The sequence below is a fragment of the Saimiri boliviensis genome, chromosome 4, assembly GCF_048565385.1.
Source record: "Saimiri boliviensis isolate mSaiBol1 chromosome 4, mSaiBol1.pri, whole genome shotgun sequence".
Taxonomy (NCBI): Eukaryota; Metazoa; Chordata; class Mammalia; order Primates; family Cebidae; genus Saimiri; species Saimiri boliviensis.
In genome coordinates, this window is record NC_133452.1 from 86,811,638 (window position 1) to 86,945,116 (window position 133,479).

General features: G+C 53.1%; 3 protein-coding genes across 5 annotated transcripts; 1 reads left to right on the top strand and 2 right to left on the bottom strand.

Moving 5' to 3' along the window:
* The first annotated feature begins 2,233 nt into the window (after positions 1-2,233).
* Positions 2,234-18,362, top strand: MDFI (MyoD family inhibitor). 2 transcript variants are annotated; one of them, XM_003922989.3, is made up of 5 exons: positions 2,234-2,415; positions 2,504-2,590; positions 10,566-10,748; positions 13,738-13,962; positions 17,448-18,362. In XM_003922989.3, exons 2-5 carry the CDS (start codon positions 2,515-2,517, stop codon positions 17,702-17,704), a joined length of 741 nt encoding a protein of 246 aa, XP_003923038.1. In that variant the 5' UTR covers positions 2,234-2,415; positions 2,504-2,514; the 3' UTR covers positions 17,705-18,362. The 2 variants fall into 2 exon arrangements, with proteins under 2 accessions (XP_003923038.1, XP_010332144.1); XM_010333842.3 differs by lacking the exon at positions 2,234-2,415 and having other exon boundaries at positions 2,507-2,590; positions 10,571-10,748; positions 17,448-18,292.
* A 34,744-nt stretch (positions 18,363-53,106) lies between these two features.
* On the bottom strand, positions 53,107-106,990 carry TFEB (transcription factor EB). 2 transcript variants are annotated; one of them, XM_074397781.1, is made up of 9 exons: positions 106,904-106,990; positions 60,520-60,748; positions 60,183-60,437; positions 59,222-59,302; positions 57,108-57,228; positions 56,953-57,009; positions 56,299-56,374; positions 55,202-55,349; positions 53,107-54,202 (listed from the first exon to the last, which is right to left on the bottom strand). In XM_074397781.1, exons 1-9 carry the CDS (start codon positions 106,921-106,923, stop codon positions 53,723-53,725), a joined length of 1,467 nt encoding a protein of 488 aa, XP_074253882.1. In that variant the 5' UTR covers positions 106,924-106,990; the 3' UTR covers positions 53,107-53,722. The 2 variants fall into 2 exon arrangements, with proteins under 2 accessions (XP_074253882.1, XP_039323729.2); XM_039467795.2 differs by lacking the exon at positions 106,904-106,990 and adding an exon at positions 106,124-106,379.
* A 1,797-nt stretch (positions 106,991-108,787) lies between these two features.
* PGC (progastricsin) lies at positions 108,788-119,589 on the bottom strand. The gene is made up of 9 exons (XM_003922992.3): positions 119,436-119,589; positions 117,171-117,321; positions 116,908-117,025; positions 115,810-115,928; positions 114,843-115,042; positions 112,388-112,507; positions 111,647-111,794; positions 109,761-109,859; positions 108,788-109,056 (listed from the first exon to the last, which is right to left on the bottom strand). Exons 1-9 carry the CDS (start codon positions 119,492-119,494, stop codon positions 108,904-108,906), a joined length of 1,167 nt encoding a protein of 388 aa, XP_003923041.1. The 5' UTR covers positions 119,495-119,589; the 3' UTR covers positions 108,788-108,903.
* Between the last annotated feature and the right edge of the window lie 13,890 nt (positions 119,590-133,479).

Genomic DNA, 133,479 nt, shown 5'->3' on the forward strand with positions numbered 1-133,479 from the left:
AACCTGGGAAGCGGAGGGAGGTTGCAGTGACCTGAGATCTCATCACTGCACTCCAGCCTGGCTGACAGAGCAAGATCCTGCATCCAGAAAAAATTCCTTATCTTGGCATCCCAGAAATCTTGCACACCAGATGAGTGTCTCACTTACCTCACTCCAGTCCTGGTCCTGGGCCCCAGTGCTCACTCCTCCTGAGGCTGAAAGGCAAACGGATTTCCCCACAGAAATATAGTAGGTGGTAGGTCTGGAATCTGAGCCCCCACGACAGGCCCCCAGCCTTCATACCCTATCGGGTTCTGTCCTGAAATGTTGATTTTAATGTGTTGATTTTTAAATTTTTTTTATTCAAGTATAATAGTCATACCAAAAAATTGCCTAACCCTAAAATGCTCCGCTCGCCGTATCCTTACAAACTGAGCACACCTGTATAACCAGCATGTATGGGATTAAACTTAAAGTATGATTTACATTTCCAACAAAACAGACGTTAGCACTGGGCCAGATTCAGAGGGCCTTTGAGATCAAGCAGGCGACTTGGAACAGGCTCCGGGAATGAGCTGATGCAGAGTTTAGGGGCCCTGGATTGAGACTGAAAAACCAGGGGGAGGGGTGCAGCACTGAGGTCTGGGGTTCGGGAGGGGGCCCTATACGCGGGAGGAAACAGAAAGAGACGGTGGGGATTGCCTTTGGAGGTGGGTGAGGCCCAGCGTGCGCGCCCAGGTAAGCAGGTAAGAATGCAGCAGCCGCCAGGCCCAGGCCGCGGGCGCGTCCCGTCCGAATGACTCAACCCGTGCCAGGAAGCGGGAGTCAGCTCAGCTCTCCAGAGCTCCCGGACAGCAGCCGGATTCCGGCCGGCTCCTGGGACACTAGGACAGGCCACCGCAGCGAGCAGCCAGGACTAGGCGACGGAAGCCTCTCTTCCCGTCCCACCCCACCTTCCTCCGGGCCGCAACCACCCCAGTCCATCTCTGGGACGCGGCCGCGGTGGCTAGAGCGCGGCCGGCGCCGTGGGGGCCATCCCGGTCCTGGCCCCGACGGCGCCCCGAGGACTTGCGAGAGCCGTAAGTAGCGACTTTGGGGGGCTGGGAGAGTCCAAAAAGCGGGGAGTGGGACGCCCGGCTTCCTGCGTCCCAGCTCCCCACTTCCAGAACCGACTGGACCCGGGACTAGAAAAGGTGGCCTGGCGCCGCCGCCGCCTGCCAATTTGCTCAAGGGCCCTCGTGATGGGGCGCCCAGACGCGGCTCCTAGGCGGCCCCGGACAAGTGTAGCCGAGACGCTGCCACCCCAGGGTGCCGCCCCACCCTGAGCATCATCCCACGGACCCGCCCAGCCCCACCTGGAGGGCCGCAGGCTCCAAGGTCTTCCCCATTCTCCAGGACCAGGTCCCGGGGTCGCGCTGAGGGTCCCTGAACCCTCTCGGACGGCCTGGCAGCAGCGCCCTCCTACCGCCACGGCTCACCACCCAGAGGCGCAGCTCAGCTGGCCCGAGGCCGCCTCCCTCCCCTTTCTCCACGAACCCTCATATTAGAAGGCCTCGGATTCCACTCTGGATACCACAGAAGGGCTGAATTCGGAGGACTTCTCTTTGCCCCTAGAGTCGGTTTTCTGACACGCATTCCCACGCACAGCTGGCAGGGGCAGGGGGTCGGGGATGCGCTGGGCTGCTGCGGCACAGGGGAGGCTGGTTGGTCACCAACCGGATTTCCCGGACAGACAACCCTGGCGGCTTGGGCGGGTGGCCTGGAAGCCCAGATCCCGGTCCCCGGCTTAGGAACCCGGGCAGAGGCTGAGGGGCATAAGGTGACTGAGGAACTTGATCGCGCCCATCTTTGGGGCCAAGAGATTTGGAGCCCGCAGTTATTCAGACAGTTGCACGAAGTGGTTGAGGCTTCTCTGTTTCTCCTGATTTTCCAGAAACTTTTGCAGAGTTTGGACAGGCGAAGGAAAACGTGCAGCTCGCGGGGCTCCGGGCCTCAGGGGGTAGGGATTTGGGGAGACTGAGGCCCCGCTCCAGGAGCGCGGAGGAAGCGCTCAGAGCCGGCTTCCTGTGGGGGCTCAGGCCTCGGGCGCCCCGCGGACAAACGTGTCCGGCTCGGGGCTGGGCCGAGCCCGGCGCGGGGGAGGGGACCCGCAGAGGGGCGACTGGGAAGGCGAGGAGGGGGCGGGGAGAGGGTGGGCCAGGGAAGAGGGGAGGGGAGAGGCGAGCAGGGGAGGAGCGAGGGGGCTGGAGAGAGAAGGAAGAAGGAAGGGGCGAACGGCGCGAGCAGGCGCCGTAAAGGGAAAAAGTGAGAGGGGAGGGGGCGCCGGGAGAGCACCCGGGAGCGAGCGGGCCCTGTGCAGGGGCGCCAGGAGCAGGCGCGGATGGCGGGCCCCGCGCGGGGATCTGGCTGGAAAAGAGCGTAGCGCGGCTCGCACGAGTGAGTGGACTGGGAAGGCGTGCGTCGTTGGGGGACGATCGCCCCCTGCCCGCCCTCGGCCTCGCCCGCTGAGCCCTGTTTTCCGCAGGTCCGGGGCCGATGTACCAGGTGAGCGGCCAGCGGTCCTCTCGCTGCGACGCGCCCCATGGAGCCCCCAGCGCAGCCCCGGGCCCAGGTAGGACCGGGAGTGGAGGGCGAAGCTGGACAGGGGCGGGTGGCGGCTGAAGGGGCCAGTTATTAGATCTCCTCCTCCGTCCGCAGACTCGGGGAGACGGCTCTGGGGAGCTTGGTGGGGATAGGGACGAAAAGTCTGGGTTTGGAGACTTGGTCCAGGGAGAGTAGGGGACTGGGCGGGGGAGGCAGGGCTCTGAACAGAAGTTGCGACTCTGCCAAGTTGGCTCCAACTCCCCGCAACTCCCGACACCAGACACACACACACATACGCACACTCCGCGGTGTCTGTCTGTCCGTCTGGGATTTGTGTCTCGACCGTTTCTGCCCAAAGTGTAAATATTTATGGGGGCCTGGCGTGGAGGGAGGGGGCGTTGTCTGAGTCTTTCTCTCCTTCCCTTCCCCCAGCCCAACTAGAGCCCAGCGCTTCCCGAAAACTTTGGTCTGCCGCAAGTGGCTGCAGGACCCGGCCCCTCCGCTCTTTTCTTGCCATCCCTTCTCCCTCTCTTTCCTTCCCTCTGGTGCCGGCCAGTCCCCGCCGCCCCTGCCCTGTGCACACACGCGCACCCCCACCCCGTGTCTACAGCCCGAGTGAAGGGCCTCATCCCTCTCCTGGCGCCGTCTGTAACCCACCCGCGATTCCTGGGGGAGCCTCCCAAGCCAAGGACGGTTTTTGACTCCCTGAGGGGATTTGGGGTAGGGGCCTTGCGGGCTGTGGTTCTCAGTCCCTTCCCTCACTGGCCAGATGCCTAGCTGAAGCTCCCAAATGGAAGTCCGGGTCAGGGAGAAGTCAGGAACCTCTGGGATGTGCTCAGGGCCAGGGGAACCGCGTGGGGGAGTGTGAACCCGGATTTCATAACGTGAATCTCCTCTGTCTATGTCCTTGCCTTCCTCCCGCCAGCCCCATTCTCCCTTTCCCCTATTTGACTCTGAATAATGAAGGTCTGCTCCCGAACCTCTGACGTGAACTCCCTGCCTTGCCTTGGACAAGCTCCTTCCCTTCTCTGGCCTCAGCCTCCACATGCGCCCGCCCTCGTGGCCTGCCTGCCTGTTGGAGGAGGCCCCTCTGTATTCCCCACCTACTTGGTATGGACGCCTAACTGTGGGGGTGGGGGTCCTCTAAACCAGAGCGAGGACGAGTGGAAGATGTCTGGCCAACCGCCAGCACGTAGATGAGACCAGTGTGTCTGCAGCCCATCTTGGCCTAGCCTCAAATTCCCTGCCGTCTCTGCGGGGCCCCTGCAACGGGGCCTTCTGCAGGATGAGCGCCTCCAAGAACTGGACTCCTTCAGCCCAGAGGGAGAGCGGGGGGCGGGGCACTTGGAAGGGTCCTTCTCTGTGTCTGGGAATCTTCCCTGTCCCGCTGGGCCTCCCTCCTGCCTCCTCCCTTCCTCAGCCTCCTGCTCTCCCGTCCTCCTACTCTCCCCAGCTTTCTCCCTCCCCTGATCCATTTTCTCTGGTCTCCCTTCACCTTCCAAGATCTCCTTCCTTGCTGAAGCCACTCAGCTCCAGCAGCAAGAGGAGAGAGCTAACTGCACAGAACCGGGGCCAGGGTGGGCAACTGGGAGGGTGAAGCCCCGGGCCGTAACTTGATGCCCCCCAGCGCCCCTGCAGACCCCCTCCCCAGCCTGGGTTGGGCCAGACAATGCGGCTTTCATAACTCAAGGCTTCGCTCTGCCACCGCCTTGGGAGAACGAGCCTGCTGCCCAGGAAGCCGAAACCGCAGGAGACCCAGCCAAAACCCCACAGACGCCTGAATCGGAGACCAGAATCCCCCACGCTTTGCTCCCTGGGCGCTGACAGAAAGCAAGGCCACAGCGCTGCCCCCAGAGGCCCTACTGGCAGGGCAGCCAGGGAGCAAGCCCCTCCCTCAGCCTCCCCAGTGCAGACAGGGCACAAGGGGACTCAGGGCAGATCTGGTAGGGGCAGGTGGCCAAGCCCCCACACCCTTGGCTCTCCTAGCGGCCTCCTCCTCACCCACCCCTGAGAGCCCCAGGAGCCTGGCTCCCTAGCCCACAGGCACATTTCTGCCCAGCACTGGGGCGTCACATTCCTGTTCATGGTTCTAAATTGAATTTCCTGGGGAATTGGAACCTTCAGACCTAAAATAAAACCAACTTGACCCAGCCTAACTGGCCAGCCCAGGCTCTGTTTGGTTCTCAGCTCGGTGGCTTGGGACTGTGACCAATGGATTCACATTACCCATGTGTGTATCAAAGACGTCTACCCTCTCTGACTTTCTTGGGGTTCAGGTCCAGATGCCACCCCTGTTCCTCAGCCCTCTCTCTCCTTCCCCTGACTGGGGCATTCCGAACTCCGGATAGTACTCTCTCCAGTAGGCATTTGCTGAGTGCCCCTTGGGGATGCAGAGATTAATATGGACGCCACCCCCAGGGAGTGAGTTGGGAGGACTGTAGTCTGTTTGAGAAGCCAGGACTTCACTAACAAGTTATTAACAAGAGAGGACGCTGGAGCTAAGTCCTCAGCAACTGGGTCAGAGAAGGCTTTCTAGAGGAAGAGGTGAAGTTTGAGCTTGGTCCAGAAGGATGAGTTGGATTTGGAGAGTGGGAGAGGTAGGAGCTTCTGGTCAAAAGGAACAATATAAGCACTGGTGGACTGGTCAGAATATCTGGCGACGGCCCAGGCCATGGAGAGGCCAGTCTGCCTGGAACACAGGATCCTGGTACATTGATAGATTGAAGATACAGACTGAGGCCTTGAATGCCGAGCCAAGGAAAGACGGAAGTGTGAGGTTCCAGCCACCACTGTCTGACCATAGGAGGTTCTGGCCTTCTCTCTCCAGAGATGGTCAGAGCTCCAAAGGGGAAGCTCAGATCCACAGTCCACAAGGACAATGATGAGGGCTACACTTAAGGCACCAGGCAGCGGAGCTCTGGAGCGTGGGCCTTTCTCCACACCAGCCAGGAGTCTTCCGGCTGGAACTCCCATGGGCACTGTCCAGGCTTGAACCCATCCCACCTGAAAGAGGTCCCCCTACTCCCTGTTGGTCCAGAACCACCCCTCAACTTGGTGGATGGCAGGCAGGGAGAGCCCACAGAGTCCTTGCTGAGGGTGTGAGTCTTGGCCTTTCCTCTTGGGCTCATGGATTTACACATGCCTCCCACTCCCTTCTGGGGCCGGCTGTCTTTCCAGAACTCCAGACGTTTATTAGAATCTTATCCCAGTTTAGAAATGGAAGCTCATTGAAACAAAGGAGTTATTACCTTTCCGTATCTTCCGTTTGTAGATAGCCACCTTTGAGAGGAGGGCTACAGGGCCGGGAGCTTCTGCTCAGAGATGCCACCAGCATGTGTGGCACCAGGTGCAGATTAGAAGAAGGTGCCCCCTTGGTCAGATGGAGCAGGCGTGCAGTCGGGTGAGCAGATGGCACCTACTAGGAAGAAGAGGACTTCAGCCCCATCCTCTTACTCCCTTGGCAGGCACCTTCTGCAGGTCGTGAATTGCACATCCACACAGGGGCTTCCTTCGCCTTTGCAGACCACCCCCTTCCCTCCTGCCCACTCTACACTTCCACTCTCCGGAAGTTTCTCCCCCGAGATGTTCTCCCCTCGGTGGCTGGACAGAATGGAGACGTGGGCTCTTGGCGCCTCTGCCCCATCTGTTCCAAGCAGGAGCTGCTTCTCAGTCCCCACCTCGGGGTCTGGGCCACCAGGGCAGTGTCGCCGCTGCAGACCAGGTCCTCCTACAGCTGCTTCTTCCTTTTCCTTTGGCTTCCCTGCCTCTGGACACTTGGCACAGCTCCCTCTTCTGCTGTCAGCTCTGGTTTGCTGGGTCCCCTCTGTGGCCCCTCCTGGCTCCGGAGGTTCTCTGTCCCTCTGTGTGTCTCCAGGTCAAGATTACCGGACATGGTTTTCTTTCCTTCCTCATTTTTCCTCCATGGTCTAATGCCTGGTAGGTTTCCTGCAGGATGTGCCTCCTCGGGCCTTGGTCTGCACTCTATAATTGCCTGTTCCCACCAGATCCAAGGTCACCAGCCCTGTAGGTGACTGTCAGGAGGGACTGCCCACAGAGTGGAGACACTGTGGGTAAGAAGGTTGGAGCTGTGAACTCCAGGCTCCTTAAATCGTCTTCCTCACCTTCCCTCCTCTCTTCTTTCATCTCTCGGCTCTCTCTGCCTCTCTCTCCCCGCTCCCTTCCTCTCTGTGCCCTTTGGAGATAGTTCACAGAGGACACCGTATGTCAGCCCCGCTCTGTGCTCTGCGATTGATTCCATTTCAGTTCAAGACCACCCTGTGTCTCTAACACTACGGGGAGGAAGGGAAGCAGGGAGGGCAGGGAGCAGAAGTCCTGGCTTTCTCTACCAGAAGACTCACAGTGTCACCCCAGGGAGCCCTCGTGACCTCTGCAGGAAGCCTGGGAAGTGACCACAAGGCCTGTCCTGCCCCAGCTATCATTCTAGGCTTCCCAGCCTCAACACCACCCCAGAGCAGGTGGCGGCTCACTGGGGGTCTTGATTCCTGCTGCTCTTCTCAAAACTCCCCTTCTGTGCTACTGACTGGTCAAGACTAAGTGTGAGTGTTGCCTGACCCAGGAAGCCTGCTAGCCACACTCACCCATCTGGGCTAGGGGCCGGTCTTCTGTGATTCCGCCATTCTTTCGGATGCCCTACCATCACTCTGGCACCTCTGTGTGTGTAAGAGCCACCAGCCCACCCCACCCCTGACCGAGAACTCCAAGGCAATGAGCTGGTCTTTCTCACTTGAGTAGACCCAGTACTCGTTATATTGCTGGGTGACTCTTATATTGCTGGGTGACTCGTAGGTGCTAAATGTCAAATCACGAAGCACAGGTAGGAAGGAAGGAAGGAGGGGAGGAATGAATGAAAGGGGAAAGGTCAGAAGCCAAACTACTCATTTAAAAAAAAAAAAAAGGAGGGAGGAAGGAAAGAGAGGAAGGGAAGGAGGGACAAAGGGAAGAGGAGTGGGGCTGTGGGTGACAGGTTTGTGAACAGCCCGCGAATGAGCATTTTCTTTCCTTCTTGAAACCCTGTGGCGTGAGCATTAGGACAGAGTAGCCCCACTCTGATAACTTGCCAGGCTGGTAACTGGTGAATGCAGGGTTCGGATCTTCCGCTCCTCACTCAGGTCTTTCTGTCTCATTACACCGCGTGGGAGAGTCAGGTCTCCCAGTTCAGGGCCCAGGGCCATGGAAGATGCCTCTGGGGGCCAGAGTTCAGAGCTAGGCAGGCCCCTGATTTCCTGAAGATTAGGACCCTGTCTTTCCTTTGTCTTTATTTTTATTTATTTATTTATTTATTTATTTTTTCATTTTTGTGGAGAACGGGGTCTTGCTATATTGCCCAGGTAGGTCTTGAACTCCCGGTTTTACAATTTTTTTTTTTGTCTTTTTTTTTTCCCCCCCCTTTGAGCCTCCCTTTTTATGGCAACTTGGTTTTAGCCCGCAAGAGCCATATCTGAGCTGGTGTAGACCAGGCTCAGGGCTAGGAGAGGCACCATCTGGCACCAGCGTCTCCACTGGCCTGCTCCCACTTGTCCAAATCCTCTGATCCTCCAAAAGCCATTTGATTTCTCAGTGATCAACCCAGCTATGAGTGGGGCTCTCAACAGGCCCACAGAGCAGATGGAGCTGGAAGGAACCCAGCCCTGCCTTCCTGGAGTCATGGGCACCGGGAAAGGCTCCCAGCAAATAACTCCACTGCCCTGCAGGAATCCCAGGAGCGCCAGCCCTGCCTCCCCCTTGCCCCAGCTCCTGTCTCCAGGCAAGGCCTGTGATTTTTCACTGGGCAGGTGAGAACATGCCTGTTGGGCCTGCTGCCCTCTGTGCTTCCCATGTGGGGCCTTGGGGCGCCCATCCCCCTGACCGTGGGGGACCAGACCCCTTAGAACAGGGATTCCTAAGGGGTTTCTGAGGGTCACGGCCACAGGGGGCTGTGCTCTGGGCCCAGGGAGGCAGCTGGGCCCCAGGATCTTCCCCTCAACGTGTTTCCTACTCCCCTCCCCCAGGCCTGCACTGAGCCCTCTAATTATCTCCCTCCTCTCTTCTTTCAGCTCTCAGCTCTCTCTGCCTCTCTCTCCCCCGCCCCCTTCCTCTCTGTGTCATTGGGAGATAGTTCATAGAGGATACCATATGTCGGCCCCTCTCTGTTCTCTGTGATTGATTCCATTTCAAGACTATCCTGTGTCTCTGTCTCTGCATGTGTCTCTTTCTGGGTCTCTCCATGGGGTGTGTACTCTCTGGGCTTCCCTACTGTTTCTTGTCATCTCCCCGTCTGTGTTATCCTGCCACTTTCCATGTCCCCCTCTGTGTCCCCCTGCCTCTCCCCGTGTCCCCCTCTGTGTCATCCTGCCACTTTCTGTGTCCCCCTCTGTGTCCCCCTGCCTCTCCCTGTGTCTCCCTCTGTGTCCCCCTGCCTTTCCCCGTGTCCCCCTCTGGGTCTCCCTGACACTGTCCATGTCCCCCTCTGTGTCCCCCTGCCTCTCCCCGTGTCCCCCTCTGCGTCACCCTGCCTCTTTCCATGTTCCCTTCTGTGTCTCCCTGCCTCTCACCTTTTCTCCCTCTGTGTCACCCTGCCACTGTCCATGTCCCCCCATGTCCCCCTGCCTCTCCCTATGTCCCCCCGTGTCTCCCTGCCTCTCCCCATGTCCCCCCGTGTCCCCCTGCCCCCCATGTCCCCCTGCCTCTCCCCATGTCCCCCCTGAACCCCTGCATCTCCCCATGTCCCCCCGTGACCCCCTGCCTCTCCCCATGTCCCTCCCATGTCCCCCCTGCCTCTCCCCATGTCCCTCCCATGTCCCTCCTGCCTCTCCCTATGTCCCCCCCCGTGTCCCTCCTGCCTCTCCCCATGTCTCCCCCCAGTGTCACCCCTGCCTCTCTCTGTGCCCCTGTGGCCTCTGCATCTGAGCCTCTTGTTTCTGTGTCTCCTTGCTCCTTCTCTTTCTCCCAGCATGATATGTGGGGAGAGGGCAGGTGGAAGGCCACCCTCTTGAGACCCCTGTCTTTCCAACTAACCGCATAGGCTGAGGTCTGATGAGAGGCCCAGGCTGCACCCTACACCCTTTCATTGACACAGCCTGGGCCTGCCCATGACCCCTGGCTGAGGGTGTGGAAGCTCAGACCCCTTTCTTCCTCCCTCCCTCACTACCCATCCCCCATTCCATTTTTCCCCTGAGCCTAGGGGCCCTAGACCTGCAGCATGGGGAGCTGTGGGTTTGAAGGTGGCTCCATTTCTGCCTCCTGCCGCCCCTGCACAGAGCCACTGTAATTACATGTGGCTGCGGTTCACCTCTTCCCCTGCGCTCTGGCCGGCTTCTTGTCGCTCTCCTGACTGTAGCCCCTCCCTGCTCCTCACCCTCAGGTTCCTCTGACTCCTCTGCCATCATCCTCTCTGACCCAGTTTCTCCCGCGCCTCCCTCCGCACTCTGTATCACACAGTGCTCCCTTCTCCATCGCCTCTGTCTCTACCCCATCTCTATCTTTCTCTCCATCGCTGACTTTCGCACTATTGCTGTCTCGCTCCTGTCCCAGGCTGTCTGTCAGTGGGTCACTGTGAATCTCTCTTCCACACCCAATCTCCTGCAGTCCAATGCTCTATCTCTCTTTGCTTCTACCTCTCACTGTCCCTTTGATTCTCCGTGTCACTCTGGATGCCTGTCCCTATCTCTCCGTCGCTGACTGTCCGTCTGTTCTCCCCTGCGCTGTTTCTGCCTCCTCTCCCACTTCTCTTTATACTCTACCAGCTCTGCCCCTCCCCGACACCACACACACACGTGCACACACTCACGTGCATGCACACCCTTGCTCACTCCCAGATTGTGGTTTGGGAGCTTTCTATTTTGGAGTCCGTTGCTGTTGTCAGGTAGAGTAAGGGCTGGGTAACTGGTGCAAACAGACAAAGAATGAGGGTTCAGTGAGCATGGTGGGCGGTGGGGCGGGGCCCAGGGCTTGGCAAACAGGAGGGCCCCAGGAAAATGGACCTCAGTCATCTTCTTTTTTCCTAGCCCAGACCCTATCCCTCCTTCCTGGGCTGGAGGTAGTAACAGGATCCACTCACCCTGCGGAGGCAGCGCCAAAGGAGGGCTCTCTGGAGGAGGCGGCAACCCCCATACCCCAAGGCAATGGCCCTGGGGTCCCCCAGGCCTTGGACAGCACTGACCTTGATGTCCCCACAGAAGCTGTGACATGTGAGTCCTAGGGAACCAGGAGGTTGGATGGCAACATGTAGTGGTTGCACTAGGGAACTCAACTCAAATGGGTTGGCAAAACTGGGTACACCCACTTGGCCAGGACCTTGAGGGTAGCAGCACGGCAGCAGAAAGGGGCATGGCACTGTCACTGTGCTGTCTGTCAAGGGGCAGGCCTCCACCGAAAAGTGGCTAGGAAGCAGGAGTGCGGGCAGGCTCCAGGCAAAACGGCTCAGGACGGAGAGCATGCGGCTGCCTGGAGAGAGGCGCCCCGGCCTCAGGAAGAGAGCTACGGGGCTGGCATGGGGCAGCGAGCCCGAGCCTGATGCAGCCCCATCCTTCTGGGAATCAAGGCTAAAAGGAAGAAGCCCCCAGTTGCTCTGGGGGTGGGGGCAAATAGAACAAAATTCAGCTCCATTCCCAGGCCTGGCTTGAGTTCTCCAAGGAGGTCCTGGGAGGGAGAGAATTTTCCCCCTTCACCCTCAAAAACAAGAGAAGCAACAGCTGGGATCATTTTTATAAACAACGAGGATTTGCCCACATCTATAGACATACTTTTACTTCCCAGCTTTCTGTCCCTGAGTGGGCTCACTTGCTCGCCTTATCAGCCTGTAGTGAGGCATTAGGATGGCTACTGCCAAGCCCATTTTCCAGACGAGGGAACAGGCACAGAGAACCACCCACCCTGGTCCCAAGCTGGGAAACACAGGTCTCCCGACCCAGCACTCTTCCCAGTGCCTGCCTGCATGCCCAGCTGGCATGGCCGCGTGGGCAGCCTCCTCCAGCCAGGGCATCTGGGGCTAAGTTGGACTCCCTGGGAGTCAGGGTTACTATCCTGCTAGTGCACGGCCCTTGGTCTCCAGCACACCCACCAGCAGAATTGAAAGAGCTCAGTGCCGTGGCTGTGGAGGAGGGGGCCTGGTGGGAATGGGACAGACGCTCCTGTGTCTGTGAGCCCTGAGTGTTTGCTCTGTGACTCAGCCCCCACGGCCATGGCCACAGGCAAGCTCTGTGTCTGTCCACGTCTCCCAGATCCCTCAGCTCACCACACACTCCCGCCCTCAGGTCACGGCACCCATGTTTAGGCAACAGGGCAAGGGGCACCAAAGCTGGCCAAAGACTTGGCCCAGTCACCCTGTGTGGGGCCAGAAGGTGGGGGCCGGATGATTCAGGCCTGGCCACTTCCCATAGCCTTACCCCTGTTTACCCAGATGAAGACACCAGCCACAGCTCTTGCTGGAGGCTGCCAGCATGGAGCCTCTCCAGAACCCTGGCTCCCACCCTCCCCCTGACCCCCAACCTTGTCCTCAGCTCCTTTCTCCCAATCTTCATGCCCTCCCCAGCTATGGGACTTCTGGCAAGCTTTCCCCCTCTGGGCCTCCGTTTTCTCATCTGTGAAATGGGGCCAGTAGTAGATCTCTTGTGATGCATAAAGAAGCTACTCCACCTAAAGCTGCCAGCGCTGTGCCTGGGACATAATACCTGCCCGAAACACGCATGCCACCAGTCATGAGGGTAGCGACTGTCATGATAGTAGCAGCTTATTCCTCAGTCACTTGCCTCCAAGCCTCTGCCCCCCTGCTGGCCTCTGCCCTCTGAGCCCAGCTCTTAATCTCTAAGCTCACCCCATATTTGACACTTGCAGGCTGTGTGACCTTGGGCAATTTATTGTACCTCTACCTCTCTGGGACTCAGTTTCCCCATCAGTAAAAGAAGGCTAGCTATACCGAGGGGATCCGTGAGCCACAAGTGCTTAGAAGGGCTGGTGTGCGGGAAGCAGTGTGCGATGTTGTGACTGCTGCCATCACTGAAAGACCTGGCCTCCTTGGCCAAGGGAGGCACCGAGGCCACCCTCCCCTCTCTTTGGGCTCCAGGGCCCCCAAGACAACTCCCTCCTACACAATTCACACACACAGGCCAGGCCTGGAAGGAGAGGGGGATCCAGACTCCAGCTCCTGAGGGACTGAAGTGCCCTACATTTCCAGAGGGTCCTTGGGGCCACAGGCTCCTGCCCAGGAGTTAGGAGTCCTGCCCAGCTGAGGAGCCCCAGAGCTCTCAGTGACCTCTCCTCAGCCCCTCCCTACTCCCCGAACCATACACATGTCCCCTCATCTCTTGAGAATAGAACGGAGCCAGCCAGTTCTCACCCAGAACTGAACATCCCTGAGTGAGGTGCAAGAAGGAACTCAGGGCTTGGGGGATCTCCAGGGTCACCTTGCCTGCACCCCATTGATCAAGCTGAAGTTGGTCCCTCAGTCTGCAGTGGGGACCCAGGGCTCCTGGCTTTGGGGGTCTCCCCACTGCCTTTCCTCTTGCCACCTTCCCTCCCTCCTCTCCCAGACCCCAAGGCCCCTCCCCAAACTCTGCCAGCTGCCCACAGAGGCAGGATGGGGCTGGGGATTCAGAGGGCAAAGGTTCAGGTTAAGACACCAGGAGGAAGGAGCAGGAGGTAGAGGGGCTGCAGTGAGGAGCCCCTGGATTCCAGGGCCAGGCGTTCATCTCCAAACAGATGTTTCCAATAAATCACCCAGTGTGCCAAGGGCAATAACAGCTGGGGGCTTGGCAGAGGCCAAGGTGAAGGTTAACTGCTTCACTGTTACCCTCCCTACCCCAGCCAAACCACCCCTCTTCCCCAACACCGCCACTGACACCACTCTGCCGAAACCTCAGATGACAAGAGCAGGAGAATGGACTTGGTGTGAGGAACGAAGGAGAGGTCCAGGGCTCCGGGCCCTTCCTCTTGCACATCTGTCATTTCTGGACAGAGCACTGAACTGAGAGTCAGGAGCTAGGGCCAACTCAATTCCATGGCATGGCTCCGGACTAGTCATCTCTTCCCTCTGGGCCTTAGTTTCCCCATCTGCAGGATATAGGTATGGCTGGGTGCTTTGGGTGTGTGAAAGAATGAAGCAGGCAGGATTTGAGCACAGCTCTGGGGGCTGAATGACCCCCGCCCTTTTCCCATCAGCCTTTCTCTTCATCTCTCCAGGTCAGCCTCAGGGGAACCCCTTGGGCTGCACCCCACTACTGCCGAATGGCTCTGGCCACCCCTCAGAGCTGGGCAGCACCAGACGGGCGGGGAACGGTGCTCTGAGTGGCCCCAAGGCCCATCGGAAGTTGCAGACACACCCATCTCTCGCCAGCCAGGGCAGCAAGAAGAGTAAGAGCAGCACCAAATCCACCGCCTCCCAGATCCCCCTCCAGGCACAGGAAGGTAAGCACCCCATCCCATCTCTCCCTGGGAGAGGCCTCCAAAGCCAGGGTTCTGGAAGCAGGACCCAGGGGCCTGCAGGAGCGCCCTCACCAGGCTGCTGCTTAGAAATGCAGGATCTCAACCTCCTTCCAAGCCTACTGGATTGGACTCTGGTGGGGCTTAACAAGCCCTGCAGGGAACCTGATGCATGATCAAATCACAGAACCTCGAAACGGGCACCTGCTGGGTAAACCGAGGCATACCTACCTCCTCAAGCCCGCCCCCTCCCCTCTCCCACCCCTCCCATCCGTGCTTTCCCAGAATTGCCATAACAAGGAACGGAGCCACCTGGGTTGATCCATCTTAAGCCACTCTGTTTCTGGAAACAGAAATATTCGGTCTAGGGAGGAAAAAACACCGTGTAGCAGAACAAAATGGTGCGGGGGCAGGGCTGCAAGGTGCAATGGGAGGTCAGAAGATCCAGACTCCCAGACAGCTGTTGTGCCTGCAACACGAAGATCTCCGTAGGGCTGCAGGGCAGCCAGCCCCCTCCTCACCAGCCATCAGGTGAACATGGCTCACTGCTGCCTGAGCTCAGTGATGGCCTGACCTTCACCCCAGAATGTTCCAGTGGTTCCTGTCTGTGTGGAGGGACACTGGCCTGGGCATCTGCAAATAGATTCAGTTTACACATTTGTATGTAACATGCTTAGAAACCTTCTCACTCCGCAGAGCAGATTCTGCCCAACAGTTTTTTGTTTTTGTTTTTGTTTCTGTTTTTTTTTTTCTGAGACGGAATCTTGCTCTGTTGCCCAGGCTGGAGTGCAGTGGCACAGTCTCAGTTCACTGCAACCTCCGTCTCCTGGGTTCAAGCGATTCTTCTTCCTCAGCCTCCCAGACGTGTGCCACCATGCCCGGCTAATTTTTTTTATTTTTAGTAGAGATAGGATTTCACCATGTTCAGGCTGGTCTCAAACTCCTGACCTTGTGATCCACCCGCCTCTGCCTTCCAAAGTGCTGGGATTACAGGCATGAGCCACTTTGCCCAGCCCCAATAGTCGTAGTTATGAAGGAGCCATTTATTCATGTAAAATGTCCTGGCTGGGCGTGGTGGCTCAGGCCTGTAATCCCAGCACTTTGGGAGGCTGAGGCGGGTGGATCACCTGAGGTCACGAGTTCGAGACCAGCTTGGCCAACATGATGAAACCCTGTCTCTACTAAAAATACAAAAAATTCGCCGGGCATGGAGGGGGGCCCTTATAATCCCAGCTACTCGGGAGGCTGAGGCACGAGAATTGCTTGAACCCAGGAGGCAGAGGTTGCAGTGAGCCATGTTTACGCCATTGCACCCCAATCTGGGCAACAAGAATGAAACTTCATCTCAAAGCAAAATAAAATGAAATGTCCTAGGCACCTGCCATGTGCTGGATACCTGGTTCATCCCGTCATAAAAGCTCTTACGAGAGACATAGATAGGTAATCGCTGGAAGAGGTGATAAGTGCAGTGATAAAGTCACAAAGAGGATTATGTGAACGCAAGGGGACACTCACACCAGCCCAAAAATCTGGGGAGGGAATCCTGGGAAAGCTTGGAGGCAATGTCTGAGCATGCCTTAAAAGATGAAAAGGAGGCTCCAGCCAGGAGAGCACAGAGGTGAGAAATGGCCAGTATGGCTGGAGGGTGAAGTGCCAAAGGTGAGACTTCGCAGCAGGCAGGGGTCCTGGGAGGTCGTTACCAACCAGGCAGTGAACCTAGACTATCCGGAGAGCAGCAGGGTGCCCCTGAAGGGTTTTTAACAAGGTGGTGACCTCATCCAATTTACATTTGAAGAGAACTACCCTATCCAGTTTGAAGAGAGATCGTCAGACCCTAGTCCCTCCACACAGGAATGCAGGAGAACAGGGTTAGAGCCTCCTCCCTCCTCCGCACAGTGAGTCTCCCAGGGGGCCCCTGGCCAGGAGAACTGCACGCTCTGCCCCATGGCCTGGCCCCAGCACATGGAGCGCTGCAGGACAGAGGCTCTAGAACCAGCAGCCTGGACTCAAGTCCCAGCTCCAGCACCTCCCAGCCCGGGCCCAGCGCAGCTTCATGCATTTCTGTTCACTCAGCACCCCTATGTGCCAGGCGCTGCTGTAAGGACGTGTAATCTGTCAGTGAACAAAATGGGCAAAGGTGCCTGCCCTGCTGGAGCTTACATATCCCGTAGGAGGGGATGACAATGAACGTGAGGAAACAGTGTAGCACAGTGGGAGGCGATGGCCTCTGGGGGAAGCAGGCAGCCAGGTAGGGCCAGGCAGGGAGTGTGAGGCGGTATTGAGGCCGGTGGTGCAAGGCCTCTGCGAGAGGTGGCATTTGGGCAAAGCAGGAGATGAGGGAGTCAGCTGAGCACGTGCCTGTGGCAAGATTCTTCCAGGCAGAGGAATCAGTGTCTGCATGGCCAAGGAGCAGCCAGGAGGCCGGCGTGGCTGGAGCAGAGTGATCCGGAGGAGAGGAGTGGGAGAAGAGAACTAAGAGGGCACAGGGACCAGACCACAGGGGGCCTCGGGGGCCACTGCGAGGACTTCAGCTTGTATCACAAGTGACATGTGAGCTATGGGAGCGGTCTGAGCAGAGGAGGGCCGGGATCCAACAGATATTTCCAAAGGATCCCTCTGGTTGCAGTATGGAATGGAGATGCTTCAGGGGCAGTGGGCAAAGCCAGGGAGTGGGGAGACCAGTGAGGAGTCTGTTGAAGGTGACCAGGTGAGAGATGAGCCAGGTGGGAGGATTCTGGGTGTAGACTTAGCTTCTGTCTTTTTGTTTTGACACAGAGTCTCGCTCTTGTTGCCCAGGCTGGAGTGCAATGGTGCAATCTCAGCTCACTGCAGCCTCTACCTTCTGGGTTCAAGTGAGTCTCCTGCCTCAGCCTCCCGAGTAGCTGGGATTACAGGCGTGCACCACCACACTCGGCTAATTTTTTTGATTTTTAGTAAAGATGGGAGTTTCACCATGTTGGCCAGGTTGGTCTTGAACTCCTGACCTCAGGTGATCCACCCACCTCGGCCTCCCAAAGTGCTGGGATCAGGCATGAGCCACTGGGCCCAGCCGACTTAACTTCTCTTAACCTCAGTCTCTTCATCTGTGGAGTGGGGCTAGTGATAGCCCCTGCCTCATCGAGTCTTCATTGGAGGTCTAAATGAATGTAATTCATGCAGAGCACTCAGAATAGTGCCTAGAACAAGTATCACTCCATATGTTGGTTAAATAAGCAAACTGAGGCTGGCTAAGAGCAAGGATGATCCAGACTGCCTGGGCTGGACCCTGCTCTGATATGCTCGACTGTGTGTGCCTCGGAGTCATCACCTAGGGGACGGACGCATGAGCTTCATGTGTGCCAGGTGCTTGGCATGGGCAGGCGTACGGTGAGCACTCAGCATCCCTGCCGCTGCTACTGCTGCTGGGCGCCCCCACCCCTGGCTATTTCACACACGCTCTCCCCTTCCCGTCTCCTCCGCCCACCCCTCAGACTGCTGTGTCCACTGCATCCTGTCCTGCCTGTTCTGCGAGTTCCTGACACTGTGCAACATCGTCCTGGACTGCGCCACCTGCGGCTCCTGCAGCTCAGAGGACTCGTGCCTCTGCTGCTGCTGCTGCGGCTCCGGCGAGTGTGCTGACTGCGACCTGCCCTGCGACCTGGACTGCGGCATCCTGGATGCCTGCTGCGAGTCCGCGGACTGCCTGGAGATCTGCATGGAGTGTTGCGGGCTCTGCTTCTCCTCCTGAGCCTCTGTTGGGGACTGGGCCAGCCGGGCACCCCTGCAGATTCCAGCAGGGTCCCCCTGAGTGGGGCCAGGCCTAGGACTGTCACACAAGGCTTCTGAAGGCCTCCTGTTCCTGGTCCTCTCTCACCCACCCATGTCCTTTCAGAACCCCAGCCTTGACAATGGTGGGGGCGTGCTCAGAGGGGCTGTTTCAGCCGTGGGTGGTGGGCCCACGGCAGAGAAGCCTGAACTCTTTAGTGGGTTACCAGGGACACACATCACCGAAGACCTGGTGGGACAACCTAGGGGCAGGGCTGGGGTGGGGGCTGCAGGGGGCCAGCCAGGGCTGTGGAACACTGTGAAAGTTACCTGGGGAGGGAGGGGCGGTGGCTCTCTACCTCTCCCTGCTCCCGGTGCCCGCCTCTCTCCACCACCTCGGGCTTAGAGGACAGCAAATGTGAAGACGCCCCACCCTCCCTCAGCCAGCCGTCTCCAGCCTCCTATCCTAGGCTTTTGTGGGGGCCTAACCCATGCAGTGACCCCAGAAAGCAGGGCTAGGCAAGGCCTTTGGGTAGGGCGGGAGGGGGAACAGTATGGAAAAGACTGGAATGGGAAAGGGAGGGAAGGGAGGGAGGGTCTGTTCTATTTGTTGCTGTAAATAAAGATATTTGTCCGTCTCAGATTTCTTCAGGACTCATGACTAATTTCCAGGGGCCATGACTCTCAAAAGCAAACGCTCCTACCACTCCTAAAAAGCACCCACATGGATGAGGCTGCCCTGCTCTCTGGGGGCCCTGCCTCTTCTGCTTTTCTTACCCCAGAAACCGCCCTGCCCTTCACATTTCCCCTCCCTTCTTCACGTTTCCCTCTAAGGGAAGAAGGAAAGTGGGGTACCTTCTCCCACTATTATTTCCCTCTTCCCACCAAAGGGAGGGGAAGCCCAGAGAGGGAAGAGTTAAGCTTGGCATGGAATTAATTAAGAGCAGATGTGTTCGGGTTTTGATTCATTAATCTCCTGCTGACTCCAGCTTCTCCAGTTCTTCCAAGGCGTAGGTGACGCCCATGTTGGTACTAGAGGGGCGCCCGGGAGGGGGCCAGTTCCAGGCCCAGGGCACCCCAGGCTTGCCCCAGGGCTTCGGTGGAGGCCCGGTTGGGGTTACACATGCAGCCTCAGGCATCCCCCCCCCCGTTGCCAGGGGTCTGAGAAAGAAGGAAGCTGTGTCAGGACTGCAGGGGTCCCCAAGGCCATCTGTGGGGCGGCCTTGGTATGTGGAGGAAGGAACCTGAGAAGCGATGCCAGCTGTGAAGACTACGGGGCTGTACTGGGGGCAGCTGGACCAGCACCCCCCACACACATCCTGGACCCGAGGAGAGGTCCAGGAGGCATGAGAGGCTCTCAGACGGTTAGGGTGACTTGGAGAAGTCTCAGCTGATGAGCGCTTCAGAGGAGACCGCCAGGGTATTGGTGGGCACTGCTTCCAGGAACGAAGGCTTGGAGGGGTTCCGAGGGGTTCTGGAAGGAAGTGCAGGGTGACTGGGGGAAAGGGCCAGATGAAATTCAAACACTCTTTTTTTTTTTTTTTTTTTTTTTTTTTTTTTTTTTTTTTGAGAAGGAGTTTTGCTCTTGTTACCCAGGCTGGAGTGCAATGGCGTGATCTCGGCTCACTGCAACTTCCGCCTCCTAGGTTCAAGCAATTCTCCTGCCTCAGCCTCCTGAGTAGCTGGGATTACAGGCACGCGCCACCATGCCCAGCTAATTTTTTGTATTTTTAGTAGAGACGGGGTTTCACCATGTTGACCAGGATGGTCTCGATCTCTCGACCTTGTGATCCACCCGCCTCGGCCTCCCAAAGTGCTGGGATTACAGGCTTGAGCCACCGCGCCCGGCCCTCAAACACTCTTAAGGAATGTCACAGGAGAGAGCAGCCCATGGCCTTGGGAGTGGGTTTCATTGCAGCAGGAGGAGGAGGCTCTAAGAGGCAGCGAGAGAGCTAGGCCCCGCTCCTCCCCATTCCGTCCCTACTCACACGGGCCTCACTTCACCAGCTTCAGGGTTTTCTGACCTCTGAGAGCACACAAGAAATTCAGGACACAGAGAGGAAGGGAACTGCCCAGGGGGTTCTCACTATCAAGCCAGTAGAGGGCCCCGGAGGCACCCCCAGTACTCATGTATCTCTGTGTGTATTTGTATCTTTTTTAGTTGCTGCACGCCCAAGGTACGGAAGATTTGAAAATCTAATCTGTGCACACACAAGCATTTACATGTATGTGTTTTCTTTTTTTTACAAAAATATGAGGATCCTGTACACACTGTCCTGGACCCTGTTTCTCCCACCTGGCCATGTGTTGGGGGGCTTCCTTCCCAGCACACGGAGAGCTGCCTGAGTCACCGGGATGGATGCGCCACGGTCCAGGGACCCAGCCCTGCGCAGTCCACGCTCAAGCACTTTGTTACAACAAGGCTGAGCCAACACACCCTTTTGCATGAATGAGCTATATTGGCAGAACGTTCGTGAACGTGGGATTGCTGGGCCTGCCATTGACAGGACTGCCCGGCTGTCCTCGGTGAGGGTGTACCAGCCTCGGCTCACTCGGCCTGGGGGGGCGTACACTTCTCCCACTGCCCTGGAGAGACAGTGGTAGGAGAGTTTCGAATTCAGTCCTCGAGGCTGGAGTCTGAGGGATGTTAGGGATGCCAGATCGGGGGTGAAGGGGCTCCTGACGAGCTTCATATCTGGTCCAGGTGGGGAGGAAGGCCTGGTCCCGGCCCTCCCCGCTCCGCAGGGCTGTGGCAGGAAGAGGCGCCGCTGCAATCCAAACAGCCATTTCCTGCTGCAGGCTCCAGGCTGTTTTCTTTAGGACAGTGGCTGAAACCCTAGAGGCTGAGCTGGGTGGGGGCGGGACTGGGGAAGAATTTAGCCAGCCCCCTAACACACATACACACACACACACACACACACGCACACTGCAAACACACACCCACTTCACGCCTATGTGCACCCACATACTCTCACACAGCCCCTCCATACAGTCACACACTCAGATACATTTCATAGGCTCATGCATTCCACACCCGCACCACACACACACTCACACCACATCTGCACACACTCACACACTGCCCATTTTAGAGCCTGCAGCTTCGACCACCCCAGGCCAGCCTGAGGCTGGGCTGCGGAGACCTATGTCGGTCCATTCCCCTTTCGTCCCATGCCTGCCCTGCCTTCCTCACCTCGCCATCTTTGCCCAGGTGCCCTGACCCCTGCCGGGCAGCAAATAGCATTCATCTAGAGGTTGCCCACCCCCAACCAGGGCAAGCCCTGGCTCTGGATCCGTCCCTCTCCTCCTGGCCCACCACAGGCTCCCGGGTTCTGCTTTCCAATGGCTGGGCTGCACCAGGTGACAGTTCTAGGCCTGGCTGTGCTGTGGGCCACCAGGAAGGGGCTCTTTCCTCCCCAGGCCTTAGTTCCCTGTGTGTACGATGGAAGAGCGGGGAGCCTGCAGCCGTAATGGTGGCCACAGTGTTCAGGGAACACCTGCCTCTCTCTGGTCTTCTTTTATCGTTAGAGCAGCAGATCGGTCCACTTTTGTCCGGGAGCTGTCTTAAGAAGCCACCCCCATCCCCATTTGATTTAGCCTCTTGTCTAAACCAGAGCAAGCACCGCCTGCCTATGGGATAAAAGGTGGTGAGGCCAAGTTAAGCCAGCCCTGGCCAGTACTGTCCATGACCACTCAGTGATTTTGTGCGCCAAACCTAAGAGAGGTGGCCCCACCGCAGAGCAAGTAGCTGAGCCAGGGGCTGGTTTGTCAGCGGAGGGCAATCAGTCGGGGCCCTCTGCCTCCAAAGTCTCCATCAGCTTCTCCCTGAATTTGGAACTTGAACTGGCCTGGCCTCTTCTCACACCCAGCGCAGGGCCAGCTGAGCTTCAGGCCCCATGGCCTCCGTGGCTCCAGAGCTGCCAGGACGGAACACCGCTAAGCAGCTCTGACACTGGGCAGAGCAGGTCCACCCCACCCCATGCCGTCACCCCCAGTAGCTTCACCTGTTCCCCAGGGAGATGGTCCAGTCATGGGGGCCAGGGCTAGTCCCTGAGGTTTTCAGGGCGACCGCTGCACACACTCCCACGGCTGAGCAGGGGGCAGCTTGTTGACCAAGCTGGGAAAACAGCACAGCTGCCCTTGGGACTGGCCCTGGGCAAAGAGAGGTGAGAGAGAAGCAGGGACAGGAGGCTCAGGCCACAGTGGGGGAGCAGCGGGTCGTGGGGACAGAGCTCACAGACCTGGTCCCTTGTCATCTCTGTGCAGATGCTCCTCTCTGCACTCTGACTTTCCTAGGCTGGTGGGGTCATGTGGTATGGGATGGCACCCTCAGTCACAGCCCTCTTATCACCCCAGCTGGCCCCTCATCTTTCGCCTCCTCTGGAGAAAAGCCGCCTCCCAACCCTTCCTTGCCTTTCACCTGGTTTCACCGCTTTTCCCCTGGCCATAGCCACCTCCCCATTCACAATCCCTGCCATCTCTGAGTCTGCTTCTTTCTGGGCACATTTCCTCCTACTGCAGACAGATATGGGTGGAGTGGGAAGGAGCAGACACATTGTCCACCTGGCACAGTCTCAGTTCTACCCGCTTGGGGCCACAGAGCAAAGGTCAGGGAAGCATTCTGATTGGCTCTGCACACACAACAGGCTCATCCCTGAGCCAGTCACGTTGCCAGGGGGACAAAGGGCTGTGGCTGGCGAGGCCTCATCGTGAGGTGCCTCTGTGGCCTGGAGGGTGGGCTACTTGGCCACCCCTCCAGACACTTATAGAATCAGGGAAGGGAAACCTCCCAAAGAGGTAGGGGTGCTGTAACAAAAACGGGGGGAAAGCTAACAGATTAAAACAATGGAAGTCACTGCGGGGTGGTACAGAGAAGTCCCTGACTAGGAGAGACCCGGCTGGAAACCTCAAGGTGTCAAGTGCAGCTCAGCACATTTGGCTGAAGAACAGAAGGCAGGAATGGCCTTCAAGTGCCTGCATCTTAGCGAGGAGAGTGGGGCTGATTTTCAGTCTCCAGCAGGTAGGGGTAAGACTGAGAAGCAGACCTCACAGACATTCCCAGCTCCAGGAATGAGAGAACACTCTGCTAGCAAGAACTGCCCCAGGGAGGATGGACCGCCACAGCAGGGGGCATGGCGGGGGTCATCCCTGCTCCAAAGACTGTTCTGGGGGAGCAGGTGTAGATTAGGTCCCTGCCCAGGTATTGGCAGGATGGCAGAAAGGACAGATGGTGGAGAGTTTTTACAGGTGCCCCCACGATTCCTTCTAACTCAGACCTTTCATAGCTAGCAACATAGACTGTGGCCATCTAGCAAGAGAGAAACACAGGACTGTAGTCGGGGAGACGGGTGAGATGAAGAAAAGGAGACAGAGACGAGGAGGCAGACAGGACAGTGCGGACAAAGTAAGGCCCTTGAGATGGAAAGGTGAAGCAGGTGGGCTGCAGGCACACAGCCCCCGCCCCTCCCAAGGTCGCCGATGTGGGCTGTGGGGGCAGTGGTGCCCCTCAGCCCGGGTCCCTCCCAGACATGGAGCCTCCGCAGCGCTGGGCAGCTCGGCATTAATTAGGACCTGTCTAGTGGCTCGGAAGATTGGCCAGTTCTAGGGACGCTGATGAATAGAGACCACGCTGAGATTTATTCCTAATTATCTCATTTGTCTCCCCCCATTACTCTTTATGGCCGGGATTTATGGGACCATTAGGGGGGCCCAGTCAGGCCAGGACGAGTGTGAGCCTCGAGATGCTTCATGATAATAACAATAACAACGCTCCCCCTGGCCCGGATGAATGGAGGACTTCCTTCTTGCCCTCCCCGTTCCCTGTCCTTGGGACCCCAGACACCAGCTGCCCCCATGTTCCTCTCCTGTCCGGGACCCCGGGCCCTCAGCCACCTGTGGAGTTCAAGCCTGTGCCCCCTTTGCCTCCTGCTCCACCCCAAGGGCTCAAGGTAGTAGTGAGAGGACCTGATTTCAAAGGTAACACCACTGGGACAAGGTCTGTATAAGTATTGATGTGTTTGGCAGCAAGCAGCAAAGAACCCAGATAAATGTGGATTTATCTGTAACGACATTTATTGTCTCCTTAACTAGAACTGCAGAAGTGGGTGAGCCCTGAGCCAGTTAGGAAACTCAAAGACATCATGAAGGAGCCTGGCTTCCATCCTTCTGCTCCATCATGCCCAGAATGTGGTCCGTGGCTCCACTCCTAGTCACAGAATGGCTACTGCAGCCCCAAGCATCGTGTCCTTACACATGGCATCCCTCAAGAACAAAAAGCATAGGTGGCCTGGGCACGGTGGCTCCTGCCTGTAATCCTAGCACTTTGGGAGGCCGAGGCAGGTGGATTGCCTGAACTCAGGAGTTTGGGACCGGCCTGGGCAACATAGCGAAACCCTGTCTCTACTAAAACTACAAAAAATTAGCTAGGCATGGTGGTGCTTGCCTGCAATCCCAGCTACTTGGGACACTGAGGCACAAGAATCCCTTGAATCTGGGAGGCGGATGTTGCAGTGAGATCATGCCACTGCACTCCAGCCTGGGCAACAGAGAGAGACTCTGTCTCAAAAAAAAAAAAAAAAAAAAAGGGCAAGTGGAAAAGGGGGCCCTTCTTCTCCCTCACCTCTTACCAGAGCAGGGAGGAAACTATTTCCGGAAACCTCTAACAGGCTTCTACTCACATCTTTGCCCAGACTGGGTCATTTTCTTTTTCTTTTCTTTATTTTTCTTTTTTTTTTTTAAGATGGGGTTTCACCATGATGGCCAGGCTGGTCTTGAACTCCTGACCTCAGGTGATCCACCCACCTCATCCTCCCAAAGTGCTAGGATTACAGGCGTGAGCCACAGCGCCTGCCCGACTGAGTCATTTTCCATGTTAGCTTAGGCTCCTCCAGAAGCCAACTCTAGGCAAGAATTGAAATGCAAGTGATTTGTTTAGGAGGGGATTCCTGGAAACACCGGTCGGGGAGTGAGGAATGTTATCAAACTGCTTACCACTGTGGGCAACTGGACATGTGCTTCTGAGGAAACTGTGTTATTTGAAACACTTTTTTTTTTTTTTGCCCAGGCCAGAGTGCAGTGGCACAATCTCAGCTCACTGCAACCTCTGCCTCCAAGCTTCAAGCGATTCTTCTGCCTCAGCCTCCTGAGTAGCTGGGATTATAGGCATATGCCATGATGCCCAGCTAATTTTTATATTTTTAGTAGAGATGGGGTTTCACTATCTTGGCCAGGGTGGTCTTGAACTCCTGACCTCGTGATCCACCCTGCTCAGCCTCCCAAGGTGCTGGGATTACAGGCGTGAGCCACCACGCCTGGCCTAGAAATTGTGTTATTTAAAAAACAAACCCACGGTCCCTGGTTGAGAACTGTTCCCAGCAGGGAGAGTTCTCTGGCACTCCTAGCCTGCTTGGGCTGTGGAAGAAAATCTCTAGAGGCAGAAAGGGGTCAGGGTGCTCCTCCCTGAGAAGGACCAGGGAACAGGCAGGCATCAGTGGAGCCTGCCCTCACCTGCCAAAGAGAGTGGTGACTGATGGCCAGACAAACCCAACTCACTGTTGGGCAGGGGGAAAGGGGGCTAGCTTTGGGGACTCAGCCCCAGGGTCTACCACAGAGCCCCTCCCCACTTCCACTCCCCTGGTCTCTACTACCCAGGTCAGCCATAGGGGATGAGCTTCAGTGTGAGGTGAATGTGGGAACAAACCACATAGAGAAGGTGTGTCTCAGCCCCTGTCCTGTTAGAGGGCTCATGTCAGATGTCTCATCATGAAGATTCCTGGAAGCCGCTGTGTGAAAGTTCTCCAAGCTTCCCATTAGCCAGAACTTAGTCACACAGTCACATTCAGCTGCAAGGGAGGTGTATTAGTCCATGCTCACGCTGCTATGAAGAAACAGCTGAGACTGGATAATTTATAAAGGAAAGAGGTTTAATTGACTCACACTTCCGCATTGCTGGGAAGGCCTCAGGAAACTTACAATCATGGCAGAAGGCAAAGGAGATTCAGGCACCTTCTTCACGGGGCGGCAGGATAGGGTGAGTGCAAGCAGGGGAAATGCCAGATGCTTAGATGTTCATTATCAGATCTCAGGAGACTCACTATCATGAAGACAGCATGGGAGGAACTGCCCCCATAATCCAATTACCTCCACCTGGTCCCACCCTTGACACGTGGGGATTATGGGGATTATAATTCAAGAAGAGATTTTGGGTGAGGGCAGGGCCAAACCATAAGAGGAGGCTAGAAAATGTCATCTTCTTTTTTTTTTTTTTTTTTTTTTGAGACGGAGTTTCGCTCTTGTTACCCAGGCTGGAGTGCAATGGCACGATCTCGGCTCACCCCAACCTCCGCCTCCTGGGTTCAAGCAATTCTCCTGCCTTAGCCTCCTGAGTAGCTGGGATTACAGGTATATGCCACCATACCCAGCTACTTTTTTGTATTTTTAGTAGAGACGGGGTTTCACCATGTTGACCAGGATGGTCTCGATCTCTTGACCTTGTGATCCACCCGCCTCGGCCTCCCAAAGTGCTGGGATTACAGGCTTGAGCCACCGCGCCCGGCCCGAAAATGTCATCTTTATTCTGGGTGGCCATATGCCCAGCTGAAATTTCTATTCCTGTGGAAGAAAGGGAGACTAAGGCAGGGTATGGTGGCTCACGCCTGTAATCCCAGCACTTTGGGAGGCCGAGGCGAGTGGATCACTAGGCCGTGAGTTCAAAACCAGCCTGGCCAGCATGGTGAAACCCCGTCTCTACTAAAAATACAAAAATAAATTATCCAGGCATGGTGGTGTGCACCTGTAATCCCAGATTCTGGGGAGGCTGAGGCAGGAGCATCGCTTGAACCCAGGAGGCGGAGGTTGTGGTGAGCAGCTGAGATCATGCCACTGCACTCCAGCCTGGGCAACAGAGTGATACTCTTTCTCAAGAAAAAGAAAAAAAAAAGAAAGACAGACTAGATATGAGGGGACAGCTAGTTGTCTCAACTACCCTACCCAACAGCCATTCACCTCTTCCTTTTTTTTTTTTTTTTTTTTTTTGAGACAAAAACTCTCTCTGTTGCTCAGGCTGGAGCACAGTGATCCTGCAACCTCAACCCTGTAGGCACAAGTGATCCTCCCACCTCAGCCTCCCAAGTACCTGAGACTGAGCCATGAACCATAACACCATAACACCCAGCTGATTTTTTATATCTTGTAGAGATGGAGTCTCACTATGTTGTCCAGGCTGCTCTTGAACTCCTGGGCTCCAGTGATCCTCCCATCTCAGCCTCCCACAGTGCTGGAATTACAGGTTATGAGCCACTGTGCCTCACCTTCTTCCTTTTTTTTTTCTTTTTTTCAATCAGCCCCTGATTTAGCTTACTCTTTCCCTAGCAGCTATGAGATTCAAAGAGAGGAGACCTCAGCTCCAGGGGATGAATCATGCTTGCAGTAAGCCAACCATGGTGGTCTCATCCCCTTGTCAGTGGCTGGTTTAGGAATGAGCCTGTGAAACCATCCTGGCCAATGAAACATGAGAGTAAAAGTCTCCAGAGGCTTCTAGGACATCAGACAGGGACATTCCCATTTCTGCCCTAAGTAACCCAGACAAAAGGAGCCACCTTGGACCTATTGAAGGGAGCCAGTCTAGGAGGTCAAGACAAGCTTTCAAGGACGCCAGAGTGGAAAGAAGAGAACTACCTACTCCTAATGACATCTTCACCCCTGAATTAACCAACCCTGGAGCCATACTACCTGTCAACTTCCTGTTACAGAATCATTCTTAAGTCACTTTAATTGGGTTTTCTACTCTTTGTAGCTAGAAACATACTGACCGATGTGCTCCCTTCTCTTGGCATTAGTTTCTCTCTGAGACGAATGGAGGGGTTGCCCTAAAGTCTCACTTTCCTGGTAAAAGGAATTCAAAGAGCTCTGTGTCTACCATCTTAGTGACAGAAATCCTGTGCAAACCAACTTAAGTACAAAAGGAATTTATTGGCTCTCATGGCCAGAAGGAACACTCTGGTATTTGTAAAATTAAAGAAAGAGCTTCAGGAATTAGGATGGGAGCTGGGGACACAGTGCCACTGGGATTCTCTCGCTGTCTTCTTCCTTCTGTCTCAACTCTGAGACTCCCTATGCGATGGCCTCAATATCTCCTATTGAAGATAGATATTCTCTACATTGGTGGGTGGGGAGAAAGCAAGGTGAACAGAAGCCAGAGATATTGGCAATCCCAGTGAGAGAAAGGTCCCTTTGCATAGTTTCTTAGTCCCAGGACAGGATGCTGGATGGCTCTCTGGGATCATATGTCCATCCTCAGGATGAATCAGTGTTGCACTGGATACATTGATTGGTCAAGCCTGGGTCATCTGTTTACCCCTGTTGGAGAAAGACCTTTGGTAATTGATGACTTCATCAGAACCACATGGAGGGGAAGAGGAGCAGTTCCCAAAGAGTGGGGTGTACTGTTCCAGAAGAAGCAGGGAGGCACTGGGAGGACAAACCAAAAACAGATGTTCAAGACACATCTCAGTTCCCCAAAGACAGAGGCCCCACGTGATTTTTTTTTTTTTTTAGGCGGAGTTTTTCCCTTATCCCCCAGGCTGGAGTGCAATGGTGCGACCTTGGCTCACTGCAATCTCCGCCTCCTGGGTTCAAGCAATTCTCCAGCCTCAGCCTCCCAGGTAGCTGGGATTTCAGGCACCTGCCATCGTGCCTGGCTAATTTTTGCATTTTTAGTAGAGACGGGTTTTCACCATGTTGGCCAGGCTGGTCTCAAACTCCTGACCTCGTAATCTGCCTGCCTCAGCCTCCCAAAGTGCTGGGATTATAGGTGTGAGCCACCGCACCTGGCCCTAAGTGATTCTTTCTACTAAAAGCTGCCTTGCATCTTGCCAGTATACTGAGTGAAACCAACCCTGCTACCCAGAGAAGGGCTTCACTTCTATATGAATGGTGCCCCTTGAAGTGGGACAATGTGGCACCCCTGAACTTGACAATACCTTGAACTTGGACTGCAGATGGGTGGCAGCGCCGTAAAGGAGGCCTTTCACCTCTTGGGGATCTTGCCCTAAACCTCCAACCAAACAGGGCATTCAATTTTGGATGATGAATCTATCAGATGGAGCCAGTTAGGACAATTCGGAGTATTCCAAATTGTGTGTGTATGTGTGGGGGGAAGTTGTTAATACGGGGAGTGGGTTACACGGATGATGGAAGAACCGAGATGCCAATGGTATGATGAGGCACCCCAGAGATTAGCAATACCAGCAAGGGATAAAGAGAAAATAGGAGGAGGCAGCGTTAGGTGTTACTACCGCCCAGAAGCCAGGATCATGTGGAAAGAGCTAAAACCACGGGGTGGGGGTGCTGCCTAGCAGAAGCCGTGACTGGAGGGCAGACTGTGGGAGCTGGAGCCGCAGAGGAGACAGAGACCACCCAAGGCAGAGAAAGGGAGACAAATGCCCTGGCTTCTCCCTTCCTTCTAGCTTGTGAACTCACTCCAGTGGCCTCACTGGCTGAACCCAGATGGGAGCCAACTGAAATAGAAGCCTAAGAAACAGAGGCTGTAAGGGCCATCATCCCTCTGGTGCAGAGCAGAGGAAGGGCAAGGAATGGGTCTGAGGACACAAAGGCAAATGACAGATACAATGGCCAACTGACCTGCGGTGGACATGTTTGTGTCCCCCCAAAATTCATATGTTGACATGCTAAGCCATCATAGGATGGTATTAGGAGGTGGGGCCTTCGGGAAGTAATTAGGTCATGAAGGTGAATCACTATCATGGGATGAGTGTCCTTACAAGAAGAGGAAAGATGGGCCGGTTGCAGTGGCTTATGCCTGTATTCCAGCTCTTTGGGAGGCCGAGGCGGCCGGATCACCTGAGGTCAGGAGTTGGAGACTAGCCTGACCAACACAGTGAAACTCTGTCTCCACTAAAAATACAAAATTAGCAGGGTGTGGTGGCACATGCTTGTAATCCCGGCTACTCAGGAGGCTGAGGCAGGAGAATCGCTTGAACCCAGGAGACAGAGGTTGCAGTGAGCCAAGATCATGCCACTGCACTCTAGCCTGGGCAAAAAGAGCAAAACTCCATCTCTAAATAAATAAATACATACATACACACATAAGAAGATGAAAGAGCAAGCTCTCTGCTTTCCACCACATGAGGATACAGTGAGAGATAGCCGTCTGCAGCTAGGAAAAGAGTCCTCACCAGAACCTGGCTATGTTGACAGTTGACCTCAGACTTCTAGCCTCCAGAACTGTAAGGAATAAATTGTTGTTGTTTATAAGCCACTCATTTGTTACAGAAGCCCAAATGGACTAAGACAGGTCCTCATCAGATCCTCTGCCTTGCAAAGCATGAACACCACCAGAGTCATTTTCATGCAGCCTGCTGACATCCCAGTTCTGGAAGCTCGGAGCCCCTGAGTGACTACAGGGGCCCAGAAGTCCCACATGAGCCCCCATCATACACACTCCCAGCCGGGATTACCCTATAGTTCCATAGTCTCCAGATCCAGCCTGGGCCAGCAGGGTTGCTGTCAGAGCCCCAGCATCCAGCTGCAGGGAAGGGAAGGAGAAAGGGGGGGCCTGCAAAGGAGGGGCAGCCCAGGGAGCCGGCGCAGGGTTGGAGGAGGGAGGCCCTTTCATGGCTTTCTACCCCCGCCACACCACATGCCAGGAAATATTTTGAGCGGAATGAAAATGAAAGCAAAGAACTGCATATCAAAATTTGTAGGTTGCGACTGGGCGCGGTGGCTCATGCCCGTAATCCCAACACTTTGGGAACCTGAGGCTGGCGGATCACTTGATGTCAGGAGTTTGAAACCATCCTGGCCAACAAGGTGAAACGCTGTCTCTACTAAAAATACAAAAATTAGCTGGGTGTGGTGGCACGTACCTTCCCAGCTACTTGGGAGGCTAAGGCAGGAGGATCGCTTGAACCCAGGAGGTAGAGATTGCAGTGAGCAGAGATCGTACCATTGTACTCCAGCCTGGGCAACAGAGCCAGACTTTGTCTCAAAAAAAAAAAATTTTTTTTTGTAGGTTGCAGCTAAAACAGTAGAGGGAAATTTGTACCATCAATGACTTTATTAGAAAAAAAAAAAGATTTCAAATCAATGATCAAAACTTCTGACAAAACTAGAAAAACAAAAACAAATCAACAGAGCCAGACTTTGTCTCAAAAAAAAAATTTTTTTTTTTTTGTAGGTTGCAGCTAAAACAGTAGAGGGAAATTTGTACCATGCAATGACTTTATTAGAAAAAAGAAAATTTCAAATCAATGATCAAAACTTCTGTCTGACAAAACTAGTAAAAGAAAAACAAATAACCCCCCCCCAAAAAAAAGCAGAAAAACAAACGTTGAAGAATGGAGCAAAAATCAACGAGATAGAAAACAGACTAACAATAAATCAAATGAATGAAACCAAAAGCGTATTCTTTGAGAAAAATCAATAAAAATGTATAAACTGCTAGTCAATCCAAAATTACCTGTAAAAACATTTACAATAGCATCAAACACTATTAAATACTTAGGAATAAATCTGACAGAAAATGTGTAAGACTGAGTACACTGGAAAATTAAAATATATTGCCAAGAGGAATTAAGTAAGAAATGGAAATATATACTGTGTTTATTAATTAAAAAAATATTGTGAAAATGTCAATTCTCTCCAAAATTGATCTATAGATTCAGTGCAATCCCAGTCAGAATCCAGCAGGATTTTGTGTGGAAATCAATAAGCTGATTCTAAAATTTATATGATGAGAAAAAGGGCCTAGGAGAGCCAAAAGACTTTGAAAAAGAAGTCTGGAAAACTTAATAACACCTGCGGGAAGTAGAAAAGTATTTTTTTTTTTTTTTGAGGCGGAGTTTCGCTCTTGTTACCCAGGCTGGAGTGCAATGGCGCGATCTCGGCTCACCGCAACCTCCGCCTCCTGGGCTCAGCCAATTCTCCTGCCTCAGCCTCCTGAGTAGCTGGGATTACAGGCACGTGCCACCATGCCCAGCTAATTTTTAGTATTTTTAGTAGAGACGGGGTTTCACCATGTTGACCAGGCTGGTCTCGATCTCTTGACCTTGTGATCCACCCGCCTCGGCCTCCCAAAGTGCTGGGATTACAGGCTTGAGCCACCGCGCCCGGCCGAAAAGTATATTTTTTTTAATGTTTCCTTTTTTGTTAAAGAGTAAGTGTGCTAATAACTTTGTTAAGCCCTATCTTATGTAGCTGTTAGACACGCCATGCTTATAGGCACGTAGTACATTCTGTGTCCTTGTACTTTAAACAAGATATCTGTGCTGGACATGCTCACAGGCATGTCCCAGCTCTCCACTGCTTTACCTGTTTAGAAAAGTTTTAAGTTGTTAGCCAACTGAGTTTTAGTTTGAATTGTGAGGTCTGGCTCCAGCCAACAGAGATCAGACACAGCAGAAAGGACAATCCCAAATGTGTAAGGGATAAATTTGACTGTTTTCCTTTGTTCATTGTACTTTATCAGAATTAAGAACTTCTGTTCTCCAAAAGATGCTGTTAAGAGAATGAAAAACAAGTCACAGGCTGGTATAAAATATTTAAAAATAATTTTATAATTTTCTGATTATAAAAAAAAAAAGAACTGGCCTGGCATGATTCCGACCAGCGCCACTGGTCTCTTGAGTAGTGGTCATTTATCTCTGTCTGCCTTCTCTCCCACCTAAGTGCATGCCACCACCGGATGGAAGATTCCACAGATGTGGACATGTGCCCCCTGAGACCCCAGGACTATCTTTTCGGTTGTGAACTAAAGGTCAACAAAGATGATCACTTTCAGGTAGATAATGGTGAAAATGAGCACCAGTTATCTTTAAGAACGGTCAGTTTAGGGGCTGGTGCAAAGGAGGAATCGCACATTGTTGAAGCAGAGGCAATGAATTACAAAAGCAGTCCAATTAAAGTAACACTGGCACTTTTGAAAATGTCTTTAGAGTCAACGGTTTCCCTTCGGGGCTTTGACATAACACCACCAGTGGTCTTAGGTTGAAGTGTGGTTCAGGGCCAGTGCATATTAGTGGACAGCACTTAGTAGTTGTGGAGGAAGATGCAGAATCAGAAGATGAAGAGAGGAAGATGCGTAACTCTTAAGTATGTCTGGAAAACAGTCTGCCCCTGAAGGTGGTGGCAGCGTTCCACAGAAAAAGTAAAACTTGCTGCTGATGAAGATGAAGATGATGATAACGATGATGATGATTTTGATGAGGAGGAAACTGAAGAAAAAGCACCAGTCAAGAAATGTATGTGAGATAACCCAGCCAAAAATGCACAAAAGTCAAACCAGAACGGAAAAGACTAAAAATCATCATCAACCAAGATCAAAAGGACACGAATCAAAAACAAAAAAAAAAAAAAAAAAAAAAGGAAAAAACTCCTAAAACACCAAAAGAACCGACCTAGTTCTATAGAAGACATTAAAGCAAACATGCAAGCAAATATAGAAAAAGCGCGTTGAACAGTCCTGGGCACGACTGGTAAATTAAGCCCAAAGATGTGGAGAAAGGAAAAGAAGAGATAAACATAGTCCATGCTGAGTGTCATCAACAATCCAGACGGAAGTCTTCTATTTTAATCTCAATCCCCTTTTTGATTTGCCATCCATGCCTCTTCAGACTGGAAACAATCTAACAATCTCACTCTTCGTTCCCTAAAGCACTTTCTTCTGACTGCTGTGACTCAGTGAACCTTGCCCTTTGCTTTCTATTACTTGTGTATTTGCCTCACCCCGACCATGTTTTAAATCACCTTTGTATCTCCTTTGCTGCTCAATATTTTTTTTTTTTTTTTTTTTGAGATGGAGTCTTGCTCTGTGGCCCAGTGCAATGGTGCAATCTTGGCTCCCCACAACCTCCGCCTCCCAGGTTCAAGCGATTCACCTGCCTCAGCCTTCTGAGTAGCTGGGATTACAGGCGTGCACCACCATGCCTGGCTAATTTTTTTATTTTTAGTAGAAATGGGGTTTCACCATTTTGGTCAGGCTGGTCTTGAACTCCTGACCTTCTGATCCGCCCACCTTGACCTCCCAAAGTGCTGGGATTCCAGGTATGAGCCACTGTGCCCGGCCAAAGTTTGAATGAATAATTTTAAAAAAGAAAGTGCTACCTTCGGTCTATTGAAGGGAGCCAGTCTGGAAATAAGAAAACTATCTACTCCTTATGATATCTTCACCCCTGAATTAATCAACCCTGGAACCACACTATCTCTGAATGTCCTGTTATAGAATCATTCTTAGTTGGGTTTTCTACTATGTGTAGCTAGAAGCCTACTGACAGATGTGCTCCCTTCTCTTGGCATTAGTTTCTCTGGGAGGTGAATAGAGGAGCTCCCTGAACTCCATACCAGGAAAGTGGTAAAGGATTTGCTATCTCATAAAAGATTTGTATCAAGAATGCATTAGGAACTCTCAAATCTCAATAAAGAAAACAAGCAACCCAACAAAAACTGGCAAAAGATTTAAACACTTCACCAAAGAAAAAATACAGATGGCAAATAAACATATGAAAAGATAGTTAACGTCATTAGTTATTAGGGAAATTAAAATTAAACCCACCATGAGATATCACTATATACCTATTAGAATGGCCAAAATTAAAAACTGACCACACCAAATATTACTGAGGCTGTGAAGAATTAGAATTCTCATATATTGCTAGTGGGAATGTAAAACGATATCATCACTTTGAAAACATTTTGGCAACTTCTTAAAAAGTTGAAATTACACCCACCTCATGACCCAGCTATCCTACTCCTAGATATTTACTGAAGAGAAATGAAAGCATTTGCCTCTGCAAATATTTGTAGACAAATTTTCATAGCAGTGTTATTCACAATAGTCAAACTTCTAAACAACCCAATGTCCATAAAATTTGAATGAATAAACAAGTTGTGGTATATCCATACAATGGAATATTACTCAGCCATTAAAAGGGAAAGAAATACTGATACACGAAACAACATCAGTGTGTCTCAGTTATGCATCTCATTAGATTAACAGATGAAACTAATTATTCCTACTGAAGGAAGCCATAGAAAAAATAGGTGCATTCTTGATGATTCCAGTTTTGTGAGATTCTAAACAACACAAACTAATCTATTGCACTGAAAGCACATCAGTGGTTGCCTGGGGTTAGAGATGGGGTGGGGATAAACATAAGGGAGGGATCACAAAGGATCACAGTGAACCTTTTAAAGGTGATAGATGTGTTCACTATCTTGACCAGGCATCCCCAAACTATGGCCCGAGGGCCGCATGTGGCCCCCTGAGACCATTTACCAAGCCCCCACTGCACTTCAGGAAGGGGCACCTCTTTCACTGGTGGTCAGTGAGAGGAGCACAGTATGTGGCGGCCCTCCAACGGTCTGAGGGACAGTGAACTGGCCCCCCGTGTAAAAAGTTTGGGGACGCCTGATCTTGACTGTGGTAATAGCTTCATGGGTGGATACATACATCAAATCTTATCAAATGGTACACTTAAATATGTGTAATAAATGACTTTATAGGTCAATAAAGCCATTTTAGTTTATTTTTTTATGAAGTAGACTTTTTTCTTTCTTTTTGCACAGCTTGTTTTTAGTTCTTTTTTAAAAAATTTTTATTCCCATAGGTTTTTGGAGAACAAGTGGTATTTGGTTACATGAGTAAATTCTTTAGTGGTGATTTGTGAGATTTTGGTGCACCCATCACCCGAGCAGTATACGCTGAACCAGTTGGTAGTCTTTTGTCCCTCATCCCCTTCCTACCCTTTCTCTGGAGCCCCCAAAGTCCACTGTGTCATCCTCACAGCTTAGCTCACACGTATGAGTGAGAACATACAGTGTTCGCTTTTCCATTCCTAAATTACTTCACTTAGAATAGCCTCTGATCCCATCCAGTTTGCTGCAAATGCCATTGACTCATTCCTTTTTATGGCTGAGTAGTATTCCATCATATATGTATGTGTATATGTGTGTATATATGTGTGTATGTGTGTATGTGTGTATGTGTATGTATGTGTGTGTCTGTGTATGTGTATTTGTATGTGTGTATGTGTGTATGTGATTTGTATATATGTGTGTGTATGTGTGTGTACATGTGTGTATGTGTGTATATGTGCATATATGTGTGTATATGTGTATGTGTGTGTGTTTATATGTGTGTATGTGTGTATATGTGTGTGTATGTGTGTATGTGTGTATGTGTGTTTGTGTCTGTATATGTGTGTATATGTGTGTATGTGTGTATGTGTGTATATGTGTGTATGTGTGTATGTGTGTGTGTATGTGTTTGTATATATGTGTGTGTATGTGTGTATGTGTGTGTATGTGTGTATGTGTGTGTATGTGTGTATGTGTGTGTACATGTGTGTATGTGTGTGTGTGCATATATGTGTGTATATGTGTGTATGTGTGTTTGTGTGTATATGTGTATATGTGTATGTGTGTATGTGTGTATATGTGTGTGTATGTGTGTATGTGTGTATGTGTGTTTGTGTCTGTATATATGTGTGTGTATATGTGTATATGTGTGTGTATATGTGTGTATGTGTGTGTGTGTATGTGTGTATATGTGTGTATGTGTGTATATGTGTGTATGTGTGTATGTGTGTGCGTGTTTGTGTCTGTATATATGTGTGTGTATGTGTGTTTGTGTGTATATATGTGTGTGTATATGTGTGTGTGTGTATATATGCACACACACACATATGCCGCAGTTTCTTTTTTGTTGTCATTCCATAACATTAGCACACATGCCACAGTTTCTTTATCCACTCATTGATTGATGGGTTTTCCACATTTTTGCAATTGGGAATCGCGCTGCTATAAACGTGTGTGCAAGTATCTTTTTTGTATAGTGACTTCTTTTCCTCTGGGTAGATGCCCAGGAGTGGGATTGCTGGATCAAATGGTAGATCTACTCTTAGTTCTTTAAGGAATCTCCGTAGTGGCTGTACTAGTTCACATTTCCCCCAGCAGTGTAAAAGTGTTCCCTTTTCACCACATCCATGCCAACATGGATTATTTTTTGATTTTTTGATAATGGCCATTCTTGCAGGAGTAAGGTGGTATTGCGTTGTTGTTAGGAAGGATTTCACAGAGGAAAACTTTCACAGAGGCAGAGCAATTTAATGGTAAAGTACAACATGGAATATCGTGTGAGCACTCAAGGTCGGACTGTCTGCCCCAGCTCCAATTGTGTTGGACATTATAAATGACACCATGATGGACATCCTTGAACATAAAGCCTTCAAGCACATCTTGGATAATGTCTTTAGGGTAAATACCTATATTTAACTCGATCTCTTAGTACCTCAGTTCTCTCACCTGTAAAATGGGATTAATAATGATGTCCATGTCAGTGTGTGGTGGAATTTAATAAAGCCGTCTGTGCCTGTGCCTTTGTGTGTTATCTAGAAGAGTTGCCCATACCTAGTAATTCCTTGTTACCGAAAGCTGGATGAATTCGAGGGAGGCAAAAACACAGATGTCCCCATATCCTTGTGGTGTTGGCTGATGGTTTCCATCTAGATTGCCAGCTCCTGGAGCTCAGCGACCAGGAAGGGCACACAGCCCATTGGAAGCCTGAAGAGGGACAGGAGGCAGGAGGCGGGGGAGGCGGTGTTGACAGAGGCAAAAGAGAGCTCAGAGCACCCAGCTTATTTTCTGGCCAAAGTGTCTGAAACAGAGAAAATCCAAATGTTGTGATACATATTTCTTTCCCAAATTTCATGCTGGTAGAACTACTGGCCAGTAATTACCTAGCAAATTAGAGAATCTACTAGGTCCCCAATTAGGTACCCAAGGACATAACTGGTCCCTAATTAGAAAAAGTTGCCAAATGGGAACAATTATCTCTGTTCTCCATTTCATTTCCTTCCTCCTCAAGCTAAATCTCTCTGCCTCCCTCCCCCAGTGGATCTTCCTGCGACCCCTTTGGGGTTGGGGGGATAAGAGGAGGGAGACGAAGGCTCGTGCCAGTCACCACCAGTAGTGCCCACCTTGGAGGTGGTGCTGGGGGGCCTCTCCTTTGCATTCCCAGGAACCCCAGGCACTCCCCACGCTGCTTCCTAAGAGGCTGTTTGCTAAACTATAGCAAGGGTTAGTCTTACTCATCTCTCTGTCTCCTGACCTAGGTCAGGGCCTGACATTCAGAAATTGCTTAGAAATGATTGTTGAAGTGCAAGGATGGCCCTGGGCCAGAGTGACAGTGCTGAATGCCTCCTTCCATTCGGAGCGTATGGGGCTCACTGCTCCACCCTTGCTGACCACGTGCTGCCATGGCCCAGCAATGCCATCCTGCCCAAACCCGGCAGGAGGCCAGGAAGGAGACATAATCTCTACCAGCCTCCTTCTTCCTATGTTACTCTGAAGTTGGAAACACATCTCTGAGTGGAGGGAATCGGGAAAAGTTTCATGGAGCAGCTGGTGTTTGGTCGGGGAAATCTGGAGGTCAGAGGAAAATCCAACAGAAGCAATCGAAGGTCACAGGTGGGCAACCCTGGATGGGGGAGGTGCCTTGTCCAGCTGAATGATTGAGGGAACTCAGAGAAGCAGCCAATGGGCAGGCTGGGGATGTGACACACCCAGAGGGACCACCAAGGATTGTGGGCTTCAGCGCCGGAAGCACCAGGGAACTGTCCAGGTCAGAACTTCCTGGAAGGTGAACCAATTGGTGCTCATAATAGCATCAAGAGCAAAAATATGAAAAGCAGAAAAAGGAGGCATGTGGTGGCTGCATTGGCGAGGAACAGACACTAGAGAAAAGAGGCCATCAGGGCAGCAATGATCCCAGGCAACTCTGATTAGACAGCAAGGGCAGGGGAGGTTAGCAGAAGATCAAACCAAACACCTCATCTTTCTCTTAGTCATGTTCTAAAGAAATTATCCAAGATGTGTTTGAAAGTCTTACCTTCAATTATGTCCATCATGGAGGAAGGGAGTGGTAAAAAGAGTAGGGAAGGCCAGGTAGGGTGGCACATGCCTGTAAGTCCAGCACTTTGGGAGGCTGAGGTGGGTGGATCACAAGGTCAGGGGTTTGAGACCAGCCTGGCCAACATAGTGAAACCCCATCTCTACTAAAAATACAAAAATTAGCCAGGTGTGGTGGCAGGCGGCAGTAGTCCCAGCTACTCGGGAGGCTGAGACAGAAGAATTGTTTGAACCTGGGAGGCGGAGGTTGCAGTGAGCCTAGACTGAGTCATTGCACTCCAGCCTGAGCAACAGAGCAAGACTCCTTCTCAAAAAAAAAAAAAAAAAAAAAAAAAGGCCCAGCATGGTAGCTCATGCCTATAATCCCAGCACTTTGGGAGGCTGAGGCAGGTGAATCACCTGAGGTCGGGAGTTCAAAACCAGCCTGACCAACATGGAGAAACCCCGTTTCTACTAAAAATACAAAATTAGCTGGGTGTGGTGGTGGGCGCCTATAATCCCAGATACTAGGGAGGCTGAGGCAGGAGAATCACTTGAACCCAGGAAGTGGAGGTTGTGGTGAGCCAAGATCACACCATTGCACTCCAGTCTAGGCAAGAGGGAAACTGTCTTAAAAAAAAAAAAAAAAAAAGAATATAGAAAACATTATGCTAAATAAAGGAAGCCAGTCACAAAAGATCACATATTGTATGATTCCATTTATATGAGTTATATTGATTATAGGCAACTCTTTAGAGACAGAAAGCAGAATCATGGTTGCCTAGGGCAGGGGTAAGAGTGGGGTGGAATAGGGAGTGATTGCAAATTGGCACAGGGTTCCATCTAGGCATGATGCAAATGTTCTAAAACTCTGTAAATATACTAAAAACCATTGCATCATACACACCCAAAATGGGCGAACTTTATGAGGTGGTAATTATATTTTATCTTTTTTTTTTTTTTTTTTTTGATACGGAGTTTCGCTCTTGTTGCCCAGGCTGGAGTGCAATGCTGCAATCTGGGCTCACTGAAACCTCCACCTCCTGGGTTCAAGCAATTCTCCTGCCTCAGCTTCCCGAGTAGCTGGGATTACAGGCACTCACCACCGCGCCCAGCTAATTTTTGTATTTTTAGTAGAGATGGGATTTCATCATGTTGGTTGGGCTGGTCTCGAACTCTTGATCTCAGGCAATCCACTCGCCTTGGCCTCTCAAAGTGCTAGGATTGCAGGCGTAAGCCACCACGCCCGGCAAATTATATCTGAGAGCTGTTAAAAATTACAAAACGGGGCAGGAGAATTCTGTGCACTGTGAGGAAAGTGGTTTCTGCCAGACCGCAGGAGAGCCCTGGGCCCGAGCAGTAAATGACGCTGCCCTGTAAGAAGAGGAGTCCCCCGTGTGATGAGAGCAAAACAAGGCTCCTGAGCAGCAGGGCCTTACGGAGACAAAGGCTGAGAGCCAAAGGGTAAGAGAAAAAGCCACTGAGACAATGTTGTCCCAAATGCCTGCTTCGGTGACACCCCAGCAGGTGGGGCCCCGCCCTCCAACACAATCTCAGACTGCAGGAGGGTGACCAGCATGCTCTGTACCCAGCCACCTGACCAGGTCATGGCTGAGTAATCAAGGAAGGGGCAGGTGCACAGATCGAGGCGGAGGAGAAACAAGGAGAATGGAGCAGGCCCGGTGCAGTGGCTCATGCCTGTAATCCCACCACTTTGGGAGGCTGAGGCAGGTAGATCACAGGAGTTCGAGACCAGCCTGACCAACATGGTGAAAACTCAACTCTACTAAAGATACAAAAAAAAATTAGCTGGGCATGGTGGCTTTTGCCTGTAATTCCAGCTACTCGGGAGACTGAGGCAGGAGAATGGCTTAAACCCAGGAGGCAGAGACTCCAGTAAGCCAAGATCGTGCCATTGCACTTCAGCCTAGCTAGAGGGGGAGATGCCATCTCAAAGAAGAAGGAGAAGGAGGAGGAAGAGGAGGAGAAATAGAGGAGCATGGCAGGCTGGGTCTGGAAGTTCAACCCGCAGCACCAAGCTCTGCTTGGCCTCCTCCCACCTTAGCTCCTTTCATCTCCTGGGCTGGGAACCAACAACTCCCAAGGGCAGCCCTGCTTGGTGGAGAGCAGAGGAGGGAAGGACAAAGAAAGAAACCCTTATCCATCACCTTCTCTGTGCCCAGGACTCTAAGTTCCGCATCTTGTTCAAGCCTCATTACATGTAAGACGGCAGTTACTTACTGAGCACCTACTAAGTGCCGGGCACTGGGGATAGGGTAGCAAAGTCACTACCTACCCACATGGAAATTTCATTCTCAGGGACCACAAGCCAGTAAGTAGATAAAAACAGTATGTCAGGTTGTGACCAGTACTGCTGGGGAACACGCGACAGGAAGTGTGGGGGGTGCTATTCTACACAGGGGGGCCACAGAAGGTCTCTCTGATGTAAGGCGACATGCAGGGAGAGACCTGAATGAACGAGAGGAGGAGCCTCAGCTACTGGGAGCAGGCGGTGCCTTCCAAACACTGGGAACAGCAAGGGCAGGGACCCCGAGGATCGTGCTCGGCCCTTTGCAGGAGGTGCATTGTTTTCTCGGGTTAGATTTTCATGGCGGGTCTTGGAGTCTGACGGTCCTGGGGTCAAATCCAGCCCAGACCTGCCATTTAACTGGCTGCGTGTCCTCAAAGGAATTACTTAATCTCTCTGGGTTCCAGTTTCCATACATTCCTTCCACAAGGGAAGCAACTGAAAGTTACCCAAAAGCAGGCGCAGAGAACAGGGTGCAGTGGCTTAAGAGAGCCTGTCCACAAGAGGTAGAAGAGAGCTTTGCAGCGCCCCAAAGTCCTCATGACCAGGGCCAGTTGGCTGGGGCTGGGGGCAGCAAGTCACTAATCCCAGAACTGGGAGGGGTGCAAGAGGAAGTGGGGCCCCCTCCACATGCACTGTCCCCTCTTGCATCTGCCTCCCACGCCCCCTCCTTTCATTCCAGAAGCTTCCAACAGGAGGGTCTTTCAGGCTTCTCTGAAGAGGAGACTAATTAAACCTTAATTGACACCGCGCTAATTAACTTCTTAATTACACGGCACCACATGATTAGCCACGCAGCAGACACTAATTGTTCATTAGGAGGCAGTCCCCTCCATCCCCCGCCCCTTTCCTAGGACCTACGGGCTAAGGTATCTAAGGGGTACAGAATTGCTGGCAGCCCCGCCCCCCAGCCCAGCGCCTGAGCCCAGCCTGCTCCAGAGCCTCAGCTGGAACAGTGCTCACCACCAGGCCTGAATCTAGCTGCCCTTCCATAGTCACAACACAAAGGATTACTGAGCGCCTTGGATTCCAGCCTCTGCAGCCCTCCTCCTTCAAAACCCCTCGCCCAGATCAGGACTAAAGCACGCACTCTGGAGCACTGAGTTTCTCCTCCCTGGGGTGAGGGGAGCCCAGGGCAGGCCCAGCTCAGAGAGTGAGAGGGAACCAGCCTTCTCAATAGGCCCATCTCACCCCAGTCGCCTTCCACAGTGAGAATGTGGCACCTCCTGGCGCCCACTGAAACAGGCTTCTTCCACACTGAGGAGACCTGCTCCATGACATTGAGAAATACACCCGGGAGGTTTGCACGTGGAATGAGGGGTGGAGCCAGGTCCAAACAGGCCATCTCCAAAGCCAAGCCACTCTCTCTCCTGGCCCGGCAGCCTCCTGCAGAATTTCCTCGGTCCCGCAGTGTTGGACACTGGGACCGGGGCTGGGAAGGGGACTCACTTCTTCCACGGAGCCATCTGCCCCCAGCAACACAGCTAAACTCTGCACAGCCAGGAGCAGGGAGGGCCCCCAGGGAACAGGAGCAGGCAGCCTGGGCTCAAATCTCAGCTCTGTCCTTCCTAGCAGTGTGACATTGGGCAAGTTACTTAACCTCTCTGTGCCTCAGTTTCCTCCTCTGTACAATGGAGACAAGGCGAGTACCCTCTCCATAGGCTTGTTGTAGGGATTGGTTGAGCGAATGCATGAAAAGTGCTCAGAGCAGTGCCTTCTTTGCCAAGCAGGTGCTCCACGAGGGCGCTGTCAACGTGATCTGGATGGAGGTTGTTCATACCTCCAAGCCTGTCTGCAGATTTGAGTCCCCCCACCCCTCTCTCCCATCCTCATATTTCCTCTCCTCTGTCTAGCCTCAGGGGCCACTCCCAACAGCTCCGCCTTCCTTGTGTCTAGGATGTCGTCTCCCGCTCCTGAGACTCTGCCCCACCTCTCTATACACCTCTCCACCCAGCCTGTTCAGCTTTCCCGAGGTGGCCTAGCGCCCGCTGTCCCATGTGTGCACACAGACGCCCCAGCCCATCCCACCAGGAGGGTGGGCAGAAAGGGTACAGACTCCTCATAGACCGGTGACCACGCATCTTTCTGCTCCCAAGACAGTCTCAGTTGTCACGTGTTGCCCTGGTGTCGTCATTAATAGTGTCCCCTTCAGCCAGGCACAGTGGCTTACACCTGTAATCCCAGCACTTTGGGAGGCTCAGGGGGATGGATCACAAGGTCAGGAGTTCAAGATGAGCCTGGCCAAGATGGCGAAACCTCGTCTCTACTAAAAATTTAAAAATTAGCTGGATGTGGTAGCATGCACCTGTAATCTCAGCTACTCGGGAGGCTGAGGCAGGATAGTAGCTTGAACCCAAGAGGCAGAGATTGCAGTGAGCCGAGATCACACCACTGCACTCCAGCCTGGGCGACAGAACGAGACTCCTTCTCAAAAAAAAAAAGGTATATTTTTCCTTCCACTTTTAGAGTCTCCTGATCTGGACAATAAATGCCATGTTCTCTCATTGGGTACCACCCCTGCCCCAGCATGGGCCAAGTGCTGTGCTGGGTGCAATTCACACCAACCCTGGCACCGTAGCCTGGGAGGTTGTGTTGTTGTGCCCACCTGATCAAAGAGGAGAAAACAAAAGCACAGAGATGAGGGCGGAGGACTTCCCCAAGCCCCAACACCAGGAAGGGGAGGAGGTGGGATGCCAACCCCCGTCTCCAGCCCATGCCCCTTACCCTCCTGCCCCACCTCGCCTCCTTCTCTATGCTAACAAGAAAGAAGGGCTGCGTGGGTGAGGAGGGCTAGAGGTTATTCGTGGGGTCGGGAGACAGGTGATTTGTGGGGAGCATTTATGTTTGCTGAATGTCAAAAACTGTGCTGCAAATAGGACTAGCCCATGAAAAAACACTGAAGGAGGAAAACAATCTATGATGTCTTTAAGGAGTGGTGAAGGGATGAGCTTGTCAGGCGCTGCAGAGTTTAATGGACATGAGGCAACAGGGATATTAAGGCCGGTTTGAGGGGAGCCCCAGGGTCCCGGTCCACAGCTCATTCCTCATGCAGGCATCTCCAGAAGCAGCCCTGGGGTGCAGTGGTGCTGGCTTCAGGGTGGGGTGGGCAGAGATTTGCTCACCGCCCCTCACCAGCTCCATGCCTCTCACCTGTCCGGGTCCCTTTCCAGGAATCCAGGCCTGGTCTCCAGGGTCTGAGCTCCAGGGCCTGAGCAGGAAGATCCACCTCCTCCAGAACTGGGTCAGGCCCTGGCTCTTGGTGGGAAAGCGGGCAAGGGAGCTGAATCAGATGCCCAGCTCCAGCCCCTGCCCCGAGCATGCTGTGGGCAGTGCCAGCCACTCCCACCCCCCACAGGTCCTTGGGCAAGAGACACAGCAATTAGGTCAGCGCCCCTTCCAGATGCTCACCCCCTTCTCATTAACTGGAAACTGTGACAGTGTAGCAAGGAAAGCCCTCTGGGTGTGTTTCCCATCTGTTGCTCTATTTCTGACACAAGCTGCTCATCCCGCCTGGAATTCCGGTGCCTCCTCTGATTTTCTTATCTAGGCCCTCGATGTCCTTGGACAAGTTACCAAGTCTCTCTGCACCTTTTCCTCCTCATTGCTAACATGGACATAACCGTGCTCACCTCCCAGGGTTCACAGAAGACTCGCTTAGATAATTCATATGAAGCTCGTAGCACAGGGCCTGGCACAGCACAGGTACTCAGTAAACGAAACCACAGCTTTTCAAGGCTCAGCCCTAATGTCTCTTCCTACAGGAGGCCCTCCTTGACTGCCCCAGCCATATGTGAGCATTTCCAGCTCTGCCTTCCACTGCCTGCTCCTCGGTGCTTGTCATGCCCTCTGGTGTGTTCCTTTGTTGGAGAGGTACACTTTGTCCCAGCACTCACTGGGGCTTTCTGGGAGCCGGGCACTAAGTGCTTTACATCTTTCCACTGTTTAACCTCACTGCATCCCTTTGAGGCAGGCACACTATGGTTTCATTTGTTTATTTATTTCTGAGACGCAGTTTCGCTCCTGTTGCCCAGGCTGGAGTGCAGTGGCACGATCTCGGCTCACCGCAACCTCCGCCTCCTGGGTTCAAGGGATTCTCCTCCCTCAGCCTCCCGAGTAGCTGGGATTACAGGCACGTGCCACCACGCCCGGCTAATTTTGTATTTTTAGTAGAAACCAGGTTTCTCTATATTGGTCAGGCTGGTCTCGAACTCCCAACCTCAGGTGATCTGCTCACCTTGGCCTCCCAAAGTGCTGGGATTACAGGCGTGCCCCCGAGCCAGGCCAGGTACACTATTACTATCCCTTTTTTTTTTTTTTTTTTTTTGAGACGGAGTTTCGCTCTTGTTACCCAGGCTGGAGTGCAATGGCGCGATCTCGGCTCACCGCAACCTCCACCTCCTGGGTTCGGGCAATTCTTCTGCCTCAGCTTCCTGAGTAGCTGGGATTACAGGCACACACCACCACGCCCAGCTAGTTTTTTGTATTTTTAGTAGAGACGGGGTTTCACCATGTTGACCAGGATGGTCTCGATCTCTCGACCTCGTGAGATCGAGATCTCCCGCCTCGGCTTCCCAAAGTGCTGGGATTACAGGCGTGAGCCGCCGCGCCCGGCTTACTATCTATCCCCTTTTGACAGAGGATGACAATGAGGCACAGAGAGGTTGAGTAAGTTGCCTGAGGTCATACAGCAAATAAAGTGATAGACCCAGGCTGAGAGCCCAGGCAGTCAAACTCCAAAGTCTAGCCAGACCTTTAACCTTACTGTAATCATAGGATTGATACACATATTTTGGGGGGGAAGTGGGGGATGTAGGATGTAGTATATACACATGACAAGTACCCAGGGGTCGTGCAGGGTTTCCAGTTTCACTGGCAGGTACACTTAGGGTACCGCGCAGGTGCTGTGGTGTGTGTTCATACCGTGTGTACCGTGTATGTGCAGAGATGTGTCTGAAGACTGCGTGTTGTATGTACAGACAGCTTAGACGCCATTTGGACAGTGCGTGCACACTCATACAATGCATGTATGTGTATCCACTGTGTGATTCTTCGGGGGGGTTGTAGGAGGGCACATCCCAGTCCTTTGTGTGGCTGTCATTCTGCCTTAACAACAGTTAAGTGCTGCGGAGGGAAGTGGAGTAGGAGTTGTTTCCTTCTTTAGAGATTGAGATGCCGAAGACTGGAGAGGCTTCATGCCTAGTTCCCCGAGCTGCCCAAGGCTTTCTTCTCCATGACATCCTGAGCGCCACATGTGAGGGATGCAAACACCATGGGACACGCATGCACACCTGTGTGTACACACCAAGCGCACCTTGCATATGTGTGTCAGCAATGCGTAGGTATTTGCACAATGCCTTTGTATGCATCTTTGGGTGCACAGAGGATCTACGTGATCTGTGGGTGATGACTGTGTGCGCATGTGCATGCCTGCGTGTGCTTGTAGTGACAGGTGTATATGCATACATAGGGCATTGGAAAGGCTGCAAAGTGAAAACAGCAAGCTTCCAGATATCTTAGCCTGCACATGGCCCTCATGCAGCTGGCTCTGTCACTGCCTAGCTGTGTGATCTTGAACAAGTTGCTGAATCTCCCAAGGCTCAGTTTCTGTGTCATAAAATGAGAAGAATATCTATCTCAGAAGAGTCAGGAGGAGCAGAGTTCACAGACGCAGAGTGCACAGAGCGCAGTAGACACTCCATGCATGTGTGCTCTTTGAGAATGTATCTGTGTGCACATGCATGTGTGTGTACCGTGCAGGCTGTGTAAGTGGCGCCGTTTGTATCTGCAGAGTGTAGAAGTGTATGGGGGAGCATAACGGGAGAGTGTGCATGTGCGTGCGTGTGTCTTTGCATGTGCTATGTGCACACTGGGGGAGTGCCCAGGCTGTGGAGGTATGTGTGGACTGGGGTGGGGGTGCACAAAGGTGCGACTGTGGCATGTGTAACTATGTGTTTTGCATGCCATGTATGCATGGGGCAAGGGTGCTGTGCCTAGGCTTCTCATTCTAGGTGAGACAGGTTGAGGGGCCTGGCTGGGTGGAAGGGGGGGTATCTCTGACTGTCAGTCCCGTGCTGGGTGGGGGGTGCCCCTGCCAGCGGTGATTGAGCCCCCGCTCTCCCACCAGGGCTGCCAAAATACAGCAAGACAGGGTGTAATTACCGGCACTTACCACGGCCATTACCCCCCTCGCCGCGGCGCGTGACACACGACCCGTCAGCTCTGCGTTTGCACCATTAAGGGGCCTCATTAGCATCCCGGCTCAGAAGCAAAATTACCCTCACTGCTCATTTCAAGATGTCATCAATTTTAATTTAGGGCCCAAAGATAGTACAATGGGAAGGCCCTCCCCAGCCCGCCGCACATGGAGAGAAAGGAGAGGGTGGGAGAGGAGCTGTTGCGGGGGGGTCAGGGCCGAGGGGGGTTGCATGAAGGCAGAAGAGGGACAGAGGCGGGGGGGTGGAGAAAGATGGGGCTGAGCAATGAGGGGAGGAAAATGTTGATTTTTCCCACCAAGAAATGTCCCCCGGGTAGGGCCTTTGCTCACACCCCCTTGAGAGGAAAAAGGAATTTTGGACACAGCAGAGGGCATGGCCCTGACTCACCCACCCTCTCGAGGGCCATGTGCAGGCTAAGGTATCTGGAGCCACATCATGAGCTAAATGCAGGGCTGACCTCTTCCTGTCTGTCATTCCTTTAATTCCTACCACATCCTTAGGAGGTAGACATTGCCATCTCCCATTATAAATAGGGAAACTGAGGCACAGAGCGCTTCCGTCACACAGCAAGTCATGGCAAAGCCAACGTTTAAATGCAATCTGGGCCCGGCGTGGTGTCTCACACCTGCAATCCCAGCATCTGGGAAGTTGAGGCAGGAGGATGGCTTGAGCCCAGGAGTACAAGAGCAGCCTGGGAAACATTGTAAAACCTAGTGTCTACAACAAATACAAAAATTAGCCAGGTGTGGTGGTGTGTGTCTGTAGTCCCAGCTACCCAGGAGGCCAAGGCAGGAGGATCCCTTGAGCCCAGGAATTTGAGGCTGCAGTGAAGTTTGAACACTGCTGCTCTCCAGCCGGGGCAACAGGGCAAGACCCTGTCTCAAAAACAAGGGAAAAAAAGCAAGTCTGTTTGGCTTTGCTGCTCCCTGCCTTCCTGGACCCGACGTGTGGCCTTGTACTCCTGTCAGCATGCCCGGGCCCGTGGGGGGAATGAAGGTGGCCACCGACTGGCTCATCCACTGTCTCACCATGCCCTCTCATCTGCAGGTGCCCCATCTGTGAGGCCTTTGCGCACTCTGGGTCCAATGCCTAGAATGCCCCTCCCTCTCCTTCCATGCGCCTTCCCTCGCCCCTTATCAGTCTGGTCCCTCATGACCCAGCGTAATGTCCCCTCTGCTCCTTTTCCTGACCCCACACAGAATCATGACGGCAGGCTCACATGTCTGCCTCCCTGTGTCCACACCATCACTGGGATCAGCTGGCCCATATCCACCTACCTATCCCCAGCACCCAGCACAGGGCCAGCTCAAAGTGGGTGCTCAGGGTTTGCTGAGTGAATGAGCACCTACTTTGCTCCACAAACCCGCTGCATCCCAGCCAGTCTTCTTGCCCTCGGGTTGAGTTAGGACTATCGTCTGGATGAGAGGGATCAAGGAGGTCTCCCCACCCCACCCTCCATCGCTCAGATGAGCAGCTGGGGCTGAAGATGAAGTGGGCAGGGGCACAAGAGAGGATATTTAAGTCTCTCTGATGGCACAAGAGCAGGTAAGCCACAAATGTTTGTTGAATGAACATTTGACTGTTTGAATAAATAAATAAATGGGTGAAAAGCACCACTCCCTGGCCACTTTCGGATCCTGCCAGGGACAGAAATCTTAGGTCTCACAGCAACTGGAGGTATCAATACTCCTGGAGTGTTTTCATTTTATAGGCAGAGGCTGGGCACACTCCACATCCTGAAAGAGCCTCTTTTGGAGGTGGGGAAGCTTCCCAGGCAGCTGCGCAGACGTCTGGCTGGCGGAGGTTTTCCAGAAGGCCTGGTTGGGAGGTACTAGGGAGGGCCTTCTCATCTTCGTTGTATTTTCAGCCAGCTCTGCCTCTTCAGCTTGTCCTAACCCACAGTGGGACTAGGGCATGTCCCTGAAGCCCATGGGCCTCAGTTTCTTCAAGTGTAAAGAAGGAGGCCATACCCCACATCTCGGCTCTTCAGGCCATCATGGGATAAGGCTTGGTGACATGGCAGCAGGAGGGCCGGGCCCGGGAGTGGGGGAGACAGGCTGAGGGGAAAGGCCAATACCCACACCACCCTCAGCCCTGACCAGGACAGAGGACTGTCTTCTTTCATGCCTAACAAACCCCTAGCTCCTTGGCCACTGCAGAGGTGAGAGGAGAGGGAAGGGCCCCCATCCTAAGCCATGCACCAGGGTCCTTGCTGGCGGCAGGCGCCGCTCCCCGGCCTCACAGAAGACAGATCACTCCCTTAATCACTCTGGAAAAGAACCCCAAGCCGATATAATATTATAATTAATTAATTCACTAAAAAGGTATTAAATTTCTCTCCCCCCTGTGGATATTATCTGAATTCATTGACCTTTAGAAAAATCACCCTCTAATTGTAACCAGGTCCAAAAGCATTTGCAGCCCGTCCCTTTTACATTAATAATATCTTCCCGGACTCAGCTCTGGCTGCTTAAATATTGTATAAATTCCACTACCCCCCTTGGAAAGAAGAGAGCAAAGAAAAAAGATGAGGCTGGAGGAGTCTGAGAGGGGGATGGGGTCTGGACCCTGAGAAATGGGAGTCCCAGGAGGTGAGGGGTGGGAGATGAGGAGCAGGAGGTGCACCCAGGTGCCTGGGAAGGGGCTCTCTAGCGGCTCCAGCTGAGCCAGGCAGCTTGAAGGACAGGGAAGGGGCATGGGTTTTGAGATAGAGCACCGGGCATGGGTTGGGAGCAAGAGTGTTGAACCTGAGGTTAGTTTTAGGAGGCTATGTGTATGTGTCTGGGGAGAAGGTGCGTAGTGTGTATCAGACTCTCATCTAAGTTAATTGCATCAAATAGTAAAGAAAGAATCTTTGCTTTAGAGGAACCATAGGGGATGGAAATGTGAGATCCCAAGCAGCACATTCTGAGGCCCTGTGACCCCCTCCCGGGCCACCATTCCAACTCCGGCCTCCTAAGCCCTGTTCTATGGATGGTGGAGCTGGCCGCCCAGCAGATGCAGCTGGACATGCAGAACTTCCTAAGGCTGAGGAAGTAGGTACTAAGGCAGAGCGAGCAGCTGGTGGGGACAGACAGACAGATATAGGAACTGGAGCTGAGGGCAGCAGGGTCAGGGGCTGGGGCGCTGTCTGCATCCTCCACCCTCACCACCTCTGCTCCCCCAGCACCCTGGCTCCTGCTGAGGGCCCCACAAAGAATCCAAGGGAGCTACAGCTGCTCATCCTCCCCTGCCTAGCTTTGACCTCTTTCTCTGCTTCCTCTCCCACTGTACGTGTCTGTCTGTTCTCTAAGCCTCCCTAAAATGAAGGGGCTGGACAGGCCTATCCCTCCTGTGTCCACACCAGCCAAAGTCCTTATTCTGCCTTTTTATTTTTTAGAAACAGCCTGCTGTAGTGCCCAGGCTGGAGTGCAATAGCATGATCATAGCTTACTGCAGCCTCAAACTTCTGGGCTCAAGCAATCCTCCCATTTCAGCCTCCTGAGTAGCTAGGGCCATATATGTGCACCACCATGCCTGGCTAATAAAAAAAAAAAAAAAAAAAAAATAGAGTTAAGGGTTTGGCTATGTTGCCTGGGCTAGTTTTGAACTCCTGGCCTCAAGCAATCCTCCTGCCTCAGCCTCCTGAGTAGCCAGCATTACAAGTGCAAGCTACCACACCTGTCCCTACTCTGCCTTTTAAAAAAGAATTTCCAGTCTGGTCACAGTGGCTTACACCTGTAATCCCAGCACTTTGGGAGGCCAAAGTGGGTAGATCACCTGAGGTCAGGAATTCAAGACCAGCCTGACCAACATGGTGAAACCCCATCTCTACTAAAAATACCAAAAAAAATTAGCCAGGTATGGTGGTGGGTGCCTGTAACCCCAGCTACTTGGGAGGTTGAGGTAGGAGAATCACTTGAACCTGGGAGGCGGAGGCTGCAGTGAATGGAGATCGTGCCATTGCACTCCAGCCTGGGCAACAAGATCAAAACTCTGTCTCAAAAAAAAAAAATCCCCCATAGACCTGACACCTGGAAAGATGTCCACCAAGTAAATCTTGCTAAAGGATGCATTCCCCTATTATCAAATCAGAGTGGTTCTCAAATCAGAGTCGTTCATAATCACCAGCCAGACTCCAACCCAGCCACAAGGTGAGGGTCCTTCAGGCTGGTCTCAGAAACAAGAACACTTTCTAGTGGTTCATTGAAATGCTGGAAGTAGTCCCTGGGCCGGCCTCAGCCAAATCGGTAGGACTGCAGGACTCCCAGACAGGGTGGAAGCCACCCAGGCAGACAGCTTGGAATGTACAATGAAGCTGAGACGACTCCACGCCCACCAGCCAGGGCAGGCAGCTGACTAGTCCTGGCTCAGGGCACCCTCTTGTGGACAGAACCCCACTCACACCCTCTGTCCTGTCGAATGTGCTGTCCAATCCCAATCCCTGAAGGAGCCCAGGGGCAGGAACCTAGCAGGCAGGTGGAGGGCGGGGACATCAGCGATCTTTAGGACATCAGTAATCTTTTTTTTTCCTTTTAAAAAATGTTTTAAATTTTTATTTCTTTTTAGCTGACCTCTGCGGGCAGGAAGGGCTGTCGGTGATCTTGAAGGGCCGTGTGAGGAAGCAGGTGGGCAGCCCTCCACTCCACTGAGTGAATCCCCAGGGGGAAGTGGAAGAGCCAGTGGGATGGCGGAGATTTTTCAGGGGGCAGAAGGATCGGCCTTGGGACTTCCCGGAGCCTCCACCGCCCCCGGCCAAGGCAGCCTATCCCAGATCATCAGGTGTCTCCCAGAGTATAGGGCTGGCCCCAGGCGGGGCTCAGAGGGGTTTCCAGGGCATGGGTAAGTCCCAGGTGGTGGAGTGGAACCTGGAACTAGGAGGAGGCGCCAGCGCCACGGGGGGCTCAGGCTCCACAAGGTCATCCCCGGCTCCATCTGACCTTGAGATTAATCCGGCAGCCCGACCGCCATCAGCGCCCAGCCGCCCGGCCCCCTTTCCTTCTCTCCCCTCGCACGTTAATTGCTCAACGTTGATTTGATCGCTCCTTTTGCACAGAGGAAATTGCCCTCTTAGCCATTTTCATCCTGGGATTTTTTTTTTTTTTTAATTAGGCCCCTTCAGCCTCTCAGGGCGATGACGGGGAGCCATTTTGGTCTCCGCCTGAAGCGACCGTGGAGAGCGGAGGGGAACTGGAAGACGCCCCGAGAAGCCCTCCCCTTTCCCGCGGGGCACGGGGGCTCCAGCAGCCGCCTCTCCACCCAGGCCATGTCCCCCTCCTGGGCGAGGTCATAAACTCCAGCATCTCTGAGCAGAGGCCCCAGGGCTGCAGCACCGAGGAAGGGCCTCGCCCAGGCCTCGCTGCCAGAGCCAGAGCGGGGCGGGGGGTAACCCGGGCCCGTGATCCCCACGCAGCGTCCTGGGCTCCCGTCTCCTCCCTGTCTAGCTCAGCGGAGTCCCCTTCTCCAAATATCTAGCCGGACGTAGCCCCTCAGTTACCAGGGAGCCCGTCCGGCCAGGCAGAGGGCGAGCGCCCAGCTAGAGCTTCTCAACCCGAGTGGCCGCCCACCTGAGGATGTCACCCCCAGAACAGGAGTGGAACAGGAGAAGCATGCCCCCTACTCCGGGCCCAGGGTGCCCCAAATAAGCAGCTAAGGGCGGTGGACTCGATTTGTGAGCAACCCGCCCCCTACTGCAACTCCTGGTCTCGCTCCGGCCGCAGCGGGAGTCGCGGGATCGGCGTGGCCCCAGCGCCACCTCGTGGCCGTGAGGAGGGACCGTGCCCCCATCAGCACCCAAACCCCTCGGCTTCCCCTGGCAGGGCTGAGGCTTGAGGACAGCAGGCGACAAGCGAGTTGCCTCTTCCCTGTACCCCCCACCCCGACCCCCTTCAGGCAGCATCCGCACTCTGGAAGGGGACCACTGGGTTGAATCCTCCCGTTCGCTGTCAGCCCTAGACCCACTCCAGAGACAGGACCACCGGGTACAAAGCACAGTGTTTACTAAAGGCACAAAGTGGGGGATCGGAAGGCAGCTGCTCTTCTGGCAGTGATTCCTCCCGCTTCCGGCAGCCCCCGCGCTCGAACCACCTGGTGGAGAGCTGTTAGCACCAAAGTAGGGGTGCCCACCTGTGGGAGGGCCTGAGGACCAGGCTGTGGGGCGGGCTGGCTGCCATCTGAGTCACAGAAAGGCAGGCCTGGGCACCCCCAGGAGCAGTGGCCTCAGACAAGGAGCTTCCCAAAGACCCCCAGCATGTCCTACACTGGTAATGAGGGGGTCAGTCTCAGAAGACAGGGCGTCTCCACCAGGCCCTCTTCTCACCTCTAGAACACCCTGCCTCCTCCCTGCCTCCCGATTCCATCTCTGGGAGAGGAGCTGAAGGCCTCTTCCCACCCTGCCAGTCAAGAGGGCTGCCCGGGGATGCTTCTGACCCCAAAGGCTGCCAGACAGGCACTAAGTCCAAACGGGGGCCAACGGGGAGGGAGGCAGGGCAGGTGGCTACTTCACACACAAGTGCAGCCTGAAGGGTGGGAGGGAGGTGCCCCGGGCCCTCCCAGCCCGCAGGCCAGCCCCTGTTCCCTAGCACAGGGGCAGCCAGGGTCACAGCACATCGCCCTCCTCCATGCTGAAGCTGCTCCGGCGGCTGCTGGCCTTGGAGGCCTCAGGGGACATGGTGGACAGGAGTGGATCAGAGGCCAGCGGTAGCAGTGAGTCGTCCAGGAGCATGAGGTCCAGATCCTTCTTGGACAGGCCGGGGAATGGGGAGCCATGCTCCGGCGCCAGGGGTTCGGGGTATCCTGGGGGACCCTCATCCTCCCTGCCCCCAAAGCTCAGGCTGTGGCTGAAGTCCAGGTGATGGAATGGGGACGGTGGCTGGGTGGGCAGGGGCAGTGGGGCTTGTGGGGGCAGAGCTGGCAGCGGCTCAGGGTCAGGGACCTCAGCCCCCAGCATCAGGGCCTCCCCTGGGCCCTCTTCACTAGGCAGCTCCTGCTTCACCACCTGCTGGGCCAGCTCCGCCATGTTCATGCCAGATGGAGAAGTGGTAGGGAGGCCGTGTACTCGAGCCTGCATCTCCAGCTCCTGCAGGGGAGGAGACAGAAGGCTGGGGAACACACCCATGGGCACCAGCCGCCAGGCCCCCCTCCCCTGGGCCTCCGTCATAGCACTTGCCCCTGCCCAACGGCACAGAGCAAGGTGTTTCCGTTGGAAGAAAGCAGATGGTAGTTCCAGAGCCTAGACCAGTGTTGCTTCAGACTACAAGTCATAATTCATTAGTGGGTTGTGAAACCACTGTAGTGAGTCTTGACCAGCTTTCCATTTTTTTAATTGAAATTGCGTTGTCTAGACTAGACCAGAAATTATTAGAATGCATTGCATCTACTAAGGGTGAGCAGAGCATTCCTTCATGAAACTCGAGTTTCCACTTTGAGTGTGCCTGTGTGTGTTTGATTTTAATGTAAATTGTATCATCTACCATAAGAAAGAGAAACAAGGTGCAGTCCAATCGCCCTCTGCAATAGGCCAGCCTCTGGTCTAAGGAGGACAAGAGACCCTCCGCACAGAGCCAGGACTAGAACTCTCAGTTCCAGCTGCTAGGGCGGATTCTGCCAAGCCCTTGTTCCTCAGGTTGACCCTGGGAGATTCCTAGTGCCACCCAGCAATTGATTCCAGCTCACTACCTCCCAGGCACATGATACGTTTGCATTTTCCTGCCTCTTGCGGTTAGAGTGCTTGTAGACTTTGCTTGCACTGGCCAAGCCCATTGAACAGAAGTGACATGGGGCACCTTAAGAGTGACAGTGGCTTTAAGAGCCAGCTTTATATGTGCCACCAGAGAGCTGGGTCCCAGCAGCCTGAGTCCCAGAATGAGGGCCTCACAGAACAGAACCTCCAGCTGATGTCTGTTGCTCAAAGATGCTAAGGATTGTTTGTTACCAAAGCAAAACATCCTGACACATCCTCCTTCCTAATGGGCATCTTCCTGTGTCTCCTACTTCAGAAGTATAAGCACTACCCCCTGGGGCCAGGAGCCAGGTTAAGGGTCAGAGTTACCAAAGAAGTCTAAGTTCAGGACCAGACCTGGATACGGAGCCAGAGCTGCTTGTTGGTCATCTCCAGGCGGCGAGAGTGGTTCTCCAGCTCCCTGGACTTCTGCAGGTCCTTCTGCATCCTCCGTATGTAATCCACAGAAGCCTTGAGGATGGTGCCTTTGTTCCAGCGCACATCCCTGCAGCAGCAGACCAGGCAAATCAGAGGAACATGCTCAGAAGTGTGGCCAAATCCTTGCCATTGCTCTGGTTGCAGAGCTTATGTGGCCTGTCCCAGTCTTACCCAGCAACCCCAGATCTGCAGGTGGAGGTAGCTGATCTCTTTGCAGAGAATAGGCCCTCCTGGGTGACTTCTGTTGCCACTGCCCACGTCACTAATCTCATGAAACCAGGCAATTCGGAGCAGCCTCCCTGCCAAGACTACCAAGACCCCAGCCCAGCCTACCCTGGACTATCAATCCTCCTGCCCCTCAAACACCATTTTTTTGTTTTTTTGTTTTGAGATGGAGTCTGTTGCCAAGGCTGGAGCGCAGTGCAGTGGCATGATCTCGGCTCATTGCAACCTCCACCTCCTGGGTTCAAGCAATTCTCTTGTCTAGGCCTCCTGAGTAACTGGGACTACAGGCACACAACACTGTGCCCAGCTAATTTGTGTATTTTTAGTAGAGAGGGGTTTTTGCCATGTTGGCCAGGCTGGTCTTGAACTCCTGACCTCAAGTGATCTGCCTGCCTCAGCCTCCCAAAGTGCTGGGATTACAGGCATAAGCCACCATGCCCGGCCTCTTTTCTACCAGCCCAATGCTCTTAAGAAAATTTTTTCTCAAATAAGAAATTTGGTACCCAGGAAAAAAAAAAAAAAGAAAGAAAGAAAAGAAAAGAAAAGCAAACTTTTTCAGCATGGCTCCACCTCCAGGGAGCCTCCCTTGACTTCAGCCTCACTTCCAGGACAGAAACTCATCTGTCTTGAGCTTTCCCAATTTGGGAGAGGAAGAGATCTTTTCTCAAATAGATGAGGTTCTAGAAGGAATTTTCCCATCCTAGCAACTAGCATGAGGCTGAGGGCAGATCATACTTGTCAGCTGCTGCCCTCTGCAGACCATCACCCTCCCCCCTCAGAAACCTGCTCACAGGTCATTGGCCTTGGGGATCAGCATTCCCAATTCCTTGATGCGGTCGTTGATGTTGAACCTTCGTCTCCTTTCAACTAAAGGTAAGAGATTCCAGAAGGAGCAATTAGAGGGCTAGGGACCCTGCCACGGGGAAGCAGCCAGCCCAGGGAGAGGTGCTTCAAGGGCACCCTGTTGCTTAGATTGAGTCCTTCCAGGAAGTAATAGGTGACAAACAGACTGGGATTTCTACAGGGCTTGGGGAGTCCAGGGCAAAGGCCAGACACAATTAAGGGGGCCGAAAGGTAGAATCCGGCCCTGGTGACGCGGGCAGCACAGCAGAGCTGCCTGGGGTAGGACTCTTCCCGCTACACAGAACTCCGCCGTCCCAGGTTCCATGCCTTGACCCAGAAAACAACCTGAAAAACTGGGGGTTTCATGAATGTCCCTCAAGGAACCCTTCCCACCCCGTCCTAAAGAGGTCTAGTGGAAAGACAGCACTAACAGACCCACCCGCCATTGAGTGACAGCAACGGGAGGGCCGAAGCCACCCGAAAGTGAATTGGCCTCGAGCAGGGAGGCCTTCCACCTGTGCAGGGCAGGGAGCGGCTTTTTAGCCAGCCCAGGTGAGAACAAGGAAGAAGGAGGCAGGGAGAGGGGGCGGGGCGGGACTCACTTAAGTTGTGATTGTCTTTCTTCTGCCGCTCCTTGGCCAGGGCCCTGCTCTCAGCATCTGGAGGCCAAAGGAGAAGGAGAGAGGAGCTGGGAGGGAGGGAGAAAAGGAGGGAGGACTCGGGTATTCAAGGGCACAGGGACAGAGGGAGGCAGTACCTGTGAGCTCTCGCTTCTGGGTCAGGTCTGCAGGGCAGGAGCTGCTGGTGACGCCCACCAGGGAGGCTGTGACCTGGGGGTCGCTGCTGTACACATTCAGGTGGCTGCTGGACAGGGGTAGCTGTGGAGGGTGAGGGAGCCCCATGAGCATGCCCCTTTCCATGGGGAGCCCGCTCCAGGGCCTATCATCCCAGGAACAGTCCGTCCCAGGGACGCCAGGAGTGTCAAAATTCACCTCAGTCCTCTTTACCCAGCAATTCAACCTGAAGGTCTGCAGAGTCCAGAGCTGAGTAAGATGCAGTCCCTACCCTCAGGGAGCCCCTGGCCTAGAGTGGCTGAGAGGAGTGATCCAACCAATAATATGTGATAGAATTAGGCCCCAGGCATTATGGAAGCCCTAGAGCAGGGAATCTAATCAATTCTAGAGTTTCTGGAGGTCTACTGGAGGGCATGGAATGCAACAGAGTCTTGAGCAGGGATGTGAGAAAAGGCACTCCAGGCAGCCAGCAGGGCACCAGCAGACAGGGCTGCTGGGCAGAGTACAATTCCAGCAGCTCGAGGGGCAGAAGTGGTGGGGGTGGGGGTGCTGGAGGCAGGGCAGATGCATCTGGATCCCCAGTACCGTGTTCGACTTGCAGAGATACTGGAGTTTGGGAATGGGCAGCCAGGGGAGGTGTAAGCAGGAGTCACACAGGGAAAGGTCTGAGCTCTGGAAAGATCTCCTGCCACAGAAACATGCAGAACAAATCACAGGCCCAGATGCCCCACAGTGTACACAGGACCAGTCACTTGCACCCTCCCTCCCTGCTCCTGCTAGCTGTAGGTTTGGACCCAACCAGTCCTGGCCAGCTCCTGCTAAGCCACTCAGCAATGTCACCAGGGCAGTGGCGACTAAGGAGTGACTCCTTGACTCCCCACCACAGGAACTGGGACTTTCCCTTGGTAGCATGAGTTGGGACCCATGGTAAAGGTAAAGGGTAAAGGCTCATGCCCAAAGACAGGGGTGAGCAGCTGAGGCTCAGGACCTCCAAAGAAAAGTGGGCAGGAGGGGCACTGGCAATCACACCTGCTCAGCACACACACCTGTCACGTTTGCACAGAGCTTGCTCTCAATTTCTTGCCTCATCTAATCTTTCCACAATCCTGTAGGTAGACAGCATCACCCCATTTTGCAGCTGAGAAAACTGGGGCTTAGTATGCTTGAATGATTTCCTAAGGTCGCATCAAAAGCCAGAAGCCAGGTCTCTTGACTCCAAGCCCAGCTCCTCCCCATCTGCCACCCCACCTCTGCCGGGAGACGCAGGAACCTGCCAGAGGGAGGATTCCTGTGGTTGGGGACAAGGCCAGCCCCAGATCACTTGCTCCATGGAGTGAGGGACACAGGTTTTTACCTATTGGGCCATGGGCTTGGTAAAGGAGAGGAGGCCAGGTCCCGAAAGGAGCTCATTAGTTCCACCCCTTCCTGTAGACACACTGCCCCTCCACACATGCAGTCCGCTCCCTGCCTTCCCCTGCCCCTCCCCCAACCTGGAAAGCCCCCTCCTCTGCCCGCCCATGTCCCCAGCCCCTTCTCCCCTCTGAAGCCCCCTGGTGCACACAGGCTGAGGCACATCCTTCATGCTTCATAATTCCTCTTGGTCCCTGCACATTACTTAGTAAAAATGACTCTTTTTTTCTTTCTTTTTTTTTTTTTTTTTTTTTTTTTTGAGGCAGAGTTTCGCTCTTGTTGCCCAGGCTGGAGTGCAATGGCTGGACCGAAACCTCCGCCTTCCAGGCTCAAGCAGTCCTGCCTCAGCCGCCCAGGTAGCTGGGATTATAGGCACGTGCCACTGCGCCCGGCTAATTTTGTATTTTTAGTAGAGACAGGGTTTCTCCATGTTGGTCAGGCTGGTCTTGAACTCCTGACCTCAGGGGGTGCACCCGCCTTGGCCTCCCAAAGTGCTGGGATTACAGGCATGAGCCATCATGCCTGGCCAATGACTCTTATCGCTACAGAAAGATGCCAGCTCTGCCCAGTGATAACCCTGTCTCCAGCTCTCTCCAGGCTCAGAGCCACTGTGGGTGCCCCCCACCCTGACACCCTTGCACACCCACCCCACCCTAGCCAGTAGTACCGTGTTGGGCATCTGCATTTCAGGATTGATGTAGCCCAGGACATCATCCAGACGCATAATGTTGTCAATGACATCATCAAACTGGAAAAGAGAAAAGTACATCTGGGGAGGGCCCACCCAGAGGTGGGCAGGCGAAAGAGGCACTGGGACGCCCACTAACCTGGAGGGACCTTGGAGTGGAGCCCACTTCACCCAACCTACTTATCTGGGGAAAGAGGAAATAGGCCAGAGAAGAGATGAGCTGTCCAGGTCCCACTGGCCCAATGCCAAGCCAGGGTTCTTGCCAAGGAGCCTACCTGCCCAGGGAGCTTCCTTGCTCTCACTTCTGTCTCTTGCTTGGGGAGTGTGCTGGGCTTTCCCATATAAGTCTTCTGTTTCTCCCTAGCAGAGCTTTCTTTCTTTTTTCTTTTTTCTTTTTTTTTTTTTTTTTTTTTTTTTTTTTTTTTTTTTTTGAGGAGTCAGTCTGTCGCCCAGGCTGGAGTGCAGTGGCACGATCTTGGCTCACTGCAACCTCCGCCTTTCTGATTCAAGCGATTTTCCCGCCTCAGCCTCCCAAGTAGCTGGGATTATAGCGTGTACCACCATGCCCAGCTTTTTGTATTTTTCATAGAGACAGCATTTCACTGTGTTGGCCAGGCTGTTCTCGAACTCCTAACCTCAAGTGATCTGCCCACCTCGGCCTCCCAAAGTTCTGGGGTTACAGGTGTGAGCCACCGCACCCAGCCTCCTAGCAGAGCTTTAGAAAGTAAGAATGGTGTTTCCCCTGTGAGGCTCCCTGAGGGCAGGGCTGTGTCTTCCCCCCTGAGATTGGAGCTCCCTGATGAGGGCTCTGTCTCCCCCTCAGACTGAGGCTCCCTGAAGGTGGCGACGCTGCCTCTGCCATCAGACTAGGAGTCTCGGAAGCACAGCAGTAGGCGCCAGCTCTGCAAGCAGCACGGCCACTGGCCAGCTCCTCACTCACCTCCCTCTCGGGGTTGGAGCCGATGTGCAGCATGGCCATGGGGCTGTTGGGAGCACTGTTGCCAGCAGAGGAGGGCAGCACATGTCCAGCTCGCACCCCTGGGGAGGCAGCTGGTGGGGGCTTCGGAGAGCCCTGGGCTGGGCTGATGTGGGCGGCAAACTTGTTCCCATAGGTCTCGGACAGGTACTCCCGCACTTTCTGATGCTGCGACTGCTGCAGATGGTAGGATGTGGGATTCTCCAGGTAGGACTGCACCTGGAAGGAGAAAAGGCAAGGGCTCTAGGGGAAGCTGGGACCAGTGGGGACGAGGCAGGGGGCAGGCCAGGAAAGGCCCTACCTTCAACACCTCCCCGGGCACAGGTGGTGGCGACTGGAAGTGGACAGGGGTGTTGATGGCTGGGGTGGGCGGCCCCCCGAGCTGCTGCTGCTGCTGCTGCTGCTGCATGTAATGCATGACTGCCTGCTGCTGCATGCGCTCCCGCTGCTCCTCCTGCTGCGCCTGCTCCCGCATGAGCTGCATGCGCAGCCCTATGCGTGACGCCATGGTGGCTGCCGGCACCGGCTCCCTGTGGACAAGAAGGGGCGGTAGGTATGTGAGGCACTTGTCCCCCTCAAAGCACGTGGGCTGGCCCCGGGGTAGGCCAGAATGACTGGGATGGCATCCATTTTACAGGAGAAGACACCAAGCCCTGAGAGGGGAAGAGATTTACCCAAGGTCGCTGAGCAAGCGGGTGACAGCTGAGACATGAATCCAAGTTTCCTGGTTCCTGGACCAAAACTGAAGGTTCTGTCTTCTTCACTGATCACAGTTGGTAAATCCCAAACTCTAAGAGTCAACCTCCGCTCCTCTCTGTGTCACGCCCACATCCTGATCCTGTCAGATCTGACCTCGGATCCATCCTCCTCTGCTGCCACAAGGTGGGCCCGGCCTGTTCCGGGTCTTACCTGGCTTCCCACAGGGGCAGCCCAGTGTTCAGACTGCCACCTCTGGCTTGTCCTAGGACATTCTACTGGCAACTCAGTAAGTAGATGGATCCTGTTAAATCCTAAGTCAGATCCTGTCCTTCCCTCTGCTCACAACTCCCCATGGCTCCTACCTTCCTCAGAGGAAGAGCTACGGTCCTTTCCATGACCAGAGCCTCCCGGGATCTGCTCCAGCTCATGTTTCCCTCTGATCCCATCCGCCGGCTCTCCTTCGTTTCCTCTGCTCCAGCTACATCCACCAGCCACTTTGCAATCCCTGAAACATCCCAGGCATGCCCCCACCTCAGGGCCTCTGCCCTTGCTGTTCCCTCTGCCTGAATACTCTCCCCTCAGATGACATCATGGCTCACTCCTTCACCTCCTCCAAGACTCAAATGTCACCTTCGAGACCTTCTAGGACAACCCTATTAAAATTACAAAGCCCCCACCCCCACTCCCTATGCCTCTTCCCTTTTATTTTTATCCATATCACTTATCACCATCTTAAATACTGTGCATTTTTGCTTAGCTGTTTCAGTCACTGTCTGTCTCTTTCTTACTGGGAATGTACACCTCCCTGAGGGCAGGCATTTTCTGTCTTTTTCACTGCTATACCTTGGGCCTCTGGCCCAGGACCTGGAACACGGCAAATGCTGAATGCGTGTGAGAAGAAATGAATCTTATTTGTAAGCCAGGCACTGGGGATACAACTGTGGTCCCTGAGCTCATGGAGCCTACAGTGGAATAAAGAGCAAGGCAAGTCCACAGGCTTGAGGAGGGCCTGTGCAGGGAGGGCCACTTCCAGGCACCTGGCACTGCCAGGGCCCAGAGAGGATTTCCCACCACCGAGCACATCAGCCCTAATCATCTGCAGGTCTCAGTGAGACAGGTGTGACTTAAGCCCCCAAGCCCAGTCTAGAAGGAAGGACAGGGAAGAACGAGTCCTATAGCTGGGCCCACTCTGTCCCTAGCTCATTGGGTGACCCAGGGTAAGCCCCTTCCCCTTCAGAGCCTCCATCTCTCCATGCACAAAATGAAAGAGTTGGATCCAGTGATTTCTAAGGTCCTCCCCAGCTGGGATACGCTGAGACTCTGAGAGATGCAGGGCTCCTGGGTGTGTCCAGACCCCATGAAGGTCCTAGTAGGGGCTGGAGGGTCCCATCTTGGGGATATTGCAAGAGGCAGTATGACTTTGTGGTTGAGCAAGGACTTTTGAACTGAGCAGATATGGGCTTGAACCCTAGTTCTGCCACTTCTTTGCTATGTGACCTTGGGCAAGTCACATAACCTCTCTGAGCCTCATTAGTAAACAGTTTCTGCTTCAGAAAACAGGCATTACATGAAATTAATATGTCTTACACAGTGTGTACCAGCTGGGAGGCTGAGCGTATGAGACATGGATGAGCACATGACTGGCAGGCAAACTGATCAGTGTGGACCAGAGGCCAGAGCTCCTAACAATGAGGCGCAGACACCGGGGGTGGCAAGGGGAAGCAGCAAAGGCTGACGTGTTCTGGCTAATGCCAGTCACTGGAAATTAGTCGGCATTAGCCAAAAGAACTGGCAAATATTCCATGAAAATCACCAGATCATAGAAATAATAATAACTTGCATTTATTTGAGCATTTACTGTATGTCAGGCAATGTTCCAAACTCTTTCACCTCGAACAGCCCGATGAAGGAGTTCTAAGAATTACTCTCCTTTTATGGATATGGAGAAACAGAGGCACAGGAGATTAAGTGTCTTTCAGTAGCGAAAGGAACAGAGCTGGAAGCCAGCCCCAGGCAGTGTGACCTCCTAGCCCATGCTGGGGGGAGAGGGTCTCCACACAGAGTGGGCAGGAAGCTTATTGCAGGCTGCCTGACTGCCAGGCCCAGGAATGGAGCCCGTGCCACCTGAGTGCCAGCCAGGGCTCCTCCCACCACCACTGTGCCTTCCCGACAAGGTGGGAAGGCAAGCAATGACCCTCACCCCACCCTCCTTCCTTCTCTGCCCCTCTGCACCATGAATCAGTAAAGGGGTTGCCTCAGCCCCTTGGGTCTCTCTGCCCAGCTCCCAGCAGGGCAGTCCCCAGAGAGAAAGGAGCAGATGCCCACCACCCTCTTCCCATCCTGTAGCAGGAACACAGCTGCAGCCTCCACCCAGGCCTTCACCCACCCCCTTCCTATGCTGCTACAGAGGGGTATCCCTGTCTTTGTGCCCCCACTGCCCACCACGCACACACTAGCCCTACAGACCTCATAGGCTCTGACCCCAGCCCAGCCCACCCCCTCGCAGCTGTACCCCCTATACACCCACCCACAGAGCACTGGGTCACCCCCCCCACCCTTGGGGACAATCTGACTTCAGTTGGCCCTAGTGGGGGTGCAGACACCGGGCCTGGCAGTGCCAGCCGGCACAGGGAAGCTGGGGGAGAAAAAGCCCCTTGTTTCTCGGACAAAGGGCTGAGCGTCTGGCCTGGCCTCGGCTGGAGCTGGCTTTGCTATGAGGAGAGCCCGGGCTAGGCCCTGCCTCTTGCTGGCTGGGCCAGCCTCAGTTCCCTCATCTGCACAATGGACTTGGGAATCCCTGCCCCACCACCCGCTGCCAGAATCCAGGTGAGCCTCCTGGGAGAGGACGTTGGAGAAGCGGACACAGCGAGGTACCTGTGCCATCGGTGGGTGTCGGTAGCCTTAGCTACTGTCCCCTGTCCTCTGACAGAGGATGGCAGGCCAGTGAGGCTCCCCATCCCCACGGTTGGAGCTGTCACACCCACAGAGCTTGTCCTCCAGCGAAGCCCCAGCCCTCTACCCTGGCCCTGGTTCCCAGCCCTGGGTTGTTGAGTGTGGTGTGGGTGGGATGGGCATGGGTAAGGGAGGCCCCTGAGGCGATCAGAGAATGATGGGGGTGGTCCAGGGCATGCTGATCCCCCACCCTCAGCCTCTGAGCACACCTACTCACTCTCAAACCCTGAGGGGCCACTCACAGCCTCCCCGGACAACCAGTCCAGCCAGGAAGAACTAACAGGATGGATGTGGGAGAATCAAAATGCCCCCGGCCCCTCCCACCATCTGGCTCCTCAGACCCAGCATGCCTGGAAAGGGTCCACCGTGTGCTCCTTCAGTAACACTGGGGGCCTGGAGTGAGTGCCCACTCCATGTAGACACCAGGGATGGGTATTGCTCTGGAGATCTTCTCTCCTGCCCCTCCCAGGTATAACACTCTCCTCATGAGAAGAAGGGTTTGATGCCCTAGAAAATCCCTGCCTCTCCCCCATCACATGGCTGCCCCCATCAACACCCCCAGGACCCTCCAGCTGCCTCCCCGTGCCGCCCACCCAGAGCCTCTCAGCTGACTCTGCCTCAAAGCTCAGTCTGGGTTCCAGCTTAGTCATGTCCAAAACGAGTTCTGCAGTCCCATAGGCTCCCTGCCCCTACTGGCTAGGTGACTTCAGAAAGCCACTTCACCTCTCTGTGCTTTGCTGTCTTCCTCTGTAAAACATGGCACCTGCTAAGCACAGCACCTGCCTTCTGGGGCCATTGGGAGGATCCAAAGTAAGTATGTGGCAGTTGCTTCATAACTGGGGATCCTGGTCTCCTCTGCTCAGGCCAGAGCTGGTTTCATCCAGCTCTGTCAGTCATTTACACCTTAGTATGAACCAGTCTTGTCAGAACCATACTTGAGGGAAGATGTGGACACAGGGAAGAGAAACACAGGGAGAAATCACTGGTCTTCATGAGAGAGGCAATGAGAAGGAGGAGCCCAGAACAGGGAAGTCTCAGATGTAGGAAAGAAGATATCACAGATACAGTATTGAGTGGAAAAGGGAAAGTGCAGAATAAATGCACAGCTTGAGCCCATGAAGCAGGAAATGGCCTATGTGTGGAAATGATCAGGAGGACCATTGCACCCGCTGCTAGATGCTTTGTGAATGATTGCGTGGGTCAGGGCTGGCCACTGTGCTTTTCAAATGTTCATTCTTTTGCCTTCTTCAAACAGCCCAATGAGCTGAGTACTAGTATTGTCCCCATTTTTCCTGGAGGAAACTGAGGCACAGACAGGTGAAGGAACTCACTCAAGGTTACACAGCTGATTAAGTCATAGAATGGAGATTTGATCCAGGCAGGCTGGCTCACAGCCCTTACTCTTTAACTACTATTCTGGGCTCCCCTAGGACCCCAAACTGTTGAGAGTTGTTACCACTGGGGAGGGTAGTGGGAAGGGGTGGTGGAGGGAGAGAGATAAAGAGGGGTTTTTATAGTTCCTCGTTCCACTTGAGAAGCACTCAGCTCTCACAGTGGGAATATGTGCTACCTGTGTGGTTCTGTGAACACAGGAGAAAGGAAGCACAGCAGCTTCTCGGGGGTTTATGGGGGGCCTGGCCTGCTTCCAGTCACGTCCAAAGGTGGGTCGCCAAGGGGAAGGGATCCCCCCAGCTCCACCCAAGCCCTGCCCTGCTCAGTGCAATGGTCATTAGGCCAGCAGAGACACAGAGCCAGGGTCAGCAGCCACATAGCATTTGGAGCTGGAGGGCCAGGGCCCCACTCAGTTTCCACCACAGCCCCAGTCAAGGGCTTCTGGGGGGGAGTACCATCTTCACACAGCACCCTCAAACTACTCTCAGCTGACACAGATCCATTCAGTGGCTTGTGAGGCCTGAAGTGCTTTGGGGATTTTTCTGCCCTCTAAATGATTCTTTAAAACTTGGAGCAGGAAGCTGAAAACACACTCCATGACCCATGGACTCCACTTCTATTCATGCCCAACAGAAAATCATCCATGTGTTCACCAAAGCACATATACTAGCATGTTTGTGTATATAGGAGCCAAAACTGGAAACCACCCAAACGTCCATTAAAGAAAGATGGGTAAGGAAGTGGTGGGCCAGACATGGTGGCTCACGCCTGTAATCCCAAACTTTGGGAGGCTGAGGTGGGCAGCTCACCTGAGGTCAGGAGTTCGAGGCCACCCTGGCCAACATGGTGAAACCACATTTCTACTGAAAATACAAAAATTAGCCAGGCATGGTGGTATGTGTCTGTAGTCCCAGCTACTCAGGAGGCTGAGACAGGAGAATCGCTTGAACCCAGGAGGCGGAGATTGCAGTGAGCTGAGATCGCACCACTGCACTCTAGCCTGGGCAACAGAGTGAGATTCCGTCTTAAAAAAAAAAAAAAGAAGTGATGGTACATCCATACAATTGAACGCTACAAAGCAACGACAGCAAACACACTGTTGCCACACATGACACATATGACTCTCACAGTAATGTTAACAAAAGAAGCCAGGCACAAAAGCGTATACAGCATGCTCTGCATACGTAAGTTCAAAAACAGGCAACATGAATCTATGTTAGAAGTCAGGATCCTAATTACCCTTGGGGAGTGCCTGGGACAGGGCACAAGATGGCTTGGTGGGTGAGGGGATTAGGAATGTTCTGTAATTTGATATGGGTGTTGGTGCCATGAGAGTGTCATATTTACAATAATTTGTACAGCTGCTCCCTTATAAGTTATTATTTTTCTCTATGTGTATCATATTCTCACTTTAAAATCACATAACAATGTGCAGTGGCTCACACCTGTAATCCCAGCACTTTGGGAGGCCGAGGCAGGTGGACCACCTGAGGTCAGGAGTTCAAGACCAGCTTAGGCAACGTGGTGAAATCCCGTCTCTACTAAAAATACAAAAATTAGCCAGGTGTGGTAGCACATACCTGTAGTCCCAGCTACTTGGGAGGCTGAGGCAGGATAATTGCTTGAACCAGGGAGGCAGAGGTTGCAGTGAGCTGAGATCACACCCCTGCACTCCAGCCTGGGTGACAAGAGTGAAACTCCATCCCCCCCCCCAAAAAAAAAAAAGAAGAATGAGGGCACACCTTAAATAGTTTAAAAGAGTTAAGTAAACTATCTTCACCAACACCACACCTTCCCCAAAACCACCCCTTCCCCAAGTGTGTGTATGACTTTAAAATGCCTTTGGTACCAGGCACCTTCAACACAACTGCCAGAGCATACCTTGGTACAACGTCTTTGGAAAAGCAATTTGCCAATATATGTCAAAGCCTTGAAAAATATTCACTAGTCCAAGGAAGTAATCATAGATGCAGGAGAGGCTTTTGTGCACAAAGATGCACTTCACATTATACAAAAAAAAAAAAAAAAAAAATCAAAACTAACCTCAATGTCCAGTTATAGAATAAATAAATTATTGCGTGTCCCTCCTGATGGACTGCTTACAATAAATACTTACAATAAATAACATGGGGATATGTCAAGTGATAAAATGGAGGATGTAAAATTGTACATAAAACCTTATCATCACAATGTAAAAATATGTATAGAAAAACCTCTTGGGAGAAAATATGCAAAATTACTGACTTCCTTGGCTGATGCAACTATAAGTGTTTTGTGTGGTTTTAAGAGCCTATTAGAATGTTATTCTTTCTCTATAATGAACATATGTGTCTTTCTAATTGAGAAAAAATATTTTATGCTAACAGCTAATGCTCATAGAGTGCTTACTGTGCGCTAGGTACTGTTCGAAGTATCTTATGTAATCATCACAGTTATTTCATGATGTGAGTGACGTGGGTACCATTGTTGTCCCCACTCGAGGAATGAGGAAGCATAGGCCCAGAGAAGTTGTCACTCGCTGAAGGTCACAGAGCTAATGAGCAGCAAGGCTGGACCAACTCTGGCTGCACCGCCCCAACCCTGGGGCTGGTAGTTTGGCCTCAGTCCTGCATTCAGGGTGAGGGCTGCCACGTTTTGTTTTAGGAATTCTCAATGAAGAAGTCTTTCTACGATCAAAGAGTTTCAGCAGCTGATCTCTTTCATCCAGCCCAGGGCCCAGAGGGTGTCCGGGATGATGGAACAGTCTGGAATCCCCAAACACAGGCAGAAAAAAAAAAAAAAAGAAAAAAAAAAAAAGAAAAACTCTACCCTTCCTCAAAGAGCAGAGATAATTTCCTGTATTCCCAGAAAAACACATGTCTGGCGGCTGAAACAACAAAGTGTGCAAGCCCAGAGGCTGGAAGGCCTGTTGAAGCCATTGATGACGCTCCGTGCCTCTGTGGTCGGAAGTTTTCTTCTGATGCAGTCTGTTACACACTGTCAGTTGTTGGGGAGCTGCATGGTCAGTCCTGGGGAAAGAAACTGACCACAAAACCAAGGCTTCCTGAACAGGTGCGAGGCTCCTGGAGGCAAAGGAAGGGCTGCATGGTCTCCTAGGAACCTTTCAGCCTTGGGAAGGGAAGAGAGGAAAAAATACCAAACTTGGGGTTGTTCTCAGCCTCCTCTAGCAGGGGAGGCGGCAGAGGAAGACCTGACCAACAAGGAAACAGAACAAGGACCTCACATAATTCCCATGGACAAAGCCATTCCAAGTTAAGGAGGTGGTCATGAGTCACTGTAAGGCCTGGGGAGGGGGCATCAGATGGTCCAGGCCCAAACAGAGTGAGAGGTGGAAAGGAGTCCTATGACTCCCAGGAGCCAGCCATCCTGTCCATATGATGCTGTGGGAAAGGCCAAGTGCTTGGGTTCAAGTCCCAGCCTTGGACTGGACTCCATGTCTGGACATGGCCTCAGTCTTCCCATTAGTCAGGCAGGGCTTGCCAGCTGGGGCCACATCTCCCATAGAGCAGTTGTGCTCTAAGTGAGGAGGCTGGGTATGGAGGCTGTCTGCAGGTGTGAATATATGGGCAGAGGAGAGGTGTCACCATTCTGGTCACTATTCAATGTTGCTCCATCCAGATCCACTGGGGGCTTCCCTACACAAGCTTCTTTTGGGGAAAGGGTCCCATCCATTCACCCATTCATTCACACATACACACACACACACACACACACGCACATACATCATCTGAAAGCCCAGACTGGGGCAGAGCAGCCTAGTGGTAACCCCAGCCTCAGTCTCGCCTTACTAGATAGGGGCAGGAAGGCCTCAGGCCAGCTTTTCCTATTACCAGCCGCCCTCTGTTTCCTCTCCAAAAGCCTTGGGTCCTTTAAATTTTTCTTTTCCAAAGCTTGTATATCATGTCGTTCACTGCAGATGAGAGAGGCAGGTGAGCAATAACAATGCCCACTTCTTTGGGTTCTGAGGGATAAGTAGCCAGAGCGTTTAGCACAGTTCCTGGCACACTGGAGATACTTCATCATGTAGCTTTTTATTACGTTAGCTGGCAACTTCCGATACTCAAACAGCAAACCCAAGATTACCCGGTACGTGTGCGCTGTCTGACTGGAAGGTCCTTGATACCGGAAGCAGAAATGAGGTCAATGGGACACGTACATGCTTTTAATGTTTTTAATGCCATGTTTTGGTCTTTTTCCCTTTCCATGAGTTGTCATTTATCCTAGCAAAATGCCTAGATTAGTAATGTACAGCTCAGCGAATCTTTATAGGCATGTGCCCTTGTGTAACCACTGTTTAGATCAAGATGGAGAATGGCACCATCCCCCTGGCAGGTTCCCTCCGGGACCCTGTCCTGCCTCACCATGGCTGAGTGCTGCTGGTCTCCAACAGCACACAAAGGCTGCCATGCAGGATGCGGTCTTCTGTATCTTTCATGGAACAGAACTGCTCTGCCAAGTGAGCAAATTTACTGTGGACTGATCAACCCCTATTTGTGATGAATAAAGATCAAGAAACAAAGAATGAATTACATGAGGAAGCAGAGGCTCAAAAAGGGGGACCTGCACAATGCACCTCTGTAGCAGCAGGGCAAGCCCCCAGGATGCGTTCTGCAGGCCTCTCCCGGACCCCCTGCAGGGATGTGCTGCCGGAGAAGACCGGAGACCGGAGACCGCAGGGCTGGGGGCAGGGGCAGTCAGGGGCTTGTTTTTAAATCTCTGAGCACCAGCAGGAGGTGGGGAGGAGGGAGAGGAAGGCGAGGAGAAAGGAAGGGCGGTCACACAAGCTCCTGGCCCACTTAATGGCCTCCCGTTCCCACAGCTCAGGCCCATCAGCCCCAAGTTTCAGCTCACATCCCACAGGAAAGGGTGGGAACTGGCGCCTCCTGGCTGGCCAGCCTGTTGGCCCACATCAACAGAGGGAGCAGCTTCAAAGGCATTTGCAGACCAGGGAGTCACCCTGTCCTGTCGCACAGGGACCAGCTGGGCCTGGCAAGGAAGACTGCCACTGGGCATGGCAGGACAGGGACAAGGGGACATGTAGCTAAAAGAAGCATGAAAGGAGAAACCAGAAAGGGATTCCACCTCTGTGATATGCACGGATTAGCCCAGACACCCATGTGGACCCTCTAGCTCTGTGTCTGCTTCTCTCTTTTTCTCTTCTTTCTCTCACACATGCATACACATGCACGTGCACACGCGTATAGCCGCGTCCCTCAGCTGCCCCTTGCAGTCTAAGGATTCCCTTAGCACGCAGCCACCTTTCTCCTGGGTTGGGGAGTGATGAGACTGAAGTCCGCCCCTTGAGCCCTGGCACCCACCTTCTGGGCACTCCATCCGCTCCGGCCTCCTGCCTGGGTCTACCATGCTTTGTTCTCTAGCTGTTTCCTTGCCACCTACCAGTCTTCTCAGCTACAAGGAAGCTTTGGAGAAATCACTTTCCTTCTTCAGAACCTCCACACCATCTCACCCATCAGACTTTTCAGAAAGGGATGCAGGGCCCTCAGGGGCTGCTGGTCCCATGGCTCCTTCACACTCAGTTATCACCCACTCCAAGCAAACGCTCTGAGTCTCTCTCACATTTCACTGTGCAGGGGACCTCTGTTCAATCATTCATCCCCACAAACACCTGACAGTACAGACAGCAACACCAGCAGGATAGGAAACCGAGACTCAGAAAGGTTAAGTAGGTGCAGTGGCTCATGTATAATCCCAACGCTTTGGGAGAACAAGGCAGGTGGGTCACTGGAGGTCAGGAGTTTGAGACCAGACTTGTCAACACAGTGAAAGCCCGTCTCTACTAAAAATACAAAAATTAGCTGGGCATGGTGGCGCATGCCAGTAGTACCAGCTACTTGGGAGGCTGAGGCAGGAGAATGCTTAACTCAGGAGGCAGAGGCTGCAGTGAGCTGAGATCGCACCATTGCACCCAGAGTGAGACTCCATCTCAAATAAAGAAGGGTTAAGCAGCTTGTCAGAGGTCACACTGCAGGAACACAGTGAAGTGGGGATTCGAGCCCAGGTCTCTCAGGTATGTGGCCACCACCAGCTCCGGCCCAGAGGAGGAAACCTGAGGCCCATAGGAAAGGTCTCCCCATGTAGATGGCTTGTTGTCCCCTGCACTCCCAGCCCTGACCTACTCCCCCATGCCATGTCACCTTCAGTGAATCCTACAGAGGTTCCCCAGAGAGGCCTGCAGGCTCCTCAGCCCTCCCAGACCCCGCCCACACATACTCTTTTGCTAAACAGCCAAGACATCCATGCCCAGGAGGCTCAGAGGGTAACAAATTTGAATCTCACTGAGACGATTAGCCCACCTGAGGTCCTGGATTGGTGGTGGGGAGTGCTGAAGGGGAGGCTATATAAAGTTGGTCAGACAGAAATGTGATTCGAGGGATCAGAGATCTGGCACCGGACCATAGTGAGGTGAGGGTGGCAAGGGTTGGGAGGAGTGGGGATCAGCCATAGATGGCTCCTAGGACAGGAAAGGGGCCTGATGGGGAGAAAGGAGGCTTAGAGACTGGGACTCCACGTGCCCACAAGCACCCTCTGACCCACCCCAGCAGACCTGCTCACCTCCCCTGCAGGGAAGATCAGCTAAGTTTTCACGGATGCTAAGTCAGCCTATGTGGTCACGGAGGTCCCTCCCCAGGGAAGATGAGGCCTAAGACTCTGATTGGTCAGTTCATGCCATTGTTAATTTGGGGCCCACAAGCTCTGACTCTCTGAGATGAGTCTTGTTTTGCAAGGGCTCCCTCAGCCCCCACGGGTCCAGCACAAAAGCCTAGCTAAGGACAGAGTGGGACTGGAAGACCAGCAATTGGCTATGCACCACCCAGTATGACCTTGGGCAAGTCCTGCCCCCTCTCTGGGCCTCAAGACCCTCACAAATCACATGGAGAGGCTGGGTGGGACCTCTCATAGGCTCCCCACCGTCTGCCCGGTGTGCTGACGGTTCTGGAAGCATGGATGTGCGCAGGGCTGGTCCAGTAGAATTGGCCTGAAGAGCCAGGCACTGCTCTCACTGCCCCAGGTGCTGGCTGCCCCCGTATTCGGGAATTCCCTCCCAGAGCCACGGCAGCCTTAGGACACGGCCTTTGCTCTTCCATCTTCTCAGGAGAAAAGAATCCACACTCCAGCGTCTTCTGCTAGCTGCCAGCTGCTCAGGGCAGGGAAGGCTCGTCGACTCCAAGTATGAGAGGAGGCGGGCACTGCAGACACAGCCGGGCACACAGCTGGCACACAGAGCAGCTTCTGGCTCCTGGTCCCAAACCCAGCCCCAGGCCCAGGCCTTCCTGCATCTGTCCTGAATTGGCTAATAACGGCTCTCAGGGTCCCAGGACCTAAGCCACCTCCGCCTCATCTCTCCCTGCCCCAGGCCCAAGGTCCTTAGAGCACTCCAACCCCACCAGTGCCTGGCTCCTGCCCCTGCTCTTGGGGCTGCTCCTCCTTCATCATCTGCTGCCGCAACCTGGCCACAGCTTCCCCAGTCTCCCTGTGGCTGGTCTGCTGCAAAAGAATGACTCCCTGCCTGTGTTAGGAGTCAAACCTGCTTCTGAGGACTCTAGAAACAACCACTGTACCACTGAAGGAGAGGGGGATGGGGGAGAAAGAACAAAAACACCTATGAGCACAGACAACTGCATTCAGTTCACAGAAGGTGGCCGGCTTTCCCTCAGGTGCAAACCAAGAGGCATTATGACTATGCACACTGAGTGCTTACCATGCACCAGGCACTGTTCTGCGTTGCTATGTATTACTGATTTAATCCTCACCACAACTCCATCCACCATGCCAGAAGCATTAACATCTCCCTGTTTTGCAGAGGGGCAACTGAGTCACAGAGAAGCTGAAACTTGCCCGAGGTCACACAGCTGGTAGGTAGCAGAACTGGGGCACCTGGTCTCCCGTGTGTGCCCACAGTGTGCTGGGCATCCCTGCGGAGTCTGTCTGGAAAGTGCCATAGGAGGCAGGTAGGGCGTCTTGAGCCCATTAGTGAAGGGGCCCTTAGCTAAGCAGGTGGAGGCGGGACACCAGCCTCCCTCAGCTCCTTTCCTCTAGAACTACTCCCATTCAGACCCTCCTTCCCCTCAAGATACCCGTTCCATCCAAAACCACCCAGGACTACCCTTGCAGTTCCCGGACAGAGTCCCGGCCCCCGCCTCCCCGCCACCACCACTTTGTCTGTCCTGAACCCACCCTCCAGAAGACAGCTGGGCTGAGGGGATCACGAATATGCTCTGGACCCTGACAGACCAGCGTTCAAATCTGGCTTTGCCATTTGGCAGCTTTGTGACTAGGAGCAGGTGCTTAACCTCTCGGAGCCTCAGTTTCCCCATCTGTAACACAGGATGGCAGTAATGCCACCTTCCTCAGAGCCAGCGAGGGGGTAAATGAAACTGAAGTATGTGACGTGCCTAGCACCTTGGAGGTGGTCTGTATTAGCTCCCTGCCTGGGTGACCCCTGACCATCTGGCTGGACGGTGAGGGCCTTAGATGGGAGAGGGCCTCTTAAGGCATCGCATGCCGTGTTTGCTGGTTACAAACAGACTCGCAGGCCCTGCCCAGACCCATTGAGTCAGAATCTACATTTTAACAAACTTCCCTGGGAGGTGTATGGGCACATTAAAAGAAACTTCCCTTGTTGCCTTCTGGAGACTTGGTTCCCTGGTTCCAAGCATGAAAATTGGTGACGGGTGGGAGGACACAGCTGGGGAGGACAGGCCCCTGATGGAAGCACAGAGCTATTTTAAAGGATAGGCAGGGCCCTTCTGAGCCCCACAGGGAAGCTGAGGAGCCTGATTCTCAGGCCCAAAAGCCAAGGCAGAGGCCAGAACGTAAGGCTGCAGTGGGCTTGGGATCACTGGTGCTGGAGCTCTGGCCCATGCAGGAGGGGAAAACAGTCCAGGTCTTTGGGGAAACAGCTTCAAAGCTGATACAGTTACCAGTGGAAAAGCAACCCAGACACGCCCATTCATGCACACACCACCTCTTACACACTAACCACTGTCCACACATACACACTCATCATCACACACACACCACACCAGGACTTGCCTGCCTGCCCAAAAAGCAGCTCCGGCAGAGAGCAGACAACCTTGGTGACAGTGTGTGCCTGGGCATGTGTGCTCCACGGGAGACCTGGGAGTGCGCAGACCCCTGCAGCAGGCCTAGGAGCCCACCCTCTCCTCTACACGGCTCTGCCTCTGCCTCCTACCTCCCTAAACCCCAGCTCCATCTGAGCAATGAGAAACCTAAGTCCTGCTCACCTGAGGCTGGCAAGGACCCAAATTTTAATTGGTCACCTGCCTGCTGACTCCCCCTCTCCTCCCACACACAAACATTGTCCTCACCAGGTTGCCAAAGGGTAAACGGCAGAGTGGGGCTCTGACCTCGGGGTTCCCTGAGAGGCAGCCATGCTGCAGGTCTGTGCCCCGCTCCATGCACACTTACACGGGACAGCTGTAAAGCCCACCCCTTCCCCAACCACACGGCTTCCAAAGGGCCAGGGACCCTCATCCACCCTGTCCATGAAGAGGTGACAGCTCGCAACTTCACTCCCGTTTTCAGCCCAGAAACACACACCCACTGACCTCTTTCACCACCACAGGGCCCCCCCGGGCTCAGATGGGCTCCAAAGAAACTCTAAATTTTGGGCAGAACCCCAAGCAGGCCTAGGATGACCAAAAAAGAACCATCAACTGCGGGGGGGAGGGTCAGTTGGGCTGTACCAGGGTGAGTGATTTCATGGGTTCTGGAAAGGCCCTCAGCCCCAAAATATCTCCCCTCTGGGTCCGGAAATCCCTCCCAACCCTCAGATTCACTGCCGGGAGAGGCTCCCACCTGAAGCTCTCGTCAGCTCACACCCCTGGGAGAAGTAGCTGACAGCTGGCCTGAGAGCTGCCAAAGATGGGCAGGGGGAGGGTGGGTGCCAGGCCTGGTGACCGTCATCTCGCTAGGGCCACCTGCCCATGAGTTCCCACCGGGAGAGGGCGCTTGTCCTCCTCGACCCCAGGGCGCCGGTCCCCAGAATCCAGCACTTCTGGCCAGGGAGAGGGGCCCAGCAAGGAGAGGGGCCTCAGCATGGCCCTCCATGTCCATGCCAGGGGAAACCAAGGCCTGCTCCAACTGTCCCCTTGAGGAAACTAAAGTGCCAGACAGCAGGAGGGGATGGGAGCCCTGAGGGCAGGGCGGTGGGGGCAGAAGGGGGAATTAACCAGGTTCCAAAATAGCACAGTTGGTTCTGCCTCACTTCACCCTGTGCAATGTCTGGCAGCTTCTGCTTTCGATCTGAGTCACGCCTGGTGGGGGCAGGACGGGGCAGCCAGCGCTGGCAGAGGCCACTAGACAACAGAGGCAGTAGCCTGGGAACTCAGCCAGGGGCTCTTCTCCCCTCACAGCACACACCTATACCCACCCCCAAACCCCCTTACCCCCATCCCACCCAAAAGCTGGGCTTCTGGGAAGAGCTAACAGGGGCACAAAGCCCAGGGGGCTCCCATGCCTGAATCCTATCCCAGCCCTGGGCCCACCCCAGATTCCCAAGTGCTGTCAGCTGCCCTAGACCCAGAACTCAGCCTTGCTCCTGCCCTGTCCAGGTGCCCTCCGGCTGGCATCCCCACCCCGTCTCCATCAGGGAGCCAGAGGAAACCTGACCTGAAAGCCCCCATCTTCCCCTAACAGAGGAGAAACGGCCTCCTGGGCAACATTCCAATGGCCCACCAAGCCACTGACCACCCAGTGGAGTGAGTGAGCTGCCCCCACCAGCCCCCATCTCCCCCGCCCACACCCAGATATGAGAGGAACAGGAAGCAAAATTCACACACACTTCCAGCCCCTTTCCTGTCCTTAAACACTATGAGAAGCACTGTGCCTTTACCAGGACAGAGAAAGGAGTCAGGTGCCTTGAACTCTGCGTGTGGTGGGGTAGGGGAGGAGCTGCGGGAAGTCTGCTCTCTGTCATCATTCTCTTCCACTCATCTTGGCTCCATGCCCTCCTGCCTCCCCAGCCCCAAGGCTCAGACCTGCTCTGCTTTCCCCCACAGTGGTGAGACCTAGGCAGCAGCTGCCTTACACCTTCTCCCTGGACCCAAGATGCTTGAGCTCAAACCCGAGACATAAACCCCACCTTCCAATGCCTGTATTCCTCTCCATCCTCCTCACAACCACACGCCTGCCTGGAGTAACTGCAGCCACCTTCCTATCCAAGTGGTGGAGTATGGAGATGACAGACTCAGGCTGCCACGGCTGAGCCTGCCCACAAGATAGGGAATGGCACAGGCAGACACCCTCCTGCCCCCTGCCACCTCAGCACATGCACCTGGAGCAAACCTGCTTCGGAAATGAAACATCAAGGGGAAAGGCTGGGGCTGGCAGCTGGAGGAAGTCAGAGGGTCTGTGATTTGGCGTGCCTGACTGTGGCCCGGGACCACATCTCCAGCCGGAGCACGCTGCCAGGCCCAGCCCGTGCCCCATACCCATCTTCTGCTCATCTCTACCCCCCACTCCAGAAGGCCTTACCTACACACCACTTTCCTCTTCTAATTCCTCCCATTCCCTCAGCACTATAGAGTGCAAGACCTGTAGCCTGAGGCCGGGAGGTCTGGGGATAGCAACAGGTGGATCCCAGGGGGAGAAGGCTCCTCTCCAGGAAGCAGGCATGACTGAGCCTGTGCCAGAGCAAACAGGTATGCCATTGCACAGAATGACTCCCCCACTGAAATGCCCCTGAATTGTACCCTGTTCCTGACAGACACACAGAGGGAGGGTCCTAGGAGGCTCAGTTCCAGGCTGACTAAAAGGCAGCCACGTGGCAGCCATGGGCCTAGGGGAAGAGGAGGGGCAGTGAGAGAAAGGAAAAGGAAGTCAGAAAAACCACTCCAGTCAGTCTCAGGATGCTAGAGCTGGGAGGGAAGTGGAAGACGACTCTAGGCTCTGTGTCCCCCAGCACGTCTGTGCCTCCCTCTAGGAGATGATACCACAGCACAGGGGCGTTGCTGGCCTTGCACGAGGCCTGGGAAGGGCGAGCCAGTGTCTGGCACATGGCAGGTGCCTCCGTCGTTTGGGTCACTCTCCTCTGCGGTGAGTGCCTGGAGGCATCCCGAGAGCTTCCTCTTTTTGTCCATGGCACCGTGTAGATGCTCCCTAAGTATCTGTAGAACACAGTGAGTGTGGAGCTGGCGGCTGGGGAAGGGTCTGCCTGGGGAAGCTTCTTGGTCATAGAAAGGGAAATGTGGGAAGAGGGCTTGGCAGACCCCCAGGCCTGGGCTTGATGAGGTTGCGGAAGCTGTCAGGGCCCCAGCCACACTCTTTGGGCACTCACCATAGCAAAAGTGCCCTTCTGGCCAGGCGCAGTGTTTCATGCCTGTAATCCCAGCACTTTGGGAGGCCAAGGTGAGCAGATCACCTGAGGTCAGGAGTTCAAGACCAACCTGACCAACACGGAGAAACCCCGTCTCTGCTAAAAATACAAAATTAGCTGGGTGTGGTGGCGCGTGCCTGTAATCTCAGCTTCTCTGGAGGCTGAGGCAGAAGAATCACTTGAACCCATGAGGCAGAGGTTGTGGTGAGCTGAGATCGTGCCATTGCACTCCAGCCCGGGCAACAAGAGCAAAACTCTGTCTCAAAAAATTAAAAATGAAAGTGCCCATCTGAAGACTTCAAGCTACTAGCACCTGAATTGGTGCCTGGACCAATGAAGTTAGCACCCTCCCTTCCCCGCCACCTTAGCCAAAGACCCCCATCACTGGGTTGGGGGTCTCTAAAGCATATTCTGCAGAGACCTCCAAAGGCAGTGAGCCAAGGATGCCCACAGTCACCTGCTTCTTCACATATATTTTATCAGCTTCCTTCCCTTACTGTCTCACAAATCCTACTCTATCACTGGGCTCCCTGGGGAAGCCTCCCAAATAAACTATTTGCACTCACATCCCTGTCTCAGCCAATGGGCCCTGAAGAGGCAGTTATGACCTGACATTGAATGGCTAACTCTAAAGCTTAGAAATAATGGCCAATACGATTCCTTAAGGACCTAGAAGTAGAAATTCCATTTGACCCAGCAATCCCATTACTGGGTATATATCCAAAGGATTACAAATCGTTCTACTATAAGGACACATGCACACGAATGTTCACTGCGGCACAGTTTACAATAGCAAAGACCTGGAACCAACCCATATGCCCATCGATGATAGACTGGACAGGGAAAATGTGGCACATATCCACCATGGAATATTATGCAGCCATCAAAAATGATGAGTTCGTGTCCTTTGTAGGGACATGGATGAACCTGGAAACCATCATTCTCAGCAAACTGACACAAGAGCAGAAAATCAAACACCGCATGTTCTCACTCATAGGCGGGTGCTGAACAGCGGGTCCATGAGAACACATGGACACAGGGAGGGGAGCACTACACACTGGGGTCTGTTGGGGGGAAATGTGGGAGGGACAGTGCGGGGTGGGAAGTTGGGGAGAGATAGCATGGGGAGAAATGCCAGATATAGGTGAAGGGGAGGAAGGCAGCAAATCACACTGTCATGTGTGTATCTATGCAACAATCTTGCATGTTCTTCACATGTACCCCAAAACCTAAAATGCAATTTTTAAAAAAAGGAGAGGGAAAAAAAAAGAAAGAATGGCCAATAAAAGGGCCAGAGTAATGTAAGCTGGCCCACCCTACAGGGAAGCAGAGAGGCAGGTATGTAAGACCCAGTCACTTGGGAGACTGGTCAAGCTGGATGCAATGGCCAAATGTGTACCCGGAACTTCCCCAGCTGGGGAAAGGTAGGAATGCCCTCAGAAGCAGAGCTGGGAAGGTGGAGAGAAGACAGCAGGACTTGCCAGAGTTTCAAGCTGCATGGGGAAGAAACCTCCATACTGGGGGTAGTGATGGCAACATTAGGTTACTGGTAGCAAATGCCAATAGGGCTAGAAGCCCAGCATTGCCTTCTGCCCCCAGGCTGCTCCTAGGATGGAGCCATAGAGCTCCAGCATTCCAGAACCTTGGTATGCCCATTCATTCAATAACACAGCTGTTATGTTCCACACTTAGAACCAGGCACTGGTGACACCAAGAGAGGCCATTCGATTAAACACTAGGAGTGTGTGTTTTGGAGCAGGTCAAGCTGAATCCCAGATCTGTCACTTACTAGCTGTGTGACTTTCATCAACTTACTTAACTTCCCAGGGTCTCAGTATCCTCATGTGTAAAATAAGGACAATATCCAGCTTGGAGAATTTCTGTAAAGATTAAACGTAAAGAATCTAATATAGTACCTGGCACAGGACAGACGCTCAATAGCTATCTGATGGATGCATGTATGTAATGGATGGATGGATATAATGGATACATGCATCAACGGATGGGTGGATGCATGAAAAGGTGGAAATAATGGCGGATGGATGGATGGATGAAAAGGTGGATACAATAGAGGAATATATGCATGGATAGATGGATGGATGTTTGACAGGAAAAAAGCACTAGTGTCTGCATTGTTTCCATCTGGTTCAATATCCCTTTCCACTAAATTTATTTATTCATTTTTCTTTTTTATGTTTAAAACAGGGTCTCACTCTGTTGCCCAGGCTGGAGTGCAGTGACGCAATCACAGCTCACTGCAGCCTCACCCTCCCAGGCTCAAACAATCCTCCCATCTCAGCCTCCCAAGTAGCTGAGACCACAGGTGTGTGCCACTACACCCTGCTAATTTTTTATTTTTTTGTAGAGATGGGGGTCTAGTTATATTGTCCAGGCTAGATGTGAACCCCTGCTCTCAAGCAATCCTCCTGCCTCGGCCTCCCAAAGTACTAGTCTTTCCACTAAATTTATAAACAAGAAAACAAGATCCCATCACTCCCTAATTTATCTACTTCGAAAATCTATATTTTCATTAAACAGGATGACAAATATAAAGTAAAATCCTTTTTTTATTTTTATTTTTATTTTTTTGAGATGGAGTCTTGCTCTGTCACCAAGCTGGAGTGCAGTGGCGCGATCTCGGCTCACTGCAACCTCTGCCTCCCGGGTTCAAGCAATTCTCCTACCTTGGCCCCCTGCAGGCACCCGCCGCCATGCCTGGCTAACTTTTTATATTTTAGTAGAGACAGGGTTTCACCATGTCGGCCAGGATGATCTCGATCTCCTGACCTCATGATCCACCCGTCTCAGCCTCCCAAAGTGCTGAGATGACAGGAGTGAGTCACTGCCCCCAGCCAGTAAGATCCTTCTAATGGGCCTTAGCCACATAACCGGGGCAGGTCATTCCCTGAAAGGTGTATAGACCCACATCAGAATAGAGGATATCCTCCTGGCTCAGTTGCCTTTATACCAGCTCCCACCACGTAGTCACGCCATGCCAGTACCCATCTCTCACCAAGTCCAACTCCACCCAACTCTTACTCCAGGGAAGGTGAGTCAAGAACCAGGTAAAGGAAGGGGAAGCCAGACAAAAGCACAGCAGGGAGAACAGGCCAGGATGGCCAAGGAGAAGAAGCCAAGAACAGAATGCAGGAATTTGGGAGGAGGGTGACTAGGGATCAGAGAGAAGAGGCTGAAGGGAGGAAAGGATTTATTGTCTTCGGAGAAATGAAGCAAGAAAACAGTCCTCAGAGAACAAGGGAGCAGAAACAAAGCGAAATGGACTGAGCAACATAGAAAGATCATTTCCCTGCTCCGTCATCCCCAATGGCTTTCCACTACCCACCAGATAAAGTCCAAGCACTCTAGTTGGGCCTCCAAGGCATGCAGGATCCCTCTCCCTAAATAAGCACTGGGTGCAGCCGAGGAGACCTACTTGCTCTCTCACCTCAACCCAGTCTGGGTCCCCAGATGCTCCCCCTAGTTCCTCTCCGGCAGATTATCCAACTCTTCTTCCACTCTGGAAGCCCTGCTCCAGGACCTCCTCCTCCTCCTCCTCCAGGCAGCACACCCTGACTTCACCCTCCTCTGATCACCATTTAGGGACAATTACTTACTCTGTTCCAACCCTGGCTCTGTGTCTGATGCAGGAATATAAGGATGAATAAGACAGCCCCTGCACTATGGTACTTACAATCCAGCTTGAGAAAAACATCATTATCTGGTATCATATATTGTATTTCTCCTACCACTATGGATACTACTAAAACTTGTACTGAGTACTCAACCATCTATCAAGGATGGCTTCTAAGGGCTTTATCATGTATTAATTCATTTGCCCTTCCCAGTGACAGTGGGGAGTAGGAAATACTACTGTACTCACTTTGCAAATGAAACCAGCACAAGTAAGTCACCTGTCTGGTTTTCTCAGCTGCAGTGTGAGCTCCGTGAGGGCTGTCCCTGGGTTTCCTCCTCTCCCACACAGGCTCCAGGTAGAGGGCACTCGGACATGACCCTCTGGGCTCAACGTGTCCACTGCTGTCACCTTGGATGAAGGTATGCTGACTGGTCGGTGGGAATGATGTAGATGCAGGAAAATGAATGCCAGCAGAACGGAGGAGACAGGCCTTCCAGGTGAAGTATGAAGGGACACAGTCTCAGTGTCCCTTTCCAGCATCTCTCTTCCCCGCCTGTCCCCAAAGTCCAGCCCTAGCATTTTACAGTCCTGCAGTCACTGCAGAATGCCCTGTCCCTTTGCTAAGAGGCCCAAGGTGGTATAGAAAGAGGGAGCCAGGCTTCATGTCCAGGACAGACAGGGAAGCACAAGGGTGGGCTGTTGGAGAAGGGAGGAGCCCTTCAGCCCCACCCAGCCCCAGGGGGTCAAGGCTCTCAGAGTGAACAAGCTGAGCCTGGAAAGTAAAACACAGGGCAGGCCCCGAAAGGGTCATGTCTGGGAACCCTTACCTTGGCAGGGGGTAGGGGAATGGGGCCTGTGGCAGAGGCAGGGTCCTCAGGGCACGGAGCTGGGCTGCCCCCCTGGCAAACTCACCCAGCTCAGAGGCCTCTTCAGGCTGGGAAAGCTGAGGAGGTGGACAGCTCAGACCCAACTTAGAATAGAAGCATCAGGAGGCATTGAGGGGGGTTCTGGGTGGGTGAAGGGGGCTTTGCACCAGCCTATGGAGCTCAGGAGTCGGGGTCCAGTCCCCAGGCCTGGCCATACCTCACCTCGATATTCCTATCCCCTCCGAGAAGGCACAGTAGATAAACAGTGTGGGTAGAGCAGGGAAACTGAGGCACAGAGCCTGTGCTCCAGCTCTGGAAACATGCTCTGCCTGTCCAGCCACCAGCACCATCCTTGAAAATGAATCCCCATGCTTCTCAAAAGAACACAGGACTCTAAATCCTACCGTTCCAGGGTCCTCTTCCACCTAGGGACACGTATTTTCCAGAAAGACGCTCCTCAAAGTGAGGCTGTGGAAAGAGGGCACCCATGCCCCAGTCTGGGATTGGGTGAGGAGTATGGTAAGGGGCTCAGGCACGGTTCTGGGTTCAAAACCCAGCTCTGCCACTCACTAGCCGTGAGGCCTTGGGCAAGTTACTGAAGCCTCCCAGAGCCTCAGTTTCCTCCTCTAAAAACTGGGCTAAGGCTCCCTGCTCTTGTCTCTCATCATTGATAGTTTCTCAAGTATCCCAAAGGTCCTGGCCCCCCATCCAGGACCCATACCCCTAATCATTAGTCCTCCCCTTTCCTCCTCCCCAGGGGCCCAAGGTCTCAATCCCTGCTAGGGGCTGCCGAGGAGTTGACCGAGCCACTGCTGTTGATAGAGCCGGTGCCAGGCCCTCGGCAGGCACGGGGCCCAGGCACACAATGGGGCTGTGTGTGCACCCAGCATTACTCTAGAGTGGAGCTGAGCAGGCTGGCATCTGGGATCAGGCCAAGAATTCATGTCTCTGGAGAAAGCCTCCCCACCCCCTCCCAGGCAGCACAGCTCTGTCCAGGGGTGGGCAAGCACCACCCAGTCTCCCACTCAGCCCAGGAGGGGAATGGGAACTTGCCCTGGTGGCAGGTACTGGGGAACGGGGACTCCTGAGTCTAGCCACTGGCTGGGCTGCTCGCTTGCGAAGCATTTTGGACCCATTACGTAATCCGGGGTTGCAGCCTCCTCTGTGGCCAAGGGAGGGTGAAGTCTGCAGGGCCAGGAGAAGGAGCAAGAGCAGTCTGGCTGCGATCCGGGCCCATACAGAGGGCCTCAGTCCTCCCTCCACAGCTTACCAAGGCCCTGGGCTCAGCACAGGGTTTCTGAGGCACCCAGGACTCCTGGCTGCCCAGCCTGCACCAGGCCAGGAGAGGAGCTGGCTCACTCCCCAGGGGAATGAGTCACCAGCTGGCTGCAGCCAGGATGGCAGGGTGGGCCGTGGGCAGGTGGAGCTTGTCCTCTCCCCTCCCTGGCAGGTCTTCTCAAGCTGGAAAGCCACTCGGCTAGTATCAGTGCTGACCACAGCATCCCAGCCCAGGCCTCATCAGGCCACTTCCTCTGGTGCAGGGACTGCCTGACCACAGGATTCAGGGGACTTGATCCCCTCCTGGTCCCTACACTGACTCACTCTTGTAGCTCTAGGCCTAGGCAGCCCACCACTCTGACTGTCTCTGAGAGGGTGTCAGACTGCAGGGAAGGACAGCCACCGACCTCCGGGGAGAAACAGGGTCTTCAGCAAGGAAGGAGGGGAGAACTCAAGCACCTGGTGGGCAGCAGGGCAAGGCAGACAGCCCGGCCACCTTACTCCTCAGGTTGTGGGCAAAACAGGGAGGGCCCCTTTGCATGAATCATTTTCTATTCTCCCCAGAGCCAGGAGGCACCCAGGAACAGGAGCTAACTGGCCCTGCTCCGTGGCTGGCTAGGCATGTGGCACCCTCCCTCACACCCAGTCATAACAACACAGATAGGCGCCCTAATGCATGCCACCCACACTCCCTGAAGGTCACACACAAAGTCACAGTGGCAGCCCAGCCCAGTGGACACAGTTGGATGGCCACCCATCCCCTGACACCCACAGGAACCTCCCAGCCTGAGCTAGAGCGGGCCACACCACACCCTACAGGCCCCAAACAGTGCCGGGTCTGGGAGCATCTCAGCTGGGAGGGCTCCTTCCTGGTCAGAGGGCAAGGGCCTTTCCCAGCCAAGACCACTGAACTGAGTCCTGTGTGTGCGTGTGTGTGTGTGCGCGTGTGTGCCTGTGTGCCTGTGTGTATGCCTGTGTGTGCGTGTGTGTGCTTCTACCATCTGGACCCTGAGAAATCATCCCCATGCCCTGAGAAAAGAGACTGTAGGAACCAAAGGGCCTTCGGAACCTGAGCCCATCGTGCTTATTTTCCAGATGAACAAACTGTAGCTTACATTGGAGAAGTGTCTTTGTTCTAGAGTATGAATAAGGCTGAATCTGGAACTCAGGCGGGGGTAGCTTAAGGCTGGTCAGACAAAGCAGAGGATGGGGAAGAGGGAGCAGAGATGAGAAGGAAGAAAAGGCAGGAAGGGGAAGATTCACCACCACATCAGAGTGTGGCCTTGCTGGTACCATTTCATTCATTCATTTCAAACATTTCTTGAGCACTTGCTATGTGCCAGCACTGTGGCTGGGGCCTTTCTGCCCATATCACCACTCCCTCCTGTGAGACACTGCTTCTGAGATGGACTATTGTCTTCAGGGGACCCCCTATCCTGAGAGTCCAGGGAAACCAGGGCAGCAGGCCAAGCTCTACCCTTGAGTAGCAGCCCATCCCCAGAGATGCCCCAGAGGCAGCCTCCTCTGCGCCCCACACCCCGAGGGACTCCAGCCCTCAGGGAATCTAGTGACCACAGCACACCAGACCCCGACATACAGGTTGGCACCCCTCCGGGAATCCATGCCAAGTCAGAGGGCACAAGACATCAGGTGACAAGGAGCCCAGGAGTCACCTACCAGAAAGGTCCAAGTTGATTTTAGCAGCGGAACTCCCGTTTTCAGACAAAATCTGCCTGGATCCTCAATACGTGAAACATGAGGATGAAGCAGCTCCATGGAGCAGCAGGAGTCAGTATGAGGAGCAGGAGGGCATCGTGGGGGCTGGGGAGGACCATCCCACTTGGCCTCCAACCAGGGCCTCCCCCACACTCCCAGACAGTCCCCAAGACACCTTCTGGGATTGTGAGGAAGAATGTGAAAACATAGTTTTCTTTGGCTTTTCCCTGTTGCGGAAGCCTGGAGGAAAGAGGGAGGGCGTGTGGACCACACCGCTCAAGGAGAGCCAGGACTACAACAGCGACCCTCCAGACTTCCAGGCCAAGCTGTTCTCCACGACTCTCAAGACAACAGGACCCCATCCTACACATGGGAAAGAGACACAGCAACACCCCTACTCCCAAAAAAGTCTCACAGACTGGGCACAGTGGCTCACGCCTGTAACCCTAGCACTTTGGGAGGCCGAGGAGGGTGGATCACCTGAGCTCAGGGGTTCAAGACCAGCCTAGCCAACATGGCAAAACCCCATCTCTACTAAAAATATAAAAATTAGCCAGGCATGGTGGTGTGCACCTGTAATCCCAGCTACTCCAGAGGCTCAGGCAGGAGAATCACTTGAACCCAAAAGGTGGAGGTTGCGGTGAGCCAAGATCATGCCACTGCACTCCAGCCTGGGCAACAGACTAAGACTGTCTCAATTTAAAAAAAAAAAAAAAAAGGTCTCATGGATTCAGGTCCTATTACGCTCTCAGTAAGGGGCAAAATGCTCCATGTACATCATGCCTATGGCCCAGGCATTATCATCTCTTTCTTGTACATAAAGAAATAGGTGTTCAGAAAGATGAAGTGACTCGCCCAAGGTCACCCAACCTATGAGTGGCAAAACCCAGACTCCAACCCAGCACATAGCTCTCGTCCCCCACTGCAGCCTTGCTGACATCACCACCGTCATGATGCCTAGGTATAACCACTTCCTCTGAGCCCCACTGCAAGCTTCATCTCACTCAAAGAAAAGCTGAGAAGTCTCCTACCCAACTCACCCCCACAGGATGTCACATACGGAGATTCTCAGTAATACGGCACTTCCACTGCTACTAACACCACCACCTCCCTATTATACAGCACTTTCTATTTAGGTACTTCATACAGTATTATCTTACTGAATCCTCATAACACTACACTCCCATCTCCGTTTCACAGAGATGGAAACTGAAGCATACAGAGATTGATAAGTGGCCCAAGTTTACACAGCTAGGAAACAGCCAAGCCAGGATTCAACCCCAGGCAGTCTCACCCCGGCACTACGCCCCTCCCTACAGTGCCTGCTGGCTCCTCCTTCAGTGGTAGCCGTCACAAGCAACCTAGTTTGGGGTTTGCCTCCCTCCTCTGGGGCCTCTCTGCAGAAGTCAGAGGCCAACTGGACCCCTGAGGGGTGGACGTGGGAAAGCCTATCTGATGAGCACCTTCAGCTCACCTTCTCCAGCTGTGGTTAACACCATCCCCCCCACCCCCCATGCCCCACCCCACCACCCACTCACAGGAGCTAGAGCTGGGAAGATGAGATCCTGAGAGCAATCAATGCACAAACATGAATAGGACGCTTACTGCATGCCCAGCTTCAAGCTGTGGCAGGTGCAGGAAGTAGAATACTCTGTCCTTGCTCTCCTGCCAAAGGCTCCAGTCCCCAGAAATGTCCAAAGGAGTAGCCTCTGCCACCCCCAACCCCTTCAGTACTGGCTGCACCAGATGTTGGCAACGCTTAGAAACAGGGTTTAAAAATAGACTCTATAATGAGTCTGTGCTAAGAATAACTTGGGCAAACAGCCCTCCAGGAGAGGACACTCTCTGCCAGGGAGCCACCAGCTCCTCCCACCTCCCAACCCAGCCTGGCCCACCCCCGGCCCATCACTCGGTGTCCCCCACAGCCAGCAGGGAGCCTGGAGCATTTCTACCCTAATGGCTGTGTTGATGGAGGCATCGGCATGCCTGCATGCACCCTATATCACAAGCCACGTGACCGGTCACCCTCCCCAAAGGGTGGGGGCATCAAGGGAGTGGGCAGAGCTGGTGGGGACTCCCTGCTCCAGGCAGAGCTGTACTGAGGCACCAAATCACTTGAGTTGCTTTCCCCATTCTAACACCAACTCCCAGCAAGAAACTAGGAAAACGGGGCCCCCAGCTCAAAAATCTGCCTCATTTCATGTCTCACCTGTGACATGGGTCCCTGGAGTCAGCTAGACTGGCCCACTTCAGACATGATCAGGGGAACTGAGACCAGAGAGGGGCAGCAGTACACTAAAGGGCAGACACCAACTGTGGCCAGGGGAGGGGGATCAGAACTTGAGGACCCCAACCATGCTGAATCCCACAGCCGAGGCCTCCCTTTCCCATGTCCTCACTGCCCTCAGGAATTCTAAGAACTGACAGACTCATGGATATCTGTACATGGACTGAAAATTAGTAGAGCACATTCCTGTATGATATCGGAGCTGAACTTCTCAACAACCCCAGAAGACAGACAAAAATGATGAGTTTCATTATACAGCTGAAGAGAATGAGGCTCAGGAAATGGAATGAACTTGCGAGGGACCCTGCAGCTGGGATGAAGCCTTATTGCCATCTATTAGCCTGAGGAGGATCTCCCAGCACCCGTAGACTAGGCACAGCTCCATCTCATAGGAAACAGACAGCCTCCAATGCTGGGAGCCAGCGGGAGGGGGCCAGAAAAAGGTAAGGAGTCCTCATGAAGAAAACAGCAGCACACACACTTGTCTGAGGACAAAAGAAGAAGGAGGAAGAGGTGTCCTGGAAGCAAGAGGAAGGGGACTCCAGAGCACTGGCCATGGAACCAGGAGCAAGGAGTCTGGCCCTAGCTCTGTCAAAGATAACTGCATGGCCTGGGAAAATCCCTTCCTAAGTTTCATTCTAGGTCTTAGTTTCTTTATCTGGAAAATGAGGCTTTAAACACCAGGCCTTTGAGATACCCTGGAATATCATGACCACATATTGGAAACGGACAACAAAAATTAGCATATCAAAGGTTCTGACAAGTCATGCAGCAAAGAAATCCATTTGGGGTTTTGTGTTGTTGTATATATTTATGGGGTACAAGGTGATGTTATGATTTATGAACACCCTGTGGAATAATTAAATCAGATTGATTAACATATCCATCACCTCAAATATGTGTCATTTTGGTTGATGAGAACATTTGATTTTTTGTTTTTGTTTGTTTGTTTTGGAGACGGGGTCTCGCTCTGTCACCCAGGCTAGAGTGCCGTGGCATGATCACAGCTCACTGCAGCCTCAACCTCCCGAGCTCAATTGATCCTCCCACCTCAACCTCTCACATAGCTGTGACGACAGGCATGCATCATCATATCTGGCTAATTTATTTTTTTATTTTTGTATTTTTTTTTGTAGAAAGGGGGTTTCACCATGTTGCCCAAGCTGGTCTCAAAGTCCTGTGCTCAAGCAAGTCTCCCGCCTCAGTCTTCCAAAGTGTTGGTATTACAAGCATGAGCCACCACACCCAGCCAAGAACATTTAAAATTAACTCTTAAATGATTTTGAAATATACAATACATTATTATTTACTATATTCACCATGCTATGCCATACAGCTAAAGGAAAAAACTGTATTCCCCCTGTTCAATTGAGGTTTTGAACCCTTAGACTGTCATCTCCCCATTCCCCCAACCCCTGTTTTTCTGTTTTTCTTTGACTCACAGTCTCCTGTGCCTGTTGACCTCTAAACTTTTCCACGGAAAACTTCTTGGGAAACCCTGGGGTAGATTCGGAGCCACCCACTCAAATGCCTGCAGGGGTCAACAGGGAGCATGAGCTCCTGAAGCAGCCCCAAACACCACGCACCAGGACCTGCGGTTAGCTGCGAGCCCTAAAACATTCCTGACAGCTCTGGGAGTTCAAGTAGTCTAGCACAGGGGTCCCCAACCCCCAGGCCACAGACCCACACCAGTCCACAGGCTGTTAGGAAGTGGGCCACACAGCAGGAGGTGGGTGGCGGCCAGGCAGGCAGGTGAAGGCAGGCAGACAGGTGAGGTGAGCGAAGCTTCAGCCGTATTTGCAGCCACTCCCCATCTCTCACATTACCTCCTGAGCTCCACCGCCCATCAGATCAGTGGGGGCATTGGATTCTCACGGGAGTGCAAGCCTCACTGTGGTGCACTGCGCATGCGAGGGATCTAGGCTGTGCACTCCTTATGAAAACATAATGCCTGATGAGCTGTCACTGTCTCCCATCACCCCCAGATGGGACCATCCAGTGGCAGGAAAACAAGCACAGAGCTCCCCCTGATTGTACATTATGGTGAGTTGTATAATTATGTCATCACATATTATAATGTAATAATGACAGAAATAAAGTGCACAATAAATGTAATGCTCTTGAATCATCCTGAAACCCTCCCCTGCTGTCCGTCCGTGGAAAAACTGTCTTCCATGGAACTGGTCCCTCATGCCAAAAAGGTTGGGGACCAGTAGCCTAGCACTTGTGTTTCACTGAAGGACTCCTTCAGGGCCCACCTAACATCTTCAACAGCCCTATGGAGAGGAGCATGGAAGGGGTCAGTACCCAGTGTCACACAACTGAGGAGACTGAGACCTAGGAGGCCAGACACCCGGCCCAGGGTCACACTGCGGTTACTGCAATGTAAGAGAGGTCATGAAGCAGGTCCCATTTATTGGGCTCTCATTGTGTACTAAATACTTCCCAGTCATTAGCTCACACAGCTCTTACAACAACCCTTTAAGGAAGGCTCAAAGGAAGAAACCAATGGTCAGAGAGATTCGGTCACTGTTTGAGGACCCACAGCTAGAAAGCGGTACTGCCCAGATTTGATCTTTGGCATCCTGAATCCAGAACTCATGCCCTCAGCCCAGCTCTGCCACTCACTAGCTAGGTAACCTTGGGTGAAAGATTTAACCTCTCTGGGCCACAGTTTCCTCATCTGTAAAATGAGATAATAAAAAGATCTGCATTCGGTTATTGTATAGATGAAGTCGGCAAATACATAAACGTGCTTAGCACAGTGCTGGCACACAGGAGTGCCGATATATGTGACCTGTCATTAAACACCTGCTGTGGGAGCTCATGCCTGAGCCTCTGGTCTGTGCTCGGTGGGCTGGGGGCCACCCACAGCCTCCTAGTAACTGGCCCCCAATCAGTCCTAGATTACTGACTCTCCACCTGCCACCACAGCCCCCCAAGCTGGGACTCCTGGGGTATTCAAGGAAGAGTGGCGCTTTGGAGGTTGGGGGTTCCCAGATTTAGGCCAGATGTGGGTGTCAACCTCAAAGGCCCCTACCGGGCTGCCTACACTCAAAGCCGGGGTATCCCCAGCCTGCCATGGGTCACAGGCTTCTCCTCCCACTGCCCTAGGTCACAGGGTGGAGAGGCCAGGGGCTCTCCAGACAGGCAGCTGATGTCCTCATGACCTTCCCCAGTCCTCCCAGCCTTAAAGACAGCAATCATAAGTCACCCAGAGCTCTCCACACTTCCTGTAGCCGGTTCATCCACATGAGGTCACAAGATAAACATCAGTACCCAGAAGGCACAGTGTGCCTCCTTTACAGATGGAGAAACTGAGGCCTTAACTAAGCCAAGCACTTGCCAGGACAGAGATCTAAATACTGGGAAGTCTTCCAGCTTCTGGACCAGGGCTCAAGCTGAGAGCCAGGTCACAGGCCAGGCCTACCTGGGTCTCACTCATAGTGACTACAGATCCTGCAAGCTGGGGAAGGGGGCATCAGTAAGGCCGAGTCCTTCTCTACCCCACCCCACCCCAGCCAGGGAGACAGGCACAGCCCTCACCCAGTGCCCTCAGACAACCTCCACCCAACCTCCTGCTCTGGCGAGCATGGGCAGCTCCTAGCAGGCCTGGCCCTTCAGCCTTCCACTGACAGCAGCCTCCCACCTTTCCAGGTAGCTCTCCAGCCCCCAGCCCCCAAGACCCAGGCCAACCATTCACCCCAGGCATCACCTCCTCTCATTGTCCCCACCAGACACAGGGTCACCGCCCAGGAAGCCCTCTCTGACCACTCTGCTCCCTCCTCTGCTGGCCCACAGCCTTGGCAGCCACCTTGCTAAGAACCGGGCCCTGATTCCCCAGTCAGACCATGAGGTTTGCTGAGGACAGGCACTCTTAGCCCAGCACTGTGACCGGGTCTTATAATCAGCAGGTGATCTATAAGCATTGCACAGGAGGGAGAGAATCTCCAATGCAGTGGCGCCAAAGTTTTGGGCCATGACTCACAGAAAAATAGACTTGATTTCATACTAGGCACACATACACACAAACACACACACACACGAAACGTGTTCCACACAACACTTACCGATACTGAACAATACACTTGGATATTTTCTAGACTCTTTCATTTAAAATATATATATTCATGGCCAGGCTTGTTGGCTCAAGCCTGTAATCCCAGCACTTTGGGAGGCCAAGGCGGGCAGATCACGAGGTCAAGAGATTGAGACCATCCTGGACAACATAGTGAAACCCTGTCTCTACTAAAAAAATTAGCTGGGCGTGGTGGCGCACGCCCATAGTCCCAGCTACTCAGAAGGCTGAGGCGGGAGAATTGCTTGAAGCCGGGAGGCGGAGGTTGCAGTGAGCTGAGATCGTGCCACTGCACTTCAGCCTGGCGCCTGGTGAAAGAGCAAGACTCTGTCTCAAAATAAATAAATAAATAAATATAAAAATTATATATATATATATATATTTTTCATGGAGACCCACTAAACTGACTTCATGGCTGAATTAGGGTCCAATTAGTGGCCCTGATCTGCAATTCAAAAAACCTCCCTCCAGAGATATCTGTGCAGCCCAACTCCCTGGCTGGCTTGTGGCCCTCTTGACAACAGGTGCCTAATAATGCCATCCATCTGTCAGACACTTACTCCAGGCCAGGCCTGTGTAAGCATTTTACTATGATGTCTCATTTCATCCTCACCATCACCCTAGGAGGTAGGAACTGCTATCAACCCCATTTTAAATGAGGCAAAACTGAGGCCTGAGGCTACACAGTAACTGGCTGAGACAGCTGAAAACTAGGCCTATGTGAATCTGAAGCCATACTCAGAACTACTGTACCCCCATACCCACAGGCAAATGGTCTTCAACCGCCCTCCCAAGACTGCACACTGGCAGGAGGCTCACTCTCCCAGGAAGTCTCTTCCAGTTCCAACTACTAATAAGCCATTGCCTATATTATTATTATTATTATTATTTTTTTTTTTTTTTGAGGCAGAGTCTCCCTCCATCACCCAGCCTGGAGTATAGTAGTGAGATCTGGACTCACTGCAACCTCCGCCTCCTGGGTTCAAGCGATTCTCCTGCCTCAGCCTCCCAAGTAGCTGGGATTACAGGTACACACCACCACGCCTGCCTAATTTTTTGTATTTTAGTAGAGATGGGGTTTCATCACTTTGGCCAGGCTGGTCTCCAACTCCTGACCTCAGGTGATCCGCCTGCCTCGACTTCCCAAAGTGCTGGGATTACAGGCATGAGCCCCAACGCCCGGCTCTTTTCCCTGTATTAATTTAATTCTTTATATGTGTGGGTTACTTTGATTACTTAATTGGAGATGGTACAGAGAAAAGAGAGGACTCCCTGGCCAGAGCTCACAGGCTGCAAGACCAGCCTTCACACCCCTCCCAGCAGACTCTCCACCCTCGTCCTCCCCCAAACTTCTATGGGAACCCAGAAAAGGGGCAGAGATGTGGGTGAGGAGCCCACCTGTGGGCTGAGTGGATCATTCTGCTATGCTCCCTCATTGATATTGCTGCCCTGAAGCAAGTCACTCTAGCCCCTGTGCCTCCTTGTCCCCACCTGTAAAGTGAGGATGATCACAGCATCCCCCTCATGGGGTGACTGTGAGGGTGAAGGAGCTGGCACAGGTGACGCATTGGACACAGTACCTGACATGGAGGAAGGTCAGGCAAACATGAGCTCTTACTATCATTCTCAGTTCCAGCTCAAACCTCCACCATCAGACATGATCGTCAGGAGCCCTGGGCAGTTTTCTGCCATCTGTACACAAACATGCTATGTCCTGGGGACATGTTAACCCGGGCAGGCACTTACTTGGTGGATGGCAGGCTCTGCTCTGAGCACTTCACGTGAGTAGTCTTTTATTCTTCAGAACTCACAAGGTGGGCACTATAACTGTCATTTCCAATTTACAGATGAGGGAGCAGAGGAGGGTAAGTAACTTGCCAGGATCACGGAACCGCAAACTGGCAGGGCTAGGATTCCACCATGTGAATGTAGAGCATATGCTCCCAGCCCCTGATGCAAATGGGTATTCGCTGTGGCCTGGCCGGTGACGTGCTAAGCACATCCTGCCCATGACCTTCTCGCTAGAACCTCGAAACAAGCCTGGAGAGATGAGGAAACCGAGGCACAACTCTGGCTGACTCCTGATTTCACATGCTCTCCATCCTGCGTGCCTGAGCTGGACCACCTGCTTCCCCATTCTTTCCCCCACCCAAGCCCTGGCCATGCCCAGAGACCCCCACCCCTCCCCAAAGACATCCCGATGCCAGTGCAGCCTGAGGGGCTTCATCCCTACCCACCCACCTCCCCAAAGATACCACACACATGCACAGACATTCACACACAGGCACACAAGCTCACACACAGACACACGTGCTCTCAGGCCTGCGAGAGGGCAGCTCCCTGGAAGGAGACCCCTGGAATGCTCAGCTCCTCCAGGGGCCAGAGCCCAGGGCTCAAGAGATGCTCTATAAACACTGCAAAGCAGGGAGAGAATCGACCCCAGGGCCAGCCCCAGTTTCCTCATTTCCCCGGCGGGTGCTGTTTCTCACCCAGCCCCCCGCACCTCGGTCCGAGAGGAAGTTGCACAATCCCCTGGGAGCTGCAAATGTGGCCGAGGATTACTCACAGCACAGAGGGAACTGCGCCCTGATAGCCTCTGACACACCACAGGCTACCCAACACAGACGGCTCCCATCTCATCCGCCGGGCTCCAGGTACCCGTGGCGCTCCTGCATCCTCTGACAGGAGGCCTCTCATGGCCACTCTCCACCCCCCAGCCTGGCCTCAGACAGCCATAGGCGCCAACATGGAGAGACACAGAGAAGGAAGAATTTTGCCAGAGTCCCAGTCCCACCAGGTCCAGGGTGAGCCTAACTCTAACCCCAGCCCCTTTACAAGCCCTTCCTAGAGACGTGTCCTTCTAGCCAGAAGCCCCTCAGCTCACCGCCTTCCTGACTGGCCATATACCTGCAGCCCTGGCCTTGGGCCTTCCCAGGGCCTCCAGATGCCCAGGTCGAGGCCATGCTACAGCGCACCTTGAAATGGAGCCTGAGACGAAGCAGAGCCCTGGGCAGCTCTGGGAGGATCCACGCCTCCACACACTTCTCACTTGTGAAGAAACTGTTCTCACTACACATGTGAGTTCGGTGGCTTCTCGTCCCCTCAAGCACTTTTCTAACAGCCTGCCAAAGAGACGGCAGAGATTTCACTTAGTGCTCCTTACTGGTGGCCAAAGGATTCTTTGATAAGCAAATACTCCTTGTCAAAAAAGGTTAAGCTACTGTCGGTCATCTGTGTCATCTCAGGGTGGGTGAGTTTACTGGGCCCTCTTGGGAGCGCAGGTTTCAGGAAGGAAGAGGGCAGCAAAGGCGAGATGAGGCAGGCTGTGGCTCCTGGAGAAGGCCGGAGATACCAACAATGTGAGGGAGGCCCAGAGCAGGGAGGCCATAGAGGCCCAGGGAAGACTGACCCAGACTCTGGCCCAACCCCAGACCCTCCCTGGGCTGGCAAATTCTGGAAGGACACAAAGGATGAGTAGGAGCCAGGCCTGGGTGTGCAGAGCCCCCAAGGATGACCTCTGGCTCCCACCCCTTGCTGTCTGAGACTTGCAATGGGGCCTCAGATAAGGAATATGATAAATACCTCTTATCACCCCCACAACCTTGGACTCCCATCCAGCTAAGGACAAAGTCAGAAATGTTTTTGTCCTGGGCCCCAGGGCTTCCAGAGAACCCCTCATTTCTGCAGCCCTCATCAAAAGGATGGGGCCCACAGGGACTGTGGGGGAAGGGCCCCACAGCCCCTGGAGCAGCATGAACCAGGACTCTGGCTCCCAGTTGTCACCTGACGCCTCCAGCTCAGTGTTCAGGGAACACAGTCAAGGAAGAAGGGCAGGTGCTAGAAAGGCCTGGCTCTGCTGGAACACAACAGCCACAAGGCCCCTTTGCAGGGACGCCTCCCAAAATGCCTGTACATTCACCATCTCCCCCATCCGGACAACAGCCCCATGAGGGGGAAGGGTAACAACCCTTGCTACCCATTTTTTAGATTGCAAGGAGACTGAGGCTCAAATCACTTAAGTGACTTCCTTGAGGCCATGTAGCAAGTTTATGGCAAATCTGTTTCCTAGCTCTTTTCCTAGATCAGAGTTTCTCAATCTCAACACCAGACACTCAGGACCAGGTAGTTATAGGGGCTGTCCTACGCATTTTAACGTATTTAGAGGTATCCCTGGCCAACATCATCAGACATTGGCAAATGTCCCCTGGGGGGACAAATCACCCCTAGTGGAGAACTACTGCCCTAGAAGCACCTAAAAAATGGGCACCTGCAAACTCCAAATAGAAGGGCATGCCTGCTGAGGGCTCTAGCCTGGGAGTCGCCCCTTCTCCCCTGCCAGATGTGCTAGGCAGGAGGGCCTGAAGGGTGGTAGGTACTCTGTGGGTTCAGTACCCTCTGCGAAGAGGCTTCTCTGCCACAGCAGGCACTGTCACTTAGGAGGTCTCCTCCCAAGACCAATATCACCTTCCAACTCCCAATATACACACCAGGCCCCTTCGTGGCATTCTGTATTACCCTGGTCTTTCAAATATTTTGATCACATATTCCTATCAGGAAAAACTTTTGAGCACCCTCAATATATGCTTCTTTCCTCATAAATTGCTTATATATACCCTGATGCATGAATATATTATGGATGTCAGCAAGCATACGCAAAAATGGATCTATTTTAAAAATGAGACTGAAAATGCAATACACCATGATGAGACGTGTTACACACTCACTCATCAGCGTGGCAGAAATTAAACCATCTAACAAGACCAAGTGTTGATAAGGCTAAGGAGTACTAGGAACTCTGTGGGCCACTAGCAAGGAGTTAAGTAGTACAGCCGTTTAACAAAATATTTCCTAAAGCTGAAATATACATTAAAGGCCAGGCACGATGGTTCACGCCTGTCACCTGGGCTGGAATGCAATAGCACAATCTTGGCTCACTGCAATATACGTTATTATATGTAATATAATACATACGATATAGTGTGCATAATATATAATATTAATGAAATATTGTATATATTATACACAATATATTGTATATAATACATACAATTATATAATATACGTGTGTGTGTGTGTATATATATATATATATATATATATATATACACATATATATATATGCAATTGCGTGATCTCGGCTCACTGCAACCTCCACTTCCTGGGTTCAAGTGATTCTCCTGCCTCAGCCTCCCAGTAGCTGGGATTACAGGCGCCCACCACCACCCCAGGCTAATTTTTTTGTATTTTTAGTAGAGACGGGGTTTCACTATGTTGGCCAGGCTGGTCTCGAACTCCTGATCTGGTGATCTGCCCGCCTCAGTCTCGCAAAGTGCTGGGATTACAGGCATGAACCACTGCGCCCTGAACATTCAAGGATATTTTACAGCCTTGTTCATAATAGCCACAAAAGGAAAGCAACCAAAATATCCATGAGTAGCAGGATGGCTACTACACAGCAAGGAAAATGAAAATAAACACATGAGCCAGGTGCGGTGGCTCAGGCCTGTAATCCCAGCACTTCGGGAAGCCAAGACGGTCGTATCACCTGAGATCAGGAGCTCAAGACCAGCCTGGCCAACATGGTAAAACCTGGTCTCTGCTAACAGTACAAAAACTAGCTGGGTGTGGTGGCAGGCACCTGTGATCCCAGCTACTTGGGAGGCTGAGGCAGGAGAATCACTTGAACCCGGGAGGTGGAGTTTGCAGTGAGCTGAGATCATGCCGTTGCATTACAGCCTGGGCAACAGACAGAGCAAGATTCCGTCTAAAGAAAAAAAGAAAAAGAAAGTTAACAGACTACGGCTATAGACAACATGAATGGCTCTCACAACTACACCGTTGGGTGGGAAAAGCATGGTATAAAAGAACATGTCCAGTGCCATTCCATCTGTATTAAATTCAGAGTCAGCAAAACTAAACTTGACAGCTAAGGGATACAGCCATAGGTGGTTACATGATGAGAGGCGAGGAGCTGATTATTGTACAGTTGAGGATAGTGGTTACCTTTGGGGACGGAGGGCATGCGAGTTGATTTTGGCCTACAAGCTACATTCTGTTTATTTACTTGGTGATGGTTGCCTAGGGGCTCACTTTTATAATTATTTACTGCATTGTATGTGTATGTTTATCCTCTTTTAAGCAACTATGCTATATTTCACAATTTTAAAAGAAAAGGATGAGATATAAGTAAATAGATAAAGGAGTTCTAGTATTTTCTTCCCATATCTAGTTTTGCAAAACACTATAATTAGGTACAAAGAAGTGGATGACAACCTATAGTTAGGCAGAGGTCTGGGGTACTGATAATGCCTGGGGCTGTCTAGGGAGGGTCCCTTCCCCCAGCTGGCCTAAGCTGCTGGCTGCCCCTAAACCCACAGGAGCCGGCTACCCTAGTCTCTTTCACCTACCACCCGCCAGGATGTCCCAGCCACCACACACCCTTTCTGGCCATGGGTAGGGGGTTGCGTCAGGCTGGGCATCTTCGCAGCCACCTCACCCTACCGTGAACCATCCCTAGGGGCCCCTGACTGCAGGATTCACTAGGAAAAAGGTCCTGGGGGGGGCAGGCCCCGGTCATTCGTCGAACACATCAAAAGAAGGAAGGTGGCAGAGAAGGAAATAAAGAGGAAGGAGAGAAGGGAACAAAGAACAGGAGAGAGAGAGATACACAAAGGCTGCAGATGCTGTGGAACCAGATGGAGGCTCGGAGGGTGACGGAGGGTGATGGAGGGTGATGGAGGGTGGAGGGGAGGAAAATTGTGGCCAGGTGTGATGGCTCAAGCCTGTAATCTTAGCACTTTGGGAGGCCAGGGCAGGTGGATCACTTGAGCTCAGCAGTTTGAGACCAGCCTGCACAACATGGTAAGAAAAATTTTAAATATTAGCCAGGTGTGGGGGCATGTGCCTGTAGTCCCAGCTGCTTGGGAGGCTAAGGTAAGAGGTTCACTTGGGCCCAGAAGGTTGAGACTACAGTGAGCCAAGATTGTGCCACTGCACTCCAGCCTGGGCAACGCAGCGACAGTCTGTCTCCAAACACTCCAAAAAAGGTTCCAGAGGTGGGGAGGACAGAGGCACCAGGCCCTGTCCTCGGGTTCCAGGCCCAAGCGTGGAGTCCCCACCACAGGCAGGTCCAAAGGGGCCCGAGTTGTCGGCTCTGATCCAGCACCACATCTCCCCATGGCCCCAGGGCTTCCAAGTGGCCGGTGAGTGGCTCAGAGCCTCCTCACAGACTCCAGCACTCTCTAGTCCTCCTGGAAGGAAGGACTTGTCCAGAAAGGAACCTGCAGAGGTGACCCCCAGGTGAGAGGGCTCAGGGAGCAGTAGAGCCGCCCTTTCTGGGGCCCAGATGGTGTAAAAAAGGGCTGAAGGCCTAAACCACACTCAGTCAAGGTCTCTGTGCCAGCAGCAGGCCCAAGGAGAATGCTCTTCAGGGCAAAAGGCAGGTGTCGCCATGCTTGTTGTTTAGTATGGCTAGTCTACCCTAGCTTCTTGCATGTTGCCCCTCTCTGCCCTCTGTGGTTACTAAGATTCCCTGGCTAAGATTCACTGGCAACTTGCAGGAGAAGCTGTGATCTTGTTCCCATCTGCCCTGCTTGGCCAGCCCAGCGCCGGGTACCTCTGAGGTGCTCAGTGCATGCCTGTTGACACTGAACACCTTGCGCTGCTGAATCGCTGGGCCTTGGTCCCCTCCTCTGGACAACATGGGGACAGCGCCAGCTGCCCTCTAAGGCCCCCAGCTCTACAGCTCCAATTAGTTTCAGAGCAAAGCCAGCAGCGCCGTCCTGGCAGGGCAGCAGAAAGTGCACCTGGCTAGAGCCGGGAGGGGACAAGAGGCAGCAGGGGGTGGACAGTATAGTGTGTCACCTCCTGACTACTCTGCACCCCTCAGGGACTGTGGGGGGCCGCGGCAGGTGCTGTTCTTAAAGCAATTATAAACAAGGCAAAGGACAAGCTGTGACTTCCCTTGGCAAACAGGAGAAAACAAACCGGAGCCCTGCCCCAGAGACCCACTGGTAGAACTCGGGGAGGGGGGTGGGGAAGGTGCTGACACACTCTATGGGGAGGAACAGACTGAGCCCCACACTAGGAGGCTGGACCTGGATCACTGTGAGGGGAGGGAGGCAGGCAGAGGCGGAGGGCTCAGCACCTTGTGGAGCTGTGGGCAGAACCCCTGGTGAAGCGCCTGCAGGGTAAATACAGTAGATGGGGCATTTTTTGTGTGTCTGCATTTCTGGGCACACGATGGGGACTCGATCCCATTCTCTCATCCATTCCAGAAAGATTTATTGAGCAGCCACTATACCCGAGGCTCTCTTCCAGATGCTGGGGGTACAGCATGGACCAAAACACACCAAACCCCTGTCCCTAGTCCCCTGAAGACTGACGAGCTCAGATGCCAATCTTGCCCCCACTCCCTGCCCTACCTTGCCTTTCCCGCAGCAGTGTATGGGACCTGCCACCTCTCCTCACTCCTAACAGGCTTCACCCCAGCTCCCTTCAGTTTCCACAGACGCAGCCAGCCCCCAGGCTCTCCCAGTGATCTGCTCTCTCGAGGCCCAGGACCTCCTAGAAGATGACAGACTCCACCACCCCCAGGAAGGACCCTCCCTGAGCCCTCCCTACATCTCTGGTCTGGGAGAGGAAAGAAAAAGGGAACAGCTTCTTTCTGTGTGTGCCTTTATCATTTTTGTTGTTAACAAGAACTACAATTCAAGCTGGAGTGAAATACTTGCCCTCCATGGGGTGGGAAAGTAAAATAACGGGAAGTATTTGAAGAGCCTCCCTTCAACAAAGTGAGGGTCCTCTTTAAACACTTCCCCAATTATTGCAACAATGCTACTTTAGCGCCATGCAGCTTCGCAGCAACTTCAGACCCAGATCCCCTCAGCTAGTGCCATCCTTGTTTGTCCGCCTCAGCCGGCCTTCAGCCACCAATGCGTTAAGCCCTTGTCCTAGAGAGTGGGACCAAGAGCCACAAGGCCAAAGAGTGGATCGTATCATGGCAGGTGGGGACAGGTGGATAAAAAGGGAAGGACTGACTGTAGAGGGGACACCAAATTGTCTCAGAAGTGGTCCCTGCCCTTGGGGACCTGCCTTCGAAAGGGGACAGGCTTACCAGGCCCAAAGCCAGAGGCACAGAACCCAGGAGATGGGTGGCTCTCACCTGGGTAGCTGCAAAGGGGCAAGCCTCAAAGGTGGTGGTTTTCCAAGTGGGCTCTGGGGACCAGCAGCATTAGCATCCCCAGAGGTGATGAATTGTCAGAAATTCAAATTCTAGACTGCATGGAATTTGCAGAAACACTAGGAGGGACCCAGCACCTGTGTTTAAAAAATTCCTCCAGGGAGTTCTCATGCATGCCCAAATTTGAGAACCACTGCCCTAGAAAAAGGACATTGGAGTCATTCCAGAAAATAAACAAACAAACAAACAAACAAACAATGATGCCTAGGCCCCTCTCCAAGAGATTCGGATGCAATGGTGCTGTCTAAGAACTCTCCAGGTGATCATAATATCCTGCCAGGCTGCAATAAGGTGGAACAGCCCCCCAGTCTCTTGGAAGGGTGTGCCCTGATGGAGAGAAAGATTTGCTTACATGGAAGGAGCAAGGAAGGGCTAAGAGAAGGGAATATGAGCCATGGGTTTCTGGATGGATCATCTGGTGGGATCCCTGGATTACTCCTACAGCACCACATCTTACTTTGGGACCACCACTGCATGCGTAAGAGCCAACCAGGTGGCCTGCATGGCCAGAAAGCAGGTGCTAGAACTTACGGAGCCAGGTGGCTATCCCCATAAGAAAGCTGGACAAAGGACAGGTGGCCAGACCTCATTTCTCCTCCTTAAGCTCACACTTAAGAGCCAGGAAGGAAAGCCAGTGATGACCTTGCCCGTTGCCTCTGCTCCTCTTGGCTGCCTTCTGCTCTCACCCACGACTTTGCCACTCCACAACAAAGCATTTCCTGTGGGCATGATAAGTCCCAGATCCTACCCTATCACTGCGATTTTATCTCTGCCCTCAGTGACATCACAGCCAAGGGGATCTGTATCTCTGGTACAGAATGGAGGAGGCACAGATGGTTGGAGGGCAGGGGACAGCCACACCTAGGAGTGCGTGGTCAGTGGCCAGGCCAGTTGCTACCCAGGGAAACCCAAGGGGCAGGGCAGGGGTGATACCAATGCTGCAGGCATTGCCAAGCCCCCTGCACCCTCTTGTTCAATGAGGAGGGAAGGCTGGTGTGGCGGGACAGACAGTGGTTGAAGCCCCACGTAAAGCATCACATCAGAGGACATTAGACACATGCGAAGGCCTGTTTGCAACCCATAGGTCTCTATTCCTTCCCTAGAGCTCTGCATGCCTCTATTTCCTCACTTAAGAAGGAAAAAGAACTCACTGAGCCATAAGAGTTCATTAGGTGCTCTTCAAAGTACTGCATGTTCATCAGCACCAGCATACTCAGCCCTCACCACAGCACTAGTAAGTGGGTGCTGCTGTAAGAACCCCCACTTTTTAGGTGTGGAAACTGAGGCACGCCGGGGTTAAGAAGGTTGCCAAGGCTCACACAGTGGTAAGTGGCAGAACTGGGACTCCGAGCCACATAGCCTGGCTCCAGAGTCCATGCTCTCAACAACCCCCTGACCAGGCGACACAGATGACACCAGGTGACACTCAGTGCTCAATATATGGTGGCAATGGCTGTCCCAAGAAAAACTGCCTGGTTGCTCCACTGGGCCCCGTCTTCAGCTAAAGCTCAATTCTGTGGACTGCAGCATCTCCCAAACACCCCCAACAACCCACCCCCCTCACCCCTTCCTTTCTGAAGTCTCGTCCTCCCCAGTGTCTTTGGCAAAGATTTGTAAAAGGTTCACTTTGCAGGGAATCCCACAGATGATCCAGATTCACAGATATGGAAACTGAGGCTGAATAGAGCAGAGATAGGCCCAGCCACACAACCAGTCGGAGGCAGGGTGGGGTCTCTCAACTCCTGGTCCAGTGCTCTTAGGACTTCCACTGCCATCCCATTCTCACCCAGCGGTCCCCACAGCCTCTTCTGCACATCTGATTAAACAAGTGCCTGCTGAGGGCTGCACTGTAAGTTAACGGACGTGGACTGCATGGCACAGAGCCGTCAGTAAGGAAGCCTCCTCCCTTCCTGGGCGTCTGGGGCTTCCAAAGAAGCCCACGAGGTCTTGCCTGAATCCATCTCCCACCCTGGCCAGTCAGGGCAGGTTCCAACTGGGGGTCCTTTGGTCACTCATGCTGGCCGCTCAGAAGAAAGGCCAGGAAACAGGTATGGTGCTAGAACAGGGGACTCAGCAAGTTCACACCCTGCTTTTTTTTTTTTTTTTTTTTTTTTTTTCATACAAATTCTTTTTTCAATTGAATCCAGGTCTCACTATGTTACTCTGGCTGGTCTCGAACTCCTGGACTCCAGTGATCTTCCCACCTAGGACTCCCAAAGACCCACCCTGCTTAGAACAGGAAACTATGGCTAGAGAAAAGAAGGTCTCCAGACCACCACACCCCCATCTTTCAAGAGAGAACTCCTAGGAAACCCTTTGAAGAAGTGGTTTTCTTTAGGGACTGAGAACACAGACTCTGGAGTCAACTGGACCTGGGTTAAAATCCCAATCCTGTCACTTCCAGGCTGTGTGATTTTAAGTAACTTGCTTAACTTCTCTGAGTAAGTGTAATGCAAACAGTAATTCCCACCTCACTCCAAAGAGTAAACACACAGTAAATGTTGGCAACTATTGTATAAGAAATCTTATTATAATATTGTTATTACAGTAATAGCATAAGAGAAGAGCTGAATATTCTATGAATATAATCTTGTTTTATTGTTACATTCTTATAGACACACATTCACAATTCATCTATACCCATATTCCTAGACACTTAACCACACACACAAACTCACAACCATTACCCAAACCCCACAGCAATGCAGAAAGCAACCTCGTGTACGCACCACATAGCGGGCACTGCCGCCCCCTTAGTCCTCACAGCAGCCTGTGAGGTGGGGGTGTTTTCATCTCCCGCCTCTCAGATGAGGATCCACACAGCACATGCATGCATACGTGTTCACAGCATCCTGGGATGTGGGCATTTCTGGCAGCTCTGAGACCCATGAACTCCCTCCTTCCGATCAGAGGAGGCCAGCCCAACTGCCATGGTCATCTCCAGGGCAGCCCCAAGCTGGGCCCCAAGTGCTGACTGCCCTCCATCCCCAGGACAAAGGCCCAACCTGGTTTTCATGACAGCTGTGGCTGGGGAAACCCCTGTTGCCGGGAGAAACCGAGTTGACTTTGAAAAGGAAGAGACAGAAGCCAGGGGGTGGCTGGGCCACTCCCTGTGGGGGCAGGTGCTAAGTCACTCTATAAACTCTGGCTAACGATGCAATCACAGCCATAAACAGAGCCCCAGGAGGGCTCAGGGCCAGAAGCTGGACCCTCAAAGGGCAACCAGGCTTGAGGGGTGGGCGTCCCCTTCCACCTACTTCCCTGCTTTCCAGAAACAGGCCCAGCAGGCCTGTGGCAGCGCATGTGGGACTCTGGAAGGGCTCCTGCCTGCCCTGGCCCACTCCCTGCCCACCTCTGACTGTGAGTCACCAGGCCATTAGCCCGCAAAAGCCCAGCTGGCTCTCTCTGGGTTCAGTGCTAAGGTGGCCCCTGCCCTATCCCCTGAACTCCCCAGAACCAAGATACCTGGGTCCCCATTTGGCTCTGCCTTTTGGAGCTGAGTTGAGGCCTGCAGCTGTAACCGGCCTTGTAAACGATAAGCAGCACTGGCTTCCCTCGGGGAGGAGCAGAGCATGGAGTCACCCAAACAGCCCTGCCCTTCATTGACACCCTCCAGCTCCCAGCTCTCCGGGCCCAGCGGCCAGGAGGCAGAGGGAAAGAAGGGAGCCAGGCGAGCTGCTCATGGTCCTGGGGCTAAGGACACCGGCATGGTGAAAACATACCATCAGGTTAGCAGGCAGGGACCTCAGGGCAGCTGACCGTTCCCCTTCCTCTGCCTCTGCTGGCCGGCCAGGAATTATTGCTGGCTGTCCCTTCCCTCCCCGAGGGGAGGCCTGAGGGCTGTCTCCCAGTTGGGACACCAAGTACGGCGTTCCAACCCAGCTGCATCCGCATCTGGCCACCCAGGAGGAACCCAGAGACCAGCCGCACACCTCATCCCCAGGTGCCCAGGAGTACCAGGTCTGGGCCAATGGAATCTCGGCCAGGGCGTGGGCAGGGGCCTGAGGCCACACCCCAGAGGTGTCACTAGGGGCCTGCATCGGTCTTGTCACTTTCCCTGAGGGATGAAGTAACCCCTCACTCGGGATGGGGAAAAGGCAGAGGATGGGAGCTACGCAGTAGTAATTAACCTGCACTTTGCCAGCAAGCGCCAGGCCAAAAACTGCGCTCAAGTAGAGTACAGAAACTCCACACTGAACGGTCCCCAGAACAGACAGGCGAGAGAACGACGGCTAGAGCTGTAGGGGGTTCGGGGAAAGGCGCAGCGGCCAGGGGCTGGAGGCGGGCTGGAGCCTGGACCCAGTAGGGTTCCCGCAGACGAGTCCCGCCCCGGGCGCCCCCTCTTCCTCCCCCGGGGCGCGGGGCTGGAGAGCGCCAGGCGGCTGCGGCGCGAACCTGCTCGCGAAGCCCGGAGCAGTTCGGGGCAGCCGTGCGTGAAGCCGGAACCCCGCGCGGGGAGGGGGCGAGGGGTGGGGGCCGAGCTGGCATCTGCCCGCTGCCTTCCAGGAGGCGAGTGGACGCGCTGGGCCAGAGCTGGTCGGAACAGCCAGGGGGTGGGCGGCGCGGACTCGGGGGATCAGGGGGAAGGGGGCGTGTTTTCCGGGATTCGGGACCGAGACGGGGGAGGAGGAAACTCGTGGGGCGGGCCGGTGGCTGGGAGCTCCGGGGGGAGGCAGACAACGGGGTGCACGGAGGGAGCGCTCCGGGGTTGGTGATCCCCAGGGTCATGGAATAACGCACGGGGAGAAAGAGGCTGCCCAGGGAGGGACTCGAACGGACAGGGCCAGGGGCAGCTTCTTCCAGAGACGGAGCTGGAGGAAGGGACGGGGAGGGAGGGAGAGATGGTACTTCCACCCGCCCCCCCAGCGGTCCGGCCCCCGGGGCGTGGCGCCGCTCCGGCCCTCCCACTCCCCCGCTGGCCTGGCCAGACTCGGCCCCCGCACACCTCCCCTACCTCCGACCCCCTCTCCGGCCTCCCGGGCCCCGGCCGCGTCTGGTGGAGGGGAAGTGGGCGCGGGGCCCGCGCGTCCCTCAAACTTCTTGCAAGTTCACTCCCACGCCTCCCGCCCCTTCGACTCCCAGCTCCGGGCCGGGAAGGCCCGTGCCCGCCCTGCCCCTCCCGCCCGGTTACATAAGGTAGCGGAGCAGCCGCCCCCGGCCCGCGGCTGAAGGGAGGGGCCCAGGGGGTCCCGGCTCGGCGGGCAGCGCCGCTCGGGCCAGGCGCTGGGCGCCCGGGCGCGGACGAACCGCGGGGTGGGTGGCGGCGCGCACCGTCCCGCTCCCCTCTCCTGCGGGCATCCCCCACCCGCCCACCTGTCTCCGGGACCCACTGGATAGGGGCCAGGGAGCCTGGGTCGTGGGTCTCGGACCCTCCTCGCGCCCCTCGCCCCCCGGCCCCGCTCACCTCGCTCTGAAGGTCAATCTGTCCGCCGCCCGCGCCCCGCGGCTCCGGCAACTTGTCTCAAGTTCGGGTGCCTGGCCCACGAGCTGTGCCCGCAACCTGCTCCCGGGCTGCTCCGGCTCCGCGCCACCAGGGAGGCCCGCCCCGTCCGCCCTTCCCGCCGCCGACGGCGCCGCGGCCGCTCCCTGCGTCCCGCCCGGGCCGCCGCCTCTGCTGTCACCGAGCCCCGCGCCCGGCGCCCGGGCTCGGCTGTCACTCCGCGCCCACTTCCCTCCGCGCCCAGCAGAGGGCAGCACCCGCCCCGCCTCCCAGCCGCTCTACTGCGGCGCCCACTGGGAAGCGTAGTCCTCGCTGCAGTCCCGCTGGGTACGCCGGGATTTGTAGTCCCGCTCAGCGGGCCAAGGCTTACAAAGAGGCTCTTGTTCGACTTCTACCCCTTTACAAGTTTTCTTTCTCCTCTCAGTAATGTCCCAAACCAGGGCTCACTACGATACATTCTGTGGCCTGTCCGACCCCCTAGAAGGAACCTACAGCCGGCTGTCCTTCGGCAGTCTAAGAAAGATACAGGGTCCCAGATGGTATGCTGTTGCCATAGAAACTCCACTCGTGGCAAATTCCAGTTTCTCTCCAGGAGTGGGGTGCAGGACCTGAATCTTGCGCTTTTATCCCTGCCCATGATCATAAGGGGCAAGGCCGGGGTGAGCCTAGTGAAGGACAGGGTAAAATATGATCGTAGAAGGCAGCCTGCCCCTATTATGGGTTATACATTCATGCCCCACTCACCAGCTGCAGCTTGCTGTCATGTTGCTGGAAAGAAATTGTCCGATCTCCGTTCATGTCACCTTCCCTTGTTGGAAGTCAACAAGGTGCGGAGGCATCATTCTCTTTCTCCTCTTCCCCGCCCCTTTTTCCCAGTCTCCTCCCCTGCCCCTCCCCCACTTTCCTTCTTTCCTTTTTTTTTTTTTTTTTTTTTTTTTTTTGAGGCGGAGTTTAGCTCTTGTTACCCAGGCTGGAGTGCAATGGCGCGACCTCGGCTCACCGCAGCCTCCGCCTCCTGGGTTCAGGCAATTCTCCTGCCTCAGCCTCCTGTGTAGCTGGGATTACAGGTACGCGCCGCCATGCCCAGCTAATTTTTAGTATTTTTAGTAGAGACGGGGTTTCACCATGTTGACCAGGATGGTCTCGATCTCTTGACCTCGTGATCCACCCGCCTCGGCCTCCCAAAGTGCTGGGATTACAGGCTTGAGCCACTGCGCCCGGCCTCCCTCTCCTCCTTCCCCACAACCATGTCGCTCCTAGTTTCGGGATCTTTTGCTAGGAGGCCCCTGAGGAGAACAGCGATGACGTCCAAAGGGACAGGATCCCTTGCTGAGTTGGTTAGAGCACGTAGGCTCAATTTCTCTGTGACTCAAGTACCTCTCCCTCTTGTCCACAGCTGAGAGGCAGCTCTTCAAATACATCCTGGGACATAGGGGTCTGGGTAAAAATACAGTCAGCCTGTCTGGGTGCGGTGGCTCACGCCTGTAATCCCAGCACTTTGGGAGGCCGAGACGGGCGGATCACGAGGTCAGGAGATCGAGACCATCCTGGCCAACATGGTGAAACCCCGTCTCTACTAAAATACAAAAAAATTAGCCGGGCGTGGTGGCTTGCGCCTGTAGTCCCAGCTACTCGGGAGGCTGAGGCAGGAGAATCACCTGAACCCGGTCGGCGTAGGTTGCAGTGAACTGAGATCGTGCCACTGCACTCCAGCTGGGCAACAGAGCAAGACTTCATCTCAAAACAACAACAACAACAATCAGCCTAACCTCCCTGGCCTTCTGAAGCCCCCCAAGAAATAGTTTCTGGTAGCATCACCTTCCTCCATAAAGAACCCCATGACTGTTACAGGTGCACATAGGCACCTAGAATTTCTCAGAAACTTCTACTCCAAACTTGATCAACAGGTGAGGAAACAGCCATCTAGTTCTAGGGGGTGTTAGACCACTAATCACACTGCTAGTAGACATACATGTGGGTCCCAATGTCACTGGGGTATTTCTGGCGGTAGTCCGGTAAATCAGGTCAGAAGAGCATTTTATTTTATTTGTTTAATTTTTTCTTTTTCTTTCTTTTTTTTTTTTTTTGAGACGGAATTTCATTCTTGTTGCCCAGGCTGGAGTGCAATGGTGTGATCTCAGGCTCACTGCAACCTCCACCTCCCAGGTTCAAGTGATTCTTCTGCCTCAGCCTCCCTAGTAGCCGGGATTACAGGCGTGTGCTACCACACCTGGCTAATTTTGTATTTTTAGTAGAGACGGGGTTTCACCATGTTGGTCAGGCTGGTCTCGAACTCCTGACCTCAAGTGATCCACCCGCCTTGGCCTCCCAAAGTGCTGGGATTACAGACATGAGCCTCTGCGCCCGGCCAGCAGAGCATTTTAGGTTGTTAGAGTGGGACCTCTTTGCCCACCACACAAGAACACTCTCCCCCTGCCAACCACCCACCCATGATAGTGCTAGCTTCCCTTTCCAGGGGAAAAGTGTGAACTTTAAGCTCTGAGGGTTACAGAGCCCATCCCAAGCCTTGCCTTGGGTCCCATTTCTCTTAGAATCACTGTGACCCACCAGGAAACTTCCTAGTCCCTCAGAGAAAACTCCCTTCCAAAAACAACAGGATGACCAACATAAAGAACAACTATTTATTTTTAGAGAAAGTCCAGAGTCCAGAAAAGGAAAGCTGAATCCATAGTGGCGAGACAGAGTCAAAAGGAAGAAGGAGCCCATGCGTCCAGGCAACAGGTCTAGGCGGCAGTGGCAAAGCCCACCCTGTTGTTACCCAAGTCGTAGACGGAATAGTAGGACCTGAGGAAGACATCCCCGAGGATCCACAGGGGCTGGCCGTTCTGGGAGGGCAGGTAGGTGGGCTCGACTCCCACGGTGCAGTAGCCATTGTTCTGCTCAACACAGAAAGGCAGCACTCATTCATTTGTTCACACATGCCCTGCTCAGCTCAGAGCCCCGGTCTGGGAGAACAAGTGCAGAGCTGAGGGAACCAGGGTCTCTGCTTTGAGGGGTCATAGCCAACTGAGCCACCAGAGCAGAGCTGGTGGGAGGATTTCTGGAATAGGTACATTCAGGCTGTGGTGGTCCTCAGCAGAGCCTCCTCTCCCCATGGTGGGAAACTTCTCTTCCCACAGACCTCCCTCCTGCTCCCGATTTGGAGCACGTCAGCCTGGTGGTTCAACCTTGTAGCCAAACTAACTTGGATTCAAACCTCAGCTGTATCGCCTTGATTCGGTTACTCAGCCTCTCCCAACCTCGAAGGTTTCATTTGTAAAACAAAAATGAACATCTCCCTCATCAAATACTGTGACAATTAGGTGGAATCATGAAGCAAAGTGCTTTGTACAGTGATCTGCCCTGGTAAGTGCCCGGCAAAGAGCCCAGTGCCTCTCCCCACTGGAATAGTCATTGTCATAGATGACAATCTTCTATTTCATAGCCTTGTTCCAGAGAAAGGGATTTAGAATCAATGAATGGGAAAGTGCAGCACGGAGTTGGAAAATGGTATAAGGCAGGAGACCCAGCATTTCCAGCTCCCCAGCCCTTACTCCCACCCCCACTCGTGATGGCTCAGCCTGCAGGGACCAGGACTTACACTGAGGATGTAGGAGGAGGGCGGCAGAGGGAATTCCACACCATTGATGATGAAGGTCAAGGTGGGCAGATTCTGGATACTGTTACAGTTCACGAGAAACTGCAAGAGGAATAGGTCCCTGTTGGCTCATCTTCTCCCTGATAACACCCACCAGCCCCATCATCTCAGCCCCTGGATTCCAGGCCTGAGCCCCGGACCCAAGCCCCAAGCCTGTTTTTGGACTAGAGAATGCAGCCCCAAGGGAAAGTCCTGTGTAGGTCATGCTGGCATTACACCATGGACTCATAGAGTGGGTGTGATTTGGAGAGATCCCAGAGCCTCCCCACACCTCTTGCCACAGTTTCCCATATTAGAGCTTGAACCTCTGCTCTTTCTCTGCAAGTGCCCGTGTGTGTGTGTGTGTGTGTGTGTGTGTGTGTATACACATAAATATATATAAATGGCTATATATATACACACACACATATACACACATGTATACACACATATATACACACACACACAACCTCTGTTCATTCTCTGCAAGTGTCCATATATATGTGTGTATATACATACACACACACACATACATATAAACACACATATATATACACACATATACACACACATATATATGTGTATATATATATTTTAGTAGAGATGAGGTCTCACCATGTTGGTCAGGTTGGTCTTGAACTCCTAGCCTCAAGCAGTCCACCCGCCTTGACTTCCCAAAGTGCTAGGATTACAGGCATGAGCCATGACACCCGGCCTGCAAGTGGCCTTTTAAAACATAAAGATCTGGCCAGGCACGGTGGCTCATGCCTGTAATCCCAATACTTCGGGAGGCCGAGGCAGGCAGATCGCTTGAATCCAGGAGTCTGAGACCTGGCTGGGTGACGTGGCGAAACCCCGCTACCACCAAAAATACAAAAATCAGCTGGGCATGATGGCGCATGCCTCTAGGCCCAACTACTCGGGAGGCTGAAGTGGAAGGATTGCTTAAACCCAGGAGGAGGAGCTTGCAGTAAGCCGAGATTGTGTTACTGCGCTCCAGCCAGGGCGACAGAGACGCTGTCTCAAAACAACAACAACAACAACAAAAACACATCTGCAGAATGAGCACCCCATTGGTCTCCAAAATTAAAGTGAATGGTAGTGGCGTTGGGTTAATTAGACAAACCCTTGGCTGGACCCAGGACAGACAGGCGCAGGGGAGCACGGCCCTGTGGCGGGGAGGGAGGTGTGGATAAAGGGTCAGCCCGGGTTGTTCACATACTCAGCCCCACATTCCAGTCATTTTGCTCTTATCCCAAAGTCCAGCTAGGGTTTCATCTGTTTCTGCTGAGTGACTGCAGCTCAGAAGAAATTCCTGCCTAATAGTAACTGCCACTTGCCTTCAGCACAAGCATCTGGCCCCACCTGAACAGGCTTCCAGGCCCTCCGCCTGCCCCCAGCCCCAGTTGTTAGTCCTCGAACCTCCAGTGCCTTGGGCAGCTAGAGGCATGGAGGTCAAGAGTTAGGCTTTTTTTTTTTTTTTTTTTGAGACAGGGTCTTGTTTTGTCACCCAGGCTGGAGTGCAAAGGCGAGATCATGGCTCACTGCAGCCTCCACCACCTGGGCTCAAACCATCCTCCCACCTCAGCTCCCAAGTAGCTGGAACTACAGGCACATGCCACCGCACCCGGCTAATTTTTCTATCCCTTGTAGAGACAGAGTTTTGTCATGTTGCCCAGGCTGGTCTTGAACTCCTGGGCTCAAGCAATCTGCCTGCCTTGGCCTCCCAAAGTGTTGGGATTACAGGCGTGAGCCGCAGCACCCAGGTGGCTATTCTTGTGTTGCCAGGAGAAATCCTGAATGCCTCTGGACCGATCTCCTGGAGAAGGGGACATGCCTGCCAGTCATACCTGTCCATACTCATCCTCCTGGGCCCCTGTGGCCTCCAGAAAAGCACTCATGTACTGCTGGGGCACAGTGAGCAGAGAGGTTCCTGTGTCCACGATGGCCTGGCAGCCCTCAGAGCACCAGCCAGAGGCCTGGCCGCCAATGAGGAACCTGAATGGGGAGAAGAGGGGCAGCCTCAGGACACCCCTGGTTCAGGGTGTAGGGGGGAAGGGGGCAGGCTTTCCCCACCACCTCGGGACAAACAGCTACAGCTTCTTTCTTGAGGAAAGTGAGGACCCTGCAAAGATCAATCCAGCTATTCCCCTGCATCATGCCACGGGACCTATCCCTTAAAAGTGTCAAGGAAGTTTCTAAAAACAGTGAAAACCAGGGCCACTGATTCATTGTAAGGACTCTGAGCAAATTAGTCACTAACACACCCTCAGTTCTAATCTGTGAGCCCATGGGGTTGGACTGCAGGGTCCCTCATGCTCAGGAGCCCAAGCCCTGACCCTCCCTATGCTGAGCTGGGTTTTGTCACTCCTGCAGAGGGCAGTTGCGGCTTTGTAGGAGTAAGCCTCAGGGGTCCTCTGCCCCATCCAGAGCAGTGCCAGATGTGTGTGTGTGTGTGTGTGTGTGTGTGTGTGTGTGTGTGTGTATGTGTGTGTGTATGTGTGTGGGTGTGGGTGTGTGGGTGTGGCATGGGGTTCCTGGAAGCCCACTCTAAGGAAGTGCCACATCCCCGGGGCCCACCACAGACTCACTCCTCAATGCCAATCTGCCAGTAGAGCTCCTGGGTGACAGGTGCCCAGTAGATCTGCCCGGTGTACAGGCTGCTGTCCACACCCCCGAAGACAACCGCTCCCCCGCTGGAGCCCTGCTGGCTGCAGGAGAGAATGGGAAGGCTAAGTCAGGGAGTGCCACAGAAAAGAACCTCCCTGCTGCGCAGTCACCTCCACAGAAACAGACCTCCTTCCCTGCTCCAGACCCGGGCTCCCTGAGGATGGAGCTAAGTCTCCCCTCAGACTGGGATTCCCTGGGGACAGGGCTGTGTCCCTTAGACTGGGGCTTTCTGGCTGGGCCTTGGAATTCCCAGTGCCTCAGGCTCCCAAATGATGCCGACCTCTGGGGGAGCCCTGGTGGTTGGGACCCCCACCCCACACTCTGCTCTCCTCTCCCCTCCGCTTCCTGCCTCTGGTAGACCTGTCACCGGGAGCCCCATCCAGGCCCAGTTTGTTACTTTTCTGCTAAGACTGGAGACAGGTTGGGCCTTGGTGAAGGGGGTAAGGACATTCCGTGTTTGTTCCAGAGGCTTCCCTCGTAGCTGGGTGGAGCTGCTCTGTTTACACGCAGAGGAATCATAAACAGATGCGGAGAAGGAGTTAGCAATATTAGTAACAGGGTGAGGTCCTTGAAAGTCAGATTCCCCAGATTGGTCCAATTAAGCTAACAGTCTCTAGAAAGTGGCTGGCTAATTCTGAAGAAGAAAAAAGAAAAGTGGGCTGGGCATGGTGGCTCACGCCTGTAATCCCGGCACTTTGGGAGGCTGAGGCGGGCGGATCACAAGGTCAGGAGATTGAGATCATCCTGGCTAACGTGGTGAAACCCCTGTCTCTAGTAAAATTACCAAAAATTAGCTGGGCATGGTGGTGCATGCCTGTAGTCCCAGCTACTCCAGAGGCTGAAGCAGGAGAATCGCTTGAACCCAGGAGGTGGAGGTTGCAGTGAGCCGAGATTTCGCCACTGCACTCCAGCCTGGGTGACAGAGCAAGAATATATCTCAAAAAAAAAAAAAAAAAAAAAAAAAAAAGAAGCCGGGCGCGGTGGCTCAAGCCTGTAATCCCAGCACTTTGGGAGGCCGAGGCGGGTGGATCACAAGGTCAAGAGATCGAGACCATCTTGGTCAACATGGTGAAACCCCGTCTCTACTAAAAATACAAAAAAAATAGCTGGGCATGGTGGTGCGTGCCTGTAATCCCAGCTACTCCAGAGGCTGAGACAGGAGAATTGCCTGAACCCAGGAGGCGGAGGTTGCGGTGAGCCGAGATCGCACCATTGCACTCCAGCCTGGGTAACAAGAGTGAAACTCCGTCTCAAAAAAAAAAAAAAAAAAAAAAAAAAGAAGAAGAAAAGAGGAAGGAAGGCCGATGGCGGTGGCTCACGCCTGCAATCCTAGCACTTTGAGAGGCTGAGGTGGGTGGATCACCTGAGGTCAGGAGTTCAAGACCAGCCTGGCCAACATGATGAAACCCCATCTTTTAAAGAAATAATAATAAATAAATAAATAAGAGGAAGGAAGAAAAGGAGAAAGAGAGAAAGGAAGAAAGAAAAGAAAGAGAAAAAAGAAAAGTGGGTGCCAGGCTGCTCATCCCCACCCACTGCCCGGCTCACTAAATGGCTGCACATGCTTGTGCTGACTGGCAAGGATAAGAACCTGCTGGAGGTCTGCGGTGGACCTGGACCAGAAGACTCCAGGACCAGGCCAGACCAATAGATTAAAGGAGATGAGGCTGGGCGCGGTGGCTCACGCCTGTAATCCCAGCACTTTGGGAGGCCGAGGCGGGTGGATCACGAGGTCAAGAGATCGAGACCATCCTGGTCAACATGGTGAAACCCCGTCTCTACTAAAAATACAAAAAATTAGCTGGGCATGGTGGCGCATGCCTGTCATCCCAGCTACTCAGGAGGCTGAGGCAGGAGAATTGCCTGAACCCAGGAGGCGGAGGTTGCGGTGAGCCGAGATTGCGCCATTGCACTCCAGCCTGGGTAACAAGAGCGAAACTCCATCTCAAAAAAAAAAAAGGAGATGAAGCAACGAATTCCTATGCAAAAGAGGGATACAGGTAGAAAACATTGGGTCAGAAGGAAGTGAGCAAACTGCCCCACCCGCTTCTCCAGCAGGAGGCCTATCCAAGGGCTGCTGAGGATCAGAGTGACAAAACTCAGGTCAAAGTTCAGCCCCTGTAGAAGAGATTCCGCCCAGCCATGGAATGCAAAGAAAAGTCGGAGTAGACTAGGGACAGGTGCAGGGGCGGGGTCTGGTGGAGTGAGTGGGAGAGGATTCAGAAGCCCAGGGCGAAGGCCCTGGAACAGGACTGACTGGAGCCAGATGCCCGCTGGGATGCCTCCAAACCCCAAAGCACTGAGCACTGAGCCTCAGTTGTCCAGGGCGGCCGGGGAGCACCCTGGGAGTTGGGGAGCAGCAGGCCGGTTGCTCACTTGCTGAGGTAGAAGCTGAAGACAGGGCTGGTGAGGACATCCTCCTGCAGCATGCCCTGCATGGCTGTGGTGGCCCCGCCCACAGACAGAGCAGGGTAGGCCAGGCCCATGATGCCATCAAACTGTGCGTAGATGAAATTGGTACCAGGCTCATTCTCACTCAGGCCGAACTCCTGGTTGGGGACCTGGATGCTCTGGACCTAACAGGGACACAAATGAGAGGAGGTGACAAGTCTGACTCCACTCACCGCCCCCAGGTTCCCCTAGAGACTCCTCAAGCCTCTGTTCATCCCTTCCTCACCTCTGCCTCTTTTTGACAGGTGTTGTGGGAGCCACCTCTCTCAGGCAGCCTTGCTTGACTGCCACAGCTCACCTCTCCACCCACCTCCTTCTTCTCTGAACTCCCCAGGCCCTACACTCCTTTTTTATTTTTATTTTTTTTTGAGACAGAGTCCCACTCTGTCACCCAGCCTGGAGTACAGTGGTGTCATCTCGGCTCACTGCAACCTCCATCTCCTGGGTTCAAGCAACTCTACCGCCTCAGCCTCCTGAGGAGCTGGGATTACAGGTACGCGCCACCACACCTGGCTAATTTTTTTGCAATTTTTAGTAGAGACAGGGTTTCACCATCTTGGCCAGGCTGGTCTTGAATTCCTGACCTCATGATCCACCCGCCTTGGCCTCCCAAAGTGCAGGGATTACAGGCCTGAGCCACTGAGCCCAGCCTGCCTGACACTCCTTAAAGAAAAGGACCATGTCTCTCTTGTTCAGCATGGTTCCCCAGTGCCTGGCACATGGTGGCCACCAGTGAGTATTGGGGGAGTGACTGAATGGGTTCATCATGTCCTGCCTTCCTGTCCTGCACACGAGGACACCAGCATTCCACCATGTTTCAGGAGGCTCCGTCTAACTGTCCCCTCCTGCTTGTAGCTCACGGCCCCAGCCTCCACTCCCCATGCCCACTCACAGTCAGGGTGTCATAGCCAAAGAGGCCGGTGAGGCTGCCGCTGCCGTACTGCAGAGAGAAGGTCTGCCCGTTGCTGGAGTAGGTGGAGGATGCACTGGGGTTGAAGCGGGAGTGACTGGCTGCAGGGGGAGTCAGGGCATGGGGAGTCAGGCCAGCCGGTGCTCTCACCTCAGCCTCTGTCAGGCTGTGCTCACATCCTGGGACCTCAGCACCCCAGACCACAGAGTCAAGGGGTGGCCAGCCAAGGCTCCCAGCACAGGAAGGCCCATGAGAGCTGGCCAGCCTTGGCCCCAAAGCCCCTTCTGACTTACAGAATCTTGGGATGCCCCAGGACTGTGGCCTCCCTGGGGACAGGGTTGCAGAGAACCCAACTCTGAGTCCCTGGCCCGTAGCGGAGCACCTGGCTCACAGCAGTGCCAAGTAATTACTCATCAGATGAAGGAGTGAATGGGCCTGCACCACCTCCCAGCATTCCCCCAGCCCTCCAGGGCATCCCCAGGTGCCCCCGCCTTCACTCATCAAGAAGCTCGTCATAGCATAGAGTGGGGCCATCGAGGGACCCCCTTGGGCCAGAGGTGTCAGGACCCAAACCCCAAGGCTTCAGCAGGAACCAGGGCAATCTTAAGAAAGCAAACACTACCTGTCTCCCAAAGCCACTATAGTATGGAGCCCACATCCTATATTCTGTTGTGTCTCTTGGAGACACTCAGTGAGAACTTAGCAAATAGTAGGGTGGAGCAGAATAGAATGGAGTGGGATGAAATGGACTGGAAATTAGTCACATGGAATGGAATGGCACTCCCCAGAGGGAACAGAATGGGGAGAGTGGGATAAAAGGGAGCCGGGGGTTAGGGGCTGGCATAAGCAAAAGGATACATATTGGTCAGCAGGGAAGGTAAAGGGGCCCTCCAGCTGCAGGACCAGCATCTTTCCTGTGGCTTAGGTATGCTGTGTGGCCCTGCACATGTCCCTGGTCCTCCCCAAGACTGAGTTTCCCTCAGTCCTGAGCTCCCTGTGGGATCTGTGGGACCCTCCCCAGAACCCTCTGTCAGTGCCTTGCCCTGCCCACCGCCCCTCTCTGCCCAGCCCAGCACTCACTGCAGGCCTGGCTCTGGCAGTAGACAGAGGGCACCCACAAGTTGGAAGAGCCGGTGTCAAAAAGGACCAGGAAGTTCTGGGGTGGAGTCCCAATGCTGATCTCACCAAAGTAGGCAGCCTGGGGGCCATGGAGCAAGCTGTTAGTTCCAGAGGGATCCGGGGGGGCCCCAGGCTTTTCCATGGGCAGAGCAGTGAAGGGACCTGCCTCTTCCCTCCAGCCCACACCAGAGAGAAGACTATCCTCAGGAAGGTTCAGGACTCACATCCATGTAGTCCATGGGCTCGTAAGACACGCTGAGGTCACTAAAGTGGTACTTCCCAGCAGGATCACGCTTGTGGGTCTTCAAGAACTCCCGCAACAAGCCCTTCTCCTTCATGGTCTCACGGATAGACTTAAATTTCTTCAGGGGCACTCTACAGAAGGGTTGTGTATGAGGCAAGGCCCTCCCTCCTTCCTCTCTTCCAAGTCCTCTGTTTCTCTCTCTCCATCTCTAACTGCATGCTTCAACCTCCCTGCCACTCTGTTCCCCCTTGTCTGTATGTGTGTGTCTTTCTCTCTCCTTCTCCCTCTCAGCCTTTTTCTCTCTGTCTCTGTCTCTCTCTGTGTGTTTCTTCCTCCTTTTGCCCCTTCATCTCTTTCTTCCAAAGCTCTTTTCAGCACTTGCTCCAAGATTCAGAAAACCGTTCATTTCACCCATGCATGCTCCCCTCGTCCCATCTCAAGGATCCTCCGAACTCCCTGACCCTTTGCTGTCAAATATTCCATAGATTCCTCCTCAGGAAAGGAATAGGGACTTTAGGCATTACCCTTTGCAGGATATGTAAATTTTTTTTTTTTTTTTTTTTTTTTTTTTTGAGACGGAGTTTCGCTCTTCTACAAGAGTAGTCACCCCTACCGTCTCTTGTCACCCAGGCTGAAGTGCAATGGCACAATCTTGGCTCACTGCACCCTCTGCCTCCCGGGTTGAAATGATTCTCCTGCCTCAGCCTCCTGAGTAGCTGGAATTACAGGCACCCGCCACCATGCCTGGTTAATTTTTTGTATTTTTAGTAGAGATGGAGTTTCATTATGTTGGCGAAGCTGGTCTCAAACCTCTGATCTTGTGATCTGCCTGCCTTGGCCTCCCAAAGTGCTGGCATTACAGGCATGAGCCGCTGTGCCCAGCCCAGGATATGTACATTTTTTTTTTTTTTTTTTTTTTTTTGAGACGGAGTTTTTGCTCTTGTTACCCAGGCTGGAGTGCAATGGCACGATCTCGGCTCACCGCAACCTCCGCCTCCTGGGTTCAGGCAATTCTCCTGCCTCAGCCTCCTGAGTAGCTGGGATTACAGGCATGTGCCACCATGCCCAGCTAATTTTTTGTATTTTTGGTAGAGACGGGGTTTCACCATGTTGACCAGGATGGTCTTGATCTCTCGACCTCGTGATCCACCCACCTCGGCCTCCCAAAGTGCTGGGATTACAGGCTTGAGCCACCGCGCCCGGCCGATATGTACATTTTTAAGAGATTTCAGAGGTGGCACAGTTCATCCCAGAGTTCCTTCCTGTGGTGGCCCTCAGGCACCTGGCCCCAGCTGGATGTGTCAGAGCATGGAGCAAGGGGAACAGCACGAGCTGGGACTCAGGACATAGGGTCCTAGTTCTGTCTCTGCTGCTAATTGCATGGCCTAGGCCCCATCACTGTTGTTCTCAGGACGCCAGGACCATGGGGAAGTTGAGCTGGGTGGTCTGGAGCACAGATCAGTTCTGGGATTGAAACTTACAAATCATGGTTTCTGCCCCTTCCTATAGGCTCAGTCACCCCCCTTGGCTCTCTCCTTCCCAGACTTGCTTGCTGCCATTGCCTGGGAATCTCTAGGGGTTCGCTCTGGCCTTGCTCTAGGCTCCAGAATTCCTGCTTAATCCCCATTCCCTGGGCACTCTGCGTTCTCCAGAAATTCTCTGCTAAACCCCTCCACCCCTCAGAAAGTACTCTTGGATAAAGAAACAACAGACAAGATGGCAGGCTGGGAGGCTTCCTGACGGCCTGTGAGCCATACCATCTACTCCAGAGTTTTCTCCCGACCCCTCAGGGTATAGAAATTTATATTTACTGGTGTTTCTGCTTGGATGATTTTGGCATCTGCCAGTAAATTTTCGGCCTTAAGGCAATTTTTAGAAAGGATTCTGGATAAGATACCCCTTATCCAGAAAGGATTGCTCCCTTCTGCAGGAAGAATCCACACCTGCCATAGAGGGGCTGCTTGGGCAGTAGTCACCCCTACCGTCTCTGTTTTGGGTCTATCTTTTCCTCATCAGATAGGGGAAGGGATTAGGCTTTTCCCTTTGATGGGAAGTTTCCTGTAGGCAGGGGCTGTGTCTCCTTCCCCCCACGTATCTTGTCCAACATTAGCAAAGGAAGGCTTCCCTTCCCCTAGCAGAAACCCCAGAATAAAGACAGGTAGGGTGTCCCCGGGTGCAGCTGTCCTTTGCAGGGCTTAGGCTCCCACCCAGCTTCCCTGTACAAGCAGCCAGGTCCCAGACTCACTTGACCACAGCTGCCTCCAAGAGCTGGAGGCAGACGAAGGCCACCACCATCCACTTCATGATGCTGGTCGTGCACTGGCTGTAGAGGAAGAGCCACTCCGAGTTCTGCGGTCGAAGTGGAGTGAAGACCTGGGCACTCCTTCCCCTTTTATACCCCCAGGATCTAGCCTGGTCACTGCATCCCTGCCCTGGGTGTACCCTGTGCTTTGTGTATCAACTGTTTCTGTGTATTTTTCCTTCTTGAGAGTGGCTGCAACAGACTTTCATCTTATTGACTTTTTAATTCAAGCATCAGAGGCCAGGGGTGCAGGCGATAAGAGAGAAAGTTGCTGTAAGATGGAATGGCAAAGATTACGACTTGTCCGCAGACCAGAGGCATAATGTGTGCATTTGGAGACGAGGGCCAGAAAAAGGTAGAGGCAGAGTGCTGACATAGATAGGATCTATAGGCAGGGCTTCTCAACCTCAGCGCTGTTGACATTTTGGAACAAATAGTTCATTGTTGTGGGCCCCATCCTGCGTACTGTAGAATGTTTAGTAGTATCCCCGGCCTCTACCCACTCCATGCCAGGAGCAGTCCACCCATTGTGCCAACCAAAAACATCTTCAGGCACTGATAAATGTCTTCTGGATGAGCAAAATCGTTGAGAACTGCTGGTTTATAGATTACGTACTTGGAGCTTTGACTCAAGGCAGCACCCTCAGACCCTCAGGGGAGGAGATAGGGGTGTCGGGGGGGTCAGGAGGTCAGTAGCTAGGATGCTGGTTCTGATGATGGTGGTGGTGAGGGTGGTGCTGATGGCGGTGTCTGGAGTGCTGGTGCTGGTGGTGGGGCTGGGATGACAATGGCTCAAGTCACAGCTGTTTGAGCAGCTTCAGAAGCTTTCAAGGTCCAGCAGAACATTTGGAGAAATGCTTGTCGTAATTTCGCAAGTGCTCAGGACCCATTCGTAGAGTAAGCCGCACCTGCTTCTGGTTGTGCCTCTTGTACCAGCCTGGATCCGAGGCCTGGAGCAGGGGCATAAGAAGAGGGACAGGCCCCTGCCCTGCTGCTGTTCCTCGTTGTCTCTTCTGCCCTGCTGTGTCCCTGCCTCTGGCTTCAGTTCTCCTAAAGTGCCTATGTCTCCCATGACCCACTCCCAAGCCCTTGTGCAGCCCCCAAGTCTGATTTGTCGGTTCCTCTATCCCTCATCCCCAGCCCCCACCCCTTCTCCTACCTCCCCAACTCCCCACACCACTTCCCAGCTCCCAGCTTCCCATTGCCTGAGGTGACCTGGAGCTGGCCTAGTGCCTGCTCACCTGGCCCACAACAGCTCTCCATTTTGGAGTGAGTGGAAAAAAAAATCCCCATGCCAATAGCCTCTCTGTCACCTTGTACCCCAAACTCAGGGCTCCAGGCAGATTTGTCAGGTCCTCAGGCCCCAGGCAGAAGGCCAGGACCAGATCTGCTAAACACTGATATCATCCAGCCAGTGGGGGATTTTCCACCCTGGCCACTGCTACCCACTGCCCAGCCAGATCCCTGGAGCTTCCCCAAGCCTCGTGATGGGGGAGGGGAGGGAGGACTGGCAGTCAGACCTACCTGATGGTGTCACAAGCCAACTCAGCTCCCATTCCTCCCTGCTGTCCCCAGAGGTAAATTGGACGCTGAGGTGAAAGACAAGATAGGTAGTGCCTTCCCTGGAGTTGGGGGAAATATGCATATTTGGAAGAGCAGAGAAATGAAAGTTACAAGGATTGGCCAGGTACGGTAGCTCACGCCTGTAATCCTAGCACTTTGGGAGGCCAAGGTGGGCAGATCACAAGGTCAGGAGTTCGAGACCAGCCTGACCAACATGGTGAAACCCCGTCTCTACTAAACATACACAAATTAGCTGGGTGTGGTGGTGGGCACCTATAATCCCAGCTACTCAGAAGGCTGAGTCAGAAGAATCACTTGAACCTAGGAGGTGGAGGTTGCAGTGAACCGAGATTGTGCCACTGCACTCCATCCTCAGTGACAGATTGAGACTTTGTCTCAAAACAAAAAAAAAAGAAAAGAAAAGAAAAGAAAAGAAAGAACGTTATAGGATCATTGGAATCTAGCCAAATCCTGTAATACGGCAGAATTCATGGGATCCCCTAAGTTGTGTGAGGCACCCAGATTCCCCAACATGGGCTTTAGGGTCCCTTTTCTTATCTGGTAGGACTCCAGGAGTCTGGCTGCTGCCAGCCTAACCTTCCTGAAACACCCAAGTCACACCGAATCCCTTCTGAGCGTCCCTGACCAACTGCACCAAGCTAGGGCATCCCTGCTTGGCTGCCAGGCCCTGGAGGTCTACAGCCCCTGCCTGCCCAGTTGATCTTCTGATAGCTCAGTCAGTTTCCTCAGAATCTCAAACATCCCAAGTCCTCTCCTGCCGGTAGTCTGCCCTGCCTGCCGCCCCCGCCATATCTGAAAAGCTCACTTTTCTCCCTGCTACATGTCAAATTCTGCTCTCCCTCAAGTCCCCTCCTCCAAGAACCAGAGGCCTGCAGTGCCCGAAGATACCTTAGAAGTCATCCAGGGACCCCTCCAGCTGAGTACAGAAGCCCCAGGATACCTGACCTGCTGGCTTTTACCCAAGTTCTACCCCTAAATGCTGCACGCCCAGCTTGTGCCCTTCCCTTGGTACCAGATCTCACACTGTCTGGGATTGGTCTCCGGGTGTTTCCCAGGGCCATGGTTTTTTTCTCCACAGACTAGCAGCTCCCGGAGAGCAGAGCTCAAAGCTTCTGCATCCCGGAGCCTGACTCAGAGCTCAGGAAATCCTGAACAATAGAGCTCAGGAGATTCTCACTGGGCCTTAGCTCTGGCTCCCACAGCCCATTGTCCCGGGGTTCTGATTGCTAGCCTACGCCTCCAGGGGATTTCGTCAAATTCCAGGGCCTCAGATCCCTTCATGGTGGTGGTGCCCCAGGAAGGAGGCTTTTCTTGTGGGCTTCTAGTCTTATGTCTTTTAAGAATCACTTGCATCAAAACTCATCAGAAGCCCACCGCTAACTAAATAAAACTCAAACTTGTTATCTTGGCATTCAGGACATTCTCAGTTTCCCACGTTTCCAAGATCATCTTCTACAACTAACCTGCATATGCACTTTGCTTTCCCCCAATGAGGCCTATTATTTTCTCATCTCCATGCCTTTATCCATGCTACGCCCTCCATCTGAAATACCCTTCCCAAGCATAGACACCTGCAAAATCTCATCCATCAAGACCCAGCACGAATGCCACAAAATCTTCTCTGTTGAGCGCACCTACTCTCAAACTGACTGTTGATTGTGGAGAATTTTGCTTTTGTTCTCTTAAGGTACTTATTCATGCCATTTTATATCCCAGTGATTTGCCCAAAATCCTATAGCTTTTAACTGAAAGAGGTTTCTTCCTGCACATCGTCCCTGCAGTATCACAAACTCATGTTTTCAGAAGGTCTACAAAAATGACAAAATGGCCGGGCGCGGTGGCTCAAGCCTGTAATCCCAGCACTTTGGGAGGCCGAGGCGGGTGGATCACAAGGTCGAGAGATCGAGACCATCCTGGTCAACATGGTGAAACCCCGTCTCTACTAAAAATACAAAAAATTAGCTGGGCATGGTGGCACGTGCCTGTAATCCCAGCTACTCAGGAGGCTGAGGCAGGAGAATTGCCTGAGCCCAGGAGGCGGAGGTTGCGGTGAGCCGAGATTGCGCCATTGCACTCCAGCCTGGGTAACAAGAGCGAAACTCCGTCTCAAAAAAAAAAAAAAAAAAAAAAAATGACAAAATGGCAATAGGAATGGGAATGTCTCTAGAAGAGGGGTCAACTATATAGCATGCACACTGTCACTACTCATTCTTCACCACTGGCGGACATCACTAATCAATCATGTCACTCTTTTCCACAGGGCTCAGACATGGCCTTAGAATCCCTCCCTGTCTAATGCTCCCTGCAGGCATTCTCAGTCAATCATGACATGACAGTCCCTACGTCCATTAATGGAGGAATTTAAAAAAATTTTTTGCTCTGAGGAGAAATTCATGCAGAAATTATAAAAAAAAAAAAATTTTTTTTTTTTTTTTTTTTTTTGCATAATAGGCTGGGCATGGCAGCACACACCTGTAATCCCAGCACTTTGGAAGAGCAGCCTGGCCAACATGGTAAAAACCCCATATCTACTAAAAATACAAAATTTAATCGGGCATGGTGGCAGGTGCCTGTAATCCCAGCTACTCAGGAAACTGAGGCAGGAGAATCGCTTGAACCCAGGAGGAGGAGGTTTCAGTGAGCTGAGATCGTGCCACCGCACTCCAGCCTGGGTGACAGAGCAAGACTCCGTCTCAGTCAATAAATAAATAAATAAAACAAAATTCCGCATACTAAATTGTATTTAAAATTCTACAAACAGATCACTTTTTAAAAATCAAGGCAACTCGAAATTACAACTATTTGTGCCCTTCTAAATTGTCTTCCAGATCTTACTGTGCATGCCGAGATTTTAACACAGCTGTGACCATTGTGTAAAACCAACTTCTGTTCCACTCCTGTCATGCTGAATTACTGCGTATACATGTTTCCATGCATTAAGATAGGCCACATTTTTATCACTTTCAGTGGCCACACAGTGCTCTATCATCTTGGTAGCTAAGATTACTTGGTCCTAGGCCGGGCGCGGTGGCTCAAGCCTGTAATCCCAGCACTTTGGGAGGCCGAGGCGGGTGGATCATGAGGTCAAGAGATCGAGACCATCCTGGTCAACATGGTGAAACCCCATCTCTACTAAAAATAACAAAAACATTAGCTGGGCATGGTGGCGCGTGCCTGTAATCCCAGCTACTCGGGAGGTTGAGGCAGGAGAAGTGCCTGGACCCAGGAGGCGGAGGTTGCGGTGAGCCGAGATCGCGCCATTGCACTCCAGCTTGGGTAACAAGAGTGAAACTCTGTCTCAAAAAAAAAAAAAAAAAAAGATTACTTGGTCCTATTCATTTGGGTTATTTGCAGCTTTTCACTGCTATCAATAGCACTTGGGCTTCCAAACTAAAAATCATCCAAAGGAGTGGAATAGTGAGCCCTCCATTCTCAGAGTCACTCAAGCAGAGCTTAAAGGAGCACCTTTTAAGGAACACTAGCAGTGGGGCCTCTTGCAGAGGGTGTGATATTGGGCCTGGGATCTGAGTTCTCCCTGTATACTCTAACCCCGGAGCTTGTTGCCTTAGCTCAGGAGACAAGTGTTCTATAAACCTTAAGTCTTTGGCAACTGTCTACATAAATTTTCAGGCACAATTTCAGCTACTGCCTTGGTTTTATAGTTTTTTTCCTTAAATATTATATGTGTCTTTTATACTTACACCATTAGTTCAACCAAACCTATTGAGGACGTATTGGACCTGATGTTTGCTTTTCCCAAGTTCAAAAATTTACGCTTTTTTATTTTTATTTTGACAAAATTCTAGACTTAAAGAAAAGCTGTAAACATAGTTCAGAGAGTTCGCACATATTTTTCATCCAACATCTCCCAATGTCCACATCTTACATAAATAACCATAGTATAATTAGCAAACCCAGGAAATTAACCCCAACACAATACTTTTTTTTTCTGTTAACCACATATACTCATGAACACCGATAAAATACTTTTTCCTTTTTTCATTGAGACTGAGTTTTGTTCTTGTTGCCCAGGCTGGAGTGCATGCAGTGGCGTGATCTCGGCTCACCGAAACCTCTGCTGACCAGGTTCAAGCAATTCTCCTGCCTCAGCCTCCCAAGTAGATGGGATTACAGGCATGCACAACCAAGCCCGGCTAATTTTTGTATTTTAATCAGAGACAGGGTTTCTCCAGGTTGGTAAGGCTGGTCTCGAACTCCTGACCTCACTATTAAGTATTCTATAGACTTTATTTAAATTTCCCGTTTCCCCACTCCTACCCTCTTTCTGGTCCAGGATCTGGTCTAAGGTGACACACGGCATTTAGTTTTCTTTTTTTCTTTTATTTATGTATTTATTTTTGAGTCAAGGTCTCACTCTGTTGTCCAGGTTGGGGTACAGTGGTGCAATCATGGCTCACTGCAGCCTTGATCCTGGGTTTAAGTGATCATCCCGCCTTAGTCTCCCAAGAAGCTGGTGCATACCACCATGCCTAGGCCATTAAAAAAAATTTTTTTTGGCTGGGTTCAGTGGCCCTTACCTGTAATCCCAGCACTTTGGGAGGCTGAGGCATGTGGATCACCTGAGGTCAGGAGTTCAAGACCAACCTGTCTAACATGGTGAAACGCTGTCTCTACTAAAAATACAATTAGTTGGGTATGTGGCGTGCGCCTGTAATCCCAGCTACTCAGGAGGCTGAAGCAGGAGAATCGCTTGAACCTGGGAGGCAGAGGTTGCAGTGAGCCAAGATGGCGCCATTATACTCCAGCCTGAGCAATAAGAGTGAAACTCCATCTCAGGGAAAAAAAGAAAATATTTTTGCTAGGCATGCTGTGTTATGCCTATAATCCCAGTACTTTGTACTTTGGGAGGCAAATGATCTATCTCTAGATAGATCTAGATAGGAAGCAAGACCCTATCTCTGAAATTAAATTAAATTAAAAATTTATGTAGAGATGGGGGTCTCGCTATGTTGCCCAGGCTGGTCTCAAACTCCTGGCCTCAAGTGATCCTACCATCTCGTGCTCCCAAAGTGCTGGGATTACAGGCATGAGTAACTGGACCTGACCTGATCTTGCTAATTTAAAGAGTATTGATCAGTTATTTTGTAGAATGCCTCTCAATTTAGGTTACTCTCATGTGTTTTCACATGAGATCAAGGGCATGCATTTTGGGAAGTATGCCATAGAGATGTGCCTTTTGCAGTGCACGGTACCAGGCCGTACATGATATTGACATGTCTTATTGCTGCTAACTTAACCTGGATCACGTGGTAAGGTGAGGTCCACCAGATTTCTCTGCAGTAAAGTTACCATTTTTCCACTGGTAATGATTAAGTATCTTCTGGAGAGATACTTTGAAGCTAAGCAAGTATCCTCTTTCTCATCATTCTGCCCACCAATTTTTAACATCCGTTACAGGTCCGTGCCTGCAATAGTCATTACAGTGGTGCTGGTGATTTTTCTATTTCCATAAATCCTCCTACATTTATTAATTAGGATTCTACTGTAAGGAAGAACAGAACCCAGGGTTTTAAAACGGGCTCTTACTCCCCTGCCAAAATATTCCATCACTGTGTCAGGCAGGCTGCTTTATCTGGGTTTAATCCTGCAATTCTCAACAACAATCACACTAGGTTATCTTATCCCCATTCTACAGCGGAGTCCATTTTATCTGTCTGTGTCTCAAACATGTGGAAATAGATCTCTGTATATCTAAATGGATGAATAGACAGACTATTTTTTCTCTGGTCTCTGATTAGCACATCTTTGCTTGCAGGTGACTGCTTCCTTGTCTGGCTTGGTGGTAAGGAGGATGTACTGCCTGGATTTCACAGAGCAGCCCAGCTGCAGGAAGGGAAGGAATAGGGTGAAGCCTTAGGATCAGCTAGAATCTGAGATGCAAACACTACTAGGACCCTTTCTCCATTTCTCATCCCTGCTTCCCTTTGCTTTGCCCTCTCTCCTTTCTCCCTTTCCCCCTGTAGGTTGGCTTTTTCCATGTAACTGACAAACAGCAGCTGAGTCTTACATTTCCAGAGCAAGAATGAACCCAAAATTCCCAGGAAAGTTCTCTGATTGGCCCATCTCGGGTCAGATGTCCTCTCCTGAATCAATCAACTATGGCCAGCAGGTAGGATCAAGTAAGAATGTGGTGGTTCCTTAGGAAGCATTTTGAAGAGCTTGGACAGGAGGAGTTCCCAGAAGTACAGGATGTTTCTTGGAAAATAATATTGGATATATCCACATAGATTTATTTCTGATGACTTGTGAACTCTATTTGGATTCTTCACTCACTCCTCTTTGCACATGTTAAAGGATGTGATGAATGACATGCAATTAACTTGACCTTAGAAGACCAATCCCCCCCACCGATGAATGTTTTGTCTTCGACAATTCATTTACCCTTTCTAAGCCTGAGTTTCCTTGACTGTAGAGTGGAATAATATCTACTCTGCAGGCTTGCTATAATGATTCAATAAGGCCCTGGTTATGAATGTGCCAGCACAGAGCTGGCCCTCACTATCAGCTGAGAATAAATCTTTTTCTTTAAATTGGGCAGGGGCTAGAGGAAGGGCATGAAAAGGAAAAAGGACTTTTTTTTTTTTTTGAGACAAAGTCTTAGTGTTGCCCAGGCTGGAGTGCAATGGCACAATCTTGGCCCACTGCAACCTCTGCCTCCTGGGTTCGAGCGATTCTCCTGCCTCAGCCTCCCTAGTAGCTGGGACTACAGGCACCGGCCACCATGCCCGGCTAATTTTGTGTATTTTTAGTAGAGACGGTGTTTCACCATGTTCACCAGGCTGGCCTTGAACTCCTGACTTCGTGATATGCCCACCTCAGCCTCCCAAAGTGCTGGGATTATCAGGAGTGAGCCACTGTGCCTGGCCGGAAAAAGGATCTTTGGGGAGTGCTGATAACATCCTGTTTTGTGATCTGTGTAGTGGCTGTGTGGGTATGTTCAGTTTGTGAGAAGTCAGTGAGCTGTACTCTTGATAGGTGTGAGCCGAGATTTCACCACTGCCCTCCAGCCTAGCAACAGAACGAGACTCCATTCCAAAAACAAAAAAAAAAAAAAATAGAGTCTCACTCTGTCACCCAGGCTGGAGTGCAGTGGCATGATCTGGGCTCACTGCAACTTCTTCTGCCTCCCGGCTTCAAAGAATTCTCATGCCTCAGCCTCCCGAGTAACTGGGACCACAGTTGCATGCCACCGCACCCAGATAATTTTTGTATTTTTAGTAGAGACGAGGTTTCGCCGTGTTGGCCAGGCTGGTCTTGAACTCCTTTCCCCAAGTGATCTGCCCACCTCAGCCTCCCACAGTGCTGGGATTACAGGCATGAGCCACCATGCTCGGCCAAAATCACATTTTAAAAAGAAGATTAGGCCAGGCACGATGGTGCGTGCCTGTAGTACCAGCTACTCAGGTGGCTGAGGTGGGAGGATCGCTTGAGCCCAGGAGTTCTGGGCTGTAGTGCGCTTTGCCAATGGGGTGTCCACACTAAGTTTGGCATCAGTATGGTGACCTCCCGGGAGCAGGGGACCACCAGGTTGCCTAAGGAGGGGTGAAACGGACCAGGTTGGAAACAGAGCAGGTCAAAACTCCCGTGCTGATCAGTAGTGGGATCGCGTCTGTGAGTAGCCACTGCACTCCAGCCTGGACAACATAGCGAGACCCCATCTCTAAAAAATAAATCAATAAGATCAGAACAAAGGTCTCTGAGGATAAATAAATAAGTAAATAAATAAATAAAATAAGAAGGAGGAGGACAAAGGCGAAAAGAAAGGAGACAGAACACTAGTCCTCAGAGAACCAAAGACAACGAGGGAAGGCAGTCCTTGCTCTCAGGGAGTTCCGGGCTGCTGGGGAGACTACGCATGCACCCATCATAACAGAGCCCACAATGGCAAAGATGCAGAGGAGAGTTCAGATGAAACAGGGATGAGGGACCTCCTTTGAATAGCCATGTTTTTAAACAGGGGCATCCCACCTGTGATTGCATGGCCATAATGAGTTAAGACAAAGTGACCTGCCAATAACCCTGGCACTTGCAGGGCTCTGGTGGCCCTTGCCTGTGCACAGCTGGCTGTTCATGTTCCCAGAGGTGACTTCCCCCACAGTAACTGCTTCCCGATGGTTATGAAACCAAAGACACAGACTCAGGAGGAGGCAGCTACCGGGTGAACAGACCCCCATTTCGGGAACCCATTCTCGGAATCAACCCAGCAGGCCTGGCCCATTTTGTCACCCTCCTGCTCCTCTTGTACCTACACAGTCCCTGGCTGTGGGACTGTGATCAGAAGCTTCGTTTCAGAGATAGTTCAACCATGGAGGAGTGGAGGAGGAAGCTCCTGGGCAGGGTTCTCTCACTTGCTGAGATAGAAACTGACCAGCACTCTGAGATCAGGTTCCACTTAACAAGGCCATCCATGACTGCAGTGGCCCCAGCTACAGAGACGGATGGATAGGACAGCCCTATTATCCCATCAAAGGGAAGGCTTTCGAAAGTGATATCTGGCTCCCTCTGGCTTAGGCCGTACTCCTGGTTGGTGATGGCCGAGCCCCGGATCTGCCAACCTGGAGGAGGAAACCCACTGGGGGTGGCCCTCAGCAGAACCAGGGCGTCACCGCCACCCTCAGCAGGAAGGAAGCTGGATTCCCAGCTCACTCGGGCACTGGCTGGCTGCCTGCCCCTCACCTACTGTCACAGTGTCAAAGCCCAGGCCTCTGCCAAGAGGGCTGCAGAGAGAAGGCACGGCCCTCCAAGGAGCACCTGGGCCTGGCTGTTAGGACGAGGCATGCAGATCAGGGCCCACACTGCCCTTCCCCTCCCCCACTGCCACATCATCGCTGTCTTGTCCCCGTGATGACCTACACCCTACCCTGGACCCTGTGCTCTCCTAAATGGTAAGCCGAAGGGCTTACTGGCTCCTGTGGCTTCTCTTGCCTGGTGCCCTCACCTTTTGCCTCCTCCAATTGGAAGCCACTTCCAATTCTGGTGGCTTTTCCCACCTTGCCTCCTCCATGTAGCCCTCCCTAAATCCCCAGCCCTCCCAGGGGCGTCTTTTTTTTTTTTTGAGATGGAGTCTCACTCTGTCACCAGGCTGGAGTGTACGGAAGTGATCTCGGCTCACTGCAACCTCCGCCTCCCCCAAAATTAACTGGGTGTGGGGACGCACGCCTCAGCCTCCCGAGTAGCTGGGACTGCAGGCACGTACCACCACGCCCAGCTAATTTTTGTATTTTTAACAGAGATGTGGTTTCACAACTTTAGCCAGAATGGTCTCGATCTCTTGACCTCATGATCTGCCTGCCTCGGCTTCCCAAAGTGCTGGGATCACAGGCGTGAGCCACTGCTCCCAGCCGCGGGGCCTCTTTTTAGACTGCATATTGGACCTCATGAAATGTACAGCCTATAATGTGTGCCGCTCACCCCCGCCTGTGCTCCTGGCCTTTCTGGAGAGACTGGAAGCTTCAGGGGCACAGGAATGATGCTTTTGCCACTCTGGGACTTACTGCTGCAGCTCACAGGAGGGAGAGACTGTTTCTCCCTCAAGCTCCAGGTGCCCCTCTCCTGTGGGCTCCAGATGAGCATGCGCAACGGCCTTCACACAAGACTGCCAGCACCGCCAGGTCGGCTGAGTCCATGCCAGAGGATCACAAAGCTCTGAGGGTGTCCCCAGCTTCGTCTCCCCAGAGTAGTACATCTGCGGAAAGAGATTCAGCCGCTGAGGGTGAGTCGGGCCCCAGGCCCACAGTAACTCCTAGTCCCAGCCTTCAGCAGCTCGCACAGGGGATGGCTCTGACCTTGACAGATGACTCCCTCATTGTGTGGAGTCTTCAAGATATCTACCTTCAGAATGGAGCTCCCTGAGTCAGAGCTGCGCCTCTCCTCAGACTGGGGCTCCCTGAGGCAGGGCTATGTCCTCTCAGGACTCAGCTTCCTTCAGCTATGGTGGCACAGTAAGAAATGAGTCACCCCTGTGAGGAGCCGGGTGGTGACAGGTGGGTGGGCGGAGCCCGACCCACTCAGGTCTATATGCGGTCCCGTGTTGCTTAATGACGGGAATGTGTTCTGAGAAAGGGGTCATCAGGAGACTTCGCAGTTGCGTGAACATCATGGCGTGCGCTTACAGAAACTAGGCCTCGTGGCAGGGCCTGTGGCCCTACGCTGACCCGCACAGCATGTTGCAGTCCTGAATACCTGAGGCAACGGTAACACAACGGTAAGCATGTGTGTGTCTCACAGTAGAAAAGGTACAGTAACAACACAATATGGCCGGGCGCGGTGGCTCAAGCCTGTAATCCCAGCACTTTGGGAGGCCGAGGCGGGTGGATCACGAGGTCGAGAGATCGAGACCATCCTGGTCAACATGTGAAACCCCGTCTCTACTAAAAATACAAAAAATGAGCTGGGCATGGTGGCACGTGCCTGTAATCCCAGCTACTCAGGAGGCTGAGGCAGGAGAATTGCTTGAACCCAGGAGGCAGAGGTTGCAGTGAGCCGAGATCACGCCATTGCACTCCAGCCTGGGTAACAAGAGCAAAACTCCATCTCAAAAAAAAAAAAAAAAAAAAAAAAAAAAAAAAAAACACAATATTGTCATCTTATGGGACTGCAGCGTGTCCACCTCTGTCCTTGATGCGTGATGTAGCTGGCCGGGAGCTCACGGCGGGTGAACTGGTTGAGTGAGATATTTGCTGGCAGGGTCAGGCTGGTGTTTCTTCAGAAAGTCTGAGAGCAGCCCCCGCATTTCTTTAGACCCTGGCAGGTAGGAGCTCAGCTGATTTCACTCCTAGCCCAGTTTCTCCTAAGTCCAGCCAACCACCAGTTAAGGCTCTCCAGCCAAGGTTAGCCTGAGGCCTGGGGCTCAGATGGGCCGGAGTCTCATTGCCTTCTTTAATCACCTCTTGCTGCCATCCGTGAGGGACTCAGTGGGGAGACAGGGTTGAACATGAAGTATGAGAGCAGGAAATCTAATCCGCTCCAAGGGAAATCTAATCTAATCCCTGGATCCAGGGAAGGAAAGAACTCCTAAACTTCGGTGTCTTTCAAGACCAAGCAGGTTAGACAGGTATGGTGGCATGTACCTGCGGTCAGTCCAAGCTTCTCTGGAGGCTGAAGCAGGAGGACTGCTTGAGGCCAGGAGGTCGAGGCTACAGTGAGCTATGACTGAGCCACTACACTCCAGCCTGAGTGACAGAGCAAGACCTTGTCTCCGAAAAAAAATGACCAGGCCTGGAGGATACTCACACTCGACACCCTGTCCCCACCCCTGATCACCCCCTGACGCTGTACCAGAGCAGCCCTTCAGAGAAATGGAAGCCAGTGAGGGCAAGGAGCAGCCACTTGCTCGTGGGCAGCTTCCACCTCTTCACCAAGGCTGGAGGGAGAGACCTCACCCCAGCCCAGCCATGAGCTGAGGAAGGAGCAGATCAGAGTAGAGGGGCCTTTATTGAGGAGGGAATGGGAAGGCAGGAACAGCCCTGAAGAAAGCACGGGGAAACATCCAGGCAGGGGAGAAGCGTGGGCTGGGCATGGGGTCTGGATAGGACTCTTGGTGGAGAGCTCTCAGGCCTGTTCCAGAGGCGCCAGGAGGAACCCATGTTCCCATACCGTGTTCTCCCAAGACCCTGTGCGGATTGGTGGGGACAGCGGGAGGCGGTGCAGGTGAGTGAGGCCATGAAGGAGGGGTGGTTCGGACTGAGCTGGATGTGGTCCTAGACTAAGGTTGCTCCCGGTGGGTTTGAGAAGTGCTGGCGTTTGAGGATTGGGTGGCACAAAGGGGAGAGTCCAGTGTCCAGGTTCCGGCACATCAAAGGCCAGAGAATCTAATCACCAGGGCCTAGATAAGGAGCAGGAACTGAGCCTAATGCAAAAGTCCCAAACCAAACACTGATAATGGGCTCAGGAGGCTCTAGGCCCTGCCCTCACATCTTTTTCCCCATGGTCTCTAATCAAACCTCAGGTGGATATGGTTACAGGCCCAGGTCCCTGGAGCCAGCTCAGATCCTGGCCAATCTAGTTTGGCTTCTGGAGAGGTGTGCCTGTGAGCACCAGTGGCCGCTGGCCATGGCTCTCCCTGTGCTCAGGGACCCTAGTGTGGGACACCAGGGGCCCACGACAGGGGCTGGGGCTGAGCAGCCTCCAGAGGGATGCCCCTTGGCAGGATCAACTCCTCCCAACATCCCAACATCTAGAGGCCCTGGCTCTGCATGCCCATTGTACAGTATGGGAAACTGAGGACTGGAGCAGATAGGGGGACCCCCAGCTTCAGGCGTCTTCATGGACCCTGCGGTGATGGGGAAGAGAAAGGACCCAGAGGCCTTAGATGAGCCTCAAAACCACCCGCATTGATTCCCTGTCTGAAGATCCCCTTTTGCAGATTCTGAGGATACCTAGG

Excerpts from the sequence above, each read along its gene's own strand:
- MDFI (XM_003922989.3), top strand. The coding sequence starts at position 2,515 with ATGTACCAGGTGAGCGGCCAGCGGTCCTCTCGCTGCGACGCGCCCCAT. Across the intron at positions 2,591-10,565 it reads CAGCGCAGCCCCGGGCCCAG|CCCAGACCCTATCCCTCCTT; the intron begins GTAGGACCGGGA and ends CTTTTTTCCTAG. Across the intron at positions 13,963-17,447 it reads CCCCCTCCAGGCACAGGAAG|ACTGCTGTGTCCACTGCATC; the intron begins GTAAGCACCCCA and ends CCCACCCCTCAG.
- TFEB (XM_074397781.1), bottom strand. The coding sequence starts at position 106,923 with ATGACAGCAAGCTGCAGCTG. Across the intron at positions 56,375-56,952 it reads GAAAGACAATCACAACTTAA|TTGAAAGGAGACGAAGGTTC; the intron begins GTGAGTCCCGCC and ends TCTTACCTTTAG. Across the intron at positions 54,203-55,201 it reads AGCTCTGGCTCCGTATCCAG|GAGCTGGAGATGCAGGCTCG; the intron begins GTCTGGTCCTGA and ends CCTCCCCTGCAG.
- PGC (XM_003922992.3), bottom strand. The coding sequence starts at position 119,494 with ATGAAGTGGATGGTGGTGGCCTTCGTCTGCCTCCAGCTCTTGGAGGCA. Across the intron at positions 117,322-119,435 it reads TTGGAGGCAGCTGTGGTCAA|AGTGCCCCTGAAGAAATTTA; the intron begins GTGAGTCTGGGA and ends ACCCTTCTGTAG. Across the intron at positions 115,043-115,809 it reads TTGGCTATGACACCCTGACT|GTCCAGAGCATCCAGGTCCC; the intron begins GTGAGTGGGCAT and ends TGTCCCTGTTAG.